The 144,179-nt window shown below is 30.8% G+C and overlaps 5 protein-coding genes and 2 long non-coding RNA genes across 13 annotated transcripts in view; 5 read left to right on the forward strand and 2 right to left on the reverse strand.

Moving 5' to 3' along the window:
• Window positions 1-1,297: 1,297 nt before the first annotated feature.
• Window positions 1,298-2,139, forward strand: LOC139432465 (uncharacterized). Of its 2 annotated transcripts, XR_011642230.1 has the most exons (3): window positions 1,307-1,490; window positions 1,550-1,869; window positions 1,941-2,139. It is a non-coding gene; the product is annotated as an uncharacterized lncRNA (long non-coding RNA). The 2 variants fall into 2 exon arrangements; XR_011642229.1 differs by having other exon boundaries at window positions 1,298-1,490; window positions 1,550-2,139.
• A 2,115-nt stretch (window positions 2,140-4,254) lies between these two features.
• Window positions 4,255-5,865, forward strand: LOC139432464 (uncharacterized). Its single transcript, XM_071201017.1, has 3 exons — window positions 4,255-4,507; window positions 4,614-4,757; window positions 4,985-5,865. Exons 1-3 carry the CDS (start codon window positions 4,387-4,389, stop codon window positions 5,860-5,862), a joined length of 1,143 nt encoding a protein of 380 aa, XP_071057118.1. The 5' UTR covers window positions 4,255-4,386; the 3' UTR covers window positions 5,863-5,865.
• A 1,736-nt stretch (window positions 5,866-7,601) lies between these two features.
• LOC111419461 (cullin 2) lies at window positions 7,602-36,369 on the reverse strand. 6 transcript variants are annotated; one of them, XM_023052265.2, is made up of 6 exons: window positions 36,132-36,369; window positions 35,842-36,005; window positions 35,510-35,787; window positions 9,146-9,726; window positions 7,947-9,086; window positions 7,602-7,887 (listed from the first exon to the last, which is right to left on the reverse strand). In XM_023052265.2, the coding sequence occupies exons 2-6, from the start codon at window positions 35,958-35,960 to the stop codon at window positions 7,756-7,758; spliced, it is 2,250 nt and encodes a 749-aa protein (XP_022908033.1). In that variant the 5' UTR covers window positions 35,961-36,005; window positions 36,132-36,369; the 3' UTR covers window positions 7,602-7,755. The 6 variants fall into 6 exon arrangements, with proteins under 6 accessions (XP_022908033.1, XP_022908036.1, XP_022908034.1 ...); XM_023052268.2 differs by having other exon boundaries at window positions 36,113-36,369; XM_023052266.2 differs by having other exon boundaries at window positions 36,091-36,369.
• Window positions 36,370-41,631: 5,262 nt separating this feature from the next.
• Window positions 41,632-67,000, reverse strand: LOC111419460 (band 7 protein AGAP004871-like). The gene is made up of 7 exons (XM_071200914.1): window positions 66,854-67,000; window positions 50,688-50,788; window positions 50,480-50,635; window positions 42,331-42,428; window positions 42,112-42,273; window positions 41,885-42,050; window positions 41,632-41,822 (listed from the first exon to the last, which is right to left on the reverse strand). The coding sequence occupies exons 1-7, from the start codon at window positions 66,909-66,911 to the stop codon at window positions 41,706-41,708; spliced, it is 858 nt and encodes a 285-aa protein (XP_071057015.1). The 5' UTR covers window positions 66,912-67,000; the 3' UTR covers window positions 41,632-41,705.
• Window positions 67,001-80,815: 13,815 nt separating this feature from the next.
• Window positions 80,816-82,021, forward strand: LOC111422240 (odorant receptor 85b-like). The gene is made up of 5 exons (XM_023055438.2): window positions 80,816-81,378; window positions 81,433-81,532; window positions 81,597-81,686; window positions 81,748-81,903; window positions 81,953-82,021. The coding sequence occupies exons 1-5, from the start codon at window positions 80,933-80,935 to the stop codon at window positions 82,019-82,021; spliced, it is 861 nt and encodes a 286-aa protein (XP_022911206.2). The 5' UTR covers window positions 80,816-80,932.
• A 16,243-nt stretch (window positions 82,022-98,264) lies between these two features.
• LOC139432396 (uncharacterized) lies at window positions 98,265-99,050 on the forward strand. The gene is made up of 3 exons (XR_011642206.1): window positions 98,265-98,373; window positions 98,428-98,615; window positions 98,677-99,050. It is a non-coding gene; the product is annotated as an uncharacterized lncRNA (long non-coding RNA).
• A 35,717-nt stretch (window positions 99,051-134,767) lies between these two features.
• LOC111421876 (protein zyg-11 homolog B-like) overlaps window positions 134,768-144,179 on the forward strand; it is an 11,652-nt gene continuing 2,240 nt past the window's right edge. The window contains exons 1-2 of the mRNA XM_023055074.2: window positions 134,768-134,890; window positions 134,958-135,617. Of these exons, the coding sequence (XP_022910842.2) occupies window positions 134,958-135,617 (660 nt within the window). The 5' untranslated portion in view covers window positions 134,768-134,890. The remainder of the gene's footprint in view (window positions 134,891-134,957; window positions 135,618-144,179) is intronic.

Here is a 144,179-nt window from a genome sequence, read left to right on the forward strand (position 1 = left end):
CCACTCTGACCTTATCCACCTTTACCTCTTCCCTCACTATATACCCCGGTGTTTCTCTCCCCACCCCAAGCACCAATCTCCAGTATCTAGCTTGCACGTCCTCCAGCATTGCCTGCTCTCTCCATCCCATACCTCTGCCCCATACATCACACTGCTAACCAGACCTTCAAACATAATCTTCCTCGCTGCCACATTCCTTCCAAAGACTCTCTTCCCCCAACCCCATACTTGTCCCCTCACCTTATTCGCCTTTTTTGCCATAGCTATCACACCCTGTTGTCCTCCCTAAACACATACCCCAAGTAAGTATACTCCCTAACCTCCTCGATCTCTTTTCCCTCCCATCTCCAGTTTTCTGTTCTTTTTCTCCCACCCTTACAAAACTTCATCATCCTTGTCTTCCCCACATTCACTTCCAGCCCATTCCCCCTAAAATATCTTTCCAATGTCTTTATCATATTTTTCATCTCCGCCGCTTCTCTCGCCATGACCACAATGTCATCCGCGTATGCTAACATATGCACCTTTCTACCTCCCACCACCAACCCTGGTGGGATTTTTTGCCCCTTTCCAATCTATCCTCCAGGTCCGCTGTATACAGTGCAAACAGACTTGGGCTCAGCGGACATCCCTGCATCAGTCCCTTCGTCGTCCAGAACACGTCGCTCAGCTTATCTCCCACTTTTATCCTAGCCATAGTCTCCATGTATATTTCCTTCACTCTCGCAATTAGGTGTTCCGTGATCCCCCTCCTTCCACAACTTTTCCCTATCTACCTTATCAAAAGCCGCCTTCAAATCTATAAACAGGGCGTACAATTTCCCTCCCTTCTTATCCAGCTCTCTATCTGCCAGATGCTTCAACACGTACACGTTGTCGATTGCTCCCCTTCCCTTCCGAAAGCCTGCCTGCCCATCCGGCAAAATTCCCCCCAACTCCATCTCCTCCTCCAGTCTTCCCAGCAGTATCTTCGTGTATACCTTGTATGCCGAGTCTAGTAGGTTAATTCCTCTGTAGCTCTCTACCCTTCCCTTATTACCCTTTTTAGGTTTTTGAGTTATTAGTATTTTATCGGTTTATCATTTGAGATAGACAAAAATATTTTCAACAAAAGTTGTGTTTAACTCACCACTTTCTATAACGTAAAATTATTTTCTTTTATACAGGATGTGTTGCATTTAGGTGTGACGGCAAACATGTAACTTTTTTTAAATGGAACGCCCTGTATATTTGAGCCGTTTATTTTGAAAGTGACCCAAGTCCATTTTTATCTTTTTTCAAGTTAACTGTGGTGACATTTATAATTTATATTGAACTGTCAAAAAAAAAATCGACATTGAAATATATTTAATACATTTGAAAATTTTGTAACACGTACATTTTCATAATAATATAAATATTGAAAATCATAATTTTGAAAGTGACCTAAGTCCACTTTTTATTGATAATGTCAAAAAGTGCGGCCCAAAATCTTGAAAGCAGTGATGAAGGTAATTTAAATTATATTACAATATTGAATTAAATTTTAGAGAATAATATTCAATTAAAGAAATTATTAAACCCATGGGAAAAGATAAAATCACAAGAGTACTTGATTCTGAAAGTGAAGAAGAATTAAAATCATACAACAAATATAGAAAAAGAAAGATAATTTTAGAACTTCATTCTTCAACAGAGGAAGAGGAACTAATTGAGAATGAAAATTTACAAAACAACAGCTTCAGAGAAGGATTCAGAGAAAACAGAAGTGATACTTATATTCAGAAACTTCGTAAAATTAAACGAAATTCGGGGATACACAAGCGAGAAATTATACCTGCCAAAGTTTTTCAAAATAAAGATTGCCAATGTCGAATAGACAAAATTGTGGTAATCATGATCGATTCCAGTTAATCAATTTTTTAATTTTTTTTCTTTAAATTTTTACTATTTTTAAACAGCTTACTATCAACTTCATTAAATATATATGCAGCAATGTTAGTAATAGAACAGGAAATTGTGATTCGGATTTTATCAAATTCTGGCCAGGTGTAAAATTAAGTACAAAATTAATTCAATTACCTGCTTCTGTTATGAAATTCCGCCCATTTTACCCGATTATTATCGCTTTTTCAATAAAGTTGTGCAAATTTTAAATTATTCACTGACCATAATTTTACAATGCAGACCTTTTGAGATTATAGCTTACAATAGTATATTATTATATGAGCATATAATGAGGGCTATTATTCACGAAGGTTAAGTTTATGTCACGAGCGTAGCGAGTGGCATAATTAACCTGAGTGAATAATAGCTCATTATATGCGAGTAGAATACTATACTTTGTCCACGACTACCTTATGAATGAGTTTTCTAAAACAAAATGGTAGTCATTTTTCACGGAGTGAATAATAGCGGTGAATAATAATCATTATCCACGGGTAGCCATCTTGACCAGACTAATAATAATTATTTGAAACGTTAAAAGTTCAAAAAACGTCAATTTAATTCAATTTTTTAGGAGTTTCTAAATGTTTGACATTATAAAAACCTAAACAAATTCCTTTTTTCGTATGATTTAAGCATAAATTAATTAATTTTCCTAAAGAAAACGACGTTTTATAAAACTCACATTTAATTTTGACAAATTGTTATGAAGTTGGTTACAGTTAGTAACATTGAATTTGTGTTACATTGACGTTTAACCTTTATTCAAAAATTTATTTAAAAAATAAATTTATGGAATCAATTTTAATAGTCGTGGACAAATATTATTTTTATGTTAACTGTTTGTATAATCCTGTTGAGCAAATAACAATTTGCATATATTTGCCTAGATATTTTCTAATAACCCTTGATTTAATTGCTGACCAGGTACTATTGTTGTTTTTATAGCCTACAAGAACATATTATGCTGTCAACTGTTACTGACGGAATATTGAAAAAAACATTTAATTAACACCCATTGTTTAATGTTATTTTTTTTTATATTCTAATTTCTATAACACTAATTAATTCTATCCGCTGTTGGATAATAAAGTTTATTTATGTTACTATGTTTCGCCTTTTATTTTGGATTAATATTGTTTTTTAAACATCGATACAATTAATATACGCATAATATCCGTAAACCACTTACTAAATTACATTGAAAAAAAATTTCATAATTAGCGCCGTCTATGAGGCGGATGGCAAAGCTTTGTTTTATTGATTTATATAGATTCCTTTACGAATTCCCAATATTTTGATGAAATCGCACATTTTTCGTTTTACCCAAATTTTGAGATAATAACAATTTAATTTTACGTCTACTTACACGTAACCTCTTCCTACATTCTACTAGTATCCTTGAAGCGTTGGCATCTCAATTTAATGTTTAATTTCTCGTAAAGTAGCTATACATCAAGTGTTATTTATGACAAACTTTAGGATTTTTTTTATGTTACAAATACAGCAATGTTAAAACGCGGAACACTTCAATGTGTAGAAAAATGTGTGTACTTCAATTCTGTGTATTCACTTTTCCATAATAATTTGCCATTAAGTTGTATTTTGGGGAAAAATTAACCTCTACCAGCACATACAAAAATGGCCATTTAAACGCCCCCTTAAGTGAAATACACTGTATAAATAAGAGCATAGAAATGTCAATTCTTCCAATGACGTCACAGTAAGGCCTTTGCGGGGGATAAGTTCATAACAACAATGTACATATGGAATGGATAACCTTATACAGAATATACAGTATGTTTGTTAAATGAACCTTGTATTCCAGTAGAGACGCTAATGTCCTCTCACGGTGAGATTGTGACATATAATCAGTTATACCAACTGATCAAAGGGTTCTAAAGTCTTTTCAGGGTGGTTCAACTCAATACATTACAACTGAAATCAGTTATTAGTATTAGTCCATTTCAGTAGATGGCGCTAACCGTTCATTTTGAAATATCTAGAACGAAGTTAGGCACAATTCAAGGTTAATTCAAATTTCAAATCGCGTACTTCTGACAGTTTTCCACCATTTTGTTTTCTGACAGATTTCAACAGTTTTGTCAAGTGTGGTCTTAAGTTGAGTTTACGTTTCGTTTCTTCCATTTTCTATTTTCATCTAGGTATCTTTTTGAACAGAATATTAAACAGTCTTTTTCAAGACTCTTTGTTCTTTGTGGATCATTTATTAGAACAACATACAGGTAAGTGTGAATTACATTTAATAACCTCAAATGTATAAAAATTTCATTTATTAATTGTTAGATATATACGGATAAATATATACTTTGGTTGAGAGGTTGTACGGTTACTGGGTGTGACGACAGGATATGCAGTCGACACCGATTTCCAAATCCATGTAAGCAGTTGAATAGATTTGATGAATGGGTGAAGGCAACTGGTAACTCAAAATTAGTTATGTTGGAACCCAAGAGAGTATACGAGTCATATAGAGTTTGTCATAGGCATTTTACCAAGGCCGACAAAACTAGTAATATGTACTTAAGGAAGAATTGCGTGCCTTCGTTGTTTTTGCCAGGTTAATTTTTTTTATATGTTAATATGTTTATGATACAACAAGCAAGTTAAACTAAAGGCTGACGTTTTGAGTATCAAAAAATTCATGTATTTAAATATTAATTTAGGTCCCAGGGTATCTGTTCCTGTTCCATCACCTGCGCCACAGATTGATGAAGCCACATCTGCATCGTTGGATGCTCTCAATGGTGTAACACCACCTAAAATAATGCGATTTTCAACTCCAATTTGTTCATCATCCAAAGAATCACGTAAGTAATTATTTGATTAAATGTTACCGTTGAGCAATAAAAATTATTAATGATATAGTGGAAGACCAACCGTTGTATGTCACTGGCATTCAGCAGTTGAACTACACCTTGGGATTTCCCACTTGTTTAGTATTAATTCGTTTCATGAAATTGTGATATGGTTATGTTGTTGTATAGGTGGGAAATAAAGGCATTATTATTATATATATGTCAATTTTTATATACAGGTCCTAACCCAATCCCACACAATAATCCTGTCCCTGCTCGTGCGAAGAAATTACGACGGATGATCATGACGACGCAAGAGAAGATTTTACGTTGTTCCACGAAACAGCTACGACGAAATCTTGCTGTATCGCGATTTCGTAATCGTAACTTTAAAGTACGTTTGCGACAAGCTCAACTTGCATTGAAAAATGTTCCATTAAGAAAGATGGCACACCTGAACAAAAACGTAGTTCTATTTTGCGAGATGCAATTACGAATTTCAAGAAATCGTGCAAAGGGTCGCCGTTTTAGTGACGATGAAAAATTGCTTTGTCTTAGCATTTACAAGCAGTCTGGACGATGTTATCGATACTTGAGTAAGTTATTTAATTTACCGTGCAAAAATATTTTTGTAGCCATGTCAACACGACTGAAGTGCCAAGCGGGCATAAACGAATCGCTCTTCAAAAACATAAAAACTATTGTCGAAAAATTTTCAAATAAAGATAAAATATGCTTATTAATGTTTGATGAAGTGAAATTAACACCTCACCTCGATTACAATGGCAAGGTAGATTGCATCTACGGTTTTGAGGATTATGGGGAGTTGAAATCAAATAAATTCGGCGAATATGCTCTCGTGTTCGAACTACAAGGAGTTGCAAGAAAATGGATACAACCCGTGGCATACATATTGTCTGGTGGACCTGCAAAAAGTATCAAAATAGCGAATTTGATTACGCAAGTAATTGGTAAGGCAAAAACCAGCGGCTTGAGTAGCTGCTTGAATCAAGCAGCTGTTAACCATTTAATTGGAAAGAATGCAGAAAAAGTAATAAACATAGATGGAGACGTTATTATTCCCATTTTTGACCTACCCCCCACCCCACCTAATTAAAGGGATAAGAAACAATCTCCTAAACAAAAACTTGGTGTGGGAGGAAAATCGGATAAAATATACCGCCCAGTGGCCGCATATTATATCTGCGTATAAAATTGATGCTGCTAGTGGCCATCTGCGGGCATTGAGAAAAGTTACAGACCAACATGTTTTGCCAGATAAGCTAAAAAAAATGAAAGTTTCATGTTGCACACAAGTTCTAAGCCATACAATGGCAGCCACAATTGCGATAATGGCACGTAATAGTAAGTATTAGCTAATCAAAGAAATATAGTTATTTAATTAATTACGTTGAATTTCTAGGTGAAATGAGTTTGGATGGGCGAACAGTGATGGAGAAGAATGGTGAAGAAACGGCCAATGTTATAAAATTTTTTGATAATTTATTTGATTCTTTAAATGGATCAAGTACTTTTAATAAAGAAGGCAAGCCATTGAAAGCGGCAGTATCAGCAAAGAGTGGACATGAGGAATTTTGGAGAAAATCTATAAGTTCACTGAAAAACATGTATTTTGTGGACAAAAATTCCGTAAAAGTAATTCCACCCACACTAAAAAATTTAATTTTTACATTAAAAAATTTTATTAAATTGTCCACATCACTTCGTAAATCAGGACTCCAATTTTTCTTGGCACGGCGATTCAACCAGGATGCACTCGAAAATTTTTTTGGGCAAATTCGTCAGCACCGAGGTCGAAATATTAATCCAAACGCCAGACAATTTAGCGAATCATTTAGATCATTATTAGTGCGCAATCATTCAATCAATAAATAATCATTCTTTGGGAGGGAATTGTGAAGCAGGTAGCGATGTAAATTTATTAACTTTAAAAACGTTTTTTGCAAAAAATGAAGATATTAATCAGCCATTTGAGTCACTAAATTTACTTCAAAATACCATCAGTATAGACAAAATTCAACGAGGAATTGATATATCTATATTTGGGTCTGTGGCTGGCTATGTTGCCAAAAAAGCCACAGCTAAATTTAAGTGTCCGTTTTGTAAACTACATATTTTGGAAAACAATCCACAAGAAAATTATGCAGCAAACAAACTGATATTTCGCAAAAAATACGGAACATCTAAATTGTTTTATTGCAATGAATCATTTTTATCAACTTTAATAAAATGTTATGAAATTGCATTAAATATACTGCATAATCATTTCGTCAGTAGTACTAATATTTCAAAATTTATTATTAAAACTATTTTAGATAATGTTACATTTTCTTTTATGTGTGATCATCGCGAAAAAATAATTTACTACATTTTAAATATATTTATTAAATTATTAATTTACCACTTTTGTAAATGTGCAAACAAAGTACTTGCTAAAAAAGATTCTCGTTCATCAGACGGTATTATATTTGAAAATGCCATGAAAATAGCAAATAAAACAAGAAAATTTTAAGCTAATGTCTTTTATTTTCGTTAATTCTTGTTTTAAAATCAATCTCCTCTTCACAATAAGTGAGTTGTATAAATACATATTATTACGTATTCAAATAACTCGCTTATTGTGAAGTGGCGATTGAAATAATTACGTTAAAATTGAAAGTAAAATAAATTCTAATTCGAATATCGCGGGGTTTGTGTCATTAGTTTTAGTCCATTTCACTAGGTGGCGCTTTTGTTTGAAGGAGGCAGTTTATACTGACGTGATGACCTTCTATAATAAACATATTATATTATATTTTCTATGAGTCTTTTATAAAAAGAAAAAATAAAAATACATCATATTTTAATCGTTTACTTCAATTCATTTTTTATTTCAAATTTTTAACCACTATTTACACACGTAATGTACAAGCGATCCGAACTTACACGGAATAAATACGAAAGAAAAAAAGAAACAAAATCTTCGTGGTTCTTTTTATAAAAAAAACTTTCAAGCCACATAACTATACTCTTCACTCGAATGAGGCGTTCTTTCTATATATTGTTTATCGATCAGCGCTTCGATACACTTCTTAATCATCGGGATGCTTGGAGCGAACGATGACCTACTTTGTGCGCAAACCTAAAATTAATTTAATCATTACAAAAATTAATTGAGATTAAAATTTAATTTCAATTAACCTCTTGTATTAAAACGTTGTGTTTCAAAATCTTCCTCGCTTTCATAATCCTAACGATAGCTGCTTGGAGATATAATTTCCTATCCTCCTCAACCGAGTTCATGGTGTGCTCAACCTCCGCGGGCGATTCTTTTTGAACAGCCGCGGTGATTCTAAACCGCGTCCTTTTATTCGTATATTCCAAATTTAAGCGCAACACCGTGTCGGGTTTTAACTCATCCCCGCCTCCAGCATCGTTATCAACCAACAAAATTTTCGAATCAACCAAACTCACCGCGTGTCTTTGAAATTGTTCCGCGTTTAACTGCAACGTTTCTTTAATTTCATTACACGTTAACGAATCGGCGTTTTCAAACAACAATAAAATCGCCATTTGGAACGTTTGGACCGTAATAATATAGGGTTTTTTTAAATAACCGATTCTTAATTCGGCCTGGCAGAGATGATGGAGCCACGTTAATTTCCTCCCGTTGAAATGTTCGTGGTAAAACGACTCGAAATTTTGAACGCTCCGCTCTAATTGTTGTGGTAACGCGAAAGAAGTAACAACGGCTTGGCCTAAAGGCCACGCGCCCGCTTGCAACACATAAATACTAAAATTAATCCCCAAATCGACGTTTTTCTTCGTCAAATACGCGCTAAATTTGTTGTTTAAATCCGCGGAAACCGACATGTCCGTAAACATCCGATGTAATTTGCTCGTAAATTCGTAACCGCACGCGTGTTTTAATTTGTTAATCATCGATTCTTCGCCGTCCATGCTTTGGGTTAATTGGTGAATGAGTCTTTTCGCTAACATGCGGCTATAAAATTTTTGAAAGACGTCTTTATCGTCGATATATTTAAAGATAGTGATGCTGTTGGTGAGTTTTTCGTCGATGTCTTGCTCGCTGATTCCTTTACTCGATTTTTTAAGGAGTGTGTCGCAATATTTCGCCAATAATTCCGGGCTACGACACGGGCTTCTCCCCGAATTCGGGCGATGATTAATCACGGAACTACACGCTTTGTCTAAGGCTCCCATAAAATTTTGGTCGGACTTAAAAACCTCCTTAATTTGCTTTTTGTATTTATTATAAACTTCTAAGAGGTTCTCAACGAAACTTATATGAACGTTTTCTCCTTGTAAATTCAAAATAGCCTTTAAACAAAAAAATTATTAATAATTTATTACGAATTAAATGAATTCATTTAATTTACCGCCAATCCCTGATTTTTAATATGATTAAGAACGATTTCAACCAAAACGTTGAGTCCGTTCGGAACACTTTTTAATAAACTATACATATTAGAGAGATCTTGCGCTTGCTCCGCCTCGACCATACTCGTACACTCACTATATAAAAACACCAAATGCTCCGCGACCATGTGCGTCTCACACCGTTGAGTCACCTTCGCTATCGAGCTTTGATGCAAAAATTTTTGAGCCCTCTTAACCTCCTCATCGATTTTCGCAATCACTTTTTCCATGTAAAGGCTAACGTTTCGCTCTTCTAATAACCGGGTCGCGTCGCGTTTATAATGCTCCCCGCTGGCGTCTAAAAACGGTTGTTCGAATAACTCCTGGTAAAGTTGCAGTTGCCCCTTTTTCTTGTAACTTTGCACCTCGACGAAACTCAAGATCGTGCCGCGAACCGCTTCCAAAGCTATGCTCATTGGAAATTGGCTACGATCTTGTTCTATGCATTCCAATAGGAGTTTTACTAATTTTGTGCCTAATGGGGTTATCATCCCTGTTTTCCAAACTTCTAACGCTAATTCGCCTATTTCCATTTGTTCACCTAGAAAAAGGAGATATTAAATTTTTGATGCTCCTGAAGATGTGAAATTAATGAAATCGGCACATAATAAATAAAATTTATATCAGTAATAAGTGTAAATTTTTTAATTTTATTTGATATACAGAGTGTCTCACGTAACTTTTTTAGGTTCCACTATTCGTACAATTTTGAAATTTTGGTAGTATGGGTTGTTCAGTCGGAACTTTCGATCTAAAATATTTTCAAGATGGCTACCACTTCCGGTACCGAAAGTAGACCATAACTTCGTTATTTTAAATGGGATCATATAGTTTTTATTGCACCTTTTAATTGTACGTAAAAAAATATGTTGACTCGTTGACTTTCGAGTTATTTTGATTTTAACACTTTACCGACCGCTAGCCTATTAATCGGCTTTTTGTTGCCGACGTTTACCGACCGATCGCCTATTAATAGGCTTTTTGTTGCCGATGCTTACCGACCGATCGCCTATTAATCGGCTTTTATATCGCGCGTACCTAAAAACAGCCGAGCGCTCGGTTCCCACGGCAATTAACAATTGTTACTTATTTAACTTGTTTTATTGAGATACATTGCTCATTTGCGTTCATTGCGTTGCTTCGTAAACTCAGATTTTCACACCGTTTTTAAAAAATGTACCGTTTACGATGAGCGAAAAAAAATTGTATTGGAGAGTTTTATTTAGACGATTTATCAGATTGTCCTCACAGTTATTCAGGAAGTGATAGTGGTGACGAAAGTGATGGCAGCGATATAATAATTCGAAAGCGGGGTTCTGTATTGCCACTAAGATGCAGTGATTCAGAAGACGACGAGATAAGTAACAACGAAGACGATACAAATAACATTGAAGATGACGATGATATATGGTTGACAGAAGATGAAGCAGTAATTTTGGAACCTTTTGAAGGCAGCCCTGGCATAAAAATTATGCCTAGTTCTACAGAAAATGTGATGGATAGCGTCAATTTATTTATTGGAATGGACTTTTTCGAACACTTAGTGAAGGAATCCAACAGATATCATTACCAGACGATACAAAAGTATAAAATTCCATCAAAAGCGAAAAAGTGGACAGATATAACGGTAACGGAAATGAAAAAATTTTTAGGACTAATAGTTCTAATGGGTCAGATAAAAAAAGACGTGTTCTACGACTATTGGTCAACAGATCCAAGTATAGAAACTCTATTCTTTTCGCAAGTCATGAGCAGAAACAGATTTGTGCAAATAATGCAGAGCTGGCATTTTTGCAATAACGACAACATCCCTCACAATGCACATAGGCTTGCTAAAATCGAGCCTGTCATTGATTATTTGCAGCAAAAATTTAACGATGTATATAAGCCCAATCAGCAATTATCTTTGGATGAATGTATAATTCCGTGGAGAGGTCGGTTATCCATTAAAACGTACAATCCGGCAAAAATTACAAAATACGGAATACTTGTAAGAATGGTGTGCGAAGCTGTCACAGGATACATATGCAATTTTCACGTGTATGCTGCTGATGGCAAAAAATTGGAAAATACGGTTTTAACGGCTATTGAACCATATAAAAACATATGGCACCACATTTATCAAGATAATTATTATAAAAGCGTCAAGATGGCTAAAATTCTACTGCGAAATAAAGTGCGAGTGTGCGGAACCATTCGAAAAAATAGAGGTCTTCCTCCATCTCTACAAATATTACGCCTTTCAAGAGGTCAGCACAAATTTCGTAGGAATCGTCAAATTTTGTTAGAAGTATGGAATAATGGCAAAAGGAATGTAAATATGATATCTTCTATACATTCTGCACAATTGACGGAATCCACAAGCAGAAGTAAAAGATCAAATGCTCCAATACAAAAGCCTAATTCCATCATAGATTATAACAGATATATGAAGGGCGATGATCGCGCGGACCAATATCTTGCATACTATTCCATTTTCAGAAAAACAAAAAAATGGACTAAACGGGTTGTAATGTTTTTTATAAACTGTGCGCTTTTTAATTCATTTAAAGCATACACAGTTTTAAATGGAAAAAGTATTACGTACAAGAATTTCTTGCACAAGGTGGCAGTTTCATGGATAGAAGATAATGAAACTAATTATATGGAACAAGACGACAATACACCTAGTTCTGCACCCACAAGGAGAGCACCCAAATTTGACAATCCCGGAAGACTTTCGAATTTCGGGCAACATAAACTTATAAATATAGTAACTAACGGTAAAAGTGTGAAACCCCAAAGACAATGTAGAGTTTGTGCTGTTCAAAAGAAAAGAAGTAGAACATGTTTTGTTTGTAAATTTTGCAATGTTCCATTACATAAAGGTAACTGTTTTGAACGATATCATACCTTGAAAAAGTATTAATTATTTATTGTTGAAATATTATAATATATATATATATATATATATATGTGGGATTCCCCCTTGAAAGCGCTAACGAATAAGAAGATCGAACCGTCGAACAGTTGCCTCTGAGATCCCGAAGAGCAACAGTCGTATTTGTAAAACGTTCCGATTGTATTAATATTATTTTATTTCAAATTACAAGTTTTAAAGTGTACCGCTAGAAATGATTAAAATAAACATTATTTTATTATGAAGTGAAAGTTTAATAAAAACACCCCTAGAAATAAATTAAATAGAACGTGAACCCTACACAATTTGGAGGCTCGTCCGCGATAATTTAAAATAAAAGAAAAACAGCAGTTTCGTGAGGAAAAGCGACGACGAAAATTCTGCGAAAAAAGCAAAGTTTGGTGAAGAAAAGCGACGAAGAAAATTCTGTAAACTTTGTGAAGAAGGCGGATCGTACGCAAGTTCGGCAAGACGTGCGAAGAAAAAACACAACCAGACGGCGACAACGAAGATCGATAAAATAACGGCTGTAGGCATCGACCACTGACGGGAACCAAGACTAGATAACGACGCGGGATCTTCTCAATTCAAGGGCACACAGATAAGTTGCATGCTTTTCTTTTAACTTTCGAAAAAAAATGGATCGTTTAGGCAATAATTTAGCTATTGAACGAAACATAACGAACGGAACAACGGCGACGATAAGAGCATGTCATAGATTAGTTTATGAAAACGACGGAGATCGAAATAATAGAAAAAGACTACGCGAATTTAAAGGTTTTGTTTTTCAAAATGACGACGAAAAAAAAAAGAAATTAGATTACGCTACAAAAAATTTGACGTTAGGAGATTTAAATTTAATTTGTAATTTATTGGAAATTCCAAACGACGCTGATAACAAAGAAGAATTGGTAAAAGTATTATGTACGCGATTATCTGATTTAAGTTTGTTAGCAAAAGACGATAAAACAAATGATGACGACGATGATGACGAAGATAATGATGACGATGACGACAATAGCGACGCAGGAAACAATGACGCTGTTTCCCGAACGAAGAAAACGACACCGAAATTCGTTTTAACGTTTAAAGACGTGGAAGACGCTGTTTCAACGTTTAATGGAAGTGACACGTGTTCATTAGAGAAATGGTTAGACGAGTTTGAAGAAACCGCTTTATTAATGTGTTGGAGCGACGTAGAAAAATTGGTATACGGAAAAAAATTATTGAAAGATGACGCGCTTCTGTTTATAAAATCAGAACCAATAATTAAAACTTGGAAAGCACTGAAAGACAGTTTGCAGAAAGAATTTGGACAGACAATCAATAGCGCTGCTTTACACAAGATGTTAGCAACCAGGAAAAAACGAAAGGAAGAGACGTTAACTGAGTACCTTCTTCAAATGCGACAAATTGCGGCACGAGGCTACATCGAACAGGACGCTTTGATTGATTACATTATCGATGGAATTATTGACGACGAAGCAAATAAAACTATTTTATACGGCGCGAGTTGCATGAATGATTTTAAAACGAAACTTAAGATTTACGAAAAAATGAAATCTAAACAATCTAAAGATAGACGGGAGTATAAAGACAAGAACATAAAGGAAGACAACCCAAAGACTAGGAAACCTGAACGCGAAGAAAAGGGACCTATTCCGACATGTTTTAACTGCGGAAGGAAGGGACATCTGTCAAGAAATTGTCACGATAAGGAAAAGGGAATAAAATGTTTCAGATGCAATAATTTTGGTCATATTGCTAAAAACTACCAATCACACGATAACCAGAAGAAGCAATCGTACGTCATAAAAGAAACTAAAGAAGAAAAACCAGGCTACAAGCAGTTATATCTTAACAACAAATTATTCTGTGGATTTATAGACACTGGAAGCGACTTGAATTTAATTAAAGTTAGTAGCTATTTAAAATTAGGCTCGCCAAATTTCGAAGAGACATCAGTTTCTTTGCGAGGACTGGGCAAAAACACGGTATTTGCTATGGGTAAATTCAACGGTAATATAAACGTAGACGAGTGTGGATTTAAAACGACTGTACACATACTACCTGATGATGCCATGCCCATGGATTTGCTTATTGGTAAGCCGATATTAGAAAAAGTGACGTTGACAATATCTTCTAACGAAATTAGATTTTGTAATCATCTACCAAAGGAAGAAATAGGTGTCTCTGAGGAAAATGAAATATTTCTGATAAACACAGAAAATGATTTAGATGTTGGTAGATACGAATATTACGACAAAGTTCAACAGTTGATTGAAAACTACAAACCAAAGAAATGTTCAACTTCAACAAACATACAGACGAAAATTATTTTACAAGATGATGCACCAGTTTATCAAGCACCGAGAAGATTATCAATGCCAGAAAGATATGAGGTAGGCAGGCAAATTGAAAATTGGTTGAAGGACGGCATCATAAGAGAGAGTACATCGGATTTCGCCAGCCCTATTGTACTTGTAAAGAAGAAAGACGGAAGTACTCGCATTTGTGTTGATTATCGTAAGTTGAATAGGAAGATAACAAAAGATCGTTACCCTCTTCCTGTAATAGAGGATCACATTGATTTGTTGGCTGACGCAAGAATCTTTACAACATTGGATTTGAAAAATGGATTTTTCCATGTTCCTATAGCCGAAGAAAGTGTGAGATATACTTCATTCGTAACTCCAGGTGGACAGTATGAATTTCTACGTACTCCGTTTGGTCTGTGCAATTCGCCAGCAGTGTTTCAACGTTACATAAACAATGTTTTCAAAGACTTAATTCAAGAAAGAGTCGTGATTTTGTACATGGATGATATTATTATACCAGCGAGTGACGTTAATCAGGCTTTTGCGAGATTAGAAAAAGTTTTAAAGATAGCGATGGACAATGGATTAGAATTCAAATGGAAGAAATGTCAATTTATTAAAAGCACGGTAGAATATTTAGGACATGAAATAGAAAATGGTTTTGTTAAACCAGCAAAACAAAAAATTAAGGCTGTTGTGAATTTTCCAAAACCGACAACAATAAAACAAATTCAAAGTTTTCTGGGCCTTACTGGTTATTTCAGAAAGTACATCGCTGAGTATTCTTTGATTGCAAAACCGTTAAGCGATATGTTAAGGCAAGACAAAAAGCTTGTATTTGGAAAAGAAGAAGAGCAAGCGTTTGAGACTCTTAAACAGATTCTAACTAGTGAACCAGTATTGAAAATTTTTAACTATTACAATGAAACTGAACTACATGTAGATGCAAGCAAAGAAGGCTTTGGGGCAGTGTTGCTGCAGAAAGACCAAGATGATGGAAAGTTATATCCAGTTTATTATTGTAGTAGAAAAACGACAGACGCACAAAAAAGGTATCACAGCTATGAACTTGAGGTACTTGCTATAATAGAAGCACTAAAGAAATTTCGAGTTTATTTATTGGGAAGTAATTTTAAAATATCAACTGACTGTGCAGCATTTGCAGCAACAATGAAAAAGAAAGACCTTTGCACAAGAGTTGCACGATGGGCCTTGTTACTAGAAGAATTTGACTACACGATTGAACATCGGCCTGGACATCGAATGAAACATTGCGATGCTCTAAGTCGAAATCCAATAACGATGATAGTACAGACTGGATTTTTGGAACGAATGGCAAGGGCTCAAATGGATGATGAACATTTACGAACCATAATGAAGATCTTAGAAAGTAACGAATACGAAAACTATGAAATAACTAAGAACATCCTTTATAAAAATATTGATGGCCAAAAATTATTAGTTATTCCAACTTACATGCAACAGCAAATAATAAAAGAAGCTCATGAAAATGGTCATTTTGCATTAAAAAAGACGAAGGAATTAATTAGAAGAGATTATTACATACCAAATTTAGATGACAAAATTAAGAAAGTGATTCAAAACTGCATACGATGTATACTTGTGGAGAGAAAATCGGGAAAATCTGAAGGATTGTTGAATCCCATAGAGAAAGGCGACCTTCCATTGCACACTTATCACATTGATCATTTAGGTCCAATGGCTAAAACTTCTAAAAACTATAAATATTTGTTTGTTATCATCGACGCTTTCACAAAATTTGTATGGATTTATCCGACGAAGACTACCAATACAAAAGAAGTATTAGATAAGCTTAAACTACAGAAACCAACTTTTGGAAATCCTGCAATCATAGTATCCGATCGAGGCACTGCCTTTACGTCAAAAGAATTCGAAGACTACTGCATTCAAGAAAAGATCCGGCACGTAACCATTACAACAGGTATCCCACGAGGAAACGGGCAAGTAGAGCGGATTAACCGGATAATTATACCAGTGATATCAAAGTTAGCGATTGACTAGCCAGAGAGTTGGTATAAACAAGTATGGAAAGTTCAAGAAGTCATCAATAGCACGTACCAACGAAGTGTTAATACCACACCTTTCCAACTAATGTTTGGCGTACCCATGAAAAGACGTGAAGAATTACAACTAAAGAACATAATTCAAGAAGTATACATGCAGGAATTCAGTGAGGACCGTGAGAGGATGAGAAAAGAAGCCAAAGACCAGATAATGAAGGTGCAAGAAGAAAACCGACGGAACTATAACAAGAAACGGAAAATTGCCACTATATACCATATAGGCGATCTCGTAGCCATCAAGAGAACACAGTTTCAAACCGAATCTAAATTGTTAACTAAATTTTTAGGTCCATATCGGGTTGTTAGAGGTATTGGTCCCGACCGGTATGATGTAGAAAAGGTTGGTAACCACCCAGGTCCGCGAAAGACATCCAGCAGTGCTGACCACATGAAACCCTGGTGTCCAGGCAATCCATTCGAGGCGAATGAATCCCAGGATGGCCGAAATGTGGGATTCCCCCTTGAAAGCGCTAACGAATAAGAAGATCGAACCGTCGAACAGTTGCCTCTGAGATCCCGAAGAGCAACAGTCGTATTTGTAAAACGTTCCGATTGTATTAATATTATTTTATTTCAAATTACAAGTTTTAAAGTGTACCGCTAGAAATGATTAAAATAAACATTATTTTATTATGAAGTGAAAGTTTAATAAAAACACCCCTAGAAATAAATTAAATAGAACGTGAACCCTACATATATATATATATATATATATATATATAGTATGTCATTATATGAATTATAATAGTATTATTACATAATTATTAAACTGAAAACCGTTGTAATAGATAAAATAAACATAATTTATTATTATCGTGAAAATAAAACATTTTATTAAATCTAATTATCCTATAATATGTATATTCCATAATAACAGATGGTGGACAATTCTGTCTGAGCCTACGAAACGCACAGATACTCCAGTGCGATGGTCTACTATCAGTAACTAGAGAGACATAACTTTGAAAAACTGATAACGGTATCCGATATACGCAATTATTTGACATATTTTGGTCAAATCCGCGATGAAATCCATTCAGCCGTTTTCGATACAACGGCGTCTTGCTAAACCGTGATTTTCCGCGAAACGGTATGGAATATCGAAAAAATAAAATATGGCTCTCAATAAGAATACATCAAGCTACCACCTATTCAAAATTGAAATTTTTACGTCAGATACTTTTTGAAAAAAAAAATCGCAAAATGGACAAAGTTGCCGGCAACGTAAAAAATCGGGTACTTTTTTCATTTAACTCGCGATAAAAAGAAAACCGCGGATCCGAAAATTTTCAAATTAACATATGTTACGTAGAAATGTTCAGTTATTATAACAAACTTTTCCGCAATTTTTTTATTCTAAAAGGATAGCTCATTCCCTATACTGCAATGTTAGCGCGCCCCCTCCACTTAATCTGGACGCAGTGACGTAGGCAAACAACCTGCCTGCTGACATCTTGTATTTAGAGCCCTGTAAAGCTGTGTACTTCTGAATACTTTTGCTGCTGTTTAAAGTTAATTACATTGTGCTTTTATTTTAACCTTCGAGCGGGCGCGCTGTTATAAAATTTATCACAATCTTCGTTTTTTTAATATACAGGGTTAGCCAGTGAAACGGGAAGATTGGAGATGGCCTTGACAGCTGGAATGTGAGTGGTGGGGGTATTGGCGGCCGGCTCCTTTCTAAATGCATGTTCCGCCATTTTGTTACGATGGATCGTTGGACCGGTGAACATCGCGGCTACGCGGTTAAAGCGTATTATACGAATGGTGAGAGTTTGGTGAAAACGCTACGTGCTTTTCGACGCCGGTTCCTTCGGATAACGCCATTCGTTCGTGGATAAACAACCTTGAACAAACAAGATCAACGTCTAAAAAACGAGGTGGGAGTGCAAAAATCGTTCGAACCCCTGAAAACATCGCTGCTGTTCAACAGGCAATGCTCAGAAGTCCACGCCGATCAACATGCTCTCCGTCTTGGAATAAGTAACACTTCGGTGAGAAGGATTCCTCGTCAAGATTTACATTTTCACCCATACAAAATACAGATTGTGCAATCTCTCAAACCAAGTGACTATCAGAAACGATTACAATTTTGTGAGGAAATGGCCAGAAGACTTGAAGAAAATGACGACCAAATAAACCATTTGTGGATGAGCGATGAGGCGCATTTCCACCTATCTGGTTTTGTTAATAAACAAAACTTCAGATACTGGTCAGAGGAAAACCCTGGCGTACTTTATGAAACGCCTCTTCATGTATGTGCGCCATGTCGGCAAGAGGAATAATAGGCCCATTTTTTTTCGAGGATGTCAATGGAAGTGCTGTGACTGTTAACTCTGTGCGTTACGTTGAAATGATCCAGAACTCGCCCGTATTCCTGCGAATGAACACAGAATATTCCAACAAGATGGGGCAACAAGCCACACCGCTAGAGTTGCTATGAATGCTTTATTTCCAGGCGGCGTCATTTCCCGAAACGGGGATATCCCTTGGCCCCCTCGCTCTCGAGATTTGTCAACCTGCGACTTTTTTTTATGGGGTTTCTTAAAAACAAGAGTTTTTCAGAACGATCCACCCAGAACTATCCCAGCCCTAAAACAACGAATTCGGGACGAAATTGAAGGAATACCAGTCAATATGCTGCAAAATGTCATGGGAAACTTCCAGGCCCGGCTGCAGAAGTGCATAGATTCCAATGGAAGACATATGGCAGATGTTATATTCAAAAAATAAAATTTTCTTTTATAGTACAGTAAATGGCTATCTTTGTACTTTATGTTTATAACCATTAAATCAAAAAAAATAAATTTTCTTAAAGAATTAGTTACTTATTTAAATCTTCCCGTTTCACTGGCTAACCCTGTATTTCCTTATATAATGCATTTGAAACGATTTAACGCTAATGTATTCGTGTAACCATGTATTTTGAACATTATGATGTGAAAATTAAAGAAAAAAAACTATTGTAGTTATATCTACATGTTCCCGTGAGAACTTATAAAGAAGATACGCTGTTTCTGGAAAAGAGATGATAAGAACATTCCATCGTTCATTCCTGAAGCAGATGTTTTACTTAGAATTAAGTTTAATTTCTTTTAGTAAATTCTTTTCCATTGTTAGGAATTAGAATTAGTTTAACCTCCGACTTGTTAAGATCGTTATAATAAATAAAGTTAATTTTTAAAAAGAAACTCTTGCGGTGTTATTAGAAAACTTTGTCGTCGTTTTTACGGCAAAAAAAGGTGTAAAAAATAAGAAATTTACGCTGATTGATAAGGCCGTATTTATATTACGGGATGAATTTATGGTGTAAATGTATTATAAACACGTTTCGAGTCATATGTGAAAGTTTTTGGGTTGTTTGCAGACTTTAGAAAAATACAGGTCCGTAATGAAAGTTTTCTCGGAATCGGAATTTTTTGCTTCATCTGTTCAATATTTCAAACTTTTCAATTTTTTCACTAGTTTGTATAAAAATTCAATATATTCAGGTTTCTTGCGTGTAAATAAGAGACCTGTTGGGACCGGAAACTAAATTTTAAAACGCTATGAGGGTTTGTTTGCACAGGCCGTAATTATTTTTTAGGAGTTATTTACGATTAGTTTTTATGCGTAGGTAATCCTTGGAGGATATTTAGAATACGGTTGTCAATATATAAGTTTAGAGATCAGCGTTACAGTCATTGTGTAAAGTGTCGTTGGAGCGAAAAGAAGTCGTCTTATTCAAAAGTTTTTGTGTTGAAAAAAATATTGAGTGTGTTAAAATATAATAGATAAATGATGGCAGCACCAGAAATATTATCTAAAAGTGACATTGAAAACAACCTTCAACGACTATTTGATAAACCGCAAAAAGAAGAAGAAGATAGTGAAGCCGGAAGTGATTTGAGTGATGAAGAAATTGAAGTGAATAATTTTGACAGCGCATCTGAAGAGAATAATTCTTCTGAAGAGGATGAAGAAAGCATTGAGACATGTATTGAAGATTTTTATGTTGGAAAAGACAATCTCAGCATGTGGAAAAGAACAAAATACGCAAAATCAAGTCGAACTAAAAATATTAACATAATAAAAGAAGTTTCAAGTCCTACTTGTGGTGTAAAAAATCTTAGTGAATTAGAACTATTTCAAAAAATTATCGATAGTATAATGCTTGAAAATATTGTGGCACATAGAAATACTTATACAGGGTGATTTATAACATACGGAGGAGACTAAATGGGTAGGTACTTGAGGTCAAACTGAAGAGATTTTCTTAATAATGTTTTGTTAAAATCTTAATAGTTACATAGATATCGCATGTTAATTTTTTAAATAAGTTAGCGTCAACTTTTGACAACCGCTGATATTCACTAAAGAACAATTAAAATACTTGTCAACGCCATCCTCATTTTTGAAGGAGCTGTCAAAGTAGACAATTTAATTGTTTAGTTTTAATACGTAATTTATGAAAAGAAATAATAGATGTTAATTTATGAAACGGATAATAATAATGTTTTAAATGCAAAATTACAAAATCTCTAAAACAAGAAAATAACATAATAATAATCTCTTTACAACATATGTTCAAAGTCCTTGCATTTCGACGCACAACGAGTCCAATTTAACGATAATCGTGGAAATCGTGGAAGTATGTCCTCTGTAGCGGCAGTGATGCGATGTCGTAGTTCGTCGATTGTATCAACCTCGGTGGCATATACTCTATCCTTCATGAATCCCCATAAAAAAAGTCCAATGGGTTAAGATCGGGACTACGTGATGGCCATGGAATAGGTCCACCTCGACCAATCCATTTTTGCCGAAAAGCATTATCGAGGAAATCTCGTACATTACGACTAAAATGTGCAAGACAACCGTCGTGCATAAGCCACATCTCACGTCGCATAAGTAGCGGAATATCTTCCAGGAGTACTGGCAGATTTTCTTGTAAAAACTGTAAATAAGAAGTTCCATTAAGAGTTCCTGGTAATTCGAAAGGTGCTATTAACGTGTTGTTCACAATTCCCGCCCTTAGATTCACTCTGAATCGTTGTTGAAAAGAGCCTTGACGAATAACGTGTGGATTTTCGTCCGACCACACATGGGAATTGTGAACATTTAGAACACCATTTCTGGTAAAACAGCATTCATCCGTTACCAGTATACTGTCCGCAAAATCTGCTTCTCTGTTGGTACGATTTAATAGCCACTCGCAAAATTGCAACCGCAAAGGATAGTCAGCGGGAGTCAGTCCTTGCACTTTTTAAAAATGATAGGGGTGTAAACCGTTACTTTTCAACGTACGCCAAATAAAATTCTGGGATACGTCGAGTTGGTGAAAAATTTGACGAGTACTCGTGCTTCGATCCGCTTCCACAATTTCTAGAATTTCTTCTTCCACATTCACTCCATGTCTGTTTAGTCTACCGCCACCAAGACCTTTCTTAGGTTGCAAATTTCCTGTCTCTCTTCCCCGCTGGATTAACCGAAGAAAAGTGTTTTCAGAAGGGATCTGTCGATTTGGATATCGTTCTAAATACAGACGTCTTGCGTGTGCAGCGTTTTCTCCAGCAGCTCCATAAATAATACGCATATCTACGTATTCTTCGTTACTGTACAGGGTGTCCAAATTTCGATGGGTTTGCAGGGTATCTCAGTTATTATGAAAGATAGAAAGTTGTGGTTTTCGCGAACCTGAGCTACTTTTTTGTGAAACTTACAATGCCGTAAACGAAATTTTCATAGACCTCTTCGTTTTTGATACACAGGGAGTATTTCAAAATTTACGATTTTCAGACACCCCCCGTATCTCGGCTATCCGGAAACTTAGTAAAAAAGTAAAAACGGGTTCTAATAGATTTTTTCACGTAGAATCCAATGATGCACGTAGAATTTTTCTAGACATCACGGTTTTTGAGTTATGTTTTTTTAAATGGAACCACCTATATTTTATTTTTTTATTGAACTAGAATTTTTTCAAGCTTTTCAATGATATATAATACTCTATACTTACCTTTATAATTAACCTCGAAATTAAAAAAACCACATTATTTTATAAGTAGGCTATGATAAATTAAGTGATCGCGTTGCTAGGATACCAGAATAAACAAAGAATTTTGAAAATACTATAATATTAATTATTGACTTATTAAAAAAATGTATCTATTAAATTTTGTTTGCTAAAAACGAAAAATTATTAAAAACTAAACATTATGCAAATATGGCTTCAAGTTACAAGAATTGTTCAAAGTTGTTACCATTTTGATGCACACATTGTTCACAAAGTTTAGTAATGCGTTTAATTGCATTTAGAATAGTTATGGGATGTTGCTGTAAATGTGAAAAAGCATCAGTTACAGCAATTTTCAATTCCAATTTTGTTCGATTCTGGGTACTATACCTATATCCAATTCTTGATATATCCCCATAAAAAGAAGTCCAGAATAGATAAATCAGGTGATCTTGCTGGCCATCGCGTTGGACCATGTGTGCCTATCCACCTACCAGGAAATTCTGCAGTTAGGTAGCGACTCACTACTTACGCATAATGAGCGGGAGCTCCGTCCTGCTGAAAATAAATATTATTTAGCCGAATAAGAGGAATATCATCCAAAATCTCTGGCAAGATGGCCAAATAGCGATTAGCGCAAAGGTTTCCTTCAAATATTTTGTAAACAATTCGTGGCCCAATAATAAAACATGCCACGTTAAAACCAAATTTTCCTTGACGCTCCCGCTCAATTATAATATGTTGGTTTTCTTGATGCCAATGCTTGTTATTATGACGATTATAGATTCCTGTGCTGGTAAAATATGCCTCATCAGACCATATAATAGAGGAACTAAATTCAATATTATTTTGTGCATGGTTCAAATACCAGTTACAGAATTCCAAACGTCGTTCGGCATCTCCCGGGTGTAAGTGGTGAACTATTTGTTCTTTGTAGGGTTTATATTTATACTTTTTTAGAATCGCACAGGCTGTCGATTTTTTAATTCCAATTTGACATTCAATTTCCCTACATGATGTTTTAGGCGCGGCTTCCACACATCCTAACACGGTAATTTCATTGTTATTCCGATTTTCTTTATTATATTTTTTTGGCCTGGGCATCAAAAAACTTCCATAATTTATCAAATTACGCTTTATTCGCAAAAAAATTTTTGAATTTGGTTGCGCTCTTTCTGGATATCTGAAGTGAAACAATCTGCTAATAAAATGTTATTGCTGATGAATGTTGCATTCTACCTATTTATGTATAATTCAGCAGCTTGATTAACATTTTCATTTGCATGAATGTAAAATGCTAGCATGTCATATTTTTCATAATTTTCATAGCGCTCCATTTCAAGAAAAAGATAATTAAGTTAAGTTAATTAAAGGTAATTAAGTAACACACGACTTATTGTTAGCACAAAATTCAAAATTAAGTTTGACAGTAATTAACTATATTTACTTTGTTTATTCCGGTATCCTAGCAACGCGATCACTTAATAGACAACCTAAGCCTTGACGTAACACAAATGGGCGGAGCTTATATCGACTCCAAACATTTTCATAGCTCAGTGTGTTGCTAACGGTAAATCACCATATGCAATTTTTCAATTAGTGTTAAAATAAAATAAACTAAGTGACTTTTTATGACATTTTTATTACGGTTTATCATTAACAACTGTGGTTAGCAACGAAAGTCGATATAAGCTCCGCCCATCTCTATGACGTCAGGCTAGGCAGTCTATTTATCATAGCCTACTTATAAAATAATGTATTTTATTCAATTTCGAGGTTAATAAATTATAAAGGTAAGTATAGAGTATTATATATCATTGAAAAGCTTGAAAAAAATCCAGTTCAATAAAAAAATAAAATATAGCTGGTTCCATTTAAAAAAACTTAAGTTGTGTTTATAACTCAAAAACCGTGATGACTAGAAAAATTCTACGTGCACCATTGGATTCTCCGTAAAATAATCTATTAGAACCCGTTTTTACTTTTTTACTAAGTTTCCGGATAGCCGAGATACGGGGGGTGTCTGAAAATCGTAAATTTTGAAATACTCCCTGTATATCAAAAACGAAGAGGTCTATGAAAATTTGGTTTGAGGCATTATAAGTTTCACAAAAAAGTAGCTCAGGTTCGCGAAAACCGCAACTTTCTATCTTTCATAATAACTGAGATATCCTGCAAACCCATCGAAATTTGGACACCCTGTACATTACCATTGTATTTTTTGATTAGTAAAAATTCTAATTTTGACGTTAAATGACATTGATTATTAAAATTAAATGACATGTCCGTTGCTAGGTAACCAAGTCAACTGGATTGACAGCAATAAAAACATGGTATCAGCGGTTCTCAAAAAACAAACACCAGTTTTTGAGTGATTTAACAAATTTATAAATAGCCGTAACTGCCATATTACAAAGATTTTATTATTGGTGCTAATCAGGCATTGCTTAAGTAACCCCGAAATATTCGCAGTTTGAATTTAAACGTAGTGTAATACCGTATATCGTAAGAAATGCTGGCCAATTAATTCAACTTTAATGCTCTATATCTTTGTGATTATTACGTTGTAGTCAAAACATTATTAAGAACATATCTTCAGTTTGGCCCCTAGTACTTGCTCTTTTAATCTGCTCCGTATGTTATAAATCACCCTGTATACTTATTATAGCTAACGCAATCTGGAACAGCTATTATTTTCACTAGAACAACTTTCTAAAGGGTACTTTACTCTTTGAAAATTAAAGTTTTTGGAAGTTTCAGTCAGTAATTATTGTGTCAGCGGTTTTATATTACACAATAAGATTTAAAAAACATAGAACAATCTAAACTAACTCAATCTTTGCCGATTCAAATTGTTCTAGATGTGTTTTACGTTTAACATGGACATTAATTTTGCAAAATCACATATTTTTTGTTGCTCTAAATTGTTCTTGTTGTTCTAGGTACTTAAAATGTTTATTTAATCACTGCGGCTTTAGTTCTTTTAAAGTTTCATATTAAAAATTAGTACTTACAACAATTAAAACAATTCAGAACAGCTGTTATTTTCACTGGAAAAATCTTAAATTTGAGTTGTTGTGATATCGGACAGGTTTTGTTGAATCAGTGTACTCAACGTTTAATATAATAATAGTTTTAAAAAATTAACAAATATGGAATAATCTGACCATCTAATATCCTAAAAATCACCTTTCTCTTTAAACTTATAATAATAAAACATAAGTTGCGATGTAAAGTGTATTTTATTTTGCAAAACTAAGTAATAAATTAATAAATAAACTAAACTAACAAAAGTAGGTTGGGCTGCCAAAAAATGCCTAGTTGATTGCTGTGACCATAGTTTTTCTATTTTCAGTTCCATATCACAAATATATACTTATTATACCTAAGCAATCTGGAACAGCTAATGTTTTCACTAGAACAACTCTATAAAGAACACTTTACTTTTTGAAAATTAAAATTTTTGGAAGTTTCAGTTAGTAATTCTTTCATAAGTTCATAAGTAAGTTTCATTAATATCTATTTCAATAAAAAAAAAATATATTTTTCAAAATACTTGCGGATTCGACAGCATATTTCATAGTTTAGCATTTGCCCATACGCACAATTCATTTAGAAATCATGTTGAGAATGTTTGCACAGATTGCTTTAGTTTCCTAAAATTATTTTTAAAAACCGGTTCTAGTAAAGCAACATATAAAAAAAGAGCTGAACTATTAATAGGAATAAATTATTTTGGAAGCCAGAATATTGCTGGCGTGATAATAGTGAATGCTATTTCAAATATTGCGCTTCTTTGCACACAACTATTTATAGAAGAATTTAGTTATTGTAGGACTAAAAACTGCAATAATTGTTTAAACGTTACTTTCCATAAAAACATAATTTTACCAATTGACATTGACATCGTAACAATATTTGGCTATGCAGAGCTAAAGCAAGTAATAGAAAACTACATGCAAACTCTAAGCAACAATTGCAAAAAATGTGGTCTGTTTATAGAAACAACGAATGGAGAGAACAATAAAACAAAATTGAGTGATTACGCACGCCATTTGTCTTTGAATCGTTGAAATCTTTGAATGATGTAGGACACTACCCGGCATTAATTGGATTATTGTATTATTTAATGATTTGCGAAAAAAACCGTACAAGTTGAAAAAGCTACTGAAATAAATGCACAAATGTGCATATATAATAATAAATGTGCGTTTATAAATGAGCAAAGTGATGTAACCGTATTATTCCATCATATTAAATGTATGAATCAGTGCTGACTACACGTGCTTTTACTGTCGAATCCCGATTGGGTAATTTTTCGGTATTTTTTGGTACTTTTAATTTTGGTTTTTTGACTTACACGGTGCTAGTGAGTGTGCTGATTAACGGGTTTAATTCGTTATTCATCAGTATTAAGGTACTTTCATTTTAAAAAGATCTATCTTTCTGTTCCGACGCGAGTTTTCTTCGTGACCAGTTTTTTGCGCCTCGCCGTACTTGCTCTCAGGCTTAATTCGTGAATGCCGCTCTTGCGGCGCGCGTATTACTACGAAACAACCTGGTTTGGAGTGCTCCGGAGAGTGCGGAGGTTCTTATCATGCGGTTTGCGTCAAGATTGCTAAATCGAACTTATCTCAATATAAAACCGAGGGAGTATTTTGGAAGTGTCCCAGCTGTAGGGGCGCTAATGATAGTTCGGTGGTTATTGAGGATGACTCTGCGACCTCTTCTTCGACTCCTTCTGTGATTGATTTGCATCGCATTTTACAGTCTATCCAAGCGGATATTAAGGTCATGAACTCCAAATACGATGATCTGTTGAAGTCAATTACCTTTTTTGGGGATAAAATAAGTGACTTTGAGAAAACCCTTAAGGGTTTTAATGATAGAGTTAAACGAGTGGAAGGTGTCGCTGCGGAGAACGTCCAGTTGAAAGGGACTGTTACCGACTCCAGGTTGAGTAATCTTATCTTGTCCGGCATTCCGGAGGAAAGAAATGAAAATTTGGGTGCGGTGATTTCTGATATTGGAGCGGTCATGGTGGATCTGATGTTGACGCGGTTCATCGACTTCCTTCTCGTTCTCCCTCTGGAGAAGACGGTGCACATGGGATTGGCGGTGGAAGGAGAAATATTGTTGTAAAGTTTGTGTCTAGGAACTTGCGAAATCAGTTTCTTTCGGCCTCTAAGATGTATCGGAAGAATAACAATGCTGCCTCCCCTGGCCTCTGTATTCCCAATATAAGAGACAAGCTGTTTATTAACGAACATCTGACCCCTGCTAGCGCTGAATTATTTAAAAGGAGTAAAGAGGCATGCCGCTTGAAGGAGTAAAAGTTTTGCTGGTTGAAAAATTGCGTAATACACGTTCGTCGCGACGATAGATCGAGGGTCATGATTATTAAATCGGCCGAAGATTTGTCGAAGCTTTAGGTCAGCCAAAATTAAAAATTTTTATTAAGCCTTTTATTTAGACTATGACTCTGTCTATTTACTATCAGAATGTGCGTGGTTTGCGCACCAAGACTGCTATATCTTATGCGAACTCGCTGAACCTGACCCACGATTTGGTGTGTTTAACAGAGACTAATCTGAACGATTCCATCTACAGCGGTGAGATCGTCGTGACAGAAATTCGACTACTTCTGCTGGTTTTGAAGGCGGTGGTGTTCTTGTTGCGGTTCGCGCGGGCATTGTCGCGGTCCCTGTACCTAGTTTTCATTCGAATGCCGAGGACCTTTGGTTGAGTGTATGCTTTTGTGGCTCGCGAGTGTTGTTATGCTGCGTATATTTACCTCCAAGTGATTCTGTGTCATTTAGCCTTTTCCTCCGTCAACTTCAGTACGTGCACGACCGGTCTCCAGACACACCTATACTATTGGTGGGTGATTTCAATGTTCCCAACAATTCTTGGGCCGCATCAGTCGCGGGGAACCTTGTGCCTGTTGTCGTCGCTAACCCTCGTGCGACTGAGTTACTTCTTACTATTTCTTATTGTAATTTGTCTCAATTTAATAATATTGCTAACAATAATTCCAGATACCTAGATTTAATTTTGTGCAATTCGGGAGGAGTCGATTCGGTGCGCTCCTGTAACGATCCGCTAGTTGACTTGGATGGGCATCACCCTGCTTTAGAATTTTTGTTTAAGTTTGATAAATATCATGTCTTGCGTGAGAGCCCATCGGTTACCTGGAGGTTTGATCGTGCGGATTTTGACGGTCTCAGGGGTGGGCTGGCAAGTGTTGATTGGCGCAGTTTATTTGGTGGGTTAGATGTAGATCTCTGTATTAATACCTTTTATTCTGTCTTGTATGGGTATATGAATGAATTCGTTCCCCAAAGCTTCTCCCGTAATAATCGTTTTCCTCACTGGTATACGCCTTCTACTATTAAATCTGTTAAAGAAAAATTGAAATACCATAAAAAGTGGAAGAGATGGGGTAATCGAAACGACTATCTTTCCTTTAGCTTCCAGCGCAAGCGTGAAAAGGCTTTTATTGCTGCTGATTATCGCACTTATCTGAATCGCGTTCAGAGTAACTTGATTGATTGCCCATCTAGTTTGTGGTCTTTTGTTAAAAGTAAAAGACGCGGTGGCGGCGGTATTCCGTCTCGAATGGAGCTGAACGGTGAGGTGGCGGATGACGGGAAGCGTATAACTGAACTTTTCTCTCAGTTTTTTAGCTCTGTTTATATCGACGGTTGCCTGAATACCTCTCACAAGCGAAATGTTATTTACCAATCGCAGCCGTGGTTCTCTGAACGTGATGTTTCTCACCTTCTGACACAAGTCGACCATAAATTGGGCCCTGGCCCCGATGGCTTGCCGGGACACTTTATTGCTAAATGTGCAGGGGAGTTAGCAACTCCTCTATTCATTATCTTCAGCCGCTCCATTGAAAATTCAGTCTTTCCCTCTGAATGGAAAAAAGCCTTCATAACTCCAGTCTTTAAATCGGGTAGCAGACATTTTGTGTGCAACTATCGTCCAATTTCCCTATTATCCATTGTTTCGAAGTTCTTTGAAAAATTAATTTATGACAACTTATATAGCTATCTTCGCCCTGCTATTATCCCTCAACAACACGGTTTTTTGCGTGGGCGATCAGTTGAGACGAATCTGGTTGCGTTTGTTCAATACATTCAGGATTCTATGAATAATAACTCTCAGGTGGATGCTATCTACACCGATCTGACAAAAGCTTTTGACAAGCTTCACCATAACATTCTTATGGATAAGCTGAACAAGTTTAACCTATCTAACGGGCTGTCTCTATGGATTTCGTCCTATATATCTAAGAGATTTCAAGCAGTGAAAGTAAATAATTTCATATCTAGTTTTACTCCTGTTACATCTGGTGTACCTCAAGGTAGCCATCTTGGACCTATTTTATTTGTAGCCTATATAAATGATGTTTCTGAGTGCTTTCATTATTCGAATTTTTCTCTTTTCGCTGATGACTGTAAAATTTTTGCTAGCATCAGGTCTGCTTCTGACTATTCGGTTGCAAGATGACATTGACAGATTTTATTCTTATTGCTCACAAAATTACTTATTTCTAAATCCTGATAAGTGTTGTCAGATCACGTTCAGTAGAAAGAGATATAACGTTAACTTCAAATATATGATAGGTCCGCATTATCTTACTCAATCCTCTTCAGTTAAAGATCTTGGCGTTGTTCTGGAGTCTAGACTACTCTATCGCGATCATATTACTTCTGAAGCTACTAAGCGCCTAGGATTTATCATTAGGATTTCTCGTCCATTTACAAACGTCCGCTGCATTACTTCTTTATATATGGCTTTATATATGGAACCATTTTTGTTCAGACTACCTGCTTCTGGATCTAGTGCGCATGCCGGTTCACCTCTGTTGAGACTGATGCACACTTGCAATGTTTATTGTTTCAATGTTGATTTCTTTTGTAATTCAATGATGTCGTTTAAAAAATCCGTTTTAACTTTAAGTATTTGTCATTAGTTTTTTCTTTGTAAAATTAATTTACTCGATCGAAACACATTCGTTTACCATATTTATATTGATTTCTTGCGGGTGGTGGGGCAGAAAAGAAAAGCAACATAAATTTGTCCTTTCTTATGGTCCTTATTATTCTTTTTTTCTATCCGCGTAATATCGATGATTATGTGGACCAATCCAGTCTCTGTGTTTATTTTCTTTTCTGCTTCGTGCTTGCTGATTTAATTCCATTTTTTTTTATTGTTTCATGCTTTTGATAAATTTTTTAGTTTTTTTTTTGTTCTTTCTTATGTAGTCTGTTTTCTTTTCTTTTCTTTTATATTATTGTAGTGGACACTTTTTTGGGATTTTTTCCTGTACGTGTCCCGAATATGAATAAATAAATAAATAAATATTAGTTTATTTACATAATTTAGTTATAATTTACCTTAGAATAAGCTTTTGTACTGATATAGTAATACTGATCGAATAGTTATTGTTTTATTTGTTTTGAAACTGATTGAAACTTCCAAAAACTTTAATTTTCAAAGAGTAAAGTGCCCTTTAGAGAGTTGTTCAAGTGAAAATAATAGCTGTTCCACATTGCGTTAGCTATAATAAGTATATATTTGTAATATGGAATTCATAATAGAAAAACTATAGTCACAGCAATCAACTAGACATTTCGGCGACCAAACCTATTTTTAGTTATAACTTTTTCTAGAACAATTACTAGAACAACTAGAACAACCCAGAACAACAAAGAAAATTTGATTTTTCCAAAAATGGGGGGCTAGTCAAAAAACCTGTTTTTTCGGTTTTCTCGCGGAGTTTTTATTTTTTCGATTTGCCGCTTTGGAACAATGTAGAACAGCTCTAGAACAATCTAGAACAACAATAAAAAATTTAAAAATCAAAAAATGGGGGGCTAACTTCCCGCACTCTCTTCACTCGGGCATCGCGTGGCGGCATCAATGAGGAAGATGAACCGAACAAGACCGAACATGTCGGGTTGGTGAAACCACCGGTCATCGGATCTATTTGACTCGATCTTGATTTCTCCTACCTACTCCCCAAATCCAGATTCATAGAGAGGAGTTTGGAGAGTACCTAAGACATTAAAGGTAATACAAAGCAACTTGCACCGTGGCAGGGCTGCAAGTGCAGTATTATGCAAGCACTTTGGCGTGATGCAAAATACCATTGCCCTGATTCAAGAGTCATGGACTATTAACTCAAATGCTTCTGGTTTCACTCGATCCTGGTTGGCACTCAGAATCGACCGAGACCTACAATCTACGTTCCCAGACACATCTCCGCGTAATTCCTGTCGGAAGAATCAAATCGGTACTCTATTATAGTGAGGATTCAATACTTCCTAACGAAGAAGAAAATACTGACTCTAGCACCTGTCTACCTGCCAATAGAAGAGATGGCTCCTACTGCGGTCTTGACAACACTAGTCAACGCTAGTCAGGTTAATAAGTGGCTACTCATTGTAGGCTACGACTCCAATGCTCATTCTGTAGCTTAGGGATGTGGCGAAAGAAACTTTAGAGGTTGCTTGAATTTATTACGAGTAATGACTTGGAAATAATTAAAAAAGAACTGTGAACCTACGTTTGTCAATGCAAGGTATCAGACGATTATTGATTTCACCTTGGCATTGGCGAACGTGTCTAAAAAGATTAACAACTGGTGTGTCTGCCAGGAGCAGTGACATGGTTATCAACTGGACTGCGTGTTGGCGAATAAAATGATGCCAGTAGGGTATCCAACCAACATTTGTCATTGTAGGCAAAAGCCGGGCCGCGCCATAAGAAAGCGCTCTTACTAAAATAGCATAATAAGACAAGTATGAGCAAGTTGCTTCATGTGAATATCTAATTGTAAAATGACATTATTAAAATGTAGTCACAGTATAATTACCATAGTATAGTTTTATTGTTAGTTACATTTAAGTAACGTAATTATATTCTTCGCGTTTGCTTCGAATTATTATGAATTGAAATGTCGTCAACAAGAAATTCTTATTAGAAATTCTGATGTGCGCCTTTATCAGCCCCGCAATAGCATTAATTGCCGTGTGGCCAGTCGTTTTTGCCTACAATGGTCACTGTTGGTTGCCTAACATATTAGCATCACTGTTTTGCACGGGAACGCTCAGTCCTTTGATAACCATGTCACTGGCCAGGAGACGTCTATGTCTGACCATAGATGGATCACTTTTGAATTAGAACCAACTACGTTGTTGAAAAAGAGCGACATTTTCCAGATATCCTTCCTCAGGCTTTTCACAAAGCATGTCCTGAGAGAATAGTGGAGGAGAGAGGAAGGGCATGCTTGTGTCACACCTATTTTCAAGAAGGGTGACCGTAACGTTGCCGGGAATTTTAGACCGATAAGCATATTGCCCGTATTGTCAAAAAATCTTCGAACACCTACTTAAAAATCAATTAACACTATTTTGAATGTAAAACTTTGATTAACAAGACTTAGTTTAGTTTTCGACACGTTAGATCAACTACAAGTGCAGCACTGAAGTTATTTGATAATATTGTAGACTGTTTCGAGAAATCGGAATTTTGCAGTGTCTCTTTTGTTGAATTAACAAAGGCATGTACAGTCGTGATCTTGGGAAATGCACACTCAAGGTCAAGCGCTGTTGTGAGATCCGACTTGCCGCTGGCTAAACGTGCTGAGCCGAGCTCACATGAAGCTCTTAACTCGTGGGCGACACGACTGTACATGTACAACATATCTTCTAAACAGTATGTTAAATTTAATTCAGTTTTCTGACCTCGGTAGTATTAACACTTTCGCGTCCGCTCCATATACAATTAGGATAACGTCAATGGCCGGCATCTTCACTACGTATTGTTACGCCAGGAGCCGCAAGTAATGTCATATAAACGTAAAAATACGTGAGCGGCGCCTGACTATAGACAATATAAAAACGTAAAAATACGTGAGCGGCTCCTCACTGATGACAATATAAAACGTAAAAATACGTGATCGGTCACGAAAGTGTTAAATACGGTGTGCCACAGGGTTTTATATTGGGCCCTATTTTATTTCTCATTTATATCGATGACCTACCTAATGTACTAGGTGCTGATGCTTGTATGTTATATGCTGATGATATTACATTTATTAGTCGAAGCTCTGTTTTTGAATGCGGCTACAGCGGTACAAAGCAATACATTTGAATTAGGTAAGGTTTGGTTTAATAGCAATAACCTGACCCCTAATGTAAGTATGACACTTAACCTGGTCTTCACTTTGCGCACAGATGACCAGGTGAAACCTGATCCTGATTGCAAATTTCTGGGTTTATATCTGGACTCAAGCCTTATATGAGGTTAAGCTAGCCAGTAGACTGAGTTCTGCTACTTTTTTGTTGAGACAACTATCTCTCACTGTCTCCACTCATGCGCTGCGAGCAATACACTTCTCACAGCTAAAATCTCACATCACTTATGGACTAGTAACCTGGGGCTACTCTAGTATGGTTAAGCGAATCTTTGGGATACAAAGAGCAATAAGAATAGCTGGAGGTCTGGGATATCGCGACAATTGCAGAGAAACTTTTAGACAGCTTAGGTGTAAGACGCTTCCATGTCTGTATATTCTAGAAAGCATTAAATATATTACAAACAATATGGAATTACAAACGAAAAATAACCAATTACATCAATATCGCACCTGGATCTGTTTTACACAGTAAAGATAGACAGCTATCTCCAGACATTCATTTAAGGCGCCTAAAAAATTCCTAATTAATAAGGCTTATTTTGATATTGAAGAGCTTTTGGCTAATCCGCCGGGAACAGTGAGACTAGCGGACTCGCCTGTCTAGATTTGTCTTTAAGTTCTGACTCTGTATTTTTATATTTTACTTAGATTAGATTTATGTCTATATGTTACATATTACGGAAATGACAGTATACCAATTGGTTTGGCATGAATAAATATTATTATTATTATTTAAAGACTAATAAAAACAAATAGTAGGATTAAATTGCCCCTCAGCTCGAACATAGCCATTTTTCAAGCTGAATTTCTTGCTATAAACTTCTGCACTGTCTTCAACCTAGAAAAGGGGCAGAAAGGTGCATCAATAAAGAGATCTCATAAAGAGATCTCATCCTGAGAGAACTCGCTAGGGTTCCAGGTCAGAAATACATTGAGGGCAACGAAGTGGCGGACAAGTTGGCCAAAGAAGAATCGAGGACGCCCTTTATTGGACCCTAACCCGGCTGTGGACTACAAAAAATCCACTTAAAACAAGTAATCATTAGTTGAGAGGTCTCAAAGGTAGCCTTAGGTTGGAAAGACACAAAATTTTCGGTAAAGTTTGTAAAGGAACTAGACTTTGAAGCAATATTAAGGTTCATCATTTGCCCTAAACTTTTGGAGGGCTTAAGTTACAATAGATTTTATAGGTCGAGGTGTAATACTTGAGCTTCTGCCTCAGCTGCTAATGATTCATCATTATTAATAAGAAACCTTTCCTTATTGCTCTGTAATCTTAGAACCACTGCCCTGGCAGCACAGCTACTAATAATACATCATTATTAATAAGAAACCTTTACTTATTGCTCTGTAATCTTAGAACCACTCCCTCAGCTTCCACAGACAAATGATTCCCATCTGCTCGAAAAGCTTAATATCTCAATCTAAAGCACTCTTATTGTTAAATTTTTACTCAATATGTTTTAGTAACCCATATAAAGTAGGGTAAGCTCTTAAGCAAGCTGCAAAAAATAAGGAATGTGTTAAAACAAATCATATCCAAATAAAATAACAAACCATTTTTCTACTTAGTTGATACAAACTTGAATTTGGCTCATTATGGATTAATGAAACCTAAATAAGCTTCATTATCTCAATTTAGTCTTGAAAAAATACAAAAATTATCTTCAGCACATTCATATTCACTCAAATGTTAACTTTACACATACTTACTGTTAGAATTAACCTCAAAATTTGAATTAAACCAACAATTTTTTCACAAAATTAATTTTTTTTTAATTAAGATAAGTTTCCAAACCTGTTGTATCTGCAGTTCCATAAATCATCTCAGCATCAGACATTCTTTGTGCTTTGATGTGTTGTTGATTTAAGTACAAATACAAAGAGTGTAAATATCCGACTCCCTTCGAATATTGCGACCAATAAACGTAATAATTTTTAACCAATTGGGTCTCATCGTCCTCCAAAACATGGTCTAATAACTTACTGACATGATCAATTAGGTATTGTTTAGTTTCGGCATACAGCCGATCAGCCATCGAGTCAGGGTGAGCCACACATAACGAATACACATCACTACAACACATCAAAAAATGTATTTTAAATTGAAAATTAATTTGTTTGACTTACGAGAACCGATCGCTCCAAACGGTTCTTGGAACATCGGCTAAAGTAATGACCCCTCGAATGGTTTCTTGGATTGCGCCCCAAATAGCGTTAAAATCGACGCTTTTGGGCTTTAAAGACATCGTAATCACCACCCGTTACTTATTTTCAATATGATACAGCAAATTCTAAAAATAATAAAGACAGTAAAAATTTTTTTCGAGGTTATGTTTTTTTAATCGACCATTTTAAACGAATCTCAACGATTTTTACCTCGGATCGTTTCGTTTATCACCTTTAATGTTGTCCTTTACCTTTTAATCGTTAATTTTCGGGATTATTTCGTGGAAAAACTCTCGAGTACTTGTTAAGAAATTCTCATTTTAACAGACGAGATTTTGATTGACACACACACACATATAAATAATTATTTATTGCACAAAACGAATCTGCGTTGAAAACGATTTTAGGATTAATAATTTTTGATTTTAATAAATTGGGACTTATTAAATCGAATTCGATGGGTTTCGTTATATTAATTTAGCTTAAATTTAGATTAAGTGATGTTTTTGAGGTTATAATGCATGAAGAAATCGACTTTATCGACGATTTATTTTCGGTAAAAGATGGCGCTTTTTAATTGTTTATTTTCTTTATTATTAAAAAGGTTTTATTTAAATCATTTAATTTAAAATAATCATTATTTCAAATTAAAAATAAATTAATTAATTTTTTTTATTGGGAATTCTTCTTTTAAATTTAATTAAAACGATTTTCTAAGATTGAATAGGCAACCCAAATTGCACAAGATTATCACAATAATGTAAACAAATAATTATTTATAATTAATTAATATTATTGCTTCAGGACCTTAAAAGGTCATTTTTTAATCGAAAAAAAAGGATAAATTTTTTTGATGAGGGTGATCAATGATTAATTATCATCGATTATTGTGGATAATCATTGAATTAACGAAAATCATAGGAATTAATGGATTTAAAAGGAAATACCTGAAAAACGAAAGCCGATACAATAAAAAGTGCCTCTTTATTTTCGATGTTAAATTTAATTCTGAATCGAAAAGAAATAATAAAATTTTCTATGTCTCCATTGGTTCTTGAGATATTGCCTACGATAATAATTGATTTAATGAAAATATTCGGAATGAATGGATTTAAAAGGGAATATCTCAAAAACGAAAGCCGATACAATAAAAAGATCCTGATTGTTTTCGATTTTAAATTTAATTCTGAATCGAAAAGGCAGAATAACATTTTTTTTAATCGCTATTAATTCTTGAGATATTTCGTCCGACAGTTATTGATTTATGGAAAATTTTCGGAATTAATGGATTTAAAAGGGAATATCTCAAAAACGAAAGCCGATACAATAAAAAGTTCCTCTTTATTTTCGATTTTAAATTTAATTCTGAATCGAAAAGGAATAACAACAATTTTATATCTCCATTAGTTCTTGAGATATTTCCTCCGACAATCATCGATTTAACGAAAATCTTGGGAATTAATGGATTTAAAAGGGAATATCTCAAAAACGAAAGCCGATACAATAAAAAGTTCATCTTAATTTTCGATTTTAAATTTAATTCTGAATCGAAAAGGAATAACAACAATTTTATATCTCCATTAGTTCTTGAGATATTTCCTCCGACAGTCATTGATTTAACGAAAATCTTGGGAATTAATTGATTTAAAAGGGAATATCTCAAAAACGAAAATCGATACAATAAAAAGTTCCTCTTTATTTTCGATTTTAAATTTAATTCTGGATCGAAAAGGAATAATAAAATTTTTTATATCTCCTTTAGTTCTTACGATATTTCCTCCGACAATCATCAATTTAACGAAAATCTTCGGAATTAATTGATTTAAAAGGGAATATCTCAAAAACGAAAGCCGATACAATAAAAAGTTCCTCTTTATTTTCGATTTTAAATTTAATTCTGAATCGAAAAGGAATAACAACAATTTTATATCTCCATTAGTTCTTGAGATATTTCCTCCGACAGTCAATGATTTTACGAAAATCTTCGGAATTAATTGATTTAAAAGGGAATATCTCAAAAACGAAAGCCGATACAATAAAAAGTTCCTCTTTATTTTCGATTTTAAATTTAATTCTGCATCGAAAAGAAAGAATAACATTTTTTTATATCGCCATTAGTTCTTGAGATATTTCCTCCGACAATCATCAATTTAACGAAAATCTTCGGAATTAATTGATTTAAAAGGGAATAGCTCAAAAACAAAAGCCGATACAATAAAAAGTTCCTCTTTATTTTCGATTTTAAATTTAATTCTGCATCGAAAAGAAAGAATAACATTTTTTTATGTCGCCATTAGTTCTTGAGATATTTCCTCCGACAGTCAATGATTTTACGAAAATCTTCGGAATTAATTGATTTAAAAGGGAATATCTCAAAAACGAAAGCCGATACAATAAAAAGCTCCTCTTTATTTTCGATTTTAAATTTAATTCTGCATCGAAAAGAAAGAATAACATTTTTTTATATCGCCATTAGTTCTTGAGATATTTCCTCCGACAATCGTCGATTTAACGAAAATCTTCGGAATTAATTGATTTAAAAGGGAATATCTCAAAAACGAAAGCCGATACAATAAAAAGTTCCTCTTTATTTTCGATTTTAAATTTAATTCTGCATCGAAAAGAAAGAATAACATTTTTTTACATCGCCATTAGTTCTTGAGATATTTCGTCCGACAATCATCGATTTAACGAAAATCTTTGGAATTAATTGATTTAAAAGGGAATATCTCAAAAACGAAAGCCGATACAATAAAAAGTTCCTCTTAATTTTGGATTTTAAATTTAATTCTGAATCGAAAAGGAATAACAACAATTTTATATTTCCATTAGTTCTTGAGATATTTCCTCCGACAGTCAATGATTTAACGAAAATCTTCGGAATTAATGGATTTGGAATTGAATATCTCAAAAGCGAAAGCCGATACAATAAAAACATCCTCTTAATTTTCGATTTTAAATTTAATTTTGAATCGAAAAGGAATAACTACAATTTTATATCTCCATTAGTTCTTGAGATATTTCCTCCGACAGTCATTGATTTAACGAAAATCTTGGGAATTAATTGATTTAAAAGGGAATATCTCAAAAACGAAAATCGATACAATAAAAAGTTCCTCTTTATTTTCGATTTTAAATTTAATTCTGAATCGAAAAGGAATAATAAAATTTTTTATATCTCCTTTAGTTCTTACGATATTTCCTCCGACAATCATCGATTTAACGAAAATCTTCGGAATTAATTGATTTAAAAGGGAATATCTCAAAAACAAAAGCCGATACAATAAAAAGTTCCTCTTAATTTTCGATTTTAAATTTAATTCTGAATCGAAAAGGAATAATAACAATTTTATATCTCCATTAGTTCTTGAGATATTTCCTCCGACAGTCAATGATTTTACGAAAATCTTCGGAATTAATTGATTTAAAAGGGAATATCTCAAAAACGAAAGCCGATACAATAAAAAGTTCCTCTTTATTTTCGATTTTAAATTTAATTCTGCATCGAAAAGAAAGAATAACATTTTTTTATATCGCCATTAGTTCTTGAGATATTTCCTCCGACAATCATCAATTTAACGAAAATCTTCGGAATTAATTGATTTAAAAGGGAATAGCTCAAAAACAAAAGCCGATACAATAAAAAGTTCCTCTTTATTTTCGATTTTAAATTTAATTCTGCATCGAAAAGAAAGAATAACATTTTTTTATGTCGCCATTAGTTCTTGAGATATTTCCTCCGACAGTCAATGATTTTACGAAAATCTTCGGAATTAATTGATTTAAAAGGGAATATCTCAAAAACGAAAGCCGATACAATAAAAAGCTCCTCTTTATTTTCGATTTTAAATTTAATTCTGCATCGAAAAGAAAGAATAACATTTTTTTATATCGCCATTAGTTCTTGAGATATTTCCTCCGACAATCGTCGATTTAACGAAAATCTTCGGAATTAATTGATTTAAAAGGGAATATCTCAAAAACGAAAGCCGATACAATAAAAAGTTCCTCTTTATTTTCGATTTTAAATTTAATTCTGCATCGAAAAGAAAGAATAACATTTTTTTACATCGCCATTAGTTCTTGAGATATTTCGTCCGACAATCATCGATTTAACGAAAATCTTTGGAATTAATTGATTTAAAAGGGAATATCTCAAAAACGAAAGCCGATACAATAAAAAGTTCCTCTTAATTTTGGATTTTAAATTTAATTCTGAATCGAAAAGGAATAACAACAATTTTATATTTCCATTAGTTCTTGAGATATTTCCTCCGACAGTCAATGATTTAACGAAAATCTTCGGAATTAATGGATTTGGAATTGAATATCTCAAAAGCGAAAGCCGATACAATAAAAACATCCTCTTAATTTTCGATTTTAAATTTAATTTTGAATCGAAAAGGAATAACTACAATTTTATATCTCCATTAGTTCTTGAGATATTTCCTCCGACAGTCATTGATTTAACGAAAATCTTGGGAATTAATTGATTTAAAAGGGAATATCTCAAAAACGAAAATCGATACAATAAAAAGTTCCTCTTTATTTTCGATTTTAAATTTAATTCTGAATCGAAAAGGAATAATAAAATTTTTTATATCTCCTTTAGTTCTTACGATATTTCCTCCGACAATCATCGATTTAACGAAAATCTTCGGAATTAATTGATTTAAAAGGGAATATCTCAAAAACAAAAGCCGATACAATAAAAAGTTCCTCTTAATTTTCGATTTTAAATTTAATTCTGAATCGAAAAGGAATAATAACAATTTTATATCTCCATTAGTTCTTGAGATATTTCCTCCGACAGTCAATGATTTTACGAAAATCTTCGGAATTAATTGATTTAAAAGGGAATATCTCAACAACGAAAGCCGATACAATAAAAAGTTCCTCTTTATTTTCGATTTTAAATTTAATTCTGCATCGAAAAGAAAGAATAACATTTTTTTATATCGCCATTAGTTCTTGACATATTTCCTCCGACAATCATCGATTTAACGAAAATCTTGGGAATTAATTGATTTAAAAGGGAATATCTCAAAAACGAAAGCCGATACAATAAAAAGTTCCTCTTTATTTTCGATTTTAAATTTAATTCTGAATCGAAACGGAATAACAGCATTTTTATATCTCCATTAGTTCTTGAGATATTTCCTCCGACAGTCAATGATTTTACGAAAATCTTCGGAATTAATTGATTTAAAAGGGAATATCTCAACAACGAAAGCCGATACAATAAAAAGTTCCTCTTTATTTTCGATTTTAAATTTAATTCAGCATCGAAAAGAAAGAATAACATTTTTTTATATCTCCATTAATTCTTGAGATATTTCCTCCGACAGTAAATGATTTAACGAAAATCTTGGGAATTAATTGATTTAAAAGGGAATATCTCAAAAACGAAAGCCGATACAATAAAAAGTTCCTCTTTATTTTCGATTTTAAATTTAATTCTGAATCGAAAAGGAATAACAACAATTTTATATCTACATTAGTTCTTGAGATATTTTCAAACTTAATCACCACGATTATCGACCTGGAGAGTTGTACTCAAAAAAATCATAATGATTAAATTTGATGATTTGAAAAAATGATTTTCATCACATTAAATGTTTATAAAATTTTCTTCAAAATGCTTCTTACTTCATCGCAATATCTCAATTGGTTATTAAAATACGATTATTTTAAATTCGACGTTTTCAATCATGATTATCGAGGTGTAAAGTTAAATTAAAAACAACCATATTTTTTCTTACAAATTTAATAATAAAGTTTTTTTCATATCTTAAGAATTAAATAGACAGGATTGCTAGTAATATTTAAAAAATTTGAGTTCTATTCGTATAAAAAGGCGCCAACAAATCCAGGGGTAAAGGAAATATAATTGTTGAATTTTTTTCCGCGGAGATGTTGTTTAATGTTTGTAAATATCTTAGCTAAAAAATATAAACAAAATCTGTTATGTATAATACTATACATATATATAATTAAAAATTACCTGTAAAGCCGCAGGGCTTTCATTTATAACATCGGAAGCTTCTTTTAAAGCTCTGGAAGCTTTCATTTCACCTTCAGCGGCGATAACTTTCGCTCGAGCCTCCCTCGATGCCTCAGCCTCAGCCGCCATCGCTCTTTGTAGTTGTTGAGGCAAACTCACATCTTTACTAATTTCATTATTAAATTTATTATTTTATTTATTGCTTCGAAACGTGTTTAATGACTTACATTTCAACTCTTTCCACTTTAACACCCCATGGTTCAGTGGCAACATCTAACGAGGTCTGCATCGCGTGAGAAATCGCTTCTCTATCTGATAATATTTCCGCTAAGCTTCTTGTTCCTAAAATATTTCTTAAAGTTGTCATTGCTAGTAGTCTCGTTGAATTACTGAAAATAAAGTTTTTATTAAAATCAAAAATAAATAAATAATTAAGAAGACTTTACCTGTAATTGGTAACTTTAACTACGGCGTTTAATGGGTCTTGAATTCTATAATAAACGGCAGCATCAACTGTTACGGTTACTGAGTCTTTTGTTAAAGCCTAAAAATTAATAAATAATATATATAAAATTAAAATTAAGTTATTTTAAAAAGTGTTGTTAATAAAAGTTGTTTATAATGGAATTCTAAACAAGTATTGTTTATAAAATAATTCGATACGATCAATAATTATTGAGATAATCACAAAAATATTGACTTTTATACTAGTATACAGAGCCACCTGGTGGAGATATCAAAAATTCTTATTAAAATAATCGATTTTAAATTAAATTCTAAATAGATTTTGTATGAAACATTTTTTGATAAAAATGCCTGATTTATCGCGAAATTAACGCACCGTACTATTCAGTGGGAAATTAAAACTGTGCCATTTTAAAAAATGTTATTAATAAAAGTTGTGCGTAATCGAATTCTCAACAAGTATTGTGTATAAAATAATTCGATACGATCAATAATTATTGAGATAATCTCTAAAATATTGATTTTTATACTAGTATACAGTGCCCCCTGGTGGAGATATCAAAAATTCTTATTAAAATAATCGATTTTAAATTAAATTCTAAATAGATTTTGTATGAAACATTTTTTGATAAAAATGCCTTATTTATCGCGAAATTAACGTACCGTACTATTCAGTGGGAAATTAAAATTGTGTTATTTTAAAAAATATCATTAATAAAAGTTATGCGTAATCTAATTCTCAACAAGTATTGTGTATAAAATAATTCGATACGATCAATAATTATTGAGATAATCTCTAAAATATTGACTTTTATACTAGTACACAGAGCCCTCTGGTGGAGATATTAAAAATTCTTATTAAAATAATCGATTTTAAATTAAATTTTAAATAGATTTTGTATGAAACATTTTTTGATAAAAATGCCTGATTTATCGCGAAATTAACGCACCGTACTGTTCAGTGGGAAATTAAAACTGTGTTATTTTAAAAAATGTCATTAATAAAAGTTGTGCGTAATCTAATTCTCAACAAATATTGTTTATAAAATAATTCGATACGATCAATAATTATTGAGATAATCACAAAAATATTGACTTTTATACTAGTATACAGAGCCACCTGGTGGAGATATCAAAAATTCTTATTAAAATAATCGATTTTAAATTAAATTCCAAATAGATTTTGTATGAAACATTTTTTGATAAAAATGCCTGATTTATCGCGAAATTAACGCACCGTACTGTTCAGTGGGAAATTAAAACTGTGTTATTTAAAAAAATGTTATTAATAAAAGTTGTGCGTAATCTAATTCTCAACAAATATTTTTTATAAAATAATTCGACACGATCAATAATTATTGAGATAATCACAAAAATATTGACTTTTATACTAGTATACAGAGTCCCCTGGTGGAGATATCAAAAATTCTTATTAAAACAATCGATTTTAAATTAAATTCTAAATAGATTTTGTATGAAACATTTTTTGATAAAAATGCCTGATTTATCGCGAAATTAACGCACCGTACTGTTCAGTGGGAAATTAAAACTGTTATTTTAAAAAATGTTATTAATAAAAGTTGTGCGTAATCTAATTCTCACCAAGTATTGTTTATAAAATAATTTGGTATGATCAATAATTATTGAGATAATCACAAAAATATTGACTTTTATACTAGTATACAGAGCCACCTGGTGGAGATATCAAAAATTCTTATTAAAATAATCGATTTTAAATTAAATTCCAAATAGATTTTGTATGAAACATTTTTTGATAAAAATGCCTGATTTATCGCGAAATTAACGCACCGTACTGTTCAGTGGGAAATTAAAACTGTGTTATTTAAAAAAATGTTATTAATAAAAGTTGTGCGTAATCTAATTCTCAACAAATATTTTTTATAAAATAATTCGACACGATCAATAATTATTGAGATAATCACAAAAATATTGACTTTTATACTAGTATACAGAGTCCCCTGGTGGAGATATCAAAAATTCTTATTAAAACAATCGATTTTAAATTAAATTCTAAATAGATTTTGTATGAAACATTTTTTGATAAAAATGCCTGATTTATCGCGAAATTAACGCACCGTACTGTTCAGTGGGAAATTAAAACTGTGTTATTTAAAAAAATGTTATTAATAAAAGTTGTGCGTAATCTAATTCTCAACAAATATTTTTTATAAAATAATTCGACACGATCAATAATTATTGAGATAATCACAAAAATATTGACTTTTATACTAGTATACAGAGTCCCCTGGTGGAGATATCAAAAATTCTTATTAAAACAATCGATTTTAAATTAAATTCTAAATAGATTTTGTATGAAACATTTTTTGATAAAAATGCCTGATTTATCGCGAAATTAACGCACCGTACTGTTCAGTGGGAAATTAAAACTGTTATTTTAAAAAATGTTATTAATAAAAGTTGTGCGTAATCTAATTCTCACCAAGTATTGTTTATAAAATAATTTGGTATGATCAATAATTATTGAGATAATCACAAAAATATTGACTTTTATACTAGTATACAGAGCCCCCTGGTGGAGATATCAAAAATTCTTATTAAAATAATCGATTTTAAATTAAATTCTAAATAGATTTTGTATGAAACATTTTTTGATAAAAATGCCTGAATTATCGCGAAATTAACGCACCGTACTGTTCAGTGGGAAATTAAAACTGTGTTATTTAAAAAAATGTTATTAATAAAAGTTGTGCGTAATCTAATTCTTAACAGGTATTGTGTATAAAATAATTCGATACGATCAATAATTATTGAGATAATCACAAAAATATTGACTTTTATACTAGTATACAGAGCCCCCTGGTGGAGATATCAAAAATTCTTATTAAAATAATCGATTTTAAATTAAATTCTAAATAGATTTTGTATGAAACATTTTTTGATAAAAATGCCTGATTTATCGCGGAATTAACGCACCGTACTATTCAGTGGGAAATTAAAACTGTGTTATTTTAAAAAATGTTATTAATAAAAGTTGTGCGTAATCTAATTCTTACCAAGTATTGTTTATAAAATAATTCGATACGATCTATAATTATTGAGATAATCACAGAAATATTGACTCTTATACTAGTATACAGAGCCACCTGGTGGAGATATCAAAAATTCTTATTAAAATAATCGATTTTAAATTAAATTCTAAATAGATTTTGTATGAAACATTTTTTGATAAAAATGCCTTATTTATCGCGAAATTAACGCACCGTACTGTTCAGTGGGAAATTAAAACTGTGTTATTTAAAAAAATGTTATTAATAAAAGTTGTGCGTAATCTAATTCTCAACAAATATATTTTATAAAATAATTCGACACGATTAATAATTATTGAGATAATCACAAAAATATTGACTTTTATACTAGTATACAGAGCTCCCTGGTGGAGATATCAAAAATTCTTATTAAAATAATCGATTTTAAATTAAATTCTAAATAGATTTTGTATAAAACATTTTTTGATAAAAATGCCTTATTTATCGCGAAATTAACGCACAGTACTGTTCAGTGGGAAATTAAAACTGTGTTATTTTAAAAAATGTCATTAATAAAAGATGTGCGTAATCTAATTCTCAACAAATATTTTTTATAAAATAATTCGACACGATCAATAATTATTGAGATAATCACAAAAATATTGACTTTTATACTAGTATACAGAGCCCCCTGGTGGAGATATCAAAAATTCTTATTAAAATAATCGATTTTAAATTAAATTCTAAATAGATTTTGTATGAAACATTTTTTGATAAATATGCCTTATTTATCGCGAAATTAACGCACCGTACTGTTCAGTGGGAAATTAAAACTGTGTTATTTTAAAAAATGTCATTAATAAAAGTTGTGCGTAATCTAATTCTCAACAAATATTTTTTATAAAATAATTCGACACGATCAATAATTATTGAGATAATCACAAAAATATTGACTTTTATACTAGTATACAGAGCCCCCTGGTGGAGATATCAAAAATTCTTATTAAAATAATCGATTTTAAATTAAATTCTAAATAGATTTTGTATGAAACATTTTTTGATAAATATGCCTTATTTATCGCGAAATTAACGCACCGTACTGTTCAGTGGGAAATTAAAACTGTGTTATTTTAAAAAATGTCATTAATAAAAGTTGTGCGTAATCTAATTCTCAACAAATATTTTTTATAAAATAATTCGACACGATCAATAATTATTGAGATAATCACAAAAATATTGACTTTTATACTAGTATACAGAGCCCCCTGGTGGAGATATCAAAAATTCTTATTAAAATAATCGATTTTAAATTAAATTCTAAATAGATTTTGTATGAAACATTTTTTGATGAAAATGCCTGATTTATCGCGAAATTAACGCACCGTACTGTTCAGTGGGAAATTAAAACTGTGTTATTTTAAAAAATGTCATAAATAAAAGTTGTGCGGAATCTAATTCTCAACAAATATTTTTTATAAAATAATTCGACACGATCAATAATTATTGAGATAATCACAAAAATATTGACTTTTATACTAGTATACAGAGCCCCCTGGTGGAGATATCAAAAATTCTTATTAAAATAATCGATTTTAAATTAAATTCTAAATAGATTTTGTATGAAACATTTTTTGATAAAAATGCCTGAATTATCTCGAAATTAACGCACCGTACTGTTCAGTGGGAAATTAAAACTGTGTTATTTAAAAAAATGTTATTAATAAAAGTTGTGCGTAATCTAATTCTCACCAAGTATTGTTTATAAAATAATTCGATACGATCAATAATTATTGAGATAATCACAAAAATATTGACTTTTATACTAGTATACAGAGCCACCTGGTGGAGATATCAAAAATTCTTATTAAAATAATCGATTTTAAATTAAATTCTAAATAGATTTTGTATGAAATATTTTTTGATGAAAATGCCTGATTTATCGCGAAATTAACGCACCGTACTGTTCAGTGGGAAATTAAAACTGTGTTATTTTAAAAAATGTTATTAATAAAAGTTGTGCGTAATCTAATTCTTAACAAGTATTGTGTATAAAATAATTCGATACGATCAATAATTATTGAGATAATCTCTAAAATATTGACTTTTACACTAGTACACAGAGCCCCCTGGTGGAGATATCAAAAATTCTTTTTAAAATAATCGATTTTAAATTAAATTCTAAATAGAATTTGTATGAAACATTTTTTGATAAAAATGCCTGAATTATCTCGAAATTAACCCACCGTACTGTTCAGTGGGAAATTAAAACTGTGTTATTTTAAAAAATGTTATTAATAAAAGTTGTGCGTAATCTAATTCTTAACAAGTATTGTGTATAAAATAATTCGATACGATCAATAATTATTGAGATAATCTCTAAAATATTGACTTTTATACTAGTATACAGCGCCACCTTGTGGAGATATCAAAAATTCTTATTAAAATAATCGATTTTAAATTAAATTCTAAATAGATTTTGTATGAAACATTTTTTGATAAAAATGCCTGAATTATCTCGAAATTAACGCACCGTACTGTTCAGTGGGAAATTAAAACTGTGTTATTTTAAAAAATGTTATTAATAAAAGTTGTGCATAATCTAATTCTCAACAAATATTTTTTATAAAATAATTCGACACGATTAATAATTATTGAGATGATCACAAAAATATTGACTTTTATACTAGTATACAGAGCTCCCTGGTGGAGATATCAAAAATTCTTTTTAAAATAATTGATTTTAAATTAAATTCTAAATAGATTTTGTATGAAACATTTTTTGATAAAAATGCTTTATATTTTAGCGAAATTAACGCACCGTACTGTTCAGTGGGAAATTAAAACTGTGTTATTTAAAAAAATGTTATTAATAAAAGTTGTGCGTAATCTAATTCTCACCAAGTATTGTTTATAAAATAATTCGATACGATCAGTAATTATTGAGATAATCACAAAAATATTGACTTTTATACTAGTATACAGAGCCACCTGGTGGAGATATCAAAAATTCTTATTAAAATAATCGATTTTAAATTAAATTCTAAATAGAATTTGTATGAAACATTTTTTGATAAAAATGCCTGAATTATCTCGAAATTAACCCACCGTACTGTTCAGTGGGAAATTAAAACTGTGTTATTTTAAAAAATGTTATTAATAAAAGTTGTGCGTAATCTAATTCTTAACAAGTATTGTGTATAAAATAATTCGATGCGATCAATAATTATTGAGATAATCTCTAAAATATTGACTTTTATACTAGTATACAGAGCCACCTGGTGGAGATATCAAAAATTCTTATTAAAATAATCGATTTTAAATTAAATTCTAAATAGATTTTGTATGAAACATTTTTTGATAAAAATGCTTTATATTTTAGCGAAATTAACGCACCGTACTGTTCAGTGGGAAATTAAAACTGTGTTATTTAAAAAAATGTTATTAATAAAAGTTGTGCGTAATCTAATTCTCACCAAGTATTGTTTATAAAATAATTCGATACGATCAGTAATTATTGAGATAATCACAAAAATATTGACTTTTATACTAGTATACAGAGCCACCTGGTGGAGATATCAAAAATTCTTATTAAAATAATCGATTTTAAATTAAATTCTAAATAGAATTTGTATGAAACATTTTTTGATAAAAATGCCTGAATTATCTCGAAATTAACACACCGTACTGTTCAGTGGGAAATTAAAACTGTGTTATTTTAAAAAATGTTATTAATAAAAGTTGTGCGTAATCTAATTCTTAACAAGTATTGTGTATAAAATAATTCGATACGATCAATAATTATTGAGATAATCTCTAAAATATTGACTTTTATACTAGTATACAGAGCCCTCTGGTGGAGATATCAAAATTTTTTATTAAAATAATCGATTTTAAATTAAATTCTAAATAAATTTTGTATGAAACATTTTTTGATAAAAATGCTTTATATTTTAGCGAAATTAACGCACCGTACTGTTCAGTGGGAAATTAAAACTGTGTTATTTTAAAAAATATCATTAATAAAAGTTTTGCGTAATCTAATTCTCAACAAATATTTTTTATAAAATAATTCGACACGATCAATAATTATTGAGATAATCACAAAAATATTGACTTTTATACTAGTATACAGAGCCCCCTGGTGGAGATATCAAAAATTCTTATTAAAATAATCGATTTTAAATTAAATTCTAAATAGATTTTGTATGAAACATTTTTTGATAAAAATGCCTTATTTATCGCGAAATTAACGCACCGTACTGTTCAGTGGGAAATTAAAACTGTGTTATTTTAAAAAATGTTATTAATAAAAGTTGTGCGCAATCTAATTCTCAACAAGTATTGTGTATAAAATAATTCGATACGATCAATAATTATTGAGATAATCACAAAAATATTGACTTTTATACTAGTATACAGAGCCCTCTGGTGGAGATATCAAAATATTTTATTAAAATAATCGATTTTAAATTAAATTCTAAATAAATTTTGTATGAAACATTTTTTGATAAAAATGCCTGAATTATCTCGAAATTTTAAGGCACCGTACTGTTCAGTGGGAAATTAAAACTGTGTTATTTAAAAAAATGTTATTAATAAAAGTTGTGCGTAATCTAATTCTCACCAAGTATTGTTTATAAAATAATTCGGTACGATCAATAATTATTGAGATAATCACTAAAATATTGACTTTTATACTAGTATACAGAGCCCCCTGGTGGGGATATCAAAAATTCTTATTAAAATAATCGATTTTAAATTAAATTCTAAATAGATTTTGTTTGAAACATTTTTTGATAAAAATGCCTGATTTATCGCGGAATTAACGCACCGTACTGTTCAGTGGGAAGTTAAAATTGTGTTATTTTAAAAAATATCATTAATAAAAGTTGTGCTTAATCGAATTCTCAACAAGTATTGTGTATAAAATAATTCGATACGATTAATAATTATTGAGATAATCACAAAAATATTGACTTTTATACTAGTATACAGAGCCCCCTGGTGGAGATATCAAAAATTCTTATTAAAATAATCGATTTTAAATTAAATTATAAACAAATATTATAGGAAACATTTTTAGATAAAAAAATAATTTGATTTAAAATATAAATTAGCTTACTTCTTGAGGTGGAACATCAAAACTGACTGTTCTTAAATCGACTTTACAATAACTATCGACGCAAGGAAGAATGAAAAAAATTCCCGGACCCCGAGCTCCTCCAGTTCGAAGTCGTCCAAGACGAAAAATTACTGCTCTCTCATATTCTTGAACAACCTTTTATTAAAATAATTATTTTCTTAAATATATTAATAAAAAAAAAAGTTACCTTAAAACACCAAAACAATGAAAATGGTAACGTCAAAACCAAAATAACAATCGACCCGATCGTCGCAGCCAATTCCACGCATCCCATTGTGCTGGGTTCTTCTATAAAATGAAAACCAATAAAAACGAATTAAATGAAAACACTCTAATTAAAACGTAGCTTCCACTTTTATGAAGAGAGTAACGTTAAATAGGCGTTTTCCGAGAAAAATCAAACAATTTTCCGAGAATGACTCCCCACCACTACCTCTCGCTGGTTTTTGCTTTGTATATAAAAAAGGAGTTGATCTAAATATTTCAAGAATTTTAGTATACCGTGGTTCATAATTTTAAATTTATCGTGCTTTAATGTTTACGTTATTATATGCTTCGTATTATCCCGCACGCTTTTTAGCCGATCGATTAATAAGATATGTGAATTAACATAAGTCGGATTTAAATTATATTTTAAACAAATTATATGCGAAACATTTTTCGATAAAAACAATAATTCGTAACATACTGTTCAGAGGGAAATTAAAATTGAGTTTTATCATAAAATGGAATTAATAAAAGTTGTTTGTAATCTAATTCTTAATAAATATTGTTTATAAAACAATTTGATACGATCAATAATTATTACGATAATCTCAAAAATATTAGTATACATAACGGTATAAAGCGCCACCTGGTAGAGATATCAGAAATATTTATTAAGATAATCGATTTTAAATTACATTATAAACAAATATTATATGAAACATTTTTTGATAAAAACTATAATTTGTTTTAAAATTGATTTATTACAAAAACGTACTGTTCAGAGGGAAATTAAAATTTCGTTTTATCTCAAAATGGTATTAATAAAAGTTGTTTGTAATCTAATTCTTAATAAATATTGTTTATAAAAGAATTCGATACGATCAATAATTATTATCATAATCTCAAAAATATTAATATATATAACAGTATAAAGCGCCACCTGGTAGAGATATCAGAAATATTAATTAAGATAATCGATTTTAAATTACATTATAAACAAATATTGTATGAAACATTTTTTGATAAAAAGTATAATTTGTTTTAAAATTGATTTATTACAAAAACGTACTGTTCAGAGGGAAATTAAAATTTCGTTTTATCCGAAAATGGTATTAATAAAAGTTGTTTGTAATCTAATTCTTAATAAATATTGTTTATAAAAGAATTCGATACCATCAATAATTATTATCATAATCTCAAAAATATTAATATATATAACAGTATAAAGCGCCACCTGGTAGAGATATCAGAAATATATATTAAGATAATCGATTTTAAATTACATTATAAACAAATATTATATGAAACATTTTTTGATAAATACTATAATTTGTTTTAAAATTGATTTATTACAAAAACGTACTGTTCAGAGGGAAATTAAAATTTCGTTTTATCCGAAAATGGTATTAATAAAAGTTGTTTGTAATCTAATTCTTAATAAATATTGTTTATAAAAGAATTCGATACGATCAATAATTATTATCATAATCTCAAAAATATTAATATATATAACAGTATAAAGCGCCACCTGGTAGAGATATCAGAAATATTTATTAAGATAATCGATTTTAAATTACATTATAAACAAACATTATATGAAACATTTTTTGATAAAAAGTATAATTTGTTTTAAAATTGATTTATTACAAAAACGTACTGTTCAGAGGGAAATTAAAATTTCGTTTTATCCGAAAATGGTATTAATAAAAGTTGTTTGTAATCTAATTCTTAATAAATATTGTTCATAAAAAAATGCGATACGATTAATAATTATTAGGATAATCTCAAAAATATTAATATATATAACAGTATAAAGCGCCACCTAGTAGAGATATCAGAAATATTTATTAAGATAATCGATTTTAAATTACATTATAAACAAATATTATATGAAACATTTTTTGATAAAAAGTATAATTTGTTTTAAAATTGATTTATTACAAAAACGTACTGTTCAGAGGGAAATTAAAATTTCGTTTTATCCGAAAATGGTATTAATAAAAGTTATTTGTAATCTAATTCTTAATAAATATTGTTTATAAAAGAATTCGATACGATCAATAATTATTAGGATAATCTCAAAAATATTAATATATATAACAGTATAAAGCGCCACCTAGTAGAGATATCAGAAATATTTATTAACATAATCGATTTTAAATTACATTATAAACAAATATTATATGAAACATCTTTTGATAAAAACTATAATTTGTTTTAAAATTGATTTATTACAAAAACGTACTGTTCAGAGGGAAATTAAAATTTCGTTTTATCCCAAAATGGTATTAATAAAAGTTGTTTGTAATCTAATTCTTAACAAATATTGTTTATAAAAGAATTCGATATAATCAATAATTAATAGAATAATCTCAAAAATATTAATATATATAACAGTATAAAGCGCCACCTGGTAGAGATATCAGAAACATTTATTAAAATAATCGCTTTTAAATTACATATTGTATGAAACATTTCTTGATAAAAAGTATAATTTGTTTTAAAATTGATTTATTACAAAAACGTACTGTTCAGAGGGAAATTAAAATTTCGTTTTATCCGAAAATGGTATTAATAAAAGTTGTTTGTAATCTAATTCTTAATAAATATTGTTTATAAAAGAATTCGATACGATCAATAATTATTATCATAATCTCAAAAATATTAATATATATAACAGTATAAAGCGCCACCTGGTAGAGATATCAGAAATATTTATTAAGATAATCGATTTTAAATTACATTATAAACAAACATTATATGAAACATTTTTTGATAAAAAGTATAATTTGTTTTAAAATTGATTTATTACAAAAACGTACTGTTCAGAGGGAAATTAAAATTTCGTTTTATCCGAAAATGGTATTAATAAAAGTTGTTTGTAATCTAATTCTTAATAAATATTGTTTATAAAAGAATTCGATACGATCAATAATTATTATCATAATCTCAAAAATATTAATATATATAACAGTATAAAGCGCCACCTGGTAGAGATATCAGAAATATTTATTAAGATAATCGATTTTAAATTACATTATAAACAAATATTGTATGAAACATTTTTTGATGAAAAGTATAATTTGTTTTAAAATTGATTTATTACAAAAACGTACTATTCAGTGGGAAATTAAAATTTCGTTTTATCCGAAAATGGTATTAATAAAAGTTGTTTGTAATCTCATTCTTAATAAATATTGTTCATAAAAGAATTCGATACGATCAATAATTATTAGGATAATCTCAAAAATATTAATATATATAACAGTATAAAGCGCCACCTGGTAGAGATATCAGAAACATTAATTAAGATAATCGATTTTAAATTACATTATAAACAAATATTATATGAAACATTTTTTGATAAAAAGTATAATTTGTTTTAAAATTGATTTATTACAAAAACGTACTGTTCAGAGGGAAATTAAAATTTCGTTTTATCTCAAAATGTTGTTAATAAAAGTTGTTTGTAATCTAATTCTTAATAAATATTGTTTATAAAAGAATTCGATACAATCAATAATTATTAAAGTAATCTCAAAAATATTAATATACATAACAGTATAACGCGCCACCTGGTAGAGATATCAGAAATATTTATTAAGATAATCGATTTTAAATTACATTATAAACAAATATTGTATGAAACATTTTTTGATAAAAAGTATAATTTGATTTAAAATTGATTTATTACAAAAACGTACTGTTCAGAGGGAAATAAAATTTCGTTTTATCCCAAAATGGTATTAATAAAAGTTGTTTGTAATCTAATTCTTAATAAATATTGTTTATAAAATAATTCGATACGATCAATAATTATTAGGATAATCTCAAAAATATTAATATATATAACAGTATAAAGCGCCATCTGGCAGAGATATCAGAAATATTTATTAAGATAATCGATTTTAAATTACATTATAAACAAATATTGTATGAAACATTTTTTGATAAAAAGTATACTTTGTTTTAAAATTGATTTATTACAAAAACGTACTGTTCAGAGGGAAATTAAAATTTCGTTTTATCCGAAAATGGTATTAATAAAAGTTGTTTGTAATCTAATTCTTAATAAATATTGTTTATAAAAGAATTCGATACGATCAATAATTATTAGAATAATCTCAAAAATATTAATATATATAACAGTATAAAGCTCCACCTGGTAGAGAAATCAGAAATGTTTATTAAGATAATCGATTTTAAATTACATTATAAACAAATATTGTATGAAACATTTTTTGATAAAAACTATAATTTGTTTTAAAATTGATTTATTACAAAAACGTACTGTTCAGAGGGAAATTAAAATTTCGTTTTATCCGAAAATGGTATTAATAAAAGTTGTTTGTAATCTAATTCTTAATAAATATTGTTTATAAAAAAATTCGATACGATCAATAATTATTAGGATCATCTCAAAAATATTAATATATATAACAGTATAAAGCGCCACCTGGTGGAGATATCGGAAATATTTATTAACATAATCGATTTTAAATTACATTATAAACAAATATTATATGAAACAGTTTTTGATAAAAACTATAATTTGTTTTAAAATTGATTTATTACAAAAACGTACTGTTCAGAGGGAAATTAAAATTTCGTTTTATCCGAAAATGGTATTAATAAAAGTTGTTTGTAATCTTATTCTTAATAAATATTGTTTATAAAAAAATTCGATACGATCAATAATTATTACGATAATCTCAAAAATATTAGTATACATAACAGTATAAAGCGCCACCTGGTAGAGATATCAGAAATATTTATTAAGATAATCGATTTTAAATTACATTATAAACAAATATTGTATGAAACATTTTTTGATAAAAAGTATAATTTGATTTAAAATTGATTTATTACAAAAACGTACTGTTCAGAGGGAAATTAAAATTTCGTTTTATCCGAAAATGGTATTAATAAAACTTGTTTGAAAACTAATTCTTAATAAATATTGTTTATAAAAAAATTCCATACGATCAATAATTATTAGGATATTCTCGAAAATATTAATATATATAACAGTATAAAGCGCCACCTGGTGGAGATATCAGAAATATTAATTAAGATAATCGATTTTAAATTACATTATAAACAAATATTGTATGAAACATTTTTTGATAAAAAGTATAATTTGTTTTAAAATTGATTTATTACAAAAACGTACTGTTCAGTGGGAAATTAAAATTTCGTTTTATCCGAAAATGGTATTAATAAAAGTTGTTTGTAATCTAATTCTTAATAAATATTGTTTATAAAAGAATTCGATACGATCAATAATTATAACGATAATCTCAAAAATATTAGTATATATAACAGTATAAAGCGCCACCTGGTAGAGATATCAGAAATATTTATTAAGATAATCGATTTTAAATTACATTATAAACAAATATTGTATGAAACATTTTTTGATAAAAAGTATAATTTGTTTTAAAATTGATTTATTACAAAAACGTACTGTTCAGAGGGAAATTAAAATTTAGTTTTATCCGAAAATGGTATTAATAAAAGTTGTTTGTAATCTAATTCTTAATAAATATTGTTTATAAAAAAATTCGATACGATCAATAATTATTAGGATAATCTCAAAAATATTAATATATATAACAGTATAAAGCGCCACCTGGTAGAGATATCAGAAACATTTATTAAAATAATCGCTTTTAAATTACATTATAAATAAATATTGTATGAAACATTTTTTGATAAAAACTATAATTTGTTTTAAAATTGATTTATTACAAAAACGTACTATTCAGAGGGAAATTAAAATTTCGTTTTATCCGAAAATAGTATTAATAAAAGTTGTTTGTAATCTAATTCTTAATAAATATTGTTTATAAAAGAATTCGATACGATCAATAATTATTAGGATAATCTCAAAAATGTTAATATATATAACAGTATAAAGCGCCACCTGGTAGAGATATCAGAAATATTTATTAAGATAATCGATTTTAAATTACATTATAAACAAATATTGTATGAAACATTTTTTGATAAAAACTATAATTTGTTTTAAAATTGATTTATTACAAAAACGTACTGTTCAGAGGGAAATTAAAATTTCGTTTTATCCGAAAATGGTATTAACAAAAGTTGTTTGTAATCTAATTCTTAATAAATATTGTTTATAAAAAAATTCGATACAATCAATAATTATTAGAATAATTTCAAAAATATTAATATATATAACAGTATAAAGCGCCACCTGGTAGAGATATCAGAAATATTTATAAAGATAATCGATTTTAGATTACATTATAAACAAATATTATATGAAAAATTTTTTGATAAAAGCTATAATTTGCTTTAAAATTGATTTAATATACCAACATACATACAGGGTGTTTCGTTGACTCGGGAAACAAATTTAACCACATATACTAGAATAAAAATGATGACGATTCATGTACATAAAATTAGTAACTGTCCTCAAATTGCAGTTGGAATTAAATTTTCAGTTGGATCGGTCCGCGGGAACACTGTTATACAGGCTGTTCCTAAAATTTGTTTGTTCAGAACTTTTTTATTCTATCATAAAACTCTACATTTATTTTTGCAGTTTCTAATAGTAAATTTAATTTTACCTTTTATCACTGGTAAATAATATTGATGAAAATCACCGTTTTCGTGTTAAATGAAATTTTTACTATTTTTTATTACTTATCTTATTATTTTATGTACTTTTTTTATTATTCCTGTTAGTGTTGTCGTTTTTTTGTTGATTTTTAATTTATTGTTTTTGGATTCTCTTTTATTAAAGCTACTAAAACAAATTAAAAAGATTAGATTTAGCTAAATTTACACTTGGAAATGTTATACCACCATACTGTTCAGTGGGTAATTAAAACTTCGTCATTTTAAAAAATGTCATTACGGAACGTTGTTTCTAATTTAATTCTAAACAACAATTGTTTATAAAAAAAATCGATACGATCAATAATTATTAGGGTAATCTCAAAAATATTAAAATATATATACAGGGTGGTTCAGTTTTTAATCGGGAAATTTTACTATATAGGATGTAGTACTTGCCGAAATAACACAAATTTTTTATATAAACATGAGATCGCAACTCTTTTGTTTTCAAGCTATGAGCTGTCAAAGTTGAGGCAAAGATTTACATTTTGTTTTTGAAATTTTTTTTAATAATAATAATAATAATCTCTTTATTTCCTCGCTTATAAAGAGCAGAAGAAAACGTCCAGTTACAAGTTAAACTCGAAGAACTCGCTTAAATGATAGAAACAATGCTCCAATAACAATAACTTTAACTTACATTTAAATAATCTTAAATTTAGAGATTTCAACGGTCTCGGTAGGTGGTTGTATATTTTTACTCCTAAAAAATTGGGACTATTTGAGGTAATAGCCAAATTATGCTGTGCTATCGCAATGTGATCACAGCGCGTGTTATGTTCGTGTATAGCATTATTTTGAAGTATAAGAGCTGTTTTATGCTTGTAGATATAATGAGCTATTTCTAAAATATAAATACATATTACTGATAGGATATTCAGTTGTTGGAAAAGCGGTCTACATGAAGATCGTTGATTTACGTTGCAAATCGCTCTTACTATTCTTTTTTGAAGGACAAAGATCTCTTTCAAGACTGAAGATGAACCCCACACTGTGATACCATACGTCAGCTTTGGGTTGCTTTACAGTACAATGTGGCATATTTTATTTTTTTACGCTAAAACTATTATCTTTAAGGAAAAAACTAAAGAGACAAAAAAGTACCAATAATGAATACGCTTTACAACCCATATTTTTTTATGTTAATATTCCATGGCGTTAAAAAGTTGTTATAAAAAAATCAAAGGGGTTGGGAATTTCATCCCCTTGGAGGGCGCTAGGGAAGTTTAAGGTATGGTTTTAAGGTAAATTTTTAGCTCAACATCGACAGCTCATAGCTCTAAAACAAAAGAGTTGCGACAATATGTTTATATAAAAAACTTGTATTATTCTGGCAAGTACTACGTCCTAGTAAAATTTCCCGATTAAAAACTGAACCACCCTGTATATTAAAAATATTATACAGGGTGATTCACATAAGAACCGACACAGAGCAGAGTAATGTAGAGGACAATAAATTAAGATGATTTAACGTAACTTACCTCTATACTAAGTTATACACCTCAGGAGTTATAGGCTTTCAAAGTTGGCTCTTAAATTTTTAAAAAGTTCAATATCTTCGTAATACATAAAGCTAGAAAAACCAAATTTGGTATACGTTATGAGTGTGCCAAGGGTACTAATTGGTAGCAAACTGAACTCAATTGCGGCATTTCATAGGGTTGATTAAGGGTGATGGTACCCTAAATTTTGACAATTTTTTTTAACCTTTTGGCGGATATAATACATTACTGCTTCATTTCATGTGGAATTTAATTCTAAAACTTTTCTTACTCGTATTATTTTTTAAAAAACTTTGTCGTTTGCATAAAAAACTTAAATAACTAAAGACACGTATTTCGTAATGTTACTTAAAATAAGAGAAAATTTAGTAGTCGACTATGAAATTGTGCGTCAAACTTGACAAATAGGTTATAAAGTTATTTGACGACAAGGTTTTCTCCATCTTTTCTCCATCAGCTTTCATTCTTGAGTTATGATCGATTTTAACACCAAAAGTACCCAATTTTGACATTTTGGGGATTTTCTCTTTATCACCTGAAAATCATTACATCTAAACTAAATTTGTTTATGGATGATGTCTTCTTAGTTGACAATAAACAACTTATTCCTAAAAAACTTTTCTCCATCACCTTTCGTCCTTGAGTTATGATCAATTTTAATACCAAAAGTACTCAATTTTGATATTTCGATGATTTTCTCTTTTTATCATTAGAAAATCATTATAACTAAACCAAATCTATTTATGAGTAATGTCCTTTCAGTTCATAATAAACAATTTATTTCAAATAAACTTTTCTCCATCACCTTTAATTTTTGAGTTATGATCTATTTTAATACCAAAAGTACTCAATTTTAACATTTTGATGATTTTTTCTTTATCACTAGAAAATCATTATACCTAAACTAAATTTGTTTATGAATGATGTTTTTTTAGTTCATAATAAACAACTTATTTCTATAAAACTTTTCTCCATCACCTTTCATCCTTGAGTTATGATCAATTTTAATACCAAAAGTACTCAATTTTGATATTTCGATGATTTTCTCTTTTTATCATTAGAAAATCATTATAACTAAACCAAATCTGTTTATGAGTAATGTCCTTTTAGTTCATAATAAACAATTTATTTCAAATAAACTTTTCTCCATCACCTTTAATTTTTGAGTTATGATCTATTTTAATACCAAAAGTACTCAATTTTAACATTTTGATGATTTTTGCTTTATCACTAGAAAATCATTATACCTAAACTAAATTTGTTTATGAATGATGTTTTTTTAGTTCATAATAAACAATTTATTCCTAAAAAACTTTTCTCCATCACCTTTCATCCTTGAGTTATGATCAATTTTAATACCAAAAGTACTCAATTTTGATATTTCGATGATTTTCTCTTTTTATCATTAGAAAATCATTATAACTAAACCAAATCTGTTTATGAGTAATGTCCTTTCAGTTCATAATAAACAATTTATTTCAAATAAACTTTTCTCCATCACCTTTAATTTTTGAGTTATGATCTATTTTAATACCAAAAGTACTCAATTTTAACATTTTGATGATTTTTGCTTTATCACTAGAAAATCATTATACCTAAACTAAATTTGTTTATGAATGATGTTTTTTTAGTTCATAATAAACAATTTATTCCTAAAAAACTTTTCTCCATCACCTTTCATCCTTGAGTTATGATCAATTTTAATACCAAAAGTATTCAATTTTGATATTTCGATGATTTTCTCTTTTTATCATTAGAAAATCATTATAACTAAACCAAATCTGTTTATGAGTAATGTCCTTTCAGTTCATAATAAACAATTTATTTCAAATAAACTTTTCTCCATCACCTTTAATTTTTGAGTTATGATCTATTTTAATACCAAAAGTACTCAATTTTAACATTTTGATGATTTTTTCTTTATCACTAGAAAATCATTATACCTAAACTAAATTTGTTTATGAATGATGTTTTTTTAGTTCATAATAAACAACTTATTTCTATAAAACTTTTCTCCATCACCTTTCATCCTTGAGTTATGATCAATTTTAATACCAAAAGTACTCAATTTTGATATTTCGATGATTTTCTCTTTTTATCATTAGAAAATCATTATAACTAAACCAAATCTGTTTATGAGTAATGTCCTTTTAGTTCATAATAAACAATTTATTTCAAATAAACTTTTCTCCATCACCTTTAATTTTTGAGTTATGATCTATTTTAATATCAAAAGTACTCAATTTTAACATTTTGATGATTTTTTCTTTATCACTAGAAAATCATTATACCTAAACTAAATTAGTTTATGAATGATGTTTTTTTAGTTCATAATAAACAACTTATTCCTAAAAAACTTTTCTCCATCACCTTCCGTCCTTGAGTTATGATCAATTTTAATACCAAAAGTACTCAATTTTGATATTTCGATGATTTTCTCTTTTTATCATTAGAAAATCATTATAACTAAACCAAATCTGTTTACGAGTAATGTCCTTTTAGTTCATAATAAACAATTTATTTCAAATAAACTTTTCTCCATCACCTTTAATTTTTGAGTTATGATCTATTTTAATATCAAAAGTACTCAATTTTAACATTTTGATGATTTTTTCTTTATCACTAGAAAATCATTATACCTAAACTAAATTAGTTTATGAATGATGTTTTTTTAGTTCATAATAAACAACTTATTCCTAAAAAACTTTTCTCCATCACCTTCCGTCCTTGAGTTATGATCAATTTTAATACCAAAAGTACTCAATTTTGATATTTCGATGATTTTCTCTTTTTATCATTAGAAAATCATTATAACTAAACCAAATCTGTTTACGAGTAATGTCCTTTTAGTTCATAATAAACAATTTATTTCAAATAAACTTTTCTCCATCACCTTTAATTTTTGAGTTATGATCTATTTTAATACCAAAAGTACTCAATTTTAACATTTTGATGATTTTTTCTTTATCACTAGAAAATCATTATACCTAAACTAAATTAGTTTATGAATGATGTTTTTTTAGTTCATAATAAACAACTTATTCCTAAAAAACTTTTCTCCATCACCTTTCTTCCTTGAGTTATGATCAATTTTAATACCAAAAGTACTCAATTTTGATATTTCGATGATTTTCTCTTTTTATCATTAGAAAATCATTATAACTAAACCAAATCTGTTTATGAGTAGTGTCCTTTCAGTTCATAATAAACAATTTATTTCAAATAAACTTTTCTCCATCACCTTTAATTTTTGAGTTATGATCTATTTTAATATCAAAAGTACTCAATTTTAACATTTTGATGATTTTTGCTTTATCACTAGAAAATCATTATACCTAAACTAAATTTGTTTATGAATGATGTTTTTTTAGTTCATAATAAACAATTTATTCCTAAAAAACTTTTCTCCATCACCTTTCATCCTTGAGTTATGATCAATTTTAATACCAAAAGTACTCAATTTTGATATTTCGATGATTTTCTCTTTTTATCATTAGAAAATCATTATAACTAAACCAAATCTGTTTATGAGTAATGTCCTTTTAGTTCATAATAAACAATTTATTTCAAATAAACTTTTCTCCATCACCTTTAATTTTTGAGTTATGATCTATTTTAATACCAAAAGTACTCAATTTTAACATTTTGATGATTTTTGCTTTATCACTAGAAAATCATTATACCTAAACTAAATTTGTTTATGAATGATGTTTTTTTAGTTCATAATAAACAATTTATTCCTAAAAAACTTTTCTCCATCACCTTTCATCCTTGAGTTATGATCAATTTTAATACCAAAAGTATTCAATTTTGATATTTCGATGATTTTCTCTTTTTATCATTAGAAAATCATTATAACTAAACCAAATCTGTTTATGAGTAATGTCCTTTCAGTTCATAATAAACAATTTATTTCAAATAAACTTTTCTCCATCACCTTTAATTTTTGAGTTATGATCTATTTTAATACCAAAAGTACTCAATTTTAACATTTTGATGATTTTTTCTTTATCACTAGAAAATCATTATACCTAAACTAAATTTGTTTATGAATGATGTTTTTTTAGTTCATAATAAACAACTTATTTCTATAAAACTTTTCTCCATCACCTTTCATCCTTGAGTTATGATCAATTTTAATACCAAAAGTACTCAATTTTGATATTTCGATGATTTTCTCTTTTTATCATTAGAAAATCATTATAACTAAACCAAATCTGTTTATGAGTAATGTCCTTTTAGTTCATAATAAACAATTTATTTCAAATAAACTTTTCTCCATCACCTTTAATTTTTGAGTTATGATCTATTTTAATACCAAAAGTACTCAATTTTAACATTTTGATGATTTTTGCTTTATCACTAGAAAATCATTATACCTAAACTAAATTTGTTTATGAATGATGTTTTTTTAGTTCATAATAAACAATTTATTCCTAAAAAACTTTTCTCCATCACCTTTCATCCTTGAGTTATGATCAATTTTAATACCAAAAGTACTCAATTTTGATATTTCGATGATTTTCTCTTTTTATCATTAGAAAATCATTATAACTAAACCAAATCTGTTTATGAGTAATGTCCTTTCAGTTCATAATAAACAATTTATTTCAAATAAACTTTTCTCCATCACCTTTAATTTTTGAGTTATGATCTATTTTAATACCAAAAGTACTCAATTTTAACATTTTGATGATTTTTTCTTTATCACTAGAAAATCATTATACCTAAACTAAATTTGTTTATGGATGATGTTTTTTTAGTTCATAATAAACAACTTATTCCTAAAAAACTTTTCTCCATCACCTTTCATCCTTGAGTTATGATCAATTTTAATACCAAAAGTACTCAATTTTGATATTTCGATGATTTTCTCTTTTTATCATTAGAAAATCATTATAACTAAACCAAATCTGTTTATGAGTAATGTCCTTTTAGTTCATAATAAACAATTTATTTCAAATAAACTTTTCTCCATCACCTTTAATTTTTGAGTTATGATCTATTTTAATACCAAAAGTACTCAATTTTAACATTTTGATGATTTTTGCTTTATCACTAGAAAATCATTATACCTAAACTAAATTTGTTTATGAATGATGTTTTTTTAGTTCATAATAAACAATTTATTCCTAAAAAACTTTTCTCCATCACCTTTCATCCTTGAGTTATGATCAATTTTAATACCAAAAGTACTCAATTTTGATATTTCGATGATTTTCTCTTTTTATCATTAGAAAATCATTATAACTAAACCAAATCTGTTTATGAGTAATGTCCTTTCAGTTCATAATAAACAATTTATTTCAAATAAACTTTTCTCCATCACCTTTAATTTTTGAGTTATGATCTATTTTAATACCAAAAGTACTCAATTTTAACATTTTGATGATTTTTTCTTTATCACTAGAAAATCATTATACCTAAACTAAATTTGTTTATGGATGATGTTTTTTTAGTTCATAATAAACAACTTATTCCTAAAAAACTTTTCTCCATCACCTTTCATCCTTGAGTTATGATCAATTTTAATACCAAAAGTACTCAATTTTGATATTTCGATGATTTTCTCTTTTTATCATTAGAAAATCATTATAACTAAACCAAATCTGTTTATGAGTAATGTCCTTTTAGTTCATAATAAACAATTTATTTCAAATAAACTTTTCTCCATCACCTTTAATTTTTGAGTTATGATCTATTTTAATACCAAAAGTACTCAATTTTAACATTTTGATGATTTTTTCTTTATCACTAGAAAATCATTATACCTAAACTAAATTTGTTTATGAATGATGTTTTTTTAGTTCATAATAAACAACTTATTCCTAAAAAACTTTTCTCCATCACCTTTCGTCCTTGAGTTATGATCAATTTTAATACCAAAAGTACTCAATTTTGATATTTCGATGTTTTTCTCTTTTTATCATTAGAAAATCATTATAACTAAACCAAATCTGTTTATGAGTAATGTTCTTTTAGTTCATAATAAACAATTTATTTCAAATAAACTTTTCTCCATCACCTTTAATTTTTGAGTTATGATCTATTTTAATACCAAAAGTACTCAATTTTAACATTTTGATGATTTTTTCATTATCACTAGAAAATCATTATACTTAAACTAAATTTGTTTATGAATGATGTTTTTTTAGTTCATAATAAACAACTTATTCCTAAAAAACTTTTCTCCATCACCTTTCGTCCTTGAGTTATGATCAATTTTAATACCAAAAGTACTCAATTTTGATATTTCGATGATTTTCTCTTTTTATCATTAGAAAATCATTATAACTAAACCAAATCTGTTTATGAGTAATGTCCTTTTAGTTCATAATAAACAATTTGTTTCAAATAAACTTTTCTCCAACATCTTTAATTTTTGAGTTATGATCTATTTTAATACCAAAAGTACTCAATTTTGACATTTTGGTGATTTTTTCTTTATCACTAGAAAATCGTTATAACTAAACCAAATCTGTTTATGGATGATGTCTTTTTAGTTCATAATAAACAATTTATTCCTAAAAAACTTTTCGTCATCACCTTTCATTTTTGAGCTATGATCGATTTTAAAACCAAAAGTGACATTTTGGGGATTTTCTCTTTATCAGTAGAAAATTATTATGCCTAAACTAAATTGGTTTATGGATGATCTCTTTTTAGCTCATAATAAACAGTTTATTCCTCAAATTACGTACAATTTCACAGCCGACTACTGAATTTTCAATGATTTTAAGTAGCCTTAACGAAATACGCGTCTTTAGTTTTTTGAGTTTTTTATGAAAACGACAATATTTTTTAAAAAATAGTAAGAGGAAAAAAAGTTTTAGAATTAAATTCCACATGAAATGAGGTAATGTTTTAAAAATTTAAGACCCAACTTTGAAGGCCTATAACTTCTCAGAGGTACAACTTGGTATAGAGATAAGTTGCATTAAATCATCTTAATTTATTGTCCTCTATATGTCCCTGCTCTGTGTCGGTTCTTATGTGAATCACCCTGTATAGAGATATCAAAAATGTTTATTAAAATAATCGATTTTAAATTACATTGGAAACAAATATTATATAAAACATTTTTCGATAAAAACTATAATTTGCTTTAAAATGTCCTGAATTCTTGTCATATATTTATACCAACGTACTGTTCAGTGGGAAATTAAAATTTCGTTCTATTATAAAACGCCATTAAGAAAAGTTGTTGCTAATTTAATTCTAAACAAGATTTGTTAATAAGACAATTCGATACGATCAATAATTATTAAGACATACCAACAATATACGTACTGTACTATTCAGTGGGATATTAAAATTTCGTTATTTTAAAAAATGGTATTAAGAAAAGATATTTATAATACAATTTTAAACAAATATTTCTTATAAAAAAAAATAATACGATTAATATTGATTGAGATAACCTCAAAAACATTAATTTATATACCAGTATAAAGCGCCACCTGGTAGAGATATCAAAAATTTTTATTAAAATAATCGTTTTTAAATCACATTTAAAACAAATATTATACGAAACATTTCATGATAAAATTAATAATTTTCTTAAATGATTCTTTTAAATTTGAAGATTTGAAGGTTTAAATTTAAATTTTCATCTCGATCGCTCGATTTAAAGTTTTTAACCGACCGTGAACACATTTCCGAAATATTCCCCGCACGCATCATCTTTTATTCGCGTTCTAATTACCCCGTCCATGACCAAAACAGAAATAACCCGAAAAAAACGCAACATCACAAGAACAAAATCGTTATAAACGTCGCGGTTTTAAAAATAATCGATCGTTGTTCGCTTTAAATTCATCAAACGGTTTCGACCCCATAAAAACGGTTTATATATAAAATTTAGGTCGTATTGTACTTTTACATTTTTAAAAAGTAGAGGGGATTACTCCTTTTTCCTTGATGTATACACAGAATATGTATATATTAGATTAGGGAGAAGCTAATCTAAACAAAATAAAAAATATAAACTTACCATATTCCAAAAAGCACTCATATCCACCCGAATCGGTTCTTTTCCAACCCACACTCATCAAAATTTTTTAAAATTATAACAAAATAATTATTAATATAGTACAAGAAGAAGAGATATTTAAAAAAATATTTTTATATATAACTGTCACCGTTGGGGCACCCGATGTTTGTCTGGATAAAACAGAGGCTTTATGACGTTGATGTTGCACCACGTTCCGACCACGTGTCCGTCTTGTAACGAACAGCAACCAGAAAATACAAATAACCCGGCTTCCTGTTCAAACTAATCTGATTCTCATTACGATGCATGTGCATCCTTAATAAATCCGAAATTTTTGACCACACCCTGTATATACTTAAACATATTAAAAGTCGTGATTACAAGGTTCACTCAAAAAGTGTTTTTTTCTTTTATTGTTTACAAATGTTATAGTTTTATGATATCATTTCCGGGTTGGGAAGGTTACCGAGTTCGTTCTATCTATAAATATGAATTATTACGGTCGGTGTGCGGTTCATCTTGAGCGTAACTATGCGAGTGTGTGTGTGATCAGGTGGGGTTTTTGTTTGGTAAACTTACAACGTGATATAACGAGAATAGAAGCTCGGAGAATTTCTTGATTGAATTCGTAATCAACTAATTCGTTCATAACTACGATGTTTACGAGAATTAAGAAATACATCAGAGAGCATTAAAATTAGAATAAATTAGCTTTGAACCTGGGCTTTTATTTCGTGGCGATATCTCAATTACTTTTTGAGATTGGATTTTTTGAAATTTTATAATTTTCGATTTTATTAAAATTACTTTTATACGCACAAATTGTGTTTAAACCATCATAACAACGAAACTAATAAAATCGAAAAAATAATTATGGACACACTAAAACTAGATTAAATTTGCTTTAAAATGCTTCCAATCTCATTGCAATATCTCAATTAATTTCGGAGATATGATTTTTTATTTACACCCTATTTAAATTATATTGACTCAAAACAGGGTTGATTAAAAATTTTATATCTACCATGATTACAGGAAATAAAAAATGCGCTAATGAGCATTAAATCTAGAATAAATTAGCTTTAAAACGTTTTTTATTTCGTACCGATATCTCAATTACTTTTTGAGATAGGATTTTTTGAAATTTTATAATTTTCGATTTTATTAAAATTACTTTTGTACGCGCAAATTATGTTTAAACCATCATAACAACGCAACTAATAAAATCGAAAAAATTATTATCGACACACTAAAACTAGATTAAATTTGCTTTAAAATGCTTCCAATCTCATTGCAATATCTCAATTATTTTCGGAGATATGATTTTTTATTTACACCCTATTTAAATTATATTGACTCAAAACAGGGTTAATTAAAAATTTTATAACTACCATGATTACAGGAAATAAGAAATGCGCTAATGAGCATTAAATCTAGAATAAATTAGCTTTGAAACGTGTTTTATTTCGTACCGATATCTCAATTACTTTTTGAGATAGGATTTTTTGAAATTTTATAATTTTCGATTTTATTAAAATTACTTTTATACGCTCAAATTGTGTTTAAACCATCATAACAACGGAACTAATAAAATCGAAAAAATAATTATGGGCACACTAAAACTAGATTAAATTTGCTTTAAAATGCTTCCAATTACATTGCAATATCTCAATTATTTTCGGAGATATGATTTTTTATTTACACCCTATTTAAATTATATTGACTCAAAACAGGGTTGATTAAAAATTTTATAACTACCATGATTACAGGAAATAAGTAATGCGCTATTGAGCATTAAATCTAGAATAAATTAGCTTTGAAACGCTTTTTATTTCCTACCGATATCTCAATTACTTTTTGAGATAGGATTTTTTGAAATTTTGTAATTTTCGATTTTATTAAAATTACTTTTATTCGCGCAAATTATGTTTAAACCATCATAACAACGAAACTAATAAAATCAAAAAAATAATTATGGGCACACTAAAACTAGATTAAATTTGCTTTAAAATGCTTCCAATCTCATTGCAATATCTCAATTATATTCGGAGATATGATTTTTTATTTACACTCTATTTAAATTATATTGACTTAAAACAGGGTTGATTAAAAATTTTATAAGTACCATGATTACAGGAAATAAGAAATGCGCTAATGAGCATTAAATCTAGAATAAATTAGCTTTGAAACGTTTTTTATTTCGTACCGATATCTCAATTACTTTTTGAGATACGATTTTTTGAAATTTTATAATTTTCGATTTTATTAAAATTACTTTTATACGCGCAAATTATGTTTAAACCATCATAACAACGAAACTAATAAAATCGAAAAAATAATTATGGGCACACTAAAACTAGATTAAATTTGCTTTAAAATGCTTCCAATCTCATTGCAATATCTCAATTATTTTCGGAGATATGATTTTTTATTTAAACCCTATTTAAACTATATTGATTCAAAACAGGGTTGATTAAAAATTTTATAACTACCATGATTACAGGAAATAAGAAATGCGCTAATGGGCATTAAATCTAGAATAAATTAGCTTTGAAACGTGTTTTATTTCGTACCGATATCTTAATTACTTTTTGAGATAGGATTTTTTGAAATTTTATAATTTTCGATTTTATTAAAATTACTTTTATACGCGCAAATTATGTTTAAACCATCATAACAACGAAACTAATAAAATCGAAAAAATAATTATGGGCACACTAAAACTAGATTAAATTTGCTTTAAAATGCTTCCAATCTCATTGCAATATCTCAATTATTTTCGGAGATATGATTTTTTATTTACACCCTATTTAAATTATATTGACTCAAAACAGGGATGATTAAAAATTTTATAACTGCCATGCTTACAGGAAATAAGAAATGCGCTAATGAGCATTAAATCTAGAATAAATTAGCTTTGAAACGTTTTTTATTTCGTACCGATATCTCAATTACTTTTTGAGATAGGATTTTTTGAAATTTTATAATTTTCGATTTTATTAAAATTACTTTTATACGCGCAAATTATGTTTAAACCATCATAACAACGAAACTAATAAAATCGAAAAAATAATTATGGGCACACTAAAACTAGATTAAATTTGCTTTAAAATGCTTCCAATCTCATTGCAATATCTCAATTATTTTCGGAGATATGATTTTTTATTTACACCCTATTTAAATTATATTGACTCAAAACAGGGATGATTAAAAATTTTATAACTGCCATGCTTACAGGAAATAAGAAATGCGCTAATGAGCATTAAATCTAGAATAAATTAGCTTTGAAACGTTTTTTATTTCGTACCGATATCTCAATTACTTTTTGAGATAGGATTTTTTGAAATTTTATAATTTTCGATTTTATTAAAATTACTTTTATACGCGCAAATTATGTTTAAACCATCATAACAACGAAACTAATAAAATCGAGAAAATAATTATGGGCACACTAAAACTAGATTAAATTTGCTTTAAAATGCTTCCAATCTCATTGCAATATCTCAATTATTTTCGGAGATATGATTTTTTATTTACACCCTATTTAAATTATATTGACTCAAAACAGGGTTGATTAAAAATTTTATATCTACCATGATTACAGGAAATAAAAAATGCGCTAATGAGCATTAAATCTAGAATAAATTAGCTTTGAAACGTTTTTTATTTCGTACCGATATCTCAATTACTTTTTGAGATACGATTTTTTGAAATTTTATAATTTTCGATTTTATTAAAATTACTTTTATACGCGCAAATTATGTTTAAACCATCATAACAACGAAACTAATAAAATCGAAAAAATAATTATGGGCACACTAAAACTAGATTAAATTTGCTTTAAAATGCTTCCAATCTCATTGCAATATCTCAATTATTTTCGGAGATATGATTTTTTATTTACACCCTATTTAAATTATATTGACTCAAAACAGGGTTGATTAAAAATTTTATAACTACCATGATTATAGGAAATAGGAACTGCGTTAATGAGCATTAAATCTAGAATAAATTAGCTTTGAAACGTGTTTTATTTCGTACCGATATCTTAATTACTTTTTGAGATAGGATTTTTTGAAATTTTATAATTTTCGATTTTATTAAAATTACTTTTATACGCGCAAATTATGTTTAAACCATCATAACAACGAAACTAATAAAATCGAAAAAATAATTATGGGCACACTAAAACTAGATTAAATTTGCTTTAAAATGCTTCCAATCTCATTGCAATATCTCAATTATTTTCGGAGATATGATTTTTTATTTACACCCTATTTAAATTATATTGACTCAAAACAGGGATGATTAAAAATTTTATAACTGCCATGCTTACAGGAAATAAGAAATGCGCTAATGAGCATTAAATCTAGAATAAATTAGCTTTGAAACGTTTTTTATTTCGTACCGATATCTCAATTACTTTTTGAGATAGGATTTTTTGAAATTTTATAATTTTCGATTTTATTAAAATTACTTTTATACGCGCAAATTATGTTTAAACCATCATAACAACGAAACTAATAAAATCGAAAAAATAATTATGGGCACACTAAAACTAGATTAAATTTGCTTTAAAATGCTTCCAATCTCATTGCAATATCTCAATTATTTTCGGAGATATGATTTTTTATTTACACCCTATTTAAATTATATTGACTCAAAACAGGGTTGATTAAAAATTTTATATCTACCATGATTACAGGAAATAAAAAATGCGCTAATGAGCATTAAATCTAGAATAAATTAGCTTTGAAACGTTTTTTATTTCGTACCGATATCTCAATTACTTTTTGAGATACGATTTTTTGAAATTTTATAATTTTCGATTTTATTAAAATTACTTTTGTACGCGCAAATTATGTTTAAACCATCATAACAACGCAACTAATAAAATCGAAAAAATTATTATCGACACACTAAAACTAGATTAAATTTGCTTTAAAATGCTTCCAATCTCATTGCAATATCTCAATTATTTTCGGAGATATGATTTTTTATTTACACCCTATTTAAATTATATTGACTCAAAACAGGGATGATTAAAAATTTTATAACTGCCATGCTTACAGGAAATAAGAAATGCGCTAATGAGCATTAAATCTAGAATAAATTAGCTTTGAAACGTTTTTTATTTCGTACCGATATCTCAATTACTTTTTGAGATAGGATTTTTTGAAATTTTATAATTTTCGATTTTATTAAAATTACTTTTATACGCGCAAATTATGTTTAAACCATCATAACAACGAAACTAATAAAATCGAAAAAATAATTATGGGCACACTAAAACTAGATTAAATTTGCTTTAAAATGCTTCCAATCTCATTGCAATATCTCAATTATTTTCGGAGATATGATTTTTTATTTACACCCTATTTAAATTATATTGACTCAAAACAGGGTTGATTAAAAATTTTATATCTACCATGATTACAGGAAATAAAAAATGCGCTAATGAGCATTAAATCTAGAATAAATTAGCTTTGAAACGTTTTTTATTTCGTACCGATATCTCAATTACTTTTTGAGATACGATTTTTTGAAATTTTATAATTTTCGATTTTATTAAAATTACTTTTGTACGCGCAAATTATGTTTAAACCATCATAACAACGCAACTAATAAAATCGAAAAAATTATTATCGACACACTAAAACTAGATTAAATTTGCTTTAAAATGCTTCCAATCTCATTGCAATATCTCAATTATTTTCGGAGATATGATTTTTTATTTACACCATATTTAAATTATATTGACTCAAAACAGGGTTGATTAAAAATTTTATAACTAGCATGATTACAGGAAATAAGAAATACGCTAATGAGCATTAAATCTAGAATAAATTAGCTTTGAAACGTTTTTTATTTCGTACCGATATCTCAATTACTTTTTGAGATAGGATTTTTTGAAATTTTATAATTTTCGATTTTATTAAAATTACTTTTATACGCGCACATTATGTTTAAACCATCATAACAACGAAACTAATAAAATCGAAAAAATAATTATGGGCACACTAAAACTAGATTAAATTTGCTTTAAAATGCTTCCAATCTCATTGCAATATCTCAATTATTTTCGGAGATATGATTTATTATTTACACCCTATTTAAATTATATTGACTCAAAACAGGGTTGATTAAAAATTTTATAACTACCATGATTACAGGAAATAAGAAATGCGCTAATGAGCATTAAATCTAGAATAAATTAGCTTTGAAACGTTTTTTATTTCGTACCGATATCTCAATTACTTTTTGAGATAGGATTTTTTGAAATTTTATAATTTTCGATTTTATTAAAATTACTTTTATACGCGCAAATTATGTTTAAACCATCATAACAACGAAACTAATAAAACCGAAAAAATAATTATGGGCACACTAAAACAAGATTAAATTTGCTTTAAAATGCTTCCAATCTCATTGCAATATCTCAATTAATTTCGGAGATATGATTTTTTATTTACACCCCATTTAAATTATATTGACTCAAAACTGGGTTGATTAAAAATTTTATAACTACCATGATTACAGGAAATAAGAAATGCGCTAATGAGCATTAAATCTAGAATAAATTAGCTTTGAAACGTGTTTTATTTCGTACCGATATCTCAATTACTTTTTGAGATAGGATTTTTTGAAATTTTATAATTTTCGATTTTATTAAAATTACTTTTATACGCGTAAATTATGTTTAAACCATCATAACAACGAAACTAATAAAATCGAAAAAATAATTATGGGCACTCTAAAACTAGATTAAATTTGCTTTAAAATGCTTCCAATTACATTGCAATATCTCAATTATTTTCGGAGATATGATTTTTTATTTACACCGTATTTAATCATTTAAAAAGAACCGCGAAAAATTTTCGCATTTTTAAGACATCTTAATGAAGTGTTTTTTGATTTATAGAAGAAAATGTGTATTTTTTTATAAATAAAACCGTTATTAAAAATGTTTTTTAGTTCTTGAGATAAAAATGTTTAAACACAACGATACATTTTCACACTTTGTAGAGAAAATAAAAATTTTCGATTTGATTTAAAAAATCATATAAAATCGGGATTTTAATGAATCGTTATGAAATTATCACCATTTAAAAAGAAAACTATAATCCTTTTAATGAAAGAGACCGTTTTTGAAAATACTTTTTACTTCTTGAGATATTAAATTTTTTGTGTCATCGCTTTCTTATTGTTAAGTTAATTGTCGAATCGATTTCAAAAAATCATAAAAAATCGATTTTTAAAGATATCATTATGAAATTTCCAGTAATTATAGAAGAAGGAGTCACCTTGTCAATGAAGAAAACCATTTTTGAAAATGTTTTTTCATTCTTGAGATAAAAATTTTTAAACACAAAGATACATTTTCACACTTTGTAGGGAAAAGGAAGATTTTCGACTTGATTTGAAAAATCGTATAAAATCGGGGTTTCAATGAATCGTTATGAAATTATCACCACCTATAAAGAAAACAAGCATCGTTCAAAGCCAGCAACGTACTGGTGGACGCCTGAGATAGCAGAACTCCGCAAGGCCTGTCTCCACAGTCGAAGAAAGCTTACCAGGCATAAACGCAGAGACTCGCAAAATGTAACACGAGAGACGGAGGAGCTGAAACGTGCCAAAAAGCTGCTAAAAGCCGCAATCTGGGAAAGCAAGAAGAAGAAGTGGGAGGAGATGCGGGAAGACGTTAATCGCGACCCATGGGGCCTGGGCTATAGGGTGGCCGTGAAGAAACTCGGTCACGCTTCTGCACCTGTAGTGTTTGACGCCGAGATGATGTTACCCATAGTCAACGCACTCTTTCCAAACCGACCCAAGCAGAATTTTTCATCCCTTCTCAACACGAACGAGGCTCCCCTGACGAGGAATTAGTTAAGGCTTGCAGTTCGATGAAGAATAGAAAGGCGCCAGGCCCGGATGGAATTCCTTCGGAGGCCCTTAAGGTGGCCGTTACAACATCCCCTGATGTCATGCTACACATGTACAACGCATGCCTTAAAGAGGGAACTTTCCCCGATGCCTGGAAGGCACAGAGATTGGTTTTGATTCGAAAAAAAAAAGGCGATCCTTCTTGTCCATCTGCATACCGACCCCTGTGCATGCTGGACACCGCGGGGAAGCTGCTTGAAAAGCTGCTTCGGAACAGATTAAATAATGTAATAGAGAGCGCAGGCGGACTAGCAACCAGACAGCACGGCTTCCGCACTGGCAGATCGACGATAGGAGCCGTCAAAGAAGTAGTCCAAACTTTTAAGGAGGCTCAACGAAAAAACCATTACTCTAGGCCCATCGTAGTACTGATCAGCTTAGACATTAGAAACGCGTTTAACTCTGCGCGCTGGGAGGAGATCCTCCATGCTTTAGAACGAAACTTCGCAACCCCGGACTATCTGATGCGGATTCTGGGAAGTTACTTCACGAATAGGGGTCCGTCCTTGGCCCGGTGCTGTGGAACGTCTTCTACGACGGGATTCTGCGGCTGCAGATGCCTGACGGAGCTTTTCTTGTGGGCTACGCGGACGATTTGGCTGCGGTGATCCAGGCACGGAACGAAACCGAGGCTCAGAGAAGTATAAACAGAGTAATGAGAAGGACAAGCTGTTGGATGATGGACCGCGGTCTGACCCTTGCGGCTGATAAAACGGAAATCATCCTGCTTACTGGACGCCGCATACCGCTGGAGATAGGTTTCAAAGTTTAAGAGACCGAAATCGTCAGTCGGAAAGCCCTGAAATATTTGGGGGTAACGCTCGACAATAGACTAACATTCCGAGATCATGTGAGGTGTGCCTGCGATAGAGCGGCAAAAATTACAACAATGCTGAGTCGCATAATGGGAAATCTTGGCGGACCGACTGCGACCAAGCGCAGACTACTTATGGAGGTCTCAAATGCCATAATGTTATACGGCTGCGAGATCTGGACCGATGATCTAAGGCAGGATAGCCGCAAACGTCTCATATCAGTCCAAAGAAGAAGTGCCCTGCGGATTACATCTGCGTATAGAACAGTGTCAGGACCTGCGGTGCTTGTAATCGCTGGCATACCCCCCCTTGACCTACTAGCTGCGGAAAGAAAGGAGGTATATGAAACAAAAGACGCAGTGGCACCGATACAAGCGCGTAAGCAGGCTAGAATGCATACCTGTGATAAATGGCAGAAGCTATGGGACGAGGAAACCCGAGGCAGGTGGACGGCTCGACTGATCCCGCGTATTCAGATTTGGCGTGATCGAAAGCACGGCGAAGTCAATTACTACATTACCCAAATCCTAACGGGGCACGGATATTTTTGTAAATACCTCTGGAACATCGGAAAAGTAAATAGCCCTGCTTGCCCATATGCGGATGGGCTGACAGATGACGCCGAACACACAGTGTTCCACTGCCACAGATGGAAAACCGAAAGGGAAGAGTTGAAGGTAAATGTAGGCCCTATAGCACCCGACACGCTGGTCAACAAAATGATTAGTGACGAAGCGACTTGGACAACAATCGTTACCTTTTTGACGAAGGTCCTCACCCAGAAGAAACTTGAAATGGATGTCGCTCTAGTCCATCTACACGAAGCTGAGTACAGAGAGGGCTCCCCGATAGGATGAATAGCCTTTTCTGATCCTTTATTCAACGCTACTACAACTACCAGCTGAAGCCGGAGGGGGGAACCCCGATGGGACGAAGAGCCCCCCTCCGATACCTGTAAGTTTACGGTTTTATATGCAAACCTAGAAGTAATCACATATTTTTAATTTTTTAAACGTACCTGGACCCGACGTGAAGTTGATCCAACTGCTGAAGTCGGAGGGGGGATCCCCGACGGGACGAAGAGCCCCCCTCCGATACCTACGTACCTGGACCCGACGTGTAGCTGATCCAACTGATGAAGACGGAGGGGGGATCTCCGACGGGACGAAGAACCCCCTCCGATGCCTGTAAGTTAACGGTTTTAAATGCAAACGTAAAAGTAACCATATGTTTTTATTTTGTTATACGTACCTTAACCCGACGTGGAGTCTCCGATACCTACGTACCTGTATTTGAAGTGCAGTAGATCCACTAAAGTACTGAAGAATCACTGAAGACGGATGGGGGATCCCCAAGCACACGAAATGCTCCGATGAAATACCCAGAAGGGTGGTCCCGGAGCTGGGGAAAGAGGGGGAGTTTTTAGTGGGTAACTTAGGGACTAGAGTCCCACACTTCCGGCCGAAATATTTCCCAACACATCACCATCTACAAGCGCCAACAGTAGGCCGGGGTGCGTAACGCATTTTCTCCTCCTCAGCGCAGCGTGCACTTTTTTACTAGCTGCTAGTAAAGTAGTTCTGTGCAATTATGGTGGCGTGTAAACTGTCCAGATAGTTAGCTAGCAAATATGTATGCGAGTAAAGTTGGAGACCGGTCAACTTTACTAGCTACTAGCTCACTTTTTTAGTATCTAGATAGTAAAAAAGTATCGTGTAATTATATCGGCGAGCAAAGTAGGTACAGAGTAGAAGAGATTTTATAATACTGACGGTTGTAATGTCAAGGTTGGTTCAGTTATATATAGTGAAAATGACACCTAAAATATCAAAAGAAGTATTACTTGGATGTGCCTTGGTTCTTGGAGCCGTTTTACAAGAAGAATTAAAAAACACGATTTGCGAGAAACGAAAAAGGAAATGGGTGAGGGAATGGATTTCTCGCAGGGATAAGTTAGGTGCTTCTTGCACCCTTTTAAAAGAATTAGCTGAAGAAGATCCGACAGCTTATAGAAATAGCCTAGGAATAAGTACTACAAATTTTAATAATTTGCTGCAAATGGTAATCCAAAAAACTAATACGGTAATGAGATTGGCTATTCCCACAAGAGTAAAACTTGAAATAACGCTACGCTATTTAGCCACTGGAGACAGCTTTAAATCTTTGGAGTATCTATTTCGAGTCCCGGAATGTACAATTTCGAAATTTTTACCGGAAGTTCTAACTGCAATATCAGATGTTCTCAAACCCTACCTAAAGGTTAGTTAATCTAATAAAGTTATTACCTAAAGAAATAAGAGATAAATAAAACTAGTCATGAACAGTAAATAAGTTTATTTTTCTCTTCTTTTTTAAAACAATTACAATGACATATAAATTGCATTGTCTGTACTATCAAGGAAACTATTCTGCATGGCTTCCTCTAACACATCAGAACTCTTTTTGTTCCAAACAGTATTTGGAAGGACATTGGCGTAGTCAGTACTTTTCTTGGTATTTGTAGTAGATGTATAATTTTCAGTAATAACACTATCAGGATCGGGTGATGGTTGAGGAGTGGAGCAAACTACAGATTGAGCATATGTAGAGGGTGAACATGATGGCATACATGATGAAGACGGCAGATTAGAAAGTTTTGTATTAGTAATCAAATTCTGTATTTGTTGTTGTAGTATTATTGCCTCCCTACTAGGTAATTCTCGAAGCTCTATGGCAACATACTGTCCAAAAACATCAAATGCATCCTGTTTGTTCACTTTTGAAACAATATCATTAAATTCTTCAAGGGCACCCTGTACGCATGATCGTTTTTCTTTGGCTTGGGTTCTTTTGGCAGGAGGAGGTTTCGTGATCGGTGCATGAAGAACTCTTTTCTGTGATGGATAGGATTGTTCACCCGATGTTGTCCTGTCAGTGTTCAAATCTGATTCTCCTTCTTCTGTACCCGTTTTGTTTTCGTCCACTGTGGATTGTATATCCTAAAAATAATAGATAATGCTTTGAAATAAGAAACAAGTATCAGCGTTTTTATTATATTTTCAGGTGCCCTCAGCAAGTGATGAATGGAAACAAATAGAAAAAAAATTCATGGCATATTGGAATTTTCCTAGATGTTGCGGTGCAATTGATGGTAAACACGTTCAAATTAAATGCCCACCAAACAGCGGTTCATCATTTTATAATTATAAGGGCACAAATGAAGAAAAAGTTTTCAACTATAGGCTTTTCAGAGCGCGGCGAGTAGTAGAAAATGCATTTGGTATACTTGTCTGGCGATTTCGAGTATTTCAGAGACCAATACAATTAAAATCAGATACTATTGATAAAGTAATCTGGGCTGCTTGTAGTTTACATAATTGGCTACGAATGACTTCTAATACTTACCTTACCCCACGATCAGTTGACAGTGAGGATTTAAATTTCGATTTTACTTAAAAAATCGTAAAAAGTCAGGATTTTAATGAATCGTTATGAAATTATCACCACTTATAAAGAAAATTATAATCTTTTTAATGAAAAAGACCGTTTTTGAAAATACTTTTTACTTCTTGAGATATTACATATTTTGTGTCATCGCTTTTTTATTTTTAAGTTATTTATTGACTCGATTTCAAAAAATCATAAAAAATCGATTTTTAAAGATATCATAATGAAATTTGCAGTAATTATAGAAGAAAGTGTCACCTTATTAATGAAGAAAACCGTTTTTGAAAATGTTTTTTCGTTCTTGAGATAAAAATGTTTAAACACAACGATGCATGTTCTCACTGTATAGGGAAATGAAAAATTATCGATTTGATTTAAAAAAATCGTATAAAATCGGGATTTTAATGAATCGTTATGAAATTATCACCACTTATAAAGGAAATTATAATCTTTTTAATGAAAAAGACCGTTTTTGAAAATACTTTTTACTTCTTGAGATATTACATATTTTGTGTCATCGCTTTTTTATTTTTAAGTTATTTATTGACTCGATTTCAAAAAATCATAAAAAATCGATTTTTAAAGATATCATAATGAAATTTGCAGTAATTATAGAAGAAAGTGTCACCTTATTAATGAAGAAAACCGTTTTTGAAAATGTTTTTTCGTTCTTGAGATAAAAATGTTTAAACACAACGATGCATGTTCTCACTGTATAGGGAAATGAAAAATTATCGATTTGATTTAAAAAAATCGTATAAAATCGGGATTTTAATGAATCGTTATGAAATTATCACCACTTATAAAGGAAATTATAATCTTTTTAATGAAAAAGACCGTTTTTGAAAATACTTTTTACTTCTTGAGATATTACATATTTTGTGTCATCGCTTTTTTATTTTTAAGTTATTTTTTGAGTCGATTTCAAAAAATCATAAAAAATCGATTTTTAAAGATATCATAATAAAATTTGTAGTAATTATAGAAGGAAGTGTCACCTTATTAATGAAGAAAACCGTTTTTGAAAACATTTTTCCGTTCTTGAGATAAAAATGTTTAAACACAACGATACATTTTCTCACATCATAGGGAAAATAAAGATTTTCGATTTGATTTAAAAAATCATATAAAATCGGGGTTGTAAGGAATCATTACGAAATTACCACCACTTATAAAGAAAACTATAATCTTTTTAATGGAAAAAACCGTTTTTGAAAATACTTTTTATTTCTTCAGATATTAAATTTTTCGTGTCATTGTTCTTTTTATTTTTAAGTTAATTATTGAATCGATTTCAAAAAATCATAAAAAATCGATTTTTAAAGACATCACTATCCAATTTTCAGCAATTATAGAAGAAAATGTCACCTTTTTAATGAAACGAACCGTCTTTGAAAAAATTTTATTGTTCTTAAGATACCATTTGTTTTGTTACAATCATTATCCGATACAACTTAATTATTTCAGAGATGCATTAACAAATCCATTACCAAGAAATCCATTATTATGGTTGCGTTTATAACGTTGCTTTCTTAATCACATTACCCTTAATAACTTAATTCAGTGAAGATGTCGAAAGACCTCGGTTTTTACCATTTAAAGAGATATTGTTTGAAATGTAAAACTTGGCCCATTTCGCGAGGATTTCGTGGACTCTTACCCGCTATCATAATAACTCTAAATATAATTTTGGGGATTCGCCCAATATTTAAGGAAATATCAAGTGAGTATTAACAGAAAAAAATTTTGTTTGATACTTTCTTTTTAATATTTTTCAGATTTTAAGGAGGACGTTTCAAAATGCTTATTTAACATTAAGTTTCTTTCATTGGCTGGGCTCATTATCACTTATAACATCCAACTGCTTAGGAACCGAGATGCTTTATTCGAAATGCTTAATCTATTAAGTGATTTCAATCATAATGATGTAACCAAACGAGTTACATTTCTTGAGAAAAATATGGAATCTTTGTTGAAAACGTTTCGTTTCGTCGCGTTTATTTCTGCAAACGTCATTTCGTATTACGTTATGTGGAAGAATAAATGTATTAATTTTATGATCACTAAACACTGCTTTATGTTTGAGTATTACGTTCCGTTTCAATTGGAGCACAGGGGAATAATATTTTTAATAATATTATTTCAAATATATTCGATTAATGTTGTATTGAACGCAGCTATTCTTTACACGCTACTCTATGTTTATTCGTTCGAATTATTGATCGCCCGGACTGAAATCCTTCAAGAATTGATTTCTAACATACATTTATCAAAAAATAAGAAAAGAAACTATCGCATTTTACGACCGATCGTTTTGTATCAACAAGATTTTTTCAGGTATTACCTGAAAATTTATTTAATAATTTTTTAATTACGTAATTAATGTTTTAGGGTGTTCCAAATCACCAAAAATTTCTTCATTAACTTCTTAGTACCCGTAAAAATGTTTCATTCAATTTGTTTAACTGCGTCAATCACCGACTTTGCTTTGGTTTGTGATTCTTAATTATCATTAATTAATTGTACATATATAAAATATATATTATATATTTTAGAGAAAGGATTTATTAAGTGTATTATTGATTATAATGAGCTTCTCGGCATTATTAATAAGCCATACAATCGGGCAAAGGTTTACAACAGCGGTATGAATAATGTCTCATGAAACGTTTAATTAATATTATTTAGATTTTGATGTTGTGGTAGGCTGGGAAGGTGTCCGAAACGACTTATAACATAAACTGGTATGAAGCCGATGTCTCAACTCGAAAAGACGTTTTAATTTTGCTCTCTATGACCCAAAAGATCCTCATGGTGGAATTGCCTTTATTTGGTAGCTTATCCCATGTAGCTGCAGCAAAAGTAAGTAGTTAAGTGTTTAAAATTGGAATTAAAAAAAATATTTTTGAAGGACTTCAACAAAGTTTACGCTTTGTACAATTGGATGTTGACAATTACGAAAAAATTAAATAATTGTTAAGAAATTGGTACACGAAATAAAAATTTATTTTATTTCCGCACAAAAAGTGATTTTTATTTTAACCACTAATTTCGAATATAAATATCTCAAAAACGAAAAATGATTTTCAAAAACGGTCTTTTTCATTAAAAAGATTATAATTTTCTTTATAAGTGGTGATAATTTCATAACGATTCATTAAAATCCCGATTTTATACGATTTTTTTAAATCAAATCGATAATTTTTCATTTCCCTATACAGTGAGAAAATGCATCGTTGTGTTTAAACATTTTTATCTCAAGAACGAAAAAACATTTTCAAAAGCGGTTTTCTTCATTAACAAGGTGACACTTCCTTCTATAATTACTACAAATTTCATTATGATATCTTTAAAAATCGATTTCTTATGATTTTTTGAAATCGACTCAATAAATAACTTAAAAATAAAACAGCGATGACACAAAATATGTAATATCTCAAGAAGTAAAAAGTATTTTCAAAAACGATCTTTTTTATTAAAAAGATTATAATTTCCTTTATAAGTGGTGATAATTTCATAACGATTCATTAAAATCCCGATTTTATACGATTTTTTTAAATCAAATCGATAATTTCTCATTTCCCTATACAGTGAGAAAATGCATCGTTGTGTTTAAACATTTTTATCTCAAGAACGAAAAAACATTTTCAAAAGCGGTTTTCTTCGTTAACAAGGTGACACTTCCTTCTATAATTACTACAAATTTTATTATGATATCTTTAAAAATCGATTTTTTATGATTTTTTGAAATCGACTCAATAAATAACTTAAAAATAAAAAAGCGATGACACAAAATATGTAATATCTCAAGAAATAAAAAATATTTTCAAAAACGGTCTTTTTCATTAAAAAGATTATAATTTCCTTTATAAGTGGTGATAATTTCATAGCGATTCATTAAAATCCCGATTTTATACGATTTTTTTAAATCAAATCGATAATTTCTCATTTCCCTATACAGTGAGAAAATGTATCGTTGTGTTTAAACATTTTTATCTCAAGAACGAAAAAACATTTTCAAAAGCGGTTTTCTTCATTAACAAGGTGACACTTCCTTCTATAATTACTGCAAATTTCATTAAGATATCTTTAAAAATCGATTTTTTATGATTTTTTGAAATCGACTCATAAATAACTTAAAAATAAAAAAGCGATGACACAAAATATGTAATATCTCAAGAAGTAAAAAGTATTTTCAAAAACGGTCTCTTTCATTAAAAAGATTATAGCTTTCTTTTTAAATGGTGATAATTTCATAACGATTCATTAAAATCCCGATTTTATACGATTTTTTTAAATCAAATTGATAATTTCTCATTTCCCTATACAGTGAGAAAATCCGTTGTGTTTAAACATTTTTATCTCAAGAACGAAAAAACATTTTCAAAAGTGGTTATCTTCATTAACAAGGTGACACTTCCTTCTATAATTACTGCAAATTTCATTATGATATCTTTAAAAATCGATTTTTTATGATTTTTTGAAATCGACTCATAAATAACTTAAAAATAAAAAAGCGATGACACAAAATATGTAATATCTCAAGAAGTAAAAAGTATTTTCAAAAACGGTCTGTTTCATTAAAAAGATTATAATTTCCTTTATAAGTGGTGATAATTTCATAGCGATTCATTAAAATCCCGATTTTATACGATTTTTTTAAATCAAATCGATAATTTTTAATTTCCCTATACAGTGAGAAAATGTATCGTTGTGTTTAAACATTTTTATCTCAAGAACGAAAAAACATTTTCAAACGCGGTTTTCTTCATTAACAAGGTGACACTTCCTTCTATAATTACTACAAATTTCAATATGATATCTTTAAAAATCGATTTATTATGATTTTTTGAAATTGACTCAATAAATAACTTAAAAATAAAAAAGCGATGACACATAATATGTAATATCTCAAGAAGTAAAAAGTATTTTCAAAAACGGTCTGTTTCATTAAAAAGATTATAATTTTCTTTATAAGTGGTGATAATTTCATAACGATTCATTAAAATCACGATTTTATACGATTTTTTTAATTCAAATCGATAATTTTTCATTTCCCTACACAGTGAGAAAATGCATCGTTGTGTTTAAACATTTTTATCTCATAAAACGAAAAAATATTTTCAAAAACGGTTTTCTTCATTAATAAGGTGACACTTTCTTCTATAATTACTGCAAATTTCATTATGATATCTTTAAAAATCGATTTTTTATGATTTTTTGAAATCGACTCAATAAATAACTTAAAAATAAAAAAGCGATGACACAAAATATGTAATATCTCAAGAAGTAAAAAGTATTTTCAAAAACGGTCTTTTTCATTAAAAAGATTATAATTTTCTTTATAAGTGGTGATAATTTCATAACGATTCATTAAAATCCCGATTTTATACGATTTTTTTAAATCTAATCGATAATTTTTCATTTCCCTATACAGTGAGAAAATGCATCGTTGTGTTAATCATTTTTATCTCAAGAACGAAAAAACATTTTCAAAAGCGGTTTTCTTCATTAACAAGGTGACACTTCCTTCTATAATTACTACAAATTTCATTATGATATCTTTAAAAATCGATTTTTTATGATTTTTTGAAATTGACTTAATAAATAACTTAAAAATAAAAAAGCGATGACACACAATATGTAAAATCTCAAGAAGTAAAAAGTATTTTCAAAAACGGTCTGTTTCATTAAAAAGATTATAATTTCCTTTATAAGTGGTGATAATTTCATAGCGATTCATTAAAATCCCGATTTTATACGATTTTTTTAAATCAAATCGATAATTTTTAATTTCCCTATACAGTGAGAAAATGTATCGTTGTGTTTAAACATTTTTATCTCAAGAACGAAAAAACATTTTCAAACGCGGTTTTCTTCATTAACAAGGTGACACTTCCTTCTATAATTACTACAAATTTCAATATGATATCTTTAAAAATCGATTTATTATGATTTTTTGAAATTGACTCAATAAATAACTTAAAAATAAAAAAGCGATGACACATAATATGTAATATCTCAAGAAGTAAAAAGTATTTTCAAAAACGGTCTGTTTCATTAAAAAGATTATAATTTTCTTTATAAGTGGTGATAATTTCATAACGATTCATTAAAATCACGATTTTATACGATTTTTTTAATTCAAATCGATAATTTTTCATTTCCCTACACAGTGAGAAAATGCATCGTTGTGTTTAAACATTTTTATCTCATAAAACGAAAAAATATTTTCAAAAACGGTTTTCTTCATTAATAAGGTGACACTTTCTTCTATAATTACTGCAAATTTCATTATGATATCTTTAAAAATCGATTTTTTATGATTTTTTGAAATCGACTCAATAAATAACTTAAAAATAAAAAAGCGATGACACAAAATATGTAATATCTCAAGAAGTAAAAAGTATTTTCAAAAACGGTCTTTTTCATTAAAAAGATTATAATTTTCTTTATAAGTGGTGATAATTTCATAACGATTCATTAAAATCCCGATTTTATACGATTTTTTTAAATCAAATCGATAATTTCTCATTTCCCTATACAGTGAGAAAATGCATCGTTGTGTTTAAACATTTTTATCTCAAGAACGAAAAAACATTTTCAAAAGCGGGTTTCTTCATTAACAAGGTGACACTTCCTTCTATAATTACTGCAAATTTCATTATGATATCTTTAAAAATCGATTTTTTATGATTTTTTGAAATCGAGTCAATAAATAACTTAAAAATAAAAAAGCGATGACACAAAATATGTAATATCTCAAGAAGTAAAAAGTATTTTCAAAAACGGTCTTTTTCTTTAAAAAGATTATAATTTTCTTTATAAGTGGTGATAATTTCATAACGATTCATTAAAATCCCGATTTTATACGATTTTTTTAAATCAAATCGATAATTTTTCATTTCCCTATACAGTGAGAAAATGCATCGTTGTGTTTAAACATTTTTATCTCAAGAACGAAAAAACATTTTCAAAAGCGGTTTTCTTCATTAACAAGGTAACACTTTCTTCTATAATTACTGCAAATTTCATTATGATATGTTTAAAAATCGAATTTTTATGATTTTTTGAAATCGACTGAATAAATAACTTAAAAATAAAAAAGCGATGACACAAAATATGTAATATCTCAAGAAGTAAAAAGTATTTTCAAAAACGGTCTTTTTCATTAAAAAGATTATAATTTTCTTTATAAGTGGTGATAATTTCATAACGATTCATTAAAATCCCGATTTTATACGATTTTTTTAAATCAAATCGATAATTTTTCATTTCCCTATACAGTGAGAAAATGCATCGTTGTGTTTAAACATTTTTATCTCAAGAACGAAAAAACATTTTCAAAAGCGGGTTTCTTCATTAACAAGGTGACACTTCCTTCTATAATTACTACAAATTTCATTATGATATCTTTAGACATCGATTTTTTATGATTTTTTGAAATCGACTCAATAAATAACTTAAAAATAAGAAAGCGATGACACAAAATATGTAATATCTCAAGAAGTAAAAAGTATTTTCAAAAACCGTCTTTTTCATTAAAAAGATTATAATTTTCTTTATAAGTGGTGATAATTTCATAGCGATTCATTAAAATCCTGATTTTTTACGATTTTTTAAGTAAAATCGAAAATTTTTTATTTCCCTATTAAGTGAGGAAATGCATCGTTGTGTTTAAACATTGTTATCTCAAGAATCAGAAAACATTTTCAAAAGAGGTTTTCTTCATTAACAAGGTGACACTTCCTTCTATAATTACTGCAAATTTCATTATGATATCTTTAAAAATCGATTTTTTATGATTTTTTGAAATCGACTCAATAAATAACTTAAAAATAACAAAGCGATGACACAAAATATGTAATATCTCAAGAAGTAAAAAGTATTTTCAAAAACGGTCTTTTTCATTAAAAAGATTATAATTTTCTTTATAAGTGGTGATAATTTCATAACGATTCATTAAAATGCCGATTTTATACGATTTTTTTAAATCAAATCGATAATTTTTCATTTCCCTATACAGTGAGAAAATGCATCGTTGTGTTTAAACATTTTTATCTCAAGAACGAAAAAACATTTTCAAAAGCGGTTTTCTTCATTAACAAGGTGACACTTCCTTCTATAATTACTGCAAATTTCATTATGATATCTTTAAAAATCGATTTTTTATGACTTTTTGAAATCGACTCAATAAATAACTTAAAAATAAAAAAGCGATGACACAAATTATGTAATATCTCAAGAAATAAAAAGTATTTTCAAAAACGGTCTTTTTCATTAAATAGATTATAATTTTCTTTATAAGTGGTGATAATTTCATAACGATTCATTAAAATCCCGATTTTATACGATTTTTTTAAATCAAATCGATAATTTTTCATTTCCCTATACAGTGAGAAAATGCATCGGTGTGTTTAAACATTTTTATCTCAAGAACGAAACAACGTTTTCAAAAGCGGTTTTCTTCATTAACAAGGTGACACTTCCTTCTATAATTACTACAAATTTTATTATGATATCTTTAAAAATCGATTTTTTATGATTTTTTGAAATCGACTCAATAAATAACTTAAAAATAAAAAAGCGATGACACAAAATATGTGATATCTCAAGAAGTAAAAAGTATTTTCAAAAACGGTCTTTTTAATTAAAAAGATTATAATTTTCTTTATAAGTGGTGATAATTTCATAACGATTCATTAAAATCCCGATTTTATACGATTTTTTAAATCAAATCGATAATTTTTCATTTCCCTATACAGTGAGAAAATGCATCGTTGTGTTTAAACATTTTTATCTCAAGAACGAAAAAACATTTTCAAAAGCGGTTTTCTTCATTAACAAGGTGACACTTCCTTCTATAATTACTGCAAATTTCATTATGATATCTTTAAAAATCGATTTTTTATGATTTTTTGAAATCGACTCAATAAATAACTTAAAAATAAAAAAGCGATGACACAAAATATGTAATATCTCAAGAAGTAAAAAGTATTTTCAAAAACGGTCTTTTTCATGAAAAAGATTATAATTTTCTTTATAAGTGGTGATAATTTCATAACGATTCATTAAAATCCCGATTTTATACGATTTTTTTAAATCAAATCGATAATTTTTCATTTCCCTATACAGTGAGAAAATGCATCGTGGTGTTTAAACATTTTTATCTCAAGAAGGAAAAAACATTTTCAAAAGCGGTTTTCTTCATTAACAAGGTGACACTTCCTTCTATAATTACTGCAAATTTCATTATGATATCTTTAAAAATCGATTTTTTATGATTTTTTGAAATCGACTCAATAAATAACTTAAAAATAAAAAAGCGATGACACAAAATATGTAATATCTCAAGAAGTAAAAAGTATTTTCAAAAACGGTCTTTTTCATTAAAAATATTATAATTTTCTTTATAAGTGGTGATAATTTCATAACGATTCATTAAAATCCCGATTTTATACGATTTTTTTAAATCAAATCGATAATTTTTCATTTCCCTATACAGTGGAAAATGCATCGTTGTGTTTAAACATTTTTATCTCAAGAACGAAAAAACATTTTCAAAAGCGGTTTTCTTCATTAACAAGGTGACACTTCCTTCTATAATTACTGCAAATTTCATTATGATATCTTTAAAAATCGATTTTTTATGATTTTTTGAAATCGACTCAATAAATAACTTAAAAATAAAAAAGCGATGACACAAAATATGTAATATCTCAAGAAGTAAACAGTATTTTCAAAAACGGTCTTTTTCATTAAAAAGATTATAATTTTCTTTATAAGTGGTGATAATTTCATAACGATTCATTAAAATCCCGATTTTATACGATTTTTTTAAATCAAATTGATAATTTCTCATTTCCCTATACAGTGAGAAAATCCGTTGTGTTTAAACATTTTTATCTCAAGAACGAAACAACGTTTTCAAAAGCGGTTTTCTTCATTAACAAGGTGACACTTCCTTCTATAATTACTGCAAATTTCATTATGATATCTTTAAAAATCGAAGAAGAAAAACAAATTTTATTCAGTACCCACTACATAAAAAAAAATAAGAATAACAATATAAATATCTATAATATGTGTATATAACAAAAATAAAAAAGTGAAGGGGTGAGAATAGGGCTACCGACCAGGGTCTTTCTGCCCGTGATTTTTGTAGTCGGCGGCTTGTTTCAGTCTTCTCTGACGGCCAGGAGTTTTTGGAAGAGAAGAGGTGGATTGTTGCGAGGGTGGAGTAATCGAGGCGATATAAGCGTGTGTTGCAAGGCGTTGGTAGGAAAATTTAGGATGGATTTATCGGACAAAGATTGAAGGCGGGTATGGATAGGGGGGATATCGGTAAGTTGGTATAGCAGATCATTGCTAGGGTTAAAGAGGGGATTACGGGGGTTCCTAATTCGGGTGATGGATCTCAGTGCAGATCTTTCCGCTACTTCCAGGTGGTACTTCGTTTTTCTTGGTGCGTCGCTTAACAGTATTGATCCATATTCTATGATGGGCCTGCATATGGTCTTGTAGATGTGCGAGGCACATGAGGTAGAGATTCCACGACCTCTGAACGAGAGGGATTTAAAGTGTTTGGCGCGTGTCTTTACTTTCATCTTCACCTTGGTTGCATGAGTGGAAAACTTAAGCGTTCTGTCAAGTGTTATGCCAAGATACTTGCAGGTTGGTGAGACAGAGATTGCCGTTGATTGTATTGTAATTGTGGGAGAGGGAGCGCGGGGTGAAAGGAATGGGACAAAAAATTGTGTTTTTGTGGGATTGAGTAGGATGCGCCATTTTCGGAACCAATTTTCCGTTTCGTTTATGAGCGTCTGCAGCTTACGGACGGAGGAAGTGATATCCTTACTGTGCGAGACCAATGCTGTGTCATCGGCATAAAGTAGTGCGTATGCAGTGAGGTTAAAGGCGTCAGGGTTGTCGTTGTAAAGATCGTGGCAGAATAGATTGTATAGAGAGGGAGAGATAGGCGAACCCTGAGGAAGGCCTTGCTGAGCGGAGAAGCTGTGGGAGGAGTGATTTTTCAACTTCACGATGGAGGAGCGATTCGACAGGAATTGGTTTATCAGGGTTAGAAGATAGTATGGCGTTTTTAGCTTATCCAGTTTAAACAGCAATCCTTTGTGCCACACGGAGTCAAAGGCCTTTCGGACGTCCAGAAACACTGCTGCAGATTTCAGTTTTACAAAACGTGCCGCCTGGAAGTTGGAAACCAGAATAGTTAGTGGCTGGGACGTTGATTTGCCGGATTGGAAGCCAAATTGGTAAGGCGGAATTTTCTTTGATACCGCAACCAGGAGCTTGTTCTTCAAGTGCGTCTCGAAGAGTTTTCCAATTACGGGGAGCAGTGAAATGGGGCGATAGTTGGCTGGATCAGATAGAGAAGAATCCTTCTTGGGAATACACGTAATAATTGACGTCTTCCAGTCGCGCGGGAAATGCTGAGTCGTAAGGCAAAAGTTAATTATTTTTCTGATAAAGCCATGGATGTTAAGATCTAGACTTCTAAGCAGTTTCCTTGTGATGTTATCATAGCCGGGAGCGGTATCTTTTCCCTGTCCAAGAAGAGTAAAATATTCGTCTTCCAACATGAGAGCATCTTCGGGTGTCTCGAACGGTGTCAAAAATGCGGATTCGTACCAATTATCTATAATGCTTTTATTGTGGGAACAAAACGAAACATCCTCGGTAAAGGTGAATACACCTTCTAGATAGTCAGCGTGTATGTTGACAATCTCTTCAGGGTTGGAGTGCACACCGCCATCGGTAGGATCAATGAGCTCCTCCGTTCCAGGTGTCTTTTGGTATCTTGATAGTTTTCGAATTTCGTGCCAATAGTTTCTTCCTTTACACATTTTTATTTTGTCACAGGCTTCCATGTACTTTTCCGTTCTGTATTGCTGAATTAGTTTCTGTATCTTTTTGTTGAACTCATTAAACTTCTTTTTCAACTCAGGCACTTCATATACCCTGAAGTCTCGATATAGGCGTCTTTTCTCCTTGATGAGTCTGATAATAAATGGAGGTAGCGGAAAACTGTAGTGTTTGGTGGTTCTGGATGGGCTCGCTTTGTCTATTGACTCCTTAAGACATTTGTTAAACCTTGAGATCGTGTCAACTGTGATTGTCTGATGTGCTTCTATGAAGTCTTTCATTATTGAGTTAACTGTCTCCATGTCGCAAAGCTTATAGTTTTTAATTAAAGTCGGAACAGGTTTAGGTACGTTGGTTGTGACGTTGACATAAACTAAAATGCCCAAGTGATCGGAGCATAAATCCGGAACAACTTCTACCTGTGTAATTAGACCGCGGATGTTTCTTGTGCAGAACAGTAGATCAGGAGTAGAGTTCGGATTGTTTTCCATAACGTACGTGGGAGGAGTCGTGATTTGTACGAAATTGGACATATTCAGGAAATGTCTTATGTGTTTCCTTTTGGTTGGATTCGGATTGAAGTCACCAATTATGAGACATTTGTCGTGCAGTGAGGCCATGTTAAATATGGATTCTTCAATTTTACTAAACGGGTGGATATAAATTAAGAAAACATGTATTAAGTCTGTCCCGATAGTGATGCAAAAATGAAGTGCATTATTTAATGGAGAGTTGATTGCGGGGGGGTTGGATTTTCCCAATTGTATCGTGGGGTGGCCCATAGCCACCGCTCCTCCTCTGACTCCTCTATTTATAACATTGCCGTGGTTTTGGATTGACGTCCAGTTTCTAAATGTGATGGAAGACTTCGATTTTGTTTCCACAAACATTGCGCAACGGATGTGATTCTCAATGATGTAGTTTCCGATCAGGTGTGATTTCGGGTGGTAGCTGTTGATGTTTGCGTACAATAATTTTATGCTGGTCATTGTTGATCTTGCGGAATCGAGGATTGGTAGCCGTGGATAGGTTCTGTAGGAGATGGCTTAGAGGTGTCCTGGAGATCAATCATGATAACGTACATGTAACTTCCAGAGAATGCGACAATCGTATCGATTTGGTAGTTTTCTACAAATTTCCGTTTGAGGGAATTGATAAGCTCTTGACGATCGCGTGGTTTGGGTGAGTTAATTTTTGAGAGGTAGGTATCAATAATGTGGTCGTGAATGGTGATTGGTTTATGTATGCGTGTTTCTTTTGTTTTTGTAGAAATTTGGTCAGATTTTTTATTAGCCGATTTTATTCGAACGTTAGGGACTCCTCGTATGGGAGCTGTGGGGCGGTTCTTGCATTTTAGTGACCAGGCACTGTGTCCCTCCAGGCCGCAGGATTTGCATTTCTCCGGTAGCTGTGAGGTGCATTTAGTGGTACTATGTGGGCCGAGGCATTTTGAGCACTGCACTGTGGCAGTGCATTTGTCTGAGGTATGGGAAAATTCGTCGCATCTACTACACGGGATCGGCATTGGCGGTGGAGCGCGGCTTTCAAACACTGGAAAGTGGTTGTTTTTGAAGAATACTCCCGCTTGCAGAAGCTTTTGATAGGAGTCGACACACCCGGAAATTATCCTAATTTTATAGGTGGGCTTATCTGTGGCTTTTGAGATAATTCTTTTACAGTATCTGTGTGATATATTAAGCGAGTTCAGATGTTCGCTAATTTCTTGATCTGTAATTTCAAGATCAACGGAAGCAATAACTGCAGAGTATGAGGCCGATGGAATTTTTTTAATAGATGGTGTAAAATTTCTTGATTCAGAAAACTCTGAGATAATATTTTGATTTTTTAGTAGATTTAAATTGATGGTTTGTTGTGGTTTGGAGTTTTCCGATTTAATAATAAAGCCCTCCTTTGTTTTTATTATAATGTCGCGTGGATTAAGTGAGTGTTTCGTCCAAATTTCGGACAACTGAATCCTGCTTAGCGGAAGACTTGTTTTTATGAAGAACACCGAGTTGTAGATTTTTGTCTGTTGTTGGTACGTAAGCGGGCGATCAGAGAACCGGTTAGCGGCTGGAGCACGTGGAGTTCGAAAAATTGTTGGTGTTTGCGGTGGATAAGAATTTTTATTTTTAGGTGGATGCGGAACTTTAAATGCGGAATCACTGCCGCTAGTGTTTTGTTTTTTGTGAGGACGATCCGTGTGTGTGTATTTTTTCGGGCGGCCGCGTTTTTTATTAGGGAGTCCGAACTCACCGTCCGGGTCCTGGTCGGATTCCGAGGCCGAAGCCCCCGAACCTTGCGTTTCCATAGTTGTGATCACACCCCCAAATATAGGAAAATTGTTCACGTAGGTAGTAAATTAAAATTTAATTAAATCACTGCTATTAAACACGCTAAAGCCGAGAAACGCAAGAGCATGCGTGACTCGTGCAAATGTCTTGAGAAGACTGAGAAGACTTTAAAAATCGATTTTTTATGATTTTTTGAAATCGACTCAATAAATAACTTAAAAATAAAAAAGCGATGACACAAAATATGTAATATCTCAAGAAGTAAAAAGTATTTTCAAAAGCGGTCTTTTTCATTAAAAAGATTATAATTTTCTTTATAAGTGGTGATAATTTCATAACGATTCATTAAAATCCCGATTTTATACGATTTTTTTAAATCAAATCGATAATTTTTCATTTCCCTATACAGTGAGAAAATGCATCGTTGTGTTTAAACATTTTTATCTCAAGAACGAAAAAACATTTTCAAACGCGGTTTTCTTCATTAACAAGGTGACACATTCTTCTATAATTACTGCAAATTTCATTATGATATCTTTAAAAATCGATTTTTTATGATTTTTTGAAATCGACTGAATAAATAACTTAAAAATAAAAAAGCGATGACACAAAATATGTAATATCTGAAGAAGTAAAAAGTATTTTCAAAAACGGTCTTTTTCATTAAAAAGATTATAATTTTCTTTATAAGTGGTGATAATTTCATAACGATTCATTAAAATCCCGATTTTATACGATTTTTTTTATATCAAATTGATAATTTCTCATTTCCCTATACAGTGAGAAAATGCATCGTTGTGTTTAAACATTTTTATCTCAAGAACGAAAAAACATTTTCAAAAGCGGTTTTCTTCATTAACAAGGTGACACTCCCTTCTATAATTACTACAAATTTCATTATGATATCTTTAAAAATCGATTTTTTATGATTTTTTGAAATCGACTCAATAAATAACTTAAAAATAAAAAAGCGATGACACAAAATATGTAATATCTCAAGAAGTAAAAAGTATTTTCAAAAACGGTCTTTTTCATTAAAAAGATTATAATTTTCTTTATAAGTGGTGATAATTTCATAACGATTCATTAAAATCCCGATTTTATACGATTTTTTTTATATCAAATTGATAATTTCTCATTTCCCTATACAGTGAGAAAATCCGTTGTGTTTAAACATTTTTATCTCAAGAACGAAACAACGTTTTCAAAAGCGGTTTTCTTCATTAACAAGGTGACACTTCCTTCTATAATTACTACAAATTTTATTATGATATCTTTAAAAATCGATTTTTTATGATTTTTTGAAATCGACTCAATAAATAACTTAAAAATAAAAAAGCGATGACACAAAATATGTAATATCTCAAGAAGTAAAAAGTATTTTCAAAAACGGTCTTTTTCATTAAAAAGATTATAATTTTCTTTATAAGTGGTGATAATTTCATAATGATTCATTAAAATCCTGATTTTTTACGATTTTTTAAGTAAAATCGAAAATTTTTCATTTCCTTATAAAGTGAGGAGATGTTTCGTTGTGTTTAAACATTTTTATCAAAAGGACGGAAAAAAACATCTTCAAAAGCAGTTTTCTTCATAAACAAAGTAACACTTTCTTCTATAATTACTGAAAATTGCATAATGATATCTTTAGAAATCGATTTTTTGTAATTTTTTGAAATCGATTCGATAAATAATTTAAAAATAAAAAAGCGGTGACACAAAAAATTGAACATCTCAAGAAGTAAAAAGAAGTTTCAAAAACGGTCTTTTTTATTAGAAAGGTTATAGTTCTTTTTATAAATGGTGATAATTTCATAGCGATTCTTTAAAACTTCGATTCTATACGATTTTTTAAACCATGTCGAATATCTTTATATTCCCTATAAAGTGAGGAAATGCATCGTTGTGTTTAAGCATTGTTATCTCAAGAATGAAAAAACATTTTCAAAAGAGGTTTTCATCATTAACAAGGTGACACTTTCTTCTATAATTACTGAAAATTTCATAATGATATCTTTAAAAATCGATTTTTTATAATTATTTGAAAACTATTCAATATATAATCTAAAAATAAAAAGGCGAAGACACAAAAAATTTAATATCTCAAGAAATAAAAAGTATTTTTAGAAACGGTTTTTTTCATTAAAAAGATTATAGTTTCCTTTATAAGTGGTGATATTTTCATAGCGATTCATTAAAACTTCTATTTTATGCAATTTTTTAAATCAAATTGACAAATTGAAAATGTATTGTTGATTTTAAACATTTTTATCTAGACAACAAAATAACATTTTCAAAAACGGGTTTCTTCATTAACAAGGTGACATTTTCTTCTACAATGACTGAAAATTGCATAATGATATCTTTAAAAATCGATTTTTTATGCTAAGAAGGCTAGATCTTAACATCCACGGCTTTACCAGGAAAATAATTAACTTTTGCAAACTACCGCCCCATCTCACTGCACTTGAAGAACAAGCTTCTGACTGCTGTATCAAAGAAAATTCCACCTTACCAATGTGACTTCCAATCCGGAAAATCAACGTCCCAGCCACTAACTATTCTGCTTTCCAACTTCCAGGCGGCACGTTTTGAAAAACTGAAATCCGCAGCCGTGTTTCTGGACGTCCGAAAGGCTTTCGACTCGGTGTGGCACAAAGGATTGCTATTTAAACTGGATAGGCTAAATACGTCATGCTACCTTCTAAACGTGATAAATCAATTCCTGTCGAATCGCTCCTCCATCGTGACGTTGAAAAACCACTTCTCCCACAGCTTCTCCTCTCAGCAAGGCTTTTTTCAGAGTTCGCCTATCTCTCCCTCTCTATACAATCTATTCTGTCACGATCATTACAATGGCAACCCAGAGGCTTTTAACCTCAGTACATACGCACTATTTTATGACGACACAACATTGCTTTCGCACAGTAGGGACGTCGCTTCTTCTGTCCGTAAGCTGCAGATGCTCGTAAATGAAAGGGAAAATTGGTTTCGAAAATGGCGCATTGTACTCAATCCCACAAAAACACAATTTTTTGCCCCATTCCTGTCACCCAGCGCTTCCTGTCCCACAATTACAATCCAATCAACGGTAATCTTCGTCTCACTAACCTACAATTATCTTGGCATAACACTTGGCAGAACGCTAAAGCTTTCCACTCACACAACCAAGGTACCAAGGCACTTTAAATCCCTCTCGTTCAGTGGTCGAGGAATCTCTACCTCATGTGCCTCACACATCTACAAGACCATATGCAGGCCCATCATAGAATATGGATCAACACTGCTAAGCGACGTACCAAGAAGAACGAAGTACCATCTGGAAGTGGCGGAATGATCTGCACTGCGATCCATCACCCGAATTAGAAACCCCCGTAATCCCCTCTTTAACCCTAGCAATGAACTCCTATATCAACTTACCAATATCCCCCCTATCCATACCCGCCTTCAATCTTTGTCCGACAAATCCATGCTGAAGTTACCTACCAACACCTTCCAACACATGCTCATATCGCCTCGATTACTCCGCCCTCTCAACAATCCATCTCTTCTCTTCCAAAATCTCCTGGCCGTCAGAGAGGACTGAAACAAGCCGTCGCCTACAAAAATCACGGGCAGAAAGATCCTGGTCGGTAGCGCTATTCTACCCCGTATATTGTATGTACAGTGTGTTAATTAATTATCGTATCCGACATCATCATTGCAAGTATGCAACCAATATTACAGTGCTATACGCATCATACGTAAATCACGTATTGCACAGTATTTTTATTGCAATACGTGATTTGCGTATGATGCGTATTGCACTGTAATATTGGTTGCATACTTGCAATGATGATTTTTGTGTATTGGCTTTTTTATTTTTAAGTTAATTATTGAATCGATTTCAAAAAATTATAAAAAATCGATTTTTAAAGATATCATTATGCAATTTTCAGTAACTATAGAAGAAAATGTCACCTTTTTAATGAAAAGAACCGTTCTTGAAAAAATTGTTTTGTACTTAAGATACCATTTCTTTTGTTACAATCATTATCCGATTCAACTTAATTATTTCAGAAATGCATTAACAAATCCATTACCAAGAAATCCATTATTATGGTTGCGTTTATAACGTTGCTTTCTTAATCACATTAGGTTTAATCACTTGATTCAGTGAAGATGTCGAAAAACCTGGGATTTTACCTCTTGGAGGGATATTTTTTGAAATGTAAAACTTGGCCCATTTCGCGAGGATTTCGAGGACTCCTACCCGCTATCATAGCAACTCTAAATATAATTTGGGGGATTCACCCAATATTTAAAGAAATATTAAGTGAGTATTTACAGAAAAAAATGTTGTTTGATACTTTCCTTTTAATATTATTCAGATTTTAAGGAGGACGTTGCAAAATGCTTATTTAACATTAAGTTTCTTTCCTTGTCTTTGCTCATTATCATTTATAACATCCAATTACTTAGGAACCGAGATGCTTTATTCGAAATGCTTAATCTATTGAGTGATTTCAATCATAATGATGTAACCAAACGAGTTACATTTCTTGAGAAAAATATGAAAACTTTGTTGAAAACGTTTCGTTTCGCCGAGAATAAATGTTTTAATTTTATGACCACTAAGCACTGCTCTATGCTTGAGTATTACGTTCCGTTTCAATTGGAGCACAGGGGAATAATATTTTTAATAATGTTATTTCAAATATATTCGATTAATGTGGTATTGAACGCAGCTATTCTTTACACGCTACTCTATGTTTATTCGTTCGAATTATTGATAACCCGGACTAAAATCCTTAAAGAATTGATTTGTAACACAAATTTATCAAGAAATAAGAAAAGAAACTATCGCCTTTTGCGACCGATCGTTTTGTATCAACAAAATATTTTCAGGTATTATCTCAAAATTTATTTAACAATTTTTTAATTGTGTAATTAATGTTTTAGGGTGTTTCAAACCACCAAAAATTTCTTCATTAGCTTCTTAGTACCCGTAAAAATATTTTATTCAATTTGTTTAACTGCGTCCATCACCGAATTTATACAAAAAAACTTAAATCAGTATCTCAAATTGCATAAGTAATTTAACAAAAATAACAGAAAAAAAAAGAAAAAAACCGAGGTATCTAACAATCAGCACGTGAAAGGACAAGAACTAATTGTAAGTATAAATCAATCTATATAAATTAATCTATATACGGCATGTTCCCAACAGCAGCAAGGGTCGCTCTTTTAAAGGAGATTAAGGAATCGTACGCAAATATATCAATGGCAAGACGGTCAGCAGAGCGAGCAGAGCGCAGCAATGGCGAATGCTGATAGGAGTTAGTACGCGGAGTTGTAGTAAAGAACAGAAAATCAAAACGAAGCGATCTGGGCGGGACGTGGAAGTTAATCAGTGATGTAAGCGAGGATGATTTATAAATATTATGAATTATTTTATATTCTAGTATTATATCATTAGCAAGTCGCCGTTGGCCGAGTCGTAACAAGTGGAAAGATTGGCACGCCGAGTTGTAGTCAGCATAGGTAGTATGAGATTTCCAGCATAAAAAACGAACGAATCTCTTTTGGACACGCTCTAGTCGTTCCACAAATATATTATATTGTGGATTCCATACAACAGTGCAATAATTCAAAATGTTAAATACATACGTATAATAGAGAGTCATTAATGAATTAGCGTCGGTAAAATCAGCAGCCGATCTCATGACGAAACCAAGCGTACGAAAAGCCTTGCTAACCACCGAATCGACGTGCTCACTGAATAATAGCTTACTATCAAACGTCACGCCCAAATCTCTTATAGAAGTAACCCTGTTCAACAACTTCCCTCCAATGATGGTAGTCAAAGCGTATGGGACCAGGCTTTTTTGTAAAAGTAATTGTAAAGCATCTACTATAATTCATGGTGATGAAGTTTGTGCAACAATATTGAGCAAGTTCGTATAGATCACGCTGAAGAGCAGAACAATCTCTAGGATTTGACACGCGGCAGAAGATCTTTAGATCATCTGCATACATTAAACAGTTAGCGTGTTTAAAACACTTAAATATGTCATTAATATAAATATTAAAAAGCAGAGGTCCAAGAATGCTTCCCTGAGGTACGACCAGCAAAAAAACCGTGTTGTCGAGGGTCCAAAACATTTTTTACAGTGTAAAAAATAGGCTTGTAAATTAAGCTCTCAAGGACCTTGCCAAAAATGGGCAACAAAGAAATTGGTCTGTAGTTTTCGACCAAGCTTCTACAGCCAGATTTAAAAATAGGCACCACAGAGGTCCGCTTCCAGACTAGCGGAAAGACACAGTCTTTCAGAGATCTATTGAACAGGATTGATAACGGTTCACTAAGAGATTCACAACAATTTTTTATTATAATAGGAGGTATACCGTCACCACCTGGCCCTCCGGACGGGTTAACGGCTCTAAGAGCTTTCAAGATCTCAACCTGCTCAAATTGTAGAGACAGGTCGCAAAAACGTGGGCTACCACAACGGGAGCCATTGCTGGTGCTCGAGGTCCGCGAAGCATTAAATACTGAGCCGAAGTAACGATAAAAAAGGTCGCAGATATGTGCACCATCGGTAGCAGTGACACCGTCAAACGCAACCTCTGCATTCAAGTCACTTGTCGCGCGCTTAGCTCTAACAAATGACCAAAACCTTTTGGGATCATGCCGTATACTGCTCTCCGCACTGACAATAAAATTGCGATAATCACGATCGATAAGGAACTTTGAGCGACCCCTCAAAAGGGAAAAAGTTAAATAGTCGAGGCGATTTCTATACCGCTTCCACTTCTTGTGCATCTTACGTTTTTCACGAATTACTTTTATAGTATCTTTTGAGAACCAGTACGGAAAACCGAGTACGAAGACTCGTTTGCGCGGTACGAAAAGTTTAAAAGCGTCAGATAGCACTTCGTAAAAATAAGTGGCAGCCTCGTCCACGGTTCCATCTTAATTATCATTAATTAATTTTATACAGGGTGATTCATTAGCTCTATGACAAACTTTGGCAGATGAAAGGTGATGCGATTCTGAGGAAAAAATGTTATATGAATATGGGTCCGATTCATTTTGGTTAAAGAGTTACAAGCCTTTAAAAATTTTACAGAGTTTAATAGGCAAATGAAAATGTAACATAAAAAATAAGTTTAAAAATTACAAAAATTGTTCGAAATGTCCTCCTTCAGCTTGAATGCACGCTTCACATCGACGAAGTAAAGATTTGCAACAATCACAACAATAATTATGAAACACAAATACAGAGTTGGCTGTGATAACAAAACTGAGTTCTTTATGTCAAACATTTCAATTTACTCTATTCTCTGTATTTCAAAGTTTATAACTATTTACGACTGAAGAATATGCAGATATTATTTTTGTATACGGGCTTTGTAACGGAAACGCTCGGCAAGCAGCAAGAGAATACCTTCGTAGGTTTCCAAATAGACATCAACCTGCCCATACAGTGTTTAGTGCATCATTTCGCAGACTGAGAGAAATAGTTAACCCCGCTCCACTACATTCCGTTCGTCCCCATGATGTGAATGTACAAAATGAAGAACGTGTTATTGAATTAGTACTTGACGACCCTTCAATTAGTACTCGGCGTATAGCGAGCATGTTACAAATATCCCAAAGTTTTGTATGGCATGTATTGAATCGAGAAATGTTACATCCGTTTCATCGCCAAAATGTTTTTGTGCATTTTGCCACTGGATTATTCAGCAACATGCTCAAAATAATAACTTCATTTCCCAAGTTCTGTGGTCTGATAAAGCGTGTTTCACTAGGGACGGCATAAATAATTATCATAACGAACATGTGTGGTCCTTGCAAAATCCACATGCAATTAGACCAGGAAGATTTCAGCAACGGTTTAGTGTAAACGTTTGGGGTGACATTTTTAACAATTCTTTGCTACCTGTATGGGTGATAAATGAACGCTTAAATGCAAATATGTACAGAAATTTCTTGGAACATAACCTTTTCGATTTTATCGACGACGTACCACTTAACATCGTTCAAAATATGTGGTATCAGCACGATGGTGCACCACCACATCGAGGAAGAGAAGTCATCGCTTGGTTACATGAACATTTTCCAAACAAATGGATTGGCAATGGAGGTCCAGTAGTCTGGCCACCACGATCTCCAGATCTAAATCCGCTGGATTATTATTTCTGGGGACACATGAAGCAGCTAGAAATTACTACCCGTCAGCAACTACTGGACAGAATTCAAGATGCAGCTAATAGCATACGGAATGATCCAAATATCATACGTCGTGTGATAGAATCTTTACTTCGTCGATGTGAGGCGTGCATTCAAGCTGAAGGCGGACATTTCGAACAATTTTTGTAATTTTTAAACTTATTTTTTATGTTACATTTTCATTTGCCTATTAAACTGTGTAAAATTTTCAAAGGCTTGTAACTCTTTAATCAAAATGAATCGGACCCATATTCATATAACATTTTTTTCTTACAATCGCATCACCTTTCATCTGCCAAAGTTTGTCATAGAGCTAATGAATCACCCTGTATATATAAAGTATATATTATATATTTTAGAGAAAGGATTTATTAAGTGCATTATTAATTATAACGGGCTTCTCGGCATTACTAATAACCCATACAATCGCGCAAAGATTTACAACAGCGGTATGTATAATAGCTCATGAAACGTTTAATTGATATTAATCTGATTTTGACGTTGTGACAGGCTGGGAAGGTGTCCGAAACGATTTATAACATAAACTGGTATGAAGCCAATGTCTCAACTCGAAAAGATGTTTTAATTTTGCTCTCTATGAGCCAAAAGGTCCTCATGATGGAATTGCCTTTTTTTGGTAGCTTATCCCATGTAGCTGCAGCAAATGTAAGTAAGTATTTAAGTGGTTAAAAATTGGAATTAAAAAAAATATTTTTGAAGGACTACAACAAAGTTTACGTTTTGTACAATTGGATGTTGACAATTACGAAAAAAATTAAATAATTGTTAAGAAATTGGTACACGAAATAAAAATTAATTTTATTTCCGCACAAAGAGTGAGTTTTATTTTAATCCTTCAATTAATATCTCAAGAACGAATGTATATTTTTAAAAACAGGTTTCATAACGATATCTTTAAAAATCGATTTTTATTATTTTTTGAAAAGGATTCAATTAATAACTTATACAATATAACAACTATAAGTATGAAATTAATAGATGGTGTTACACCTAAAAAAAAAGCTATAAAACTCTGGTGTGTTCCAGTGACAGGACGTCGCGCCTTTATTTCTTTATGTAGGTAAGATAAAGACGCGACGTACTGTATGTAACCATTTTTTCAGATTGGACGGAACCCTCCTCTTGCCGCATGGTTTATTTCTGTTTCTTTTTAATTTATAATTTGCTTAAATCGCTATAAAAAAATTTAAGAGGTTGTGGAAAACTGGTAATTTCCAAGAATTATAGAAGAAAGTGTCACGTTGCTCATGAAGAAAACCGTTTCTGAAAATGTTTTTTCGTTTACGAGATAAAAATATTTAAGCACGACACATTTTCTTATTTCATAGGGATAAGAAAAAATTTCGATTTGATTTAAAAAATCATATAAAATCGAAGCTTTAATGAATCGCTATGAAAATATGGCCACTTATAAAAAAAACAATAATCTTTTTAATAAAAAGGGCCGTTTTTCGAAATATTTATTATTTCTTGAGATATTAATTTTTTTGTGTCATCGCTTTTTTATTTTTGTGTTATTAATTGAATAGTTTTCAAAAAATCATGAAAAATCGATTATTAAAGATATCATTATAATAGTTTCAGTAATTATAGAAGAAAGTGTAACCTTTTTAATGAAGAAAACCGTTTTTGAAAATGTTTTATCGTTCTTGAGATAAAAATGTTTAAACACAACGACACATTTTCTCACCTTACCGAGAAAAGAAAAATTTTCGATTTGATTTAAATAATCGTATAAAATTTTGATTTTACTGAATCATTATAAAATTATCACCACTTATAGAGAAAACTGTAATCATTTTAATGAAAATGACTGTTTTTGAAAATATTTTTTAGTTCTTAAGATATAAAAATTTTTGTGTCATCGCTTTTTGATTTTTGAGTTGTTAATAGAATCGTTTTCAGAAAATCATAAAAAATCGATTTTTAAAGAAATCGTTCTACAATTTTCAGTAATTATAGAAGAAAGTGTCACCTTGCTAATAAAGAAAACCGTTTCTGAAAATGTTTTTTCGTTCTTGAGATAAAAATGTTTAAACACAACAATACATTTTCTCACTTTATAGGGAGATGAAAGATTTTCGATTTGATTTAAAAAATCGTATAAAATCGGGGTTTTAATGAAATGCTATGAAATTATCACCATTTATAAAGAAAACTACAATCTTTTCGATGAAAAGAATAGTTTTTCGAAATATTTTTTACTTCTTGAGATATTAAATTTTTTGTGTCATCACTTTTTTATTTTTAGGTTAATTATTGAATCGATTTCAAAAAATCATAACAAATCGATTTTTCAAATATCTTTATGAAATTTCCAGTAATGATAGAAGAAAGTATCGCCATTTTAATGGAAACAACCGATTTTAAAAATATCTATGTGTTGTTGAAATATTCATTTTCTGGATTAGGGGTGAAAATAAAAATCACTTTTTGTGCGGAAGTGAAATTAATTTTTATTTCGTGTACCAATTTCTTAACAATTATTTAATTTTTTTCGTAATTGTTGACATCCAATTGTACAAAACGTAAACTTTGTTGAAGCCCTTCAAAAATATTTTTTTAATTCCAATTTTTAAACACTTAAATACTTACATTTGCTGCAGCTTCATGGGATAAGTTACCAAACAAAGGTAAATCCACTACGAGGATTTTTTGGCTCATAGAGAGCAAAATTAAAACGTCTTTTCGAGTTGAGACATCGGCTTCATACCAATTTATGTTATAAATCGTTTCGGACACCTTCCCAATCTGTCACAACGTCAAACTCAGATTAATATCAATTAAACGTTTCATGAGATATTATGTTATTCATACCGCTGTAGTGAATCGTTGCGCTATTATATGGCATAATAATAGACCCGAGAAACATATTATAATCATTACTATACTTAATAAATCCTTTCTCTAAAAGTATATACATAAGTATATACAGGGTGTATCTGAATGACTGCAACAAACTTCAAGGGGTGATTCTTTAGTGAATTTTAAGAGTACTTTGATATATGAACCATGGGCGACTTCGGCTCCCCTAAGGAGCTACACCCCTTCAAAAATGGCGGAAAATTTTGGTTTAATTTTTTTTTCTCGAAAACCATAAACGCTAGGAAAATGAAATTTGGGGAATATGTTTAACTCATAATAGGGCACGTTTTGACCCTATTGTACTTTCAACCTACCCTTCTAAACTACTAAACGTAACCACCCCCTTTGCATTTTGCGAAAATTTTCTTTAAACAACGGGGTTGTCGATCAAAAGTTGGAATGAATTTTTAATGAAAAAATCTTAGTAGGCTTTGCAACCTTTGTCAGAAATATTTTTGACGTTTAAATGTCAGTTTTTCTTACTATTATTATTGTTTTTCAAATTAATTTTTGAATAAAGTTCTATCGCATTTACGCTCGTTCACTCGACGTTTCAAAATTTTAAATAAAACAATAATAAAGTAAGAAAACCAACTGATATTTAAACGTCAAAAATATTTCTGACAAAGATTGCAAAGCCTACTAAGATTTTTTCAATAAAAATTCATTCCAACTTTCGATTAACAACCCTACAGCTTAACAGTTAGTGTTTGCTTAATTATTTTTTTTCTCAGAAATTATTAATTTTTAGAAGAACATCAGAGAGACAAAAAAGTTTTAGAATAGTTTTATCTATCTAACTGAAATTTTTCCAGTGTATTTATCATCTTCATAAAAAAAATCTAGGCATAAATTGAACGGGGGTGGTTACGTTTAGTAGTTTAGAAGGGTAGATTGAAAGTACAAATAGGGTCAAAACGTGCCCTATTATGAGTTAAACATATTCCCCAAATTTCATTATCCTAGCGTTTATGGTTTTTGAGAAAAAGAAATTAAACCAAAATTTTCCGCTATTTTTGGAGGGGTGTAGCTCCTTAGGGGAGCCGAAGTCACCTATGGTTCATATATCAAAGTACCCTTAAAATTCACTAAAGAATTACCCCTTGAAGTTTGTTGCAGTCATTCAGATACACCCTGTATATTTTATACAGGGTGTCTCACGTAACTGGTTCGTTAGAACTTTTTTATGTTTCACTATTCGTAGAGGTTTGAAATTTTGGTAGCATGGGTTGTTCATTTTAAACTTTCAATCTAAAATATTTTCAAGATGGCCACCACTTCCGGTCTACCGGAAGTAGACCACAACTTCGTTATTTTAAATGGAATGCTATAGTTTTTATTACACCTTTCAATTATACATAAAAAAATATTAAAATAAAATAAAGAATTGCACTTTTTTTAATGGATAATTGTTATATTTATGTTCTACCGGTTTCGACTCAACATAGAGTCATCTTCAGGAACGCCTAAAGTTACAACGAAATAAGAACAAAATATTAGTTACAACAAATACATGTGTTCACTTAATTTTATAGGTTATGTCTTCATTAAAGATAATAAAATAAATGAGCTTAGAGAAAGGTGGCCAAAGGAACCCAGCATGTTGCGAGCTCAAGCTGCTACTGTGGCTTGAGTTCCTCGTTCATACTGGGTCATTAAACACTGAATTGAACAAACTCAAAATTAAAAAACTCAGAAGTTAAAAATTAAAAATCGAACATCACAAACCAAAATAATTGACACAAAGACAACAGGATATAGACACAAGGTAGTGTTTTAGTAACAATCAAAAAGGGAGATCGAAGATAAACAAATTAAATGTCAATTATAAAGATGGGGGAATGGTGTGATAATTTTTGGGGTATGGGAATAGGTAGGAATTTTGGGAGAGAGAGGAGGTGTTGGTAGTCAAGGAGCCCAGACGTTGCGAGGAACTCAAGCTAGGGTAGTAGCTTGAGTTCCTCGTTCGTCTGGGGGTTTTTTAGGGGGAGTATATGGTGTTCTGAGAAAGGTGTATATTGTTCGTGTATTGGTTGTGATCTGGTCGTTTAGGCAGATCTTCTCTGGATAATTATATTTGAATTTATTAATTTCGTAACTCTCGAGGATTTCGAGTAAGTTGCTCTTATTTTTGGAATGAAGTAACGTGGTGTTTTCTTCTTCATTGAATTGGTGGTCTTTATTGAAGATCAAATGTCTGCCGAAATTAGATCTGTCTTGGGTTTTGTGTTCATTTATCCGTGTTTTTAGTTTTTAGTCTCTTCTATATATGTAGCATTACAGGTTCCGCATTCAAGTTTATATACTCCGTTGTTGTTTAATTTCTTTATCCTGTCTTTGTTGTTGGTTAACATTCGTCCTATGGTGTTGTTACTTTTAGATGTTAGTTTCATGTTGTAGGTCTAAAAGATTTTCTTTAGTTTGCTGTTAATGTTCCCCTGATATTCTATAGATTTGTACGATAAGGTTTGAGTTTCTTGTTGGTTGTTAAGTGTTGTCATGTTGTTGGGAGCGTTTCTGTTAATTTGTTTGTTAAGCATTCTATCAATAATCTCTGGTTCATAACCGTTATTTCCACCAATCTGCTTAATTATTGTTATCTCTCTATTTATTTCGGTTTGATCTAATTTTGTATTTAGAGCTCTATTTATATAGGCTCTAAATGCTGCCATTTTATGGGTATATTCGTGGTGAGAGTCTTGTGGGATAATTAAATCTGTCTGTGTTTGTTTCCGATATATTTTGTATTGAAGGTGGTTTTCATTTTTATCTAATGTTATGTCAAGAAAGTTTAATCTGTTGTTTTGTTCTTTTTCTATTGTGAATTTTATGTCTTTGTGCAGTTCATTTATGTATGTGTGTAAACCTTCAATAATAGTATCCTCCTTCGTATTTATGAAAACAAGAATATCGTCCACGTTACGTTGCCATAATATTATATTATTTCTGTATGGGTTTATGTCATTACAAATGAAATCTTTTTCTATGTTGTTCAGGAATATGTCAGCTAGCAATCCGCTGAGCGGAGATCCCATCGGAAGACCCTTGGTGTATGTGTATATTTTATCATTAAATGAACAAAAATTCTGTTGTATGCATATTTTAAAGAGATTGAAAATGTTTCTACTATCCTCTGCATTCGTGACCTTCTCATCTAGGATTTGTTTCAGTATCTTGAGTGTTTCATCAGTTGGTATATTTGTATATAAATTAGTAACATCGAAGGAAACCATTGTACAATTATTGGGTAATGACATGTCTTCAAGTTTGTTTAAGAGGTCATTCCGATTGGTTATTGTATAGTCGGGTGTAAAGTTAGTGATGTTGTGGTGAGGCCGCCTTTGAACGGTCTCAACCTTTGGTAATACCGCTGCCACCAGAAACAGTATTTCGCGCTTCCTAATTCTTAGTCTGAAGGACCCCTAATTGATCCTAGCGAATCAATCAAAACTAAATGACAAGCGCGCGGTCACTATTTCAGAACCGTGGGTTCTTGCACTAAGGCTCTGCCAGGAAAAGGGGAAAATCAAAAAACAAGTGTTCTAACCACACTTAAACTATATTAACAAAATAACAAGTAAAAATAGACAATGAAAAAAAAAGAACCTTATAATCTACCTACGATTATCTATGACCCGACGTTACTTAAAAAGAGATATTTCCGAATCTAACCTCGACAGCTAATACTCGTTGACAGATAGGTGATAACGAAAACTGGCAAACAGACTTACTCAGGACTTGTATTCCGATTTGGTGGTACGCCGATGGATCGCAACCCTGGATCCTTTTTGGTGGCTTCTCGGAAGTTAACCGGGAAGGTTCCAACACCACTCTTGCACCAAATCCTCAGTGGAAACACAATTACCGACACGGATGCCCGAAGTACAAAGAATGTTCGCAGATGTTCCCGACACCTGGGCCAATCCAAAATACGCCCCGGATATTTTACAATAATTTTCTGAGCCAATGAGGAAATTTGGGGAAGGGAACAATTTTTGACCACGGGGCCAGAAGATAACATCCGCCACTAGCTAATCCCAAAAATCATCACGTAAATCCCAAACTGTGGGAGCCATCAAACCTTTACGTTTTCTAACGTCTATTGTATTTTTAACGACTTTTTCGTTATCTACGTTTTCCCATAAATTTGCTTGTACATTAATCTTTCTCAAAATTTATTTCGACGTCTGGTCACCATCCCGGACGTCGGTCGTAAACGCGAGACGTGATTTTTGGTTTTTAGAAGAAAAAGGCTGCACGCCAGGAATATACAATTCGTATGGTTTATTCCCAAAACCATTAAATAATTTCCGAATTATTACAATGTTCTTAAAGATTCCAATCAAAAACTTGGAGATTCTGTATGTGCTTGAGTCAATTGATGCAATGATTGGTCGAATAGGTATGTTCTGTTTGTGCAGCTTAGGTAAAGCATATAATCGTGGTATTTTTGGGTTCATTGGTATCAATGTAGCTGGTTTTGCGTTAAATTTCTCTAGTGTCATTTTTTAAATTGTATTTTTTAAATTGTATTTTCTACATATTATTATTTTGTGAAATTTGAAAAAATTTATGATTTAGCCGCAAACTTCAGGATATATGCTTGACCTTGACATTCACGTTCCGGACAACCATCTTGTCAGACGATTCATCACTCATCGCATTCGCCCATAATTGCGCATTTATTAAATTTTTGATTTCCTTAATGTTTTTCTTTAATCACGAACAAATGCTTAATAACAATACCAGGGCTTTAGTTCAAATTGTGACGTAAGTTTAAGCTCATTTATTTTATTGTCTTTAATGAAGACATAACCTATAAAATTAAGTGAACACATGTATTTGTTGTAACTAATATTTTGTTCTTATTTCGTTGTAACTTTACGCGTTCCTGAAGATGACTCTATGTTGAGTCGAAACCGGTAGAACATAAATATAACAATTATCCATTAAAAAAAGTGCAATTCTTTATTTTATTTTAATACGAATAATGGAAACAAATAATAATTACACCAAAATAAAAAAATATGTTGACTTTGATAAAAGTTGTTGGTACCTATCATTTTTTGTTTTCGAGTTATTTCGATTTTAAGCTTTTTTTGGCAAATTTCACCATGCTCTTTAAAAGCCTATATCTCAGTTAGCGTTCATAAAAAAAATCTCTAAATTGGCACGATTACTCTTCAGATGTTGCCAAATAGATTGTCATTTCTTGTATCAGAGTATCTTATACAGGGTGGTCAAAAATTGAATTACCGTTTCTCCATATTCAATGGCTAGAAAGTCGAAAATTTTAAATGGAATGCCCCGTATTTTTTTACCCTATCAGAAAGGGAATTTAATTCTCTACAAATTATCTATAAACATTCCTATACCTATTTATTGTAGTTTCCCTGATATTGGGAAATTAATCAAAGCATGCACGGAATGTGGGAAAACGTTTGATTTTTTTATTAGAAGGCCATGGAATTTTGACAGTTGTTATTGTTGTTGTTACTTACTTTTGATTACGAGTGAAAGTCATTGTATATCATGGCAAATTATTCCAACGCCGATATTTTAAATTTGTTTTATATTCATGGCAATGGCCTCCACGATCTCCAGATTTAACACCATTGGATTTTTATTTGTGGGTTCACTTAAAAAATCAAGTGTACAATTCACCGATCAACACACGACAAGAGTTGCGTGCAGTACGTACTATTGATGGCGACCAACTTCTACGGGCCACAACCGTAGAAGTCGAAAGAAGAGTTGAAAAATGTTTAATGGTGAATGGTCAGCATATCGAACAGTTTTAATTTTTTTATAATTTTAAGTTTTTGTTTTTTTATGTTATTCATTCTAATTTCTGTTATTAAATTGTTGTTTTTCATTGTTTCATTTATTCGTTTTTCTGTTGGTTACTTTTGGTAAATAAAAGCGAGCAAGCTAAAGGTTATTCAACCATAGTAAGTTGTAGAAATAATACCAATAATAATTTAAATAAATTAAACGATGAACTGTCAAAATGTCTTGGCCCGCTAACAAAAACACAAACGGGTTTTGGGATTCTATGTCTGATTTTGATTAATTTTCCAATATCGGGGAAACTACAATAAATAGGTATAGGAATGTTTATAGATAACTTGTAAAGAATTAAATTCCCTTTCTGATAGGGTAAAGAAATATGGGGTGTTCCATTTAAAATTTTCGACTTTCTCGCAATTGAATATTGAGAAACGATAATTCAATTTTTGACCACCTGTATAAGATTCTCTGATACAACAAATGATAATCTATTTGGCAGCACCTGTAGAGTAGTCGTGCTAATGCAGAGCTTTTTTGAATGATCGTTAGCTGAGATATGGGCTTTTAAAGACCATGGTGAAATTTGTCAAAAAAATCTTAAAATCAAAATAACTCGAAAACAAAAAATGATAGGTACCAACAACTTTTATCAAAGTCAACATATTTTTTTTACATATAATTGAAAGGTGTAATAAAAACTATAGCATTCCATTTAAAATAACGAAGTTGTGGTCTACTTCCGGTAGACCGGAAAGGGTGTCCATCTTGAAAATATTTTAGATCGAAAGTTTAGAATGAACAACCCGTGCTACCAAAATTTTAAACCACTACGAATAGTAGAACCTTAAAAAGTTCTAACGAACCCGTTACGTGAGACACCCTGTATTTTAATTAAAGATAACTAAGATTCACAAACCAATGCAAATTCGGTGATTGACGCAGTTAAACAAATTGAAGGAAATATTTTTACGGGAATTAAGAAGTTAGTGTAAAAATTCTTGATGATTTGGAACAACCTAAAACATTAATTACGCAGTAAGAAAATGTTAAACAAATGTTGAGGTAATACTTGAAAATATTTTGTTGATACAAAACGATCGGTCGCAAAACGCGATAATTTCTTTCCTTATTTCTTGATAAATTTGTGTTACAAATCAATTCTTTAAGGATTTTAGTCCGGACGATCAATAATTCGAACGAATAAATATAGAGTAGCGTGTAAAGAATACCCGCGATCAATACAACATTCATAGAATATATTTGAAATAATATCATTAAAGTTATTCCCCAGCGCCCTAATTGAAACGGAACGTAATATTCAAGCATAAAGCAGTGCTTAGTGGTCATAAAATTAAGACATTTATTCTCCCAAATAATGTAATACGAAATCAAATTTGCACCAATAAACGCGGCGAAATGAAACGTTTTTAACAAAGTTTTCATATTTTTCTCAACAAATGTAATTCGTTTGGTTACATCATTATGATTGAAATCACTTAATAGATTAAGCATTTCGAATAAAGCATCTCGGTTCCTAAGTAATTGGATGTTCAAAGTGATAATGAGCCCAGCCAATGAAAGAAACTTAATATTAAATAAGCATTTTGAAACATCCTCCTTAAAATCTAAAAAATTTTAAAAAGAAAGGATCAAAAAAGTTTTTTTCTGTAAATACTCACTTAATATTTCCTTAAACATTGGGTGAATCCCCCAAATTATATTTAGAGTTAATATAATAGTTGGTAGGAGACCTCGAAATCCTCGCGAAAATGACCAAGTATTATATTTCAAAAAATATCCATCCAAGAGGTAAGAACCCCGGTTTTTCGACATCTTCACTGAATCAACTAATGAAAACTAATGTGGTTAAGAAAGCAACGTTATAAACGCAAACATAATAATGGACTTCTTGGTAATGGATCTGTTAATGCATCCCTGAAATGACTATTAAGTTAAATTGAATCGGATAATAATTGTAGCAAAAGAAATTGTATCTCAAAAACGAAAAAATATTGTCAAAACAGTTCTTTTCATTAAAAAGGTGACACTTTCTTCAATAATTGCTGAAAATTTTATACTGGTATCTTTAAAATTCGATTTTTTTACGATTGTTTGAAATCAATTCAATAAATAACTAAAAATAAAAAAGCGATGACGCAAAAAATGTAATATCTCAGACATTTTTTTTTATAATTACTGAAAATTGCGTAACGATATCTTTAAAAATCGATTTTTTATGATGTTTTGAAAACGATTCGATTAATAACTTAAAAATAAAAAAGCGATGTCACAAAAAATTTAATATCTCCAGATATAAAAAGTATTTTTAGAAACGGTTTTTTTCATTAAAAAGATTATAGTTTTCTTTATAAGTGGTGATATTTTCTTAACGATTCATTAAAATCCTGATTTTTTACGATTTTTTTAAATCAAATCGAAAATTTTTCATTTCCCTATAAAGTGAGCAAAATGTATCGTTGTGTTTAAACACTTTTATCTCAAAAAAGAAAAAACATTTTCAAAAACAGTTTTCTTCATAAACAAGGTAACACTTTCTTCTATAATTACTGAAAATTGTATAATGATATCTTTAAAAATCGACTTTTTGTAATTTTTTGAAATCGATTTGATAAATAACTTAAAAATAAAAAAGCGGTGTAACAAAAAATTGAATTGTTGATATCCATGTTGCAAGTTTCGTTTAAATATTAAAATAATAAACAAATAAATATAACTTCTTATCTTGCAAATTCAATTTATTTTAACGGAACCGGTTTCGACTAGTTTTACTTAGTCATCTTCAGCCGAATCTACAATTATATTTTAATTACAATTTAATAATTAAAAGTTAAAATTCTTATAGAACTTACGGTCAATAAAAAATAAAATCAACATCACAAAGAGCATATAAATAACATTTTTAAGCAAAACCACATAAGTTCTTACACAAACGATGTACAAAATAACACTAAAATGGATGACCTTTAAAACTTGTATGAAAAAACACATGCCAAGATAGAAACAGGTAAACGAAATGAAAATGCGGCGATTTCGAAAATAAAATCAAATATTTCTTAGACATTGAAAAAGCGGTGTAAACTTCATATCCAATTGATCATTTAACATGATGTAGTTTTTATTTTTACTGTGTTTTGCAATTTCTAATGCTTCCAAAAGATCTAAGCAAAAACCTTTATCACGTTTGTGAATAAGTTTTATATTTTCATAATTTATTTGTGTCCGGTTTGTACTGTATGTTTATACACGTTAGAGTTGCATTCTATTATTCTGTTCTCTAGCTTTCGTCCTGTTTGTCCCACCTATATGCTGTTACAATTATAACAATTGATAGAATAAACTCCACATTCCTTAAGTATGTTGTATTTATTAAAGTGAAAATTAGATAATAGATTCAGAATAGTGCTATTATTAGAGAAAGTTAAGTTTATATTATATTCCGAAAAGACTTTTTTAAGCGATAAAGTGAAGTGATTGAAAGGAAGCGATCTGTATATTTTATTATGTGTATCTTTCGTAAACAAAGGATCATGTTGTGCTTTAATTTTGTTAATTAGATTGTTAATGGTTCTTACAGGATAGTTATTACTTTTAGCCAATTCAAAAATGAAATTTAATTCCTTATTTTGATTTACTGTGGAATGAGTGCTATAAAGCTTGCCATTTTATTCGAAAAAGGATGATTTGAATCGAATGGGATTATTGTAGAAATTGAAGATGGTTTTCTATACACATCGAAATGTATTGTGTTATCGATTTTGATTATAGCTAAATCCAAAAAGTTCAAGATATTATCTCTTTCTAATTCCATGGTAAATTTTAAGTTATCGTGAAGTTGATTAATATGATTATGAAACTCATTTAACGTGGTTAGATCTCCCTTCCAAACACAGAAAATATCATCAACATATCTTAACCATTTGACTATATGTTTTTTATATGGGTTCAAGTTGTTTAGTATACAGCGTGTCCCGTATCTTCCGCATCAGAGCATTATACGGTTGTAGGATACATTATTCTGAAGCGATCTTTCTAATAAAATTTTTTCGAAATGTTTATAATAACCGCACGGGAACTGTTTTTCGTCCAATCAGCAGATCGCAAATCAGACTCAGGTAATCGGTGCCACCCTCGGCCGGTTCGCTACGCCGATGATAACTCGTTTCCCACGTGTACTCACCAATAGATTCGTCATGGAAAGAGAAATAAACTTTTTCGATGAATCAAAGTCGTCCGTTATTGGTCGTCGTTAAACAGTTCCCGTGCGGTTATTATAAACATTTCGAACAAATTTTATTAGAAAGATCGCTTCAGAATAATGTATTCTACAACCGTATAATGCTCTGATGCGGAAGATACGGGACACGCTGTATATTCACTTTCATAATGATCGAGGAATATATCTGCTAATATACCAGATAAGGGCATACCCATAGGTAAACCTTCATTTATTTTGTAATTTTTGTTATTGAAAGAGCAATAGTTCTGAGTGATAATGTGTTTAAGAATTTTATTCAGATTATAGATATTTCTTATATTACCTATTTGATTTTCAAAAATTTTAGTTATTAAGTTTAAAGTTAGATGTATGGGAATGTTTGAATAAAGATTAACTATATCAAATGAAACCAAATATCTTCCCATAGGATCTATATCTCGTATCTCATTAATAAATTGTTTGGTATTATGAATTGTATATTTTGGTTGAAAATTTAAGTTTTTGAAAAATTGAAGCATGAAATTGGCTAGTTTTGCAGTAGGTGAATTGTTAAAAGAAGTTATTGGCCTGATGGGCATATTTTGTTTATGTAATTTAGGAAGAGCGTACAGTTTCGGAATTTTGGAATTCATGTGTATAAATAGAGTACTGAAGAAAGAAGAGGAGACTATCTTGCTATTGGGATCAATATGCGAGGAATATTCGATTAAGGTACTTCTGCATGTGTTTATAATTTCGCGGGTCTTTCTAATAACTGTGTCTAAGGGATTCTTTTCAAGTTCAACATAATGGTTTTCTGACATAAATTGTTTAGTTTTGTTAATATATGTTTCTTTATTTAATATTACAATGCCAGCCCCTTTGTCAGCTTTTGTGAATGTGGCATTATTTTCGTTTAATTTATGTTTGATGTTTTTCAGAGTTTTCCATTGTTGAATCTGAGATAAATTATATTTTTTAATATTTTTTTCTGCCTTTTCAGAGATAATATCTTGAACTTTTTGGATTTAGCTATAATCAAAATCGATAACACAATACATTTCGATGTGTATAGAAAACCATCTTCAATTTCTACAATAATCCCATTCTATTCAAATCATCCTTTTTCGAATAAAATGGCAAGCTTTATAGCACTCATTCCACAGTAAATCAAAATAAGGAATTAAATTTCATTTTTGAATTGGCTAAAAGTAATAACTATCCTGTAAGAACCATTAACAATCTAATTAACAAAATTAAAGCACAACATGATCCTTTGTTTACGAAAGATACACATAATAAAATATACAGATCGCTTCCTTTCAATCACTTCACTTTATCGCTTAAAAAAGTCTTTTCGGAATATAATATAAACTTAACTTTCTCTAATAATAGCACTATTCTGAATCTATTATCTAATTTTCACTTTAATAAATACAACATACTTAAGGAATGTGGAGTTTATTCTATCAATTGTTATAATTGTAACAGCATATAGGTGGGACAAACAGGACGAAAGCTAGAGAACAGAATAATAGAATGCAACTCTAACGTGTATAAACATACAGTACAAACCGGACACAAATAAATTATGAAAATATAAAACTTATTCACAAACGTGATAAAGGTTTTTGCTTAGATCTTTTGGAAGCATTAGAAATTGCAAAACACAGTAAAAATAAAAACTACATCATGTTAAATGATCAATTGGATATGAAGTTTACACCGCTTTTTCAATGTCTAAGAAATATTTGATTTTATTTTCGAAATCGCCGCATTTTCATTTCGTTTACCTGTTTCTATCTTGGCATGTGTTTTTTCATACAAGTTTTAAAGGTCATCCATTTTAGTGTTATTTTGTACATCGTTTGTGTAAGAACTTATGTGGTTTTGCTTAAAAATGTTATTTATATGCTCTTTGTGATGTTGATTTTATTTTTTATTGACCGTAAGTTCTATAAGAATTTTAACTTTTAATTATTAAATTGTAATTAAAATATAATTGTAGATTCGGCTGAAGATGACTAAGTAAAACTAGTCGAAACCGGTTCCGTTAAAATAAATTGAATTTGCAAGATAAGAAGTTATATTTATTTGTTTATTATTTTAATATAAAAAATTGAATATCTCAAGAAATAGAAAAAAGTTTCAAAAACGGTCTTTTTCATTAAAAAGTTTATAGTTTTCTTGATAAGTGGTGATAATTTCATAACGCTTCTTTAAAACTTCGATTCTATACGATTTTTTAAACCAAGTCGAATATCTTTATTTTCCCTATAAAGTGAGAAAATGTGTCGTTGTGTTTAAACATGTTTATCTCAACAACGAAAAAACATTTTCAAAAACGGTTTTCTTCATTAACAAGGTTACACTTTCTTTTATAATTACTGAAACTTGCATAATGATATCTTTATAAATCGATTTTTTATAATTTTTTGAAATCGATGTAATAATTAACTTAAAAATAAAAAAGCTATGTCACAAAAAGTGTAATATCTCAAGAAGTCAAAAGTATTTTCAGAAACGGTCTTTTTCATTAAAAAGATTATAGTTTTGTTTATAAGTAGTGATATTTTCATAGCGATTCATTAAAACTCCGATTTTATATGATTTTTTAAATCAAATCGAAAATTTTTATTTTCCCTGTAAAGTGAGAAAATGTATCGTTGTGTTTAAACATTTTTATCTCAAGAACGAAAAATCATTTTCAAAAACAGTTCTCTTCTATAATTAATAATTACTGAAAATTTCATAATGATATCTTTAAAAACCGGTTTCTTATAATTTTTTGGAAACTATTCAATAAATAACATAAAAATAAAAAAGCGATGACATAAAAAATTGAATATCTCAAGAAGTAAAAAGTATTTTCAAAAACGGTCTTTTTCATTAAAAAGGTTATAGTTTTCTTTATAAATGGTAATAATTTCGTAACGATTCCTTAAAATTTTGATTTTATACGATTTTTTAAATCAAATCAAAAATTTTTATTTTCCCTATAAAATGAGAAAATGTATCGTGTTTAAACATTTTTATCTCGTAAACGAAAAAACATTTTCAAAAACGATTTCCTTCATTAGGAAGGTGACACTTTCTTCTATAATTCTTGGAAGTTACCAGTTTTCCACAACCTCTTTAATTTTTAATTTTTATAGCGATTTAATAAGCAAATTATAAATTAAAAAGAAACAGCAATAAACCATGCGGGAAGAGGAGGGTTACAGACAGTACGTCGCGTCTTTACCTTACCTAAATGAAGAAATAAAGGCGCGACGTCCTGTCACTGGAACACACCAGAGTTTCATGGCTTTTTTATTTATAAGTGTAACTCCATCTATTAATTCCACATTTATAGTTGTTATATTTTAAATATACTAAGCATGAAACAAGCTAGTTTTTGTGTAGGAGATTTAAAAAAAGTTGTAATTAGATGCATGGGCATACCTTCTTTATGTAGTTTAGGAAGTAAATAAAGTCTTGGGATCATAGGATTCGTGTTTGTAAAATAAGACGTACAGAAATAATTAAATTTTGAATCTTTCAGATAAGGGGTATGTTCGATCAAAGTGTCTTTACAATGATTAATAATGTCTTTAGTTTTACGTATAACTCTGTCAAGAGGATTATAATTAAGTTTGATATAGTTATTGTTTTTCATGAAATCATAAGTTTTACTATTATAGGTCTCTTTATTTAAAATAACAACTCCAGCTCCCTTGTCAACTCGTACAAATATGGCATCGCTTTCAACAAGTTTCTTTTTAATAGATTTTATTGTTTTCCCATATTCACATTGTTTATCGATTTCCTTATCTTTGTATTTTTGTTTGTGAGATGTGTTTTCTACTTTTTTCAAATAACCTATAAGTTCGTTTTTTAAAAACGTTCAACGATTTTTTAAATCAAATCGAAAATCTTTTATTTCAATATAAAGTGACAAAATGTATCGTTGTGTTTAAACATTTTTATCTCAAGAACGAAAAAGCAGCTTTCTTCTATAATTACTGAAAATTGTATAACGATATCTTTAAACCTCGATTTTTTATAATTTTTCTAAAAACATTCAATAAATAACTAAAAATAAGAAAGCGATGACACACAAAATTTAATATCTCAAGAAGTAAAAAGTATTTCGAAAAACGGTCTTTTTCATTAAAAAGATTACAGTTTTTTTTATAAGTGGTGATAATTTCATAACGATTCATTAAAATCCCGATTTTGTACGATTTTTTAAATCAAATCGAAAATCTTTCATTTCCCTATAAAGTGAGGAAATGTATTGTTGTGTTTAAACATTTTTATCTCAAAAATGAAAAAACATTTTCAAAAACGTGTCTCTTCATTGACAAGGTGACACTTTCTTCTATAATTACTAAAACTTTCATAATGATATCTTTAAAAATCGATTTTTCATGATTTTTTGAAAACGATTCAATTAATAACTCAAAAATAAAAAAGCGATGACACAAAAAAATTAATATCTCAAGAAATAATAAATATTTCGAAAAACGGCCTTTTTTATTAAAAAGATTATAGTTTTCTTTATAAGTGGTCATATTTTCATAGCGATTCATTAAAGCTCCGATTTTATACGATTTTTTAAATCAAATCGAAATTTTTTCTTATCCCTCTGAAATGAGAAAATGTATTGTATTTAAATATTTTTATCTCGTTAACGAAAAAACATTTTCAGAAACGGTTTTCTTCATGAGCAAGGTGACACTTTCTTCTATAATTCTTGGAAATTACTAGTTTTCCACAACCTCTTTAATTTTTTTATAGCGATTTAAGCAAATTATAAATTGAAAAGAAACAGAAATAAACCATGCGGGAAGAGGAGGGTTTTGTCCAATATGAAAAAATGGTTACAGACAGTACGTAGCGTCTTTATCTTACCTACATAAACAAATAAAGGCGCGACGTCCTGTCACTGGAACCCACCAGAGTTTTATGGCTTTTTTATTTTTAGGTGTAACACCATCTATTAATTCCATACTTATAGTTGTTTATTTTTTATTTTTATTTATTTATTTGTCTTTGTATCCAGTTTACAGAAAGAAATTATAGAGAAATTAATAGTAAACACTATGTATATAAGGTAAACAAAAACAAAAACTCCCGTAACACGCCATATAACTAATTTCTATTATGATCAGTACCAAACAGCTGGCGCATGGGGGTAACCGCAAAAACTGAAAAAATCAGTTTGCACGCGGCTTTCGAAATAAAAAAAAATAATCAAAATTCAAACATAAACATTATTCTTACTGTGAACAAAGATAACAAATTATACAACACTCAATTCAACATTGAAAGAACTAAACCATAATTGAAAAAATTCCATCTATCACGCCATCATTAAGTGATTTCACCCATCTTTTTGAAAAGTATTTCCACCTAGATTTCACCAACGTAAGGTTCTGTGCTGTTAGGTATTCCCTAAACTTATTATATATTTTAATGGAATGGTAAGAGTAATGTCTTTGACCTACAGTCTTATTTACGGGCGGTATAACAGCAAGATTCTGGGATGCAATCCGAGTAGACTAACCATGTGAGACAGTCGCCAATCGGTCCGGTAATTTTAAAATGTTATTCATAATTGCTAAGGTGTATAACTGTTTAATAGTAAATAAGTCACACTCAGCAAACAACAACGCAGATGGGAAAGAACGGGGCCTATGCATCATTAATTTTATAACACCTTTTTGAGACGTAATTAATTTCTGAAGGTAAGAATCAGCTGCAGAGCCCCATGCCAAAATGCCATATTGAAGGATTGATTGTATAATTCCAAAATAAAATATCTTAATAGTTTTGAAATCGCATACATGACGTAATCTTTTGAACATGTAAGTACTAAATAAAATTCTTGAATGACTATGAAAATTCTTTTATTAAATTGGTTCGGTGCTACATGTTTCGACAATAGTTTGTCTTCATCGGGCACGACTAAGAATAGTAAACAAAGAGAGAAAAGACATGTCAAAAAATAATAATAATTAAAATATTATGATACTAAACATAACCAACTTAACTGTTATGATACTAAACACCACTAACAAAACAAATATTTACCGTCAAATTGGAAGAATACGTGGTTGAGTTGAAAGGAAAGTCCGGCCAAAGTGCAAAAACCATCAAAACCCACATCGGTGAATCATTACGGTAAAAACAAAAAACAAAAAACAAAGGGTGACTTAAATTAAGTAACGGGAAATATGAAAAGGAATAAGTAATTAATATTGTAGGGTGGTGAAAGGATGATTTTAAAAAATATAGAGTTTAGGCAGAAACAGAAATCTGAAAAATAACCCGAAAAATAAGTATTGAGAAATAAAAGAATGAGCAGATGGTGACTTACGTCAAAAGTGGTTTTGGGAACCTCAATAAAAAAACCAGAGAATGTGAAAAGAAACCCCAAAAAAGGGTGAAATGTTCTTCGAGTAACGAGAACTGGAAAAGTAAACAAAGAAAAAATTGATAATCAAAAAAGTTGATAAAAGAAAAAAGAGGCGAAACTTACGGAGAAACACAAAGGTGAATTTGAGTCGGTCTTAACAGTTCACATATTTTCGTTGGACTGAGGGTAAGAAAATGAGACCAAGTTGAGCATGCGTAACAGGTGGAATGTAAGAAAAATGGGGGCGGTGAGAGTAAAATATTTAAAACTATTTTTAAAAAAATATTTTCAAAAAACACTATAGTTGAAATAAGGGAGAAAAAGTTTTACAAAAATGATAAAAATTGTCTGAATGGATTTTGATCAATATTTTCGTTCATAAGGGAACCGCTGCTATTAGCATTAATATAATATTCTTCGTATAAATCCATCTCACGTGATTTACAAACTTTCTTAATTAACTTAACATTATCTATGGAAATCTTGTGTTTAGATTCTTCCATGTGTTTGAAAACTGCGGAAGTTTTCTTGGAGGAGTGTTCTTTAAATCTAACCTTAATGTTGCGACCTGTCTGTCCGATGTACATTAAATCACATTCTGGACAATGAATATTGTAAATACCACTCAGTTCTAAACTATTAAATTTATGTTTATTATTAAATAAATGTAACAGAGGTTTGTTATTATTGGAAATGAAGGCTGGAATAATGTTGAATTTATGTAAGTTTCGTGAGAGTTTGTTTTCTAGGGATGGGTGGAAGGGAACAGCGATAAACTTAGGTTTGTTTTTGAAGTGTGGATAGATTATTCTATTTAATTGCATATTGTGAACTTTATTGAAAATGTATTGTAAATCTTTAATAGTATACTTATTGTTCAAACCCATCTTGGCAATTCTCCTCACTTCATTAATCAGATTTTCGTCACTGAGTGGAATGTTGTATAAACGGTTGAATAAAAATCTAAATCCAGCATATTTATGTTGTCTACAGTTAAAAGAATCTTTTGGGATCATAATATCAGTGTTGGTAGGTTTAGTGAAAATGTTGAACAAAAGCTTGTTGCAATTAATGTCTCTTTGAATCTGTAAATCGAGGAAGTTAAGTATACCGGAGTCATTTTCACACTCTGTGGTGAATTCTAAATTTGAGATGTTGTTGAAAATAGTTTTAAGTGCATGAAGTTTAGCTGGGTTACCTTTAAAAATTATGAAAATATCGTCCACGTATCTGGCGTAGAAGGAGATGTCGCGTGTAAAGAGATTATATTTTTCTGAGAAAAGAGTATTTTCAAAATTGTTGACAAATATATCGGCTAGGATTCCTGATATAGGTGAACCCATAGGTAACTCATCGTTCATTCTGTAAAATTTCTCATTAAAAGTAAAAAAGTTTTGTTTGCAGGTGAATTCGAGAATTTTAAGAAAACTACTGATTTCCAGGATGTTCAGATTATGTTTGTTATGGTTGTTAATTAAATATTTTCTAATGATATCAATGGTTTGGGTTATAGGGACGTTTGCGTATAAATTCTTTATGTCAAAAGAAAGTAATCTATGGTTTTTATCTATATTAAAATTTTTTTAAATTTTTATTAATTCTGTGGAATTTTTTATTGTATGAGTAAAGTTTTTATTAAATGTTTGGTATAAAAAGTTTTGAATTAGTTTGGCTATACGGTTTGTGGGTGTGTTTAAATTACCAATAATTGGTCTGATATCTTTGTTTGGTTTATGAAGTTTTATAAGACTTTTCAGAATGGGAATAAGGGGGTTCATTTCGAAGTAATTAAAATTGTTAATATCAAATTTATGAAGGAACATTAAGTTGTCTTTGACAAGTTTTCTCAAATTATTGTTAAAAGGAACTGTAGGATTGGACTTAATTTCAAAAATGTTATTTTGTTCAAAAAAATCAAGGGTTTTATTAATGTATGTGGATTTATCCAGAATAACTACACCAGCCCCTTTATCCCCCAGGGTCATAATTAGATTATTATCTTTTATTTTATTTTTCAATTTGGAAGTTTTTTCAAGAACTGAGTGGTTTACAGTAGGAGATATGTTATCAATATCTTCAATTAACCGTCTGTTGTCTCTAAATATTTGTTTAATATTTTGATTATAACTTAATTGAGATTCCATTTTAATTGCTAGATGGACAGGTTTCGTTCTGAACGGAAGAGAGAATTTATGACCGAGGTTGAGGACTTCTATATCTTCATCCGAAAAACTAACATTGCTAAGATTTGTAAATCTTGGCGCAAATTTTATGTTATTTACTCCTACCGAACAATCAATCGTAATGGAAGGTTGTGAAACATCAATTCTTTTGATGCTCAAAAGTTTGTCAAGGTTAGTTTTATAGTTAATAGTTTTCGGTTTATCACCTTGATTACTTTTGTTATCAGTATGTTCTGATGGGACAACTAAAATGTTATTTTTGTTGTTATTAGGAATATTATTTATATCTTTATTGTATATATTATTTTGTTTCTGAACCTTGTCGTTATTTTTATTCATGATTATCACTTTTGACGTAAGTCACCATCTGCTCATTCTTTTATTTCTCAATACTTATTTTTCGGGTTATTTTTCAGATTTCTGTTTCTGCCTAAACTCTATATTTTTTAAAATCATCCTTTCACCACCCTACAATATTAATTACTTATTCCTTTTCATATTTCCCGTTACTTAATTTAAGTCACCCTTTGTTTTTTGTTTTTTGTTTTTACCGTAATGATTCACCGATGTGGGTTTTGATGGTTTTTGCACTTTGGCCGGACTTTCCTTTCAACTCAACCACGTATTCTTCCAATTTGACGGTAAATATTTGTTTTGTTAGTGGTGTTTAGTATCATAACAGTTAAGTTGGTTATGTTTAGTATCATAATATTTTAATTATTATTATTTTTTGACATGTCTTTTCTCTCTTTGTTTACTATTCTTAGTCGTGCCCGATGAAGACAAACTATTGTCGAAACATGTAGCACCGAACCAATTTAATAAAAGAATTTTCATCGTCATTCAAGAATTTTATTTATCTTTCTACGATGAACTTGGAGTCAATCCTAGCCAAATGTAAGTACTACGCCGAATCTTGTCAACCATCCTTGCAATATGAGCATTCCATCTCAAATGATTGTCAATTAATACACCCAAATAAGTAGCAACTTGCACAGATTGCAATCTACCACACAACAATCATTTTCATGAATTGGAAGGCTAGAAAAGCTATTAGTGGTATCCTTTCTGATGGTAAATCTCATAAAATATGACTTGCTATCATTTAAAATAAGATTACTGCTATTTAGCCAGTTATTTATTAATCTCAAAGCTGCTATAGCTTTATCTTCAACATCCGCCCAAGAATGGCCTTCCACAAACAGAACGGTATCAACAGAACGCATAAGAAATTAAGTCTCCATTGAGTGTTAATGAAAGCAAGTCATTTATATAAATTAAAAACAAAAGCGGACCCAAAACTGTTCCCTGTGGCACTCCGACATTCATCGATACCGAACAGCTGAGACTTTGACCAATCCTCACATATTGAGATCTCTCGTGCAGATAGTCCCATATTAATTTCAAAGGTATACCTCTCACCCCATAAATATCGAGCTTACGCAACAAAAAACTGTGGTCAACCGTGTCAAAAGCTTTAGCTAGATCCAAAAATACAGCTACGCAAGGCCTTGATTTCTCAAAACTATTTTTAACTTTTGTTGTAAGTTCCGCAATGGTATCACTTGTTGATTTACCCTCAGTGAAGCCATATTGATTCTTAGAAAGAATACTATTTTCATTAAAGAAATTTATCAAACATACTTTTAATAATTTTTCAAAAATTTTTGCGAAATTATTTACTAAAGAAATAGGTCTATAATTACTTACACATTGAGGATCACCACCCTTAAACACAGGTACGACCACAGCTTTTTTAAAAGCTTCTGGAAAATAACCTAACACAAAACATCTATTAAATAAATTGGATAATGGAGATGCAATCAAATGAATAACCTTCTTAATAAGAATCATCGAAATATTATCGCACCCGGTCGAGTTGATAATCTTTGATTTTTGAACAATATCCATAATTTCATACTAATTAGTAGGCGTTATAAAAAATGAATTCTCACAACGTTGAATACGTTTGAGATCCTGATCATCAGATACATACAAATTTTTCAATAATTTTTCGGCAACGTCTCTAAAGTACACATTAAACTCACTCGCAATACCCAATTCGTCATATATCTTAGTATCGTTATCAATCTTAATGCATGATATACCGTCTCGTAATTTATTTTATTGTTAACGTAATTTATTGTTATATTGTATAAGTTATTTAAAAATCGATTTTTAAAGATATCGTTATGAAATATTCAAGAATGATAGAAAACAGTTTCACCTTTTTGATGAAAAAAACCTGTTTTTAAAAATATATATTCGTTCTTGAGATATTAATTGAGGGCTTAAAATAAAACTCACTTTTTGTGCGGAAATAAAATTAATTTTTATTTCGTGTATCAATTTTTTAACAATTATTTAATTTTTTTCGTAATTGTTAACATCCAATTGTACAAAACGTAAACTTTGTAGAAGTCCTTAAAAAAAAAAAATTAATTCCACTTTTTAAACATTTAAATACTTACATTTGCTGCAGCTTTATGGGAAAAGCTATCAAAAAAAGGCAATTCCACCATGAGGACTTTTTGGCTCATAGAGAGCAAAATTAAAACGTCTTTTCGAGTTGAGACATCGGCTTCATACCAGTTTATGTTATAAATCGTTTCGGACACCTTCCCAGCCTGTCACAACGTCAAAATCAGATTAATATCAATTAAACGTTCCATGAGCTATTATTCATACCGCTGTTGTAAATCTTTGCGCGATTGTATGGGTTATTAGTAATGCCGAGAAGCCCGTTATAATCAATAATGCACTTAATAAATCCTTTCTCTAAAATATATAATATATATTTTATATACAGGGTGTCCCGCAACGATTGTACAATACTGCATCAGCGTATTCTCTGATCGAAAACAGACAAGAAAAGTCTAATAAACATAGGTCCGAAAATGGACCAATTTTGAGATATTCAAAGTTTTAGTTTCATAAGCTTCTAATTCTAACGATTTAGATGCAGTAATTATATGATTACCATGGTTACGATGGTTAAGATAAAGTTTAATAAATAATAAGATAATATTAAGTTAATTAATACAGTTCATTAATAATTTAACAAAACAAGTAACAAAGATTGTCGAAGAAAATCGTTTAACCAGCTTAAAAACAATGAATATTTAACAAATTGGAAAAGATTCATGTCATAATAAATGTTCAATATGCGCACCATTTACTTCTAAACACAAACGGATACGTTTTCTAAACGAACTTCTAATGCGTTCAAAGATACCAGGAATTTGTTTTACTGTGTCAAATCCTGCACATTTTGAACGTCTTCAGAATAAACAATTTATCTTAAATGTCCCCAAAACCAAAAATCTATCGGATTTAAATCTGGTGAACGAGGTGGCCCTCCTCGGCCAATCCACTTATTGCCAAATCTGTTATTTAAGTATGCTCGAGTAGCGCGTGCATAATCGTGCATAAAGTAGCAATCTTCTAGAATTTGTTGAGGTAATTCATCAAATGCCTCTGTAAGGTCATTTTGTAAGAAATGTATGTAGGCATCGGCTGTCAATCTCTTTGGAAGAAAAAATGGACCTAATAACTGATCACCTATATGTATGTATGTAGTTTCACGTGGGGGTGAGTTACTCACAGCACTTAGGCCCCAGCGGACCCTTTGTACGTCCCCACAATTTACTGTTCAGTCAAGGGTCAGAAAACTAGCCCAATCTTTTCATGAACGTTAATATAGAACAGAAAGGTATGTTCCTTATATCCGAAATTTGGAGGAGCCATGGTACTCCGAAAATAGATTCCCTTAAGTACACAAGGTTTGGACAGTCACAAACAATATGACTTACCGTCTCGTCTTCCATTTCACACCCTCTACAGAGGGGGGTGTATTCGCCAGCTTCATGTAAAACATGTGCTTACGTAACCTGCAGTGTCCGGTCAGGAAGTGGGTGAGAAGCCTCAAGTCACTTTTCGATTTTCCCAGAAACTGAGTGGATGTCTTCCGGTCAGGGTAGAGCAGAGTTTTCTTAGCAAAGGCACCTACTGCTGTCCCATCCCATCTATCGCAAAAAGCTCGGTGGGAGATGGAGTTTATCAGTTTTGATGCTGTATTAACAGCTAGTGGTACAAACGGTTCAGGGGAGATCGGTGACTTGTTAGCCGCCCGTTTCATCATGTCTTTTAATTCCGATGTGTCCTTTTCGCCATTTTATCGTGACGTTTGCCTCTTCGAGTGATTGCCGACAGGACTTCACCAACGATGATGCAATATGATGCCTGCCAACCGCCAGCATAGCCTGTCTGCTATCAGTACAGATTACAACGTTTCTGCCGACTTTTTTGGAGTCGATAATCGCATCGGCTGCTATGTTTATAGCAATTAATTCAGCTTGAGCAGTCGTGCAATACGATCCTAACGAAGTGGAAAGGTGCAGCTGGAGATCGTGCGAGAAGATTCCCGCTCCGGAACCTCCAGGCTTCTTTGATCCATCAGTGAATGACATCAGTGACATGAGTTGCTCTGGGGTATCGTTTCAATGCCAAAGTGTGGCTTGCCTAAGAAAGTAGGTGTAATGTAGTCTGTGCGAGCTTTAAGGAGGGGTTGTTTACTAACAGCCTCACTCCAGAGCTTGCTCCGGACTATTCCCATTTTAACAACCTGCTTTTCATTTACTGATCGCAACCGAAGCAATGCCATCACGGCCACCTCCCTGATAAAAATATCTAGGGGCAGCACGTTTAACATAGTCTCCATTGCAATCGTAGGTGTAGATCTCATAGCGCCTGTGATTAGCAGGCAGGCCAGTCGTGGCAATTGATGCAGCAATGTAGCTTTATATGCATGTTTTAGTGCTGAGCACCAGACTATGGCTCCGTGAGCTACCATGGGTCTTATCACAGAAGTGTAGATCCACATTGTAACTTTCGGATTTAATCCCCAAGTATTCCCAATAGCCCTTCGGCACTGGGTTAGTACAATCGTTGCTTTTTTGATTTTGCAACTAATGTGTGATGTACAAGTTAGTCCTTTGTCCAAGATAACACCCAGATATTTCACCTCTGGAGCAAAGGTTAATGGATTATTGCAGAAATTGGGTGGCGTTAAGTGTCCCAGTTTCTTCTGTTTAGTGAAGAGAACAGTCTCTGTCTTTTTAGATCACCTATAACTCCAGCCCATACATTAACACTGAATAGCCACTGATGATGAGTTTCTAGTATTGCATGGGGATTTTCATCGCTCCAAACGTGCGCATTATGAATATTAAAAATTCCGCTTTGAGTAAATGTTGCTTCATCCGTAAATATGGCCCACCTACAAAAAATCTCTCTTTTTGCGCCATCATTTTCTGTTAGAGCTTGAACGGTGTTGTAATGATAAGGATAAAGCAACTGCTCCCTTAAAATGCGGTGAACGGTTGTTTTGTTAATGTTTTCTTGTGCAGAAATTCTTCTCAAAACTGCTTCTTCTAATTCCACCGGCCTTGTGTAATGTCTCTCCGTGGAATGGCTGTGGGTTACGCTTCCCGTTTCTTTTAATCTGAGAAATAGTTTGCTAAAGGTGTGACTATTAGGCAATCGTCTGTTCGGGAACCTTTGCGCGTAATGACGAGCTGCTAACGACGCATTTCCATCAGCTAGTCCGTAACAATACACCATATCCGCCATCTCTTCCTTGGACTAATTAATAGGAGCCATACTTAATAGTTTTATTAAATTAAATAGAAAAATAATAATTTCGTGAAGTATTATTATTTTTTTTTGATTAGACAATTTATCGTAATCATAGTAACGACTTAATTATTATAAAAACAAATTTAAATTCATGATGTTAACAATATCAACTTATGAAACTAAATCTTTGAATATCTCGAAAATGATCCATTTTCGGACCTATGTTTATTATGCTTTTTTTGTTTATTTTTGATCATAGAATACGCTGATGCAGTTTTGTACAATCGTTGCGGGACACCCTGTATATACAATTAATTAATGATAATTAAGAATCACAAACCAAAGCAAATTCGGTGATTGACGCAGTTAAACAAATTGAAGGAAATATTTTTATGGGAATTAAGAAGTTACTGTAAAAATTTTTGACGATTTGGAACAATCTAAAACATTAATTACACTATAAAAAATGTTATATAAACGTTGAAGTAATACTTGAAAATATTTTGTTGATACAAAACAATAGGTCGTAAAACACGATAATTTTTGTTCTTATTTCTTGATAAATTTGTGTTACAAATCAAATCATTAAGGATTTTCGTCCGGACGATCAATAATTCGAATGAATAAACATAGAGTAGCGTGTAAAGAATACCGGCGATCAACACAACGTTCATAGAATATATTTGAAATAATATCATTAAAGTTATTCCCCTGTGCCCCAATTGAAACGGAACATAATATTCAAGCATAAAGCAATGCTTAGTGGTCATAAAATTAAAACATTTATTCTCCCACATAATGTAATACGAAAAGACGTTTGCAGCAATAAACGCGACGAAACGAAACGTTTTCAACAAAGTTTTCATATTTTTCTCAAGCAATGTAATTCGTTTGGTTACATCAAATTGATTGAAATCACTTAATAGATTAAGCATTTCGAATAAAGCATCTCGGTTCCTAAGTAGTTGGATGTTATAAGTGATAACGAGCCCAGCCAATGAAAGAAACTTAATGTTAAATAAACATTTTGCAACGTCCTCCTTAAAATCTGCAAAAATATTAAAAAGAAAGATTAAGAAAAATTAACTACTCACTTAATATTTCCTTAAATATTGGGTGAATCCCCCAAATTATATTTAGAGTAAATATAATAGTGGGTAGGAGTCCTCGAAATCCCCGCGAAAAGGGCCAAGTATTATATTTCAAAAAATATCCCTCCAAGAGGTAAAAACCCAGGTTTTTCGACATCTTCACTGAATCAGCTTATAAAATCTAATGTGATTAAGAAAACAACGTTATAAACGCAACCATAATAATGGATTTCTTGGTAATGGATTTGTTAATACATCTCTGAAATAATTAAGTTGAATCGGATAATGATTGTAAAAAAAGAAATGGTATCTTAAGAACGAAATTTTTTTTTTTAAAAACGGTTCTTTTCATTAAAAAAGTGACACTTTCTTCTATAATTGCTGAAAATTGGATACTTATATCTTTAAAAATAGATTTTTTATGATTTTTTGAAATCGACTCAATCAATAACTTAAAAATATAAAAATGATTACACAAAAAATTTAATATCTCAAAAAGTAAAAAGTATTTTCAAAAACGGTCTTTTTTATTAAAAAGATTATAGTTATCTTTATAAGTAGCGATAATTTCATAACGATTCATTAAAATACCGATTTTATACGATTTTTTAAATCAAATCGAAAATCTATATTTTCCCTATCAAGTGAGAAAACGTATCGTTGTGTTTAAATATTTTTATCTCAAGAACAAAAAAACATTTTCAAAAATGGTTTTCTTCATTAACAAGGTGGCGCTTTCTTTTATAATTACTGAAAATTTCATAATCATATCTTTAAAAATCGATTTTTTATGATTTTTTGAAATCGATTCAATAATTAACTTAAAAATAAAAAAGCGATGACACAAAAAATTTAATATCTCAAGAATTAAAAAGTATTTTCAAAAACGGACTTTTTCATTAAAAAGATTATAGTTTTCTTTGTAAGTGGTGATAATTTCATAACGATACATTAAAATACCGATTTTATACGATTTTTTTAAATCAAATCGAAATTTTTTTATTTCCTTATAAAGTGAGAAAATGTATTATTGTGTTTAAACATTTTTATTTAAAGAACGAAAAAACATTTTCAAAAACAGTTTGCTTGATGATATCTTTGAAAATCAATTATTTATTATTTTTTTGAAATCGATTCAATAAATAACTTAAAAATAAAGAAGTGATTACACAAAAAATTTAATATCTCAAAAAGTAAAAAGTATTTTCAAAAACGGTCTTTTTCATTAAAAAGATTATAGTTTTCCATATAACTGGTGATAATTTCATAATGATTCATTAAAATACCGATTTTATACGATTTTTTAAATCAAATCGAAAATCTATATTTTCCCTATCAAGTGAGAAAACGTATCATTGTGTTTAAATATTTTTATCGCAAGAATAAAAAAACATTTTCAAAAACGGTTTTCTTCATTAACAAGGTGGCGCTTTCTTCTATAATTACTGAAAATTTCATAATCATATCTTTAAAAATCGATTTTTTATGATTTTTGAGATCGATTCAATAATTAAGTTAAAAATAAAAAAGTGATGACAAAAAATTTAATATCTCAAGAAGTAAAAAGTATTTCCAAAAACGGACTGTTTCATTAAAAAGATTATAGTTTTCTTTATAAGTGGTGATAATTTCATAACAATTCATCAAAATCCCGATTTTTTAAATCAAATCGAAAATCTTTATTTTCCATATCAAGTGAGAGAATGTATCATTGTGTTTAAACATTTTTATCTCAAGAACAAAAAAATATTTTCAAAAACGATTTGCTTCATTAACAAGTTGACACTTTCTTCTATAATTACTGAAAATTTCATAATTATATCTTTATAAATCGATTTTTTGAAATTGATTCAATTATTAAGTTAAAAATAAAAAAGCGATGACACAAAAAATTTAATATCTCAAGAATTAAAAAGTATTTTCAAAAACGGACTTTTTCATTAAAAAGATTATAGTTTTCTTTGTAAGTGGTGATAATTTCATAACGATACATTAAAATACCGATTTTATACGATTTTTTAAATCAAATCGAAAATTTTTCATTTCCCTATAAAGTAAGAATATGTATCGTTGTGTTTAAACATTTTTATCTCAAGAACAAAAAAACATTTTCAAAAACGGTTTTCCTCATTAACAAGGTGACACTTTCTTCTATAATTACTGAAAATTTCATAATTATATCTTTATAAATCGATTTTTTAAATTGATTCAATAATTAACTTAAAAATAAAAAAGCGATGACACAAAAAATTTAATATCTCAAGAATTAAAAAGTATTTTCAAAAACGGACTTTTTCATTAAAAAGATTATAGTTTTCTTTGTAAGTGGCGATAATTTCATAACGATTCATTAAAATACCGATTTTATACGATTTTTTAAATCAATGGAAAATCTTTATTTTCCCTGTCAAGTGAGAAAACGTATCGTTGTGTTTAAATATTTTTATCTCAAGAACAAAAAAATATTTTCAAAAATGGTTTTCTTCATTAACAAGGTGACACTTTCTTCTATAATTACTGAAAATTGCACAATGATATCTTCAAAAATCGAGTTTTTATGATTTTTTGAAATCGATTCAATAATTAACTTAAAAATAAAAAAGCGATGACACAAAAAATTTTATATCTGAAGAAGTAAATGGTATTTTCAAAAACGGTCTTTTTCGTTTAAAAGATTATAGTTTTCTTTATAAGTGGCGTTAATTTCATAACGATTCATTAAAATACCGATTTTATACGATTTTTTAAATCAAATGGAAAATCTTTATTTTCCCTATCAAGTGAGAAAACGTATCGTTGTGTTTAAATATTTTTATCTCAAGAACAAAAAAACATTTTCAAAAATTGTTTTCTTCATTAACAAGGTGACATTTTCTTCTATAATTACTGAAAATTGCACAATGATATCTTTAAAAATCGATTTTTTATGATTTTTTGAAATCGATTCAATAATTAACTTAAAAATAAAAAAGCGATGACACAAAAAATTTTATATCTGAAGAAGTAAATGGTATTTTCAAAAACGGTCTTTTTCGTTTAAAAGATTGTAGTTTTCTTTATAAGTGGCGTTAATTTCATAACGATTCATTAAAATACCGATTTTATACGATTTTTTAAATCAAATGGAAAATCTTTATTTTCCCTATCAAGTGAGAAAACGTATCGTTGTGTTTAAATATTTTTATCTCAAGAACAAAAAAACATTTTCAAAAATGGTTTTCTTCATTAACAAGGTGACATTTTCTTCTATAATTACTGAAAATTGCACAATGATATCTTTGAAAATCGATTTTTTATGATTTTTTTAAATCGATTCAATAATTAACTTAAAAATAAAAAAGCTATGACACAAAAAATTTAATATCTCAAGAATTAAAAAGTATTTTCAAAAACGGACTTTTTCATTAAAAAGATTATAGTTTTCTTTGTAAGTGGTGATAATTTCATAACGATACATTAAAATACCGATTTTATATGATTTTTTAAATCAAATCGAAAACCTTTATTTTCCCTATCAAGTGAGAGAATGTATCATTGTGTTTAAACATTTTTATCTCAAGAACAAAAAAATATTTTCAAAAACGGTTTGCTTCATTAACAAGGTGACACTTTCTTCTATAATTACTAAAAATTTCATAATTATATCTTTATAAATCGATTTTTTGAAATTAGTTCAATAATTAACTTAAAAATAAAAAAGCGATGACACAAAAAAGTTAATATCTCAAGAAGTAAAAAGCATTTTCAAAAACGGTCTTTTTCATTAAAAAGATTGTAGTTTTCTTTATAAGTAGCGATAATTCCATAACGATTCATTAAAATACCGATTTTATACGATTTTTTAAATCAAATCGAAAATCTTTATTTTCCCTATCAAGTGAGAAAACGTATCGTTGTGTTTAAATATTTTTATCTCAAGAACAAAAAAACATTTTCAAAAATGGTTTTCTTCATTAACAAGGTGACACTTTCTTCTATAATTACTGAAAATTGCACAATGATATCTTTAAAAATCGATTTTTTATGATTTTTTTAAATCGATTCAATAATTAACTTAAAAATAAAAAAGCTATGATACAAAAAATTTTATATCTCAAGAAGTAAAAAGTATTTTCAAAAACGGCCTTTTTCATTAAAAAGGTTATAGTTTTCTTTATAAGTGGTGATAATTTCATAATGATTCATTAAAATCCCGATTTTATACGATTTTTTTAAATCAAATAGAAAATTTTTCATTCCCTTATAAAGTGAGAAATGTATCGTTATGTTTAAATATTTTTATCTCAAGAACGAAAAAACATTTTCTAAAACAGTTTTCTTCATAAACACGATGACACTTTCTTCTATAATTGCTGAAAATTTCATAATGATATCTTTAAAAATCGATTTTTTATGATTTTTTGAAATCAATTCGATAATTAACTTAAAAATAAAAAAGCGAAGACACAAAATATGTAATATCTCAAGAAATAAAAAGTATTTTCAAAAACGGTCTTTTTCATTAAAAAGGTTATAGTTTTCTTTATAAGTGGTGATAATTTCATAATGATTCATTAAAATCCCGATTTTATACGATTTTTTTAAATCAAATCGAAAATTTTTTATAATGTATCGTTGTGTTTAAACATTTTTATCTCAAGAACGAAAAAACATTTTCAAAAACGGTTTTCACATTAACAATATGACACTTTCTTCTATAATTACTGAAAATGTTATTATGATATCTTTAAAAATCTATTTTTTATGATTTTTTGAAAACTATGACAAAAAAAATTTGATATTTCAAAGAGTAAAAAATATTTTTAAAAACGGGCGGTTTGATTAGAAAGATTAAAGTTTTCTTTGTAAGCAGTGATAATTTCTTGACGATATCACTAAAAATCAATTTAAAATTTGATTTTATTATATCATTGGGTTAGTGTACATTGGGTTGCATACACAATCCTAAGAAAGCCTTTAATTATTAAATGAAACATTTTTAAAATCAAACAAATACATAAAAAAATAATTCTAATTTATATAAATAAGAAAAAAAAAATCAATAAAGAATTAATATCAATATTTATTTAAAATAAATTTGAGGTTCATAATAACAACGAAGTTAGTTACACAAATAACTTAACCTAAAACTTAAACATCTTGACATTTAAAGACGTCAAAATTGTCAAATCGAGTTATGTTTTCGTTTAGATTTTTGATCGTTAGCACATAATTCTAAAAATAAAACACCTTTAAACCAATAACAAAAAACGTAAATAACATTTAATATTATTTAGTTAGTTTAAACATTAATTATTCTTCTTTCTTTTAAATTTTAGATGTGTGACAACCCCCCAACATTACTCAACGCGTGCCTGGAATACATTTGCGATAACATGGGTCTAGTTTTCCAACCAAATTACGTATACAACACGGAATATTCTTACACATTTCGAGATCAAAACATTTCCTTATGCACGGAACTCTGCGAACAGCTCCTCGAACACTTGGTGGAGAAAGATTGCATACGAGATTTATCCGTATCAATATTCACCAAAACGAATACCCGTTTAAGACGAGTAAAATTAAAAGACTGTCAGTATTTAACATCCGACGGATTTGAAGTTCTTTTAAGACACAATGTCCATGAATTTGAATGTGTTAACGTAAATACGACCCCAATTGATATTGTTTTAGCGAATCTAAATGAATGGTCTATTAGAAATTTAAAAAGTTTAAACATTTCAAAGTATAAACTTAATAAAAAGGACAGTCGAACACTTAATTCTTCGATATGGGATAGAGCAATAAATCAAATTACAAGTTTGGAGAATTTACGATCGCTTAATGTTGCTTATACAGAGTTTAATCAAACATTGTTGGAGGTTATTTGTGATAAATTAGGGTTTTTGGAGAAATTGAATATATCCGGGACTCTTATTGTAGATTTGAAACCTTTAGTTGGGTTAACGGAACGATTAATTATGTTGGGAATTAGTGTAAGTATTTTTTTATTCAATTTTATTTTATTTAAATTGTGTAAAATAAATATTTGAAAGCCGCTTGTGGCCAATGCAGCACAATTAATACCATAATCATTATGAAATTATCACCACTTGAAAAAGACCGTTTTTGAAAATACTTTTTACTTCTTGCTTTTTTATTTTTAAGTTAATTATTGAATCGGTTTCAAAAAATCATTAAAAATCGATTTTTAAAGATAGCATTATGCAATTTTCAGTAATTATAGACGAAAGTGTCACCTTGTTTATGAAGCAAACCGTTTTTGAAAATGATTTTTCGTTCTTGAGATAAAAATGTTTAAACACAACGATACATTTTCACACTTTGTAGGGGAAATAAAGATTTTCGATTTGATTTAAAAAATCGTATAAAATCGGAATTTTAATGAATCGCTACGAAATTATCACCACTTATAAAGAAAACTATAATCTTTTTAATGAAAAAGACCGTTTTTGAAAATACTTTTTACTTTTTGAGATATTCAATTTTTTGTCATCGCTTTATTTGTTTTTACGTTAATTATTGAATCGATTTCAAAAAATCATAAAAAATCGATTTTTAAAGATAGCGTTATGCAATTTTCAGTAATTATAGAAGAAGGTGTTACCTTGTTTATGAAGAAATCCGTTTTGGAAAACATTTTTTCGTTCTTGAAATAAAAATGTTTAAACACAACGATACATTTTCACACTTTGTAGGGAAAATAAAGATTTTCGATTTGATTTAAAAAATCGTATAAAATCGGAATTTTAATGAATCGCTATGAAATTATCACCACTTATAAAGAAAACTATAAACTTTTTAATGGAAAAGACCGTTTTTGAAAATACTTTTTACTTTTTGAGATATTCAATGTTTTGCGTCATCGCTTTTTTGTTTTTACGTTAATTATGGAATCGATTTCAAAAAATCATAAAAAATCGATTTTTAAAGATAGCATTATGCAATTTTCAGTAATTATAGAAGAAAGTGTCACCTTTTTAATAAAGAAAACCGTTTTTAAAAATGTTTTTTCATTCTAGAGGTAAAAATGTTTAAACACAACGATACATTTTCACACTTTATAAGGAAAATAAAGATTTTCGATTTGATTTAAAAAATCGTATAAAATCAGGATTTTAATGAATCGTTATGAAATTATCACCACTTATAAAGAAAACTATAAACTTTTTAATGGAAAAGACCGTTTTTGAAAATACTTTTTACTTTTTGAGATATTCAATTTTTTGCGTCATCACTTTTTTGTTTCTAAGTTAATTATTGAATCGATTTAAAAAATCATAAAAAATCGATTTTTAAAGATAGCATTATGCAATTTTCAGTAATTATAGAAGAAAGTGTCACCTTTTTAATAAAGAAAACCGTTTTTGAAAATGTTTTTTCGTTCTTGAGATAAAAATGTTTAAACACAACGATACATTTTCACACTTTGTAGGGAAAATAAAGATTTTCGATTTGATTTAAAAAATCGTATAAAATCAGGATTTTAATGAATCGTTATGAAATTATCACCACTTATCAAGAAAACTATAAACTTTTTAATGAAAAAGACCGTTTTTGAAAATACTTTTTACTTTTTGAGATATTCAATTTTTTGCGTCTTCGCTTTTTTGTTTTAATGTTAATTATTGAATCGATTTCAAAAAATCATAAAAAATCGATTTTTAAAGATAGCATTATACAATTTTCAGTAATTATAGACGAAAGTGTCACCTTGTTTATGAAAAAAACCGTTTTAAAAAATGTTTTCTCGTTCTTGAGATAAAAATGTTTAAACACAACGATACATTTTTACACTTCGTAGGGAAAATAGAGATTTTCGATTTGATTTAAAAAATCGTATAAAATCGGAATTTTAATGAATCGCTATGAAATTATCACCACTTATAAAGAAAACTATAATCTTTTTAATGAAAAAGACCGTTTTTGAAAATACTGTTTACTTCTTGAGTTATTAAATTTTTTGTGTCATCACTTTTTTATTTTTAGTTGTTTGTTGAAATGATTTAAAAAATCATAAAAAATCGATTTTTAAAGATAGCATTATGCAATTTTCAGTAATTATAGACGAAAGTGTTACCTTGTTTATGAAAAAAACCGTTTTAAAAAATGTTTTTTCGTTCTTGAGATAAAAATGTTTAAACACAACGATACATTTTCACACTTTATAAGGAAAATAAAGATTTTCGATTTGATTGAAAAAATCATATAAAATTGGGGTTTTAATAAATAATTATGAAATTATCACCACTTATAAATAAAACTATAATCTTTTTGATGAAAAAGATCGTTTTTAAAAATACTTTTTAGTTCTTGAGATATAAAATTTTTTGTGTCATCGCTTTTGTTTTTACGTTAATTATTGAATCAATTTCAAAAAATCATAAAAAATCGATTTTTAAAGGATAGCATTATGCAAATTTCAGTAATTATAGAAGAAAGTGTCATCTTTTTAATAACGAAAACCGTTTTTGAAAATGTTTTTTTGTTCTTGAGATAAAAATGTTTAAACACAACGATACATTTTCACACTTTGTAAGGAAAATAAAGATTTTCGATTTGATTGAAAAAATCATATAAAATCGGGGTTTTAATAAATCATTATGAAATTATCACCACTTATAAATAAAACTATAATCTTTTTAATGAAAAAGATCGTTTTTGAAAATACTTTTTACTTCTTGAGATATTAAATTTTTTGTGACATCGCTTTTTTATTTTTAAGTTATTTGTTGAAACGATTTCAAAAAATCATAAAAAATCGATTTTTAAAGATAGCATTATGAAATTTTCAGTAATTATAGAAGAAAGTGTCACCTTGTTCATGAAGAAAACTGTTTTTGAAAATGATTTTTCGTTCTTGAGATAAAAATGTTTAAACACTACGATACATTTTCTCACTTTATAGGGATGTCAAAAGTTTTCGATTTGATTTAAAAAATCGTATAAAATCGGGGTTTTAATGAATCGTTATGAAATTATCATCACTTTTAAAAAAAACTATAATCTTTTTAATGAAAAAGACCGTTTTTGAAAATACTTTTTACTTCTTGAGATTTTAAATTTTTTGTGTCATCGCCTTTTTATTTTTTAGTTAATTATTGAATTGATTTCAAAAAATCATAAAAAATCTATTTTTAAAAATATCATTATGCAATTTTCAGTAATTATAGAAGAATGTGTCACCTTATTAATGAAGAAGATCCTTAATTTCAAAGATGGCTAACATAATCTATTGCCTCGGCCGCAAGTAAGCTCGGCTTAGTTCCTTGAGTCTATTATTTCTTGTGATTAAACCGAAGTATTGCTATATGTGTAGTATTATAGAGATTTGGGTTTATATGATATAAATTGTAATGCCTCGGCCGCAAGCGACTTCGGTTTGGCTCCTTGATTCTAAAGATGGTTAACACAATCTACTGCCTGGGCCGCAAGCGACCTCGGCTTAGTTCCTTGACTCTATTATTTCTTGTAATTAAGTCGGAGCATTGCTATATGTATATGATAGGGATTTGAATTTATATGATATAAATAGTAGTGCCTCAGCCGCAGGCAACCTCGGCTTGGCCCTTTGATTCCAAAGATGGTTAGCACAATCTACTGTCTCGGCCGCAAGCGACCTCGGCTTAGTTCCTTGACTCTATTATTTCTTGTAATTAAGTCGGAGCATTGCTATATGTATAGGATAGGGATTTGAATTTATATGATATAAATTGTAGTGCCTCAGCCGCAGGCAACCTCGGCTTGACCCTCTGATTCCAATGATGGTTAGCACAATCTACTGCCTCGGCCGCAAGCGACCTCGTCTTATTTCCTTGACTCTATTATTTCTTGTGATTAAGTCGGAGCAGTGCTATATGTATATTATAGGGATTTGAATTTATATGATATAAATTGTAGTGCCTCGGCCGCAGGCAACCTCGGCTTGGCCCTTTGATTCCAAAGATGGTTAGCACAATCTACTGCCTCGGCCGCAAGCGACTTCGGCTTAGTTCCTTGACTCTATTATTTCTTGTAATTAAGTCGGAGCATTGCTATATGTATATTATAGGGATTTGAATTTATATGATATAAATTGTAGTGCCTCAGCCGCAGGCAACCTCGGCTTGGCCCTTTGATTCTAAAGATGGTTAGCACAATCTACTGCCTCGGCCGCAAGCGACCTCGGCTTAGTTCCTTGAGTCTATTATTTCTGGTGATTAAGCCGAAGCTTTGCTATATACAGGGTGTCACACAAAAAACGCCCCAAGCTGTAACTCTGTCATTTATATTCCGATTTTCATGAACGAGGCATCAAATGAAATGATTTGATGAATACTATGGTTCATGCTACAAATAAATTTTTTTCAAGGCCATCTTCAATTTTAAGCGATTATTAATTTTTGTTTTTCTGAATCCACTGATGTGCAATACATCCACTTTGAATGTAATTGTAGCAGAAAAAAGATACCTGTATATACAGGTTGTCGCACAAGAACGCCGTAAGCTGTAACTCTGTCATTTAACTTCTGATTTTTATGAACGAGGTATCAAATGAAATGGTTTGATGAATGCTATGATTCATGCTACAAATAAACATTTTCCAACGCCATCTTCGATTTCAAGCAATTGTCAACTTTTGATTTTCAAATTGCTCGGTATGTTTTTCTTCACGTTATGGGATAGAGATTTTTTTCTGAGCCCATCGATCTATAATACATTAACATTAATTGTAATTTTAGCAGAGAAAAACAATTAAAACATTTTCCGAACATTGTCTAGTCACTTCTGTAATACTGCAGTGTGCCATGGAAAAAAATAACACGCAAAACTGATAACAGTCATTAAATGCTATGTCAATGCCCGAAGCAGTTGTAAATGATACTTATAACTTCTTATAAGTTGTTTTTTCATTTATCCCATGGCACACTACAGTATAATACAAGTGACTTTAAGAGAATGTTCAGAAACTATTTTAACGTTTTTCTATGCTACAATTAATGTTGATGTATTGTACATTAATGGATTCAGAAAAAAAAAACTATCCAATAGCGTGAAGAAAAACATACCGAGCAATTTGAAAATAAAATGTTGATAATCGCTAGAAATTGAAGATGGCATGAATCATGGTATTCATCAAACCATTTCATTTGATAACCCGCTCATAAAAATCGGAATGTAAATGACAGAGTTACAGCTTGGGGCGTTTTTTGTGTGACACCCTGTATTATAGCAATTTGGATTTATATGATATAAATTGTAGAGCCTAGCCCGCAAGCGACCTCGGCTTGGCACCTTAATTCCAACGATGGCTAACATAATCTATTGTCTCGGCCGCAAGCGATCTCGGCTTAGTTCCTTGAGTCTATTACTTCTTGTGATTAAACCGAAACATTGCTATACATATATTATAGAGATTTGGATTTATATGATATAAATTGTAGAGCCTAGCCCGCAAGCGACCTCGGCTTGGCTCCTTAATTCCAAAGATGGTTAACATAATCTGTTGCCTCGGCCGCAAGCGATCTCGGCTTAGTTCCTTGAGTCTATTATTTCTTGTGATTAAACCGAAGTATTGCTATATGTGTAGTATTATGAAGATTTGGGTTTATATGATATAAATTGTAATGCCTCGGCCGCAAGCGATTTCGGTTTGGCTCCTTAATTCCAAAGATGGTTAACACAATCTACTGCCTCGGCCGCAAGCGACCTCGGCTTAGTTCCTTAAGTATATTGTTTCTTGTGATTAAGCCAAAGCATTGCTATATAAATATATTATAGGGATTTGGGTTTATATGAATCAGAATAAAGATGGCCGACGAAGTTGAGGCTACCTATAAATGTTGTAAAAACAAACCTCTAAAAACCGTTGTGTGTATAAATTGCGGCGAAGCCTTTCATACGGGCTGTAGAGAAAGAGCATGTAAAGATGCTAAAATAATAAAATCGTGTCTAATAAAGTGCTGCGATGCAGGAAAAAGTGAAAAAACGGATGAAGTAGATGTGGACGGAGTAAGTAAAATCGAAACCCTATATAAACAAATAATCGAAGCAAAAAATGCAGAAATTTGTGCAAAGGAAGAGACAATCACTGCGAAGAACCTTCTGATAAAAGAATTATATGAAAAAATTAACTTTTTGGATAACGGAAGGCATAATAATAATATAAATAAAAACGTAACCTATAAAAAGAAATTGCGGACGAATTCCATAGATGGGTCCACAAGTATTGTAAACAATAAAACTGTAGTATATAGGTGAAGACATAAGCTACAAAAAGAAATTGCAAAAGAATTCAATAGATGGCTCCGCTAGTATTGTAAACAAAACTGTAGTAAGTGATACCAACCCACAGGACCTGTCGCAACTATCTAAAATCGAAAAAGGACAAATTACTGTAGAAGTTCAAAATGCTCTTCACGAGCAGCAAACTAAAACTCTAACAGAAAAAATAATTAATTTAAATAAAGATGATGGGGAATGGCAACAAGTTCCTAAACGAAAAACCCAAAAACCAAAACGACTTGGTACAGCAGAAACCACAGATGTTTGTTTTCAAGGGGCGGAAAAAAGAGTGTGGTTGTACTTATATAGAATAAGAAATAACACAAAAGAGGAAAACATAATTAAATACATAAAGGATAAGGAAGGTTACAATAACGAGCAAATCATTGTCAAAGAACTTCCTGGTGAGCCAAACCAACTAAAAAGATTTGTTCAATAGGAAAGATGAGCTATACAAGCCAGATTTCTGGCCTGCCAATGTAGGTATTCGTAGATTCGATTTCAAGCGACATTCTATTTTTATGAATGAACAAGGCTCGAATTTTTTATAAATCAAAACTTAAATGTTTTTACAATACAGTTTGCAAAAGCCTGCTGATCATGATATACTATGCTTTACGGAACATTGGTTAAAAGAAACAGAAGTTCAGTCAATATATTTCTAAAATTATACCGTGGCTGCTTACAGCTGTGGACAACCAGCGGCAAATGCACATGGGGGGGTCATCATAATTGTAAAGGATTCTATTATTTTTCAAACTCTAGATGTCTCTATGTACAATAAAGAAAGATGCTTTGAAGTTTGTTCCGTGCTACTACCAAAATTGAGAACTGTAATAATTGGGGTCTATCATCCTCCAGCAGGCGACAAAAACGTGATGATGGAAAAAGTATGAAACAATGAAACAAGTATGATAAGAGATAACTTCTTAGCAACAATGTCAGAGTTCGGACTACGTCCAACCTTCAACAGTCCATCCAGAGTAACTGGGAAGCGCTGCGTAGACAAAATATTTTTCGACCGATTCAACCACCCTATTGATATGGAGACAATAAATTTACATCTTGGAGATCACTTGGCACGGATAGCAACTTTCCAATTGGTTCCTGAAACAGATCATCAAATATTGATCAAACGTAGAAAAATAAATCCTAGAAACATTGAAATATTCAAAACTTTATTAAAAAACATAAACTGGGCCCCTATGTATTTAAAAACAAATGACGCCCAAACTTGTTTTACAATATTCCACTCAGCCATAATGAAAAGCTTTCAGAGTGCTTTCCCTGAAGTGAAAGCTAAAAAAACAACTGGGGGTAAAAATCTGAAATGGCCAACACTGAGTGTAGAACTATTAAAGAATAAATTAGACGCCTTGTACACAGTAATTAGAGTAACAAAGAAAAGCCACTTGAAGGAAATATACAAGACATTAAAAGCAGAATACGCAAAGGAATTAAATCAAGCGAAGATTGAAGCTTATGGAAAGTATATAAGTCAACATGGTTACCAAAAACAAAAATCTGTTATAACTGCTCTATTAAGTGTATTGTGAGCGGTAATCCATGGTTTCAATCAAGAACAGTTCACCCAAATCGCCTTTTGTGACTTAAGTAAAGCCTTCGATTCAGTGGACCATTCGATACTGACAGCCAAATTAGAAAAATATGGAATAAACAACACTGCACAGGGGTTTTTGGTATCATATCTGAAGACTAGAAAACAATCGGTCTTTTGGAGGGGCAAACAATCCACCTGGAGAGAAGTGAGAAGTGGAGTGCCTCAGGGTTCGATCTTGGGTCCATAACTTTTCCTTATATATATATATCAATGACTTACCAGGTAATGTTCCAGCAGAACGAATTTGTCTTTATACAGATGACACATCTTTTATTACGAGAAGTGGCGACATCAAGGAGCTGGAAGAAAAAACAAAACAAAATATAGAAAAAGCTGAGCATTGGTTCTACATAAATAAGTTAAACGGCTTGGCCCTTTGATTCCAAAGATGGTTAGCACAATCTACTGCCTCGGCCGCAAGCGACCTCGGCTTAGTTCCTTGACTCTATTATTTCTTGTAATTACGTCGGAGCATTGCTATATGTATATGATAGGGATTTGAATTTATATGATATAAATTGTAGTGCCTCGGCCGCAGGCGACCTCGGCTTGGCCCTTTGATTCCAAAGATGGTTAGCACAATCTACTGCCCCGGCCGCAAGCGACCTCGGCTTAGTTTCTTGACTCTATTATTTTTTGTGATTAAGCCGAA

The sequence above is a fragment of the Onthophagus taurus genome, unplaced genomic scaffold (genome assembly GCF_036711975.1).
Source record: "Onthophagus taurus isolate NC unplaced genomic scaffold, IU_Otau_3.0 ScKx7SY_15, whole genome shotgun sequence".
Classification (NCBI taxonomy): domain Eukaryota; kingdom Metazoa; phylum Arthropoda; class Insecta; order Coleoptera; family Scarabaeidae; genus Onthophagus; species Onthophagus taurus.

Excerpts from the sequence above, each read along its gene's own strand:
- LOC111419461 (XM_023052265.2), bottom strand. The coding sequence starts at position 35,960 with ATGTCTTTAAAGCCCAAAAGCGTCGATTTTAACGCTATTTGGGGCGCA. Across the intron at positions 9,087-9,145 it reads TTAAAAATCAGGGATTGGCG|GCTATTTTGAATTTACAAGG; the intron begins GTAAATTAAATG and ends TTTTGTTTAAAG. Across the intron at positions 7,888-7,946 it reads ACAACGTTTTAATACAAGAG|GTTTGCGCACAAAGTAGGTC; the intron begins GTTAATTGAAAT and ends AATTAATTTTAG.
- LOC111422240 (XM_023055438.2), top strand. The coding sequence starts at position 80,933 with ATGCTTAATCTATTAAGTGATTTCAATCATAATGATGTAACCAAACGA. Across the intron at positions 81,533-81,596 it reads CAATCACCGACTTTGCTTTG|AGAAAGGATTTATTAAGTGT; the intron begins GTTTGTGATTCT and ends TATATATTTTAG. Across the intron at positions 81,904-81,952 it reads CCCATGTAGCTGCAGCAAAA|GACTTCAACAAAGTTTACGC; the intron begins GTAAGTAGTTAA and ends ATATTTTTGAAG.
- LOC111419460 (XM_071200914.1), bottom strand. The coding sequence starts at position 66,911 with ATGAGTGTGGGTTGGAAAAGAACCGATTCGGGTGGATATGAGTGCTTT. Across the intron at positions 50,636-50,687 it reads CATTGTTTTGGTGTTTTAAG|GTTGTTCAAGAATATGAGAG; the intron begins GTAACTTTTTTT and ends TTTTAATAAAAG. Across the intron at positions 41,823-41,884 it reads AAAGCCCTGCGGCTTTACAG|CTAAGATATTTACAAACATT; the intron begins GTAATTTTTAAT and ends TATATTTTTTAG.
- LOC139432464 (XM_071201017.1), top strand. The coding sequence starts at position 4,387 with ATGTTGGAACCCAAGAGAGTATACGAGTCATATAGAGTTTGTCATAGG. Across the intron at positions 4,508-4,613 it reads GCCTTCGTTGTTTTTGCCAG|GTCCCAGGGTATCTGTTCCT; the intron begins GTTAATTTTTTT and ends ATATTAATTTAG. Across the intron at positions 4,758-4,984 it reads TTCATCATCCAAAGAATCAC|GTCCTAACCCAATCCCACAC; the intron begins GTAAGTAATTAT and ends TTTTATATACAG.